The 141,539-nt window shown below is 42.1% G+C and overlaps 8 protein-coding genes and 4 non-coding genes across 16 annotated transcripts in view; 10 read left to right on the top strand and 2 right to left on the bottom strand.

The window, feature by feature from the left end:
• The window catches only part of filip1l (filamin A interacting protein 1-like), a 63,618-nt gene extending 18,884 nt beyond the window's left edge, over positions 1–44,734 (bottom strand). Inside the window, exons 1-4 of one of the 2 annotated variants that reach the window (XM_041032525.1) lie at positions 44,433–44,734; positions 23,146–23,470; positions 22,283–22,456; positions 21,993–22,171 (exon numbers count right to left, since the gene is read on the bottom strand). In XM_041032525.1, the coding sequence (XP_040888459.1) occupies positions 21,993–22,171; positions 22,283–22,456; positions 23,146–23,460 (668 nt within the window). In that variant the 5' untranslated portion in view covers positions 23,461–23,470; positions 44,433–44,734. The remainder of the gene's footprint in view (positions 1–21,992; positions 22,172–22,282; positions 22,457–23,145; positions 23,471–44,432) is intronic. The other variant, XM_041032524.1, reaches the window with a different exon arrangement.
• Positions 44,735–49,471: 4,737 nt separating this feature from the next.
• Positions 49,472–52,350, top strand: LOC121178234. Its single transcript, XM_041032796.1, has 7 exons — positions 49,472–49,715; positions 49,812–49,884; positions 50,107–50,204; positions 50,864–51,048; positions 51,290–51,347; positions 51,429–51,491; positions 51,646–52,350. The coding sequence occupies exons 1-7, from the start codon at positions 49,602–49,604 to the stop codon at positions 52,249–52,251; spliced, it is 1,197 nt and encodes a 398-aa protein (XP_040888730.1). The 5' UTR covers positions 49,472–49,601; the 3' UTR covers positions 52,252–52,350.
• A 14,437-nt stretch (positions 52,351–66,787) lies between these two features.
• Positions 66,788–82,548, top strand: LOC121178036 (collagen alpha-1(VIII) chain-like). Its single transcript, XM_041032529.1, has 5 exons — positions 66,788–66,906; positions 73,076–73,176; positions 76,724–76,908; positions 78,699–78,970; positions 79,368–82,548. The coding sequence occupies exons 4-5, from the start codon at positions 78,703–78,705 to the stop codon at positions 81,320–81,322; spliced, it is 2,223 nt and encodes a 740-aa protein (XP_040888463.1). The 5' UTR covers positions 66,788–66,906; positions 73,076–73,176; positions 76,724–76,908; positions 78,699–78,702; the 3' UTR covers positions 81,323–82,548.
• Positions 82,549–82,963: 415 nt separating this feature from the next.
• LOC121178040 (protein jagunal homolog 1-B) lies at positions 82,964–85,135 on the top strand. The gene is made up of 4 exons (XM_041032533.1): positions 82,964–83,068; positions 83,309–83,406; positions 83,676–83,748; positions 83,833–85,135. The coding sequence occupies exons 2-4, from the start codon at positions 83,318–83,320 to the stop codon at positions 84,220–84,222; spliced, it is 552 nt and encodes a 183-aa protein (XP_040888467.1). The 5' UTR covers positions 82,964–83,068; positions 83,309–83,317; the 3' UTR covers positions 84,223–85,135.
• A 151-nt stretch (positions 85,136–85,286) lies between these two features.
• On the top strand, positions 85,287–94,710 carry gart (phosphoribosylglycinamide formyltransferase). Of its 3 annotated transcripts, none has more exons than XM_041032528.1 (23): positions 85,287–85,459; positions 85,649–85,758; positions 87,442–87,591; positions 88,085–88,180; positions 88,285–88,459; positions 89,068–89,179; positions 89,292–89,360; positions 89,471–89,596; positions 89,781–89,868; positions 90,003–90,088; positions 90,174–90,342; positions 90,426–90,657; positions 91,017–91,111; positions 91,476–91,585; positions 91,807–92,005; positions 92,172–92,420; positions 92,519–92,671; positions 93,000–93,203; positions 93,341–93,499; positions 93,809–93,939; positions 94,047–94,188; positions 94,300–94,415; positions 94,502–94,710. In XM_041032528.1, the coding sequence occupies exons 3-23, from the start codon at positions 87,447–87,449 to the stop codon at positions 94,697–94,699; spliced, it is 3,054 nt and encodes a 1,017-aa protein (XP_040888462.1). In that variant the 5' UTR covers positions 85,287–85,459; positions 85,649–85,758; positions 87,442–87,446; the 3' UTR covers positions 94,700–94,710. The 3 variants fall into 3 exon arrangements, with proteins under 3 accessions (XP_040888462.1, XP_040888461.1, XP_040888460.1); XM_041032527.1 differs by having other exon boundaries at positions 85,288–85,459; positions 85,649–85,740; positions 92,169–92,420; XM_041032526.1 differs by having other exon boundaries at positions 85,288–85,459; positions 92,169–92,420.
• A 453-nt stretch (positions 94,711–95,163) lies between these two features.
• Positions 95,164–96,736, bottom strand: n6amt1 (N-6 adenine-specific DNA methyltransferase 1). Its single transcript, XM_041032530.1, has 6 exons — positions 96,498–96,736; positions 96,162–96,248; positions 95,947–96,037; positions 95,778–95,861; positions 95,562–95,703; positions 95,164–95,487 (listed from the first exon to the last, which is right to left on the bottom strand). The coding sequence occupies exons 1-6, from the start codon at positions 96,632–96,634 to the stop codon at positions 95,375–95,377; spliced, it is 654 nt and encodes a 217-aa protein (XP_040888464.1). The 5' UTR covers positions 96,635–96,736; the 3' UTR covers positions 95,164–95,374.
• Positions 96,737–98,535: 1,799 nt separating this feature from the next.
• Positions 98,536–114,698, top strand: LOC121178170 (N-chimaerin). The gene is made up of 15 exons (XM_041032703.1): positions 98,536–98,570; positions 98,923–99,020; positions 100,611–100,649; positions 100,839–100,894; positions 102,952–102,983; positions 103,088–103,201; positions 104,614–104,740; positions 105,180–105,341; positions 109,259–109,336; positions 109,963–110,047; positions 110,484–110,657; positions 111,162–111,239; positions 111,419–111,556; positions 111,846–111,951; positions 112,091–114,698. The coding sequence occupies exons 2-15, from the start codon at positions 99,002–99,004 to the stop codon at positions 112,260–112,262; spliced, it is 1,380 nt and encodes a 459-aa protein (XP_040888637.1). The 5' UTR covers positions 98,536–98,570; positions 98,923–99,001; the 3' UTR covers positions 112,263–114,698.
• A 625-nt stretch (positions 114,699–115,323) lies between these two features.
• Positions 115,324–115,396, top strand: trnam-cau. The gene has a single exon. It is a non-coding gene; the product is annotated as a tRNA-Met (tRNA).
• A 303-nt stretch (positions 115,397–115,699) lies between these two features.
• trnak-cuu lies at positions 115,700–115,772 on the top strand. The gene has a single exon. It is a non-coding gene; the product is annotated as a tRNA-Lys (tRNA).
• Positions 115,773–116,009: 237 nt separating this feature from the next.
• trnag-gcc lies at positions 116,010–116,080 on the top strand. The gene has a single exon. It is a non-coding gene; the product is annotated as a tRNA-Gly (tRNA).
• Positions 116,081–116,608: 528 nt separating this feature from the next.
• trnag-gcc lies at positions 116,609–116,679 on the top strand. Its single transcript has one exon. It is a non-coding gene; the product is annotated as a tRNA-Gly (tRNA).
• Positions 116,680–118,872: 2,193 nt separating this feature from the next.
• Positions 118,873–141,295, top strand: zgc:65895 (uncharacterized protein LOC393546 homolog). 2 transcript variants are annotated; one of them, XM_041032034.1, is made up of 3 exons: positions 118,873–121,674; positions 137,407–137,458; positions 139,435–141,295. In XM_041032034.1, exons 1-3 carry the CDS (start codon positions 119,609–119,611, stop codon positions 139,702–139,704), a joined length of 2,388 nt encoding a protein of 795 aa, XP_040887968.1. In that variant the 5' UTR covers positions 118,873–119,608; the 3' UTR covers positions 139,705–141,295. The 2 variants fall into 2 exon arrangements, with proteins under 2 accessions (XP_040887968.1, XP_040887969.1); XM_041032035.1 differs by lacking the exon at positions 118,873–121,674 and adding an exon at positions 136,697–136,995.
• Positions 141,296–141,539: the final 244 nt, after the last annotated feature.

Here is a 141,539-nt window from a genome sequence, read left to right as displayed (position 1 = left end):
CCTTCTCACCAGAGCCTGTAGGAACATGTTCACACTAATACGAGGGACTATATTTGGTCTTAATCCTCACTTAGACTTCAAAGACTTGACTTGTACTTTAAAGGTTATGTGAGTGAACACATGATATGAGATATCCCTGATTTCTGTTACTTACATAGGCTCCAGCTGCATGTGACGAAAAGTACAGCTGTCATATGAGCACATGAAAGAGCTGCGAATGCGTTCAGGCAAAGACACACATGTTGGACTTTGTAGGTGCAGGTTAGTGTGTGTATGTGCGCTGGCTGGTACCTGATAAGAGGCATGAATCTGAAAAACCATTAATGTCCAAACCAGATGGAAACAGGAGATATCGCACAGTGCAGTAAGTTTTCCTACCTGTGTGACAGCTGCAGGAGTGAGTGCTTGTCTGTCTGATACACATGTGCATGTTTTTTTTTTTTTTGCCCTATAGCAACGTGTGTGCGTGGAGGATCTGATCAACTGTCTGCAGGCTGCACAACCAGACAAAGTCAGAGACAGAGGTGCACACTCACCCTCTCCACTGAGTGTGAGCTGGTGTTTGGTGCGATTTCTGTTGAACATCACACAAACCGCCTCTCTGCAAGCCGTCGCAGACGAGGCCTGGTCTTGCCCCGTACACTCAGCGCCGTGTGACACGCACAAGCTTGTGTGATACGCTCAGCCCAGGGGCTGATTACCTGACATACATACATGACATCATCGGCTTGTAATCAAATCCATATGTCTCCTTCCCTTCTCTCTCTTGGAGTCTGTGTCTATCTCTCGCTGGAATTCTGTCTCTCTTTTAATCCACCCATGACTTTGTCTCCATGTTCCTCCTTCTGTTTGTTTTTCTTTTATCCCTGTTCTCCCTCTCTTGTCTTTCTCTCTCTCCTTCACAGTCTTCCTCTGTCTTTGTCCACCACCTCTGTGGTTTTTTCTGTCTCGAGTTTCTGATCTCAGCCTGGGCCTCAGCATGGGCTTCGTTGTTAAAATGGAACGTGAATTTGATTGCCAGGCTAAAAACTCTCGTGGACATTTGCTGGCCTTTTATGGCCAAAATCAGGTTTTATGGCCGTTCTCTGGCTGAAGACCTTTTGTTCGTTGTGGTGATGACATGTTTTAGAGGCCAAATAGTTGTAATTACCTCTTAAAGGTGGACTCAACTCGTCTGTGTTTGTATTTTCCCTCTTTAACTTGCATTGTCTTGTTTTGTATTTGTTCTAGCTTTAGTTGTTTCAGTGTGTGCCTGTCACAAGGCTGTACAAGCATGTATTTGTGTGTCTGTCTCTGATGTGACCTTGACCTTTCACCCCTTCTTTCAACCAGCTGTAACCTTCAGAGTGTTTTGTAGCACTAAAGGCAGGTCTGCTACTCTCATAGAGGAAAAAATGTAGGATTTTATTGGCTTATTTTTCTTCTCCACATACCTGTCGCTCACAGATGTTTGTAGATTTTCCGTCATTGTAGTTTGATGCTAATGTTAACAAGATATTTAACTTTTATGTTCAGGCTTATGATCAACTTTTCCCCCAGGAAAAAAACACAAACGTCAAACTTGCATATTTCTGGGGAGATTTTACAGATCAGTCAACTACTATTATTAGTATTTGAGTGAAGAAAAATCCAAACATATGTGTGGTTTCTGTTAAGTGTGTCTGTACCTGTCTCTGTAACTCACTTTTACTGTTACATAACTAGGATTTCAGTCTCATATAACCTCAAGAAACCCATAGAGTACGTCACCTTCTTCACTTGTATCTCCAGATTTTTATTGCTCTGTTTGAACAGATGTGTTTAAGGTTTTTTGTCTGATTATTTTAATCATTATTTTATATGATTATTTATCCCGCCCCATTTCTGGTGCAGTGAATTTGACAAGAGACCAACGATGACAAAATGTCTTTAAAAGCATCCTTTATCTAAACCCCTTAAAAAGTGTAAGTCCAGCTGATTCATTTGCCTTTTCAGTTTAAATTGGTTGAATAATTGAGACAAACTGTTTCAGCGTAGTAAAAGTATAGCACTGCTCATTTTTCTTAGTTCTTGAGAGGATAATCTTTTGTTATTCTTTCCCAGCTTCAGTGATAGGAACAAATAGTTTCCTTTACTCAGCTGCATAACAAATGAAACACGTCATCCCACCATGGAGTGATATAAGATTATGGGCAGGAATCAATCATGCAGCTTCAGATTGAAGGGCTGGGCCAGGCAGACAGGCTGTAATTTACAGACTCACAGCAGCTATTGCCTAACAAAGGATCACACTGGGAGTGAGAAATTAAGAGAGGTGTGCAGAAATATTTGTGTGTTTGTCTGTGTGTGTGCACACTCAACAAAGTAGGCGTGTGTCTGCTGTCCTCAATTGGTACAGCTGATAATCATTACCCCTCCAGCACTCTGGACTTTGATGTAAATCGCAAACACTTAAGGAGGATGTTGCGATCAGTGTTTGCACAAATGTGGTAGATTTCAAAGCCCCAAGGCCACACATCAACCACCAGCCATTACATGTACAGTATTGCAAGAACTTGGCACCAGCTGGCTTTACATAATGTTTCATAGACTGCAGACACAGAGGTTAAGGACCATTTCGGATCAGAGCCTTTTGAAAAACATGAAAATGCAACCCTGTCCATGAGAAATTGCGTTGCTGTACAACTAATTTGCAGCAGCAAATGTGTTGTGAAGGAAACATAATGCTGACCAGCTGATGTTTTCCATTAACATAATGAGGAAATGTTGATTAATGTAGCTTGTAAGTCACAAAAATGTTACCGTATATATTAGTTCATGTTAAGGTTAGGGAAAGACTGTTGTCTGGTTTGATATGGAAACATCTGCAGTGGCCTGAGACACAACCAGTTTAACATTTAACTGAAATGAGATCTTTCCTGACCTTATCCAGAGTGCTTTAGTCACAGTTACATTTTGTCACTACAACAATTTATTGCTATATAAATATAATTTCTAGTAGGCACAACATAGAAATGAGCAGCATCTGAATCAAAATCATGTTTGAAACACCTCTGACTCCATCAGTCTCAGCTGCTGATATTTCATTGCCCACAAGAAGTAACTGTCATTTATTTCAGACTAAATCTGAGTACAGCTGTGAAAGAAAGCAGCATATTGCACAATAGCTCTTCAGACTCTGCCCTTTGTTACCGAGGCTTTAGAAATGATTTAGACTTGGCTGTGATATTTTTTCAGCGTGTTTTACTGCTAACACCTCAGTGAGGTAGGTGCCCTACAGCAGTGATTCCCGAGTAGCCCTTTATCGACGCCACCCATTATGGTCCAAATGTGTGCGTTCGTTTTGGTAAAATTGGTCAAATTAGATGTTGTTTAACACTTTTAATCAGATAAAATTGGATTGTTAGAATACGTATAATAGTTTTCTCTTTTCCCAGTAGGCCGACTCGTTTTCACACACACTCATTTGCAGCACATGGTGTTCAGACGTCACTCTGAGGTCTACCCTGTGCAGTCGGCCTGTTGTAAGTGGAAGGTTACTAGTTATCGACACAATAAATAAGCTATGCTAATCAGCGTCCCAAATAACTGATATTTGTGTTTATTTCCCTCCTAAACAGAAATATGTGGATATATTTTTATTTTATTGAATCATTATATGTTTTTTTTTTTTTTTTTTTTTCGAATTAGCTGAGTTCTAATCCCACGGCCCAACAACTGCAGAACTACCCCCTGGGGTTCAAGTACCCCTGGCTGAGAATCATTGCCCTACAGCGTCGCAGCAATTTGAGCTTTAGAGCCAGACGCCTGCTATTAAACTTACATAAGAACGTGTCGGTGTTTCCATTAGGCTTCACACCCTCTTCAGCCTCAGTGACAATAGCTATGCAGTACAACATGGATCTTGACAGCAAATTCACAGGAAGAACAGAAGTGTATGCACAAACACACACTGATCTGTACAGCTGTCAGGTGAGTAGGGTGGATCTTCCTCCCGAGACTCTTTGATGGTTTCCTGATGGATTAGCATTGATCTCAAGTTCATGGAGGCGTACAAGAGCTGCTCTCTAATCCAATTTCAAGCTGAGCTGAGCTTTCTCAGATCGAGTTGAGTCAAAAAGGCTGAAATGCTCGATGCCATTTTTCCCACCTGTCTGCTCGTGGAGTTACCTGTTTATCTATTCTTTTGAGCTGTTATAAAAGCTGTATTTTCATCATCTTGTGAATTCCACCTTCTATGTGGGTTTGCAAAGTAATTAATAAGTATGGTGCAGCTGCTACTTGACTATAGTGCAACCACTAGCTGGCTAATCTTTTAATGTTTACCTTCCCAGGGGCAACATCCACATCCCAGCCTCACCTCTGTCCTAATCAGCCCCTCAGCCTGCACCAAAACAAAGGTTGTATTTATGCAGTTAAAGATAACTGCACTTCAAAGCCTTCGCTGCTGAGATTGTGTTTAAGAGGGAGCATACGCAACTAAATGCCGGTTCAGCCTGGAAAAATTACAGTGTGACCGCCTGCCAGTGGAGCAGAGTTTTAAAGGAAGGCATGTAGCATACTATGTAAAGGCTGTTCCATTAGAATTCAGTATACATGAAGTAAAACCACAGCTCGTCTCTCTGAGCTAATAGTTTAACCACCTACGCTTTCCGACACACATTTTCAGAACAGCAGCAGAGGAAATTCGGAGGAACTTCCATCGGTGCTGTGTATCCAGCTCCTGCTCAGATATCTATCTCATTTACTCATTCTCTGACTTATCTGCAAACACTGTCCAGCATCTCTAAACACAGGAAATGGGTTTCCTAATCTGGTCACTCTTTCACAACTGCATTAATGGAAAAAATCCAAGAGCCTCTGAGAAATCCACTCCACTGACAGGGGTGTCATCACATTGCTATTTCAGCGCTGGCCAGATTAAAGGGACACATCCGAAGGCTCATGTCATACATGAGGATCAGTTTGAGTCGTAGGAGAGTGCAGATGTCGCACAAGGAAATGATTTACATAAGAGACATCGAAACATACTGTTGACATTTAGGTATCACCATCATGCTTTGTATGAATTTGTAACCCTGTACAGTGTTTATCTGGCTGAGACAAGTTCTTGTTCGAGCCTTTTGAGTTGGCTCATTACAGTGACTCTTAATACTTTTGTTTCTTACATCAGCAGTGGATCTAGTTTTGTTCTTATGTCCCGTTTTCTGATTCCAAAGCCTTTTGAAGGCAGCGTTCTCCATCCTCATTGTTCTGTGGCCTGTTGCATCACTGTTGCATGCGGATGACCGAGTTGTTGTGATTAGATTGTCGATGGTTTTGGCTGGAGAATTTTTGGTTCTTATCTCACTGGACTGTAATCGTTTCATCTCGTGCCTCATTCGGATAAAATGGGAGAGAAAAGCACTAAAGATGTAAATTAATACTTCACTGTGGTAGTAATAATTCAACAATCATTAATTCATTAAGATGAAGATGGCTGTATTGAATGGCTGTATACAATACCACTCAGTCACCCTGCACAGGATAATAGGTATAGATAAAGTACGTAGCTGGAGCTTTATGTGTACTAAAGTGTGTTTTTCTTTCTTTTTTCTGTCTCTTTCTGTTGTCATTTCTCCTCCTGATCCCTCTATCTTCCTTCTACCATCTCTGTCAGTCGTTCTGTTCTTTCCAACTGTGCCTCCACAGTTCTCGCTCTGTAGATGACACACCCCTGACAGAACACACCAGATGTCCTCATTCGTCATTTATCTGAACCCTCTCATAACGTTCTGGCTCTGTTCAGTGCTACAGTAGAGCAGGACCTCAGATGACACATCATTTTTCAGAAGTAATGGCTCACATGTGAGGGGATTAGCGTGATTAGAAGAAATGACAGGTGATCTGTTACATTTTCAGGGGAAATGTAATCAGACTACAACAAATAGTGGTAGAGGTATTGTCTTATATAAAGTCTAAGGTGAGAGCTTTACTACTAATCTCAGTCATTTTATCTGTTTTTATTTTACTCAACTGCGATCAGCACATAAACAGCAGAAAAACACAGCTCATGTTACAAAGTAATCAGGAGCCCGGTTCACAGTGTGACCTTCAGTGGAAGTCCATCACGCTTAAAAGAGGTTGCCTGACCCGTCTCCGCTACACTGTGCTTTATTCAGCAGACAGACACCGCCTTGATGAAAGACAAAAACCTCCAGTCGCTGACAGCAGTGCCAGTGATGTTAAATGTGACCTTTCCAGTGATGTGACCCTTCAGCAACCACTGCCTATTGTAACAACTTCCTTTACAAGGTTTATTGAAAATCTTTTTCCTCCCTTTCTCATCTTCCCCTCTCTCCTCCTTTCTTTTCCTCTCCCTCGTCTTATCTTCCTGCTGTTCTCTCACCATTTCCATCACAACCAGCCAGCTGCTTGCTCACCCTGGATCCTCCCACTCGCTGCTCACCTCTTTGTGTTCGCGAGGAATGTAAATGATAGTGATTCGGGATGTAGGGTGTGACGCTTGAATTTACTTTAGCGAGACAGAGCTGTGATGGACTGAGTCTGCGAGTGTCTGCCTGACTCGCCTCCCAGAGTGCTCAGAGGGGACGAGACCCCAGCTGGGTGGCGGTTTGGGATTCTGGACACGAGCTCTTTCTATTGTCTGCTCACTTCCTGTTCAGGCTTTCATTATCCCAATTACTTGGCAGCCGCCCTCAAATTGTCTCTGACTCTAAAGTGAGGAGCAGCAGACTGATGTTCATACCATTTAGCCGCCACGTCATCGCTTCATTTTCTCATGGATTGTTATATGTCATACCCACATCTGTATTTGTTGTTGCAACATTCTTATCCTTCACAAGACATGTTTTTCTTGGGAGTGTTTTATGAATTTGTCTCCTGTGTGTTATGTAGTCAACGCACAAAGTGACTGTCGTGGGGAGGGGGGCATGCATTTAATTTAATTTAGGTGTTGAGTAATGCAAACAGCTTGACTTAATCCCTTGTAGATTCAGTGGATGAGGTTCAACATACTGCACTCCTTATTGTAAGGAAACTAAATAACTGCTTTCTGTCTATGTCACGATTCCCAAGAAAGGAAATGTAATTGAAATTACAGAAAAGAAAAGTAAGGTCTTGTTGTAATCAGTTAGGCAAACTTTGTCTTTGCAGGTGGAAGCTTCTGCAGGTTACACACATCTATAACTTGCTCCAGTCAGTAGTCCGCCACAGAGGTTCATGGAGAGGCTTGAACATTGTTTTTATGATTATTTACAAAAGATACAAAAGGAAATTTGCCATTCAAATTTCAACTCAGCAGCACTGGGCATTAAGTGTTTGGTGCTAAGCATTAGGAAGCAGTGCAGCGTGGCAGATGGAGAAAATCCCTCTCAATATGTTTGATCTGAAGCCAGTAAACGGATATCTGTCCTGAACGTTCTTCCGGTCAACCTTTGTCCCGCAGCCTGGTTTGAACAGATCAGATCTACATACTTTTGTAGCTGCTTTGACTATGACTTTGTGCTATGCCAGTCCATAAAATCTGAAACCTCCCAGGAAAGTGGAGAAAGAAAGGGGGCATGTTAGGGATACTGTGGTACAGCGCAGACGTGGTGTTTTCAGGTCTCTTGGCTGCATTAGGCTCCCTGTGGCAGAAAACACTTATAATGTTGATGAAGTGCACCGGTGGGATACCTTAGTGCGTGTCGAGGGGCTGCTTGAAAGGCTTGGATCAGCAGTGTTATTAATGAAAGGACTGAATGTTGGATTTTAGCCCGTCTCTATTCTGGGTGATGTCACCGTCTGGATAGACACGACTAGTCTCACCTCAGTGACTGAACACAACAGATGGCTCACATCTGGATGGATTCCAGAGAGGCATTTTAGCACTGAGGGTGATGAGGTTTAGCTTTGTCCACTGACTTCCAGTGATGATGAGGATTGATGGTGATTTTATTTTCTTTTAGTGCAATTAGTTCTGGCAGGCTGCCTGGTCTTGAGAGGTTTTACAAGATATTTAAAAAATGTAAAAACATCTGTTGGCGTAGTCGCATGTATCTTTACATACACTTTCTGTCTTCTTCTTTTTTCCCTACATTGTTAAACATTGATGTCATAATGTTTGCAGATTAATTAAAGCAAACCCAAACAGCTTTTATATTGCTCTTACAGCCTTTACTGGATGATACAACACATAAAACATATACACATATTTCCTAACATATTATCCTTTTTGTTTAGCTGTTCTTTGTAACAAAAAGATTTTTATTTTACTAATTTTTTATTCAAGGAAGGATCATAATTGATTTTACGTTACATATATTCATTTTCTGCATTCTGCAGTGCAGTGTACATATTCACATGGGAGATTTCTGGACACTCATCAGCTCCACATGAGAAGCTAGGGCTGAACTGTTTTGTTTTGTTTTTTTTGTTTGATCCTTAAAATGCATTTAATTTTACCCTTCCCAGCAAGAGAAAGGCTTCCACTTAAAATGTAATATTAACATTTGGATGCAGTGCAGTCCCTCTGAAACCGCTCCAAGGCCTAACAGAGCAAAATAATAGCTGCTAAATCAGATTTTTATGTTATTTTGGGTTGAGCATAAAACTGGCTGTAATATACAGCTTCTCGAAATGTGAGCTCATAATTTTCTTTGTTTGAGGAAAAAAAACGAGTTCGCCTTAGGAATGAGCTCATGCTATACTTACATTAAATTAGAGAGATCCAGGCATAGCATTTATTCTCTCTTGTGTTTGCTCTTTGTCCAAACCACAGATACCGTACCTCCTCCTTGGCATGCTTAAACGTTACAAGAACCCTTCTTAAATTGTTGGATGCTTTTAAACAGATTATAGGTGATAGGAGAAGAGAAGGTTCACTGATGTTCTCTGCTTTGGCACAGAGACTCTGTAATACTTGTGGCCTGATAAAGATGGGTGTCTTTGTGGGGAAATCAGATAGGAATTGTGTATTTAACCAGGTGACTATACCAAAGAAACCAGAACAAATAAAGTATAAAACATTTTATTTCACACTCTGCTCTTTGCAGGAGCCTCGTATGGGTTCTCTATTCAACCTTACTTGTCTCCTTGCTGACATGGATACTTCCTCTTTCTTCAGCTTCACTAAGCCTTGAGAGGCTCCTGAAACTGGATAGACCCTTTAAACTATTTTTCCACCCTTTAGTCATACTCCCCACCCACCCACACACCCAGCCACACACACACCCACCCACCCTTCCCCACCTCTGTCACTGCCAGGAGGATTTGCTGGGTTTCAAGCCCCAAAACATTTGTCCTGAGATATCAGCCCCTGGACTTTGACAAAAGTCTGATTTCATCACTCTAATCTTTTATGGCGAAGCACGTAGGCCATCTTAAATCCTGCTGCAAATGTTGTCTCCCGGATGTCTTTATCCTTCAGTGTTACGAGGGTATGAAACTAAGTGCCAGCCATTTATGGCTCACCAGCTCCTCACCAGGTCAACACAGCGTCAGGACAGAAGATTTTGGAGTAAAACTAAATTGACTGCATAATTTAATCTTGGAAAAATACAGTGTAATTGAGGTTTTGGGCTCGCTTCAAAAAGGCTGGTTCACTCTGAAAATGACTTCTAGGAAGAATGCGGTCCAGAGTTTTGGGTGGAGGAAGGTGGATGTTGTTTGTTTTGCTGTTATGACACTGCAGCTCAGACAGTGTATTCTGCTACACATTTTGCGGCCCATGAATATAAATTATTAACCATCGGGGCCATCGGGCTTGTGGAACTGGCGTATTAATTAGCTTGGCACTGGTCTCGTCTCCTGCCATAAAAAGGCAGAATTTGGTTTTCTGTTAAGTCATGCATCTTATTGAGAGATAAATTACATTTCTGCAGTGTTTTCGCAGAGGCTTGGTGGGCTTGTAAAAGATTAAACTGTCGAACATTGCTTCCACGTTCTTTTATAAAACAGTATTTCTCAGCACATTACTCACAGATACATAATAATTAAGTTTTATTAATTTCCTACAAATATGTATGAAAGCAATAATTATTATTGTGGGAAAACTTGTGTCTGAATAGATAATGTTTACTCTCTGAAACAGACCAGTGCCAGCTATTCTCCAGTCTCATAACCCTGCAGGAAAACGTTCTCATCAATCATCTCCAGCACCTTGCACTGGATCTTAGAGGAGGGAATTTAAAACCCAAACGTGGCTCTTATTTCCTGGTTTCATGAGAGTCTTGTCAAAGCCCAGGATGCACTGGGACGGGGTGGTCCCTTTGACAGCTCTCTCCATTGTTCCCCGCCAAAGAGTCAGTCCCTGAAGTTTTAAATTTTGGTTTCCATATCACAGCTTGAAACCTGACCACCTCAGTCTCGACAGGTCCTTCTCCAGACCAAGCACACAGCCTGGAGATTCTTCCTCTCCCACAATAGCCACAAACTCACTTCTTACTTTCTTATACAGGAATTTATAGTGTAGGGACCCTGACATCTTAAAATTCCTTTGAGATGGTAAATGTTTGAGATTGTAAGATGACTGAATACAAGAAAATCCAACTCCCTCAGCCACAAATAAAGCTGTATTCCCAAGTAACAAGTAACCAAAAACACCAGCTTGTTTTTCGGTCTCTGTAAGACAAACTTCGTCAAGGAAAAGTAAATTGAACCCTGTTCCTTATAAACATCCTTAATTAACAGTTACCACCTCCAAATTAGTTGCTTCCTAACACCCTGAGAGCTATTTTCAATTTTACACAAATCCTATAAAATCCCAACAGTGGCTGCAGACACAATAACTCAGGAAAGGGGATTTGTTTAATGGATGACAAAATATTTAGTTTTCTGCTTCTTCTATGAGAAAACTCTACATTGAAGCACAACCTGTGCTTAGCCCCTGACCTCTTTTATTCTGATTATACTTTGCATTAAAATATAAAGGAATAGTTTGACATATTGGGAATAATGCAGATTCTCTTGCTAAAATTGCTAAAATTCCTTCTTTTCGTTAAAATACCAATAAATGAATGGCAGATATAGTAAATTATCAGCCTGTCCCCTGTGTGCATTTCCCCAAAATTCCCTGTTTGAAAGGAATTCCCTGTTTGATTTTGTGATTTTGTGGTATCTTGTTTGTGGCTCTATCTTAGCGTCAAGAGTTTAAGATGAAGTGAAAAGCAAGAACTGGGGAAAGTGAAAGCAACAATAGTGGCTTAAATCACCAACCCTGCTACTGCCTGACAGGAAGCTATTATTTGCTGTTTGTTGACACAGCACGGTGTCCTTCATCAAGATAAGTGACAAGTGGTGAGATGTGAAGAAGGAAGATTTTTAGACATTTGCATACTGTATTGCAGTGGGGGAAAAAAAAATAAATAACCGAAACTGCCGAACACAGTCCCACAGGAGGAGTTTTGTTGCCTAAGGCCCAGCTAAACTGGCTCTTCCTCCCAAAGGCTGAAACGGGATATGAGATCATGAGATGTGTTGACAGGAACATCCTCAGTGGACCCCGCTACCATGGTTTTGGCGATTACTTTTTTTTTTTGTAGTTTTTAACTTTGTTTTTACACCTACTTTAAATCTTTAGTAACAATGAAGGCATGCTGAAGTGTGGTGCATAGGCTGGGTGTGCTTAGTTTTACCTTTAAGACATCAGTAACCCGTTTTTGGCCAAAGTTAAAGTTTGGCTTTTAGTGCGAATGTGTGTTATATGTCTTATAGCATACTGTAAAGTTTTCTTCATGTGCGTAATCGTACTGCATATCATTAAATATAATTATAGCTATAGCATAGGCTGTGTTTTGCAGTTGTGGATGCTTAAGAGGAGAAGTTATAATGCTGACATAATAAAAATGTCTGTATCTGCTCACATCTAGATTATAGTGTGTAGAAAACAATCTCTATGCTGCCTGTAAATGCTGGAATGGGATTGTTACATAAACATGAATGTCCCGTATTTCCATCCTGTTAATGGCCGACTACAGTACAGTAGTAATCTTGTCTTTGTTAAAAAAGAAGTGGAGGGTGGGGGCGGTGGGATGTTGCACAATTCATCATGGGCATGTCCAGATAGCCTGTTCGCCACAATGAGACATTTGAGTTGGCAGATCCAGGCAGGCGCTTTCCTCCCTCCATATTTCACTCACTATCTCAACACTGACTTTTGGCCGGGAGCACAGGCACAGGCTCATTGTTCAGACACTGCAGCTGCCAGCTACGAGAACGTAATGTGCAAGTTTCTCGCTGTCGCTTCCTTCCAGCCTGACAGGACGGGAGCGAAAAATGGCTTCCCTTTGCCATGTTTTGCCAAGCTGTAACTCAAGAAGGTGTCTGCTAGAACAAATGTGAGAAGAGGGTAAATCAGAGAGATTAGCCCTCGCTGGCGGGTAAATGTATCCTCTACAGTGTCAAGTTTACATGTCATTCTTCTGATTTTCTCTGTTTCCTGATGCAGTTTGAGTCTCGCCGTCGTTGGCTGTCTCCAGCCCTGGCAGAGGCCATGCACGGTTCACAGCAAGCATAGAAATGTCATACTAACTCTACATTAGCTGCATTTTTCCTGCTTGACCCCGGCCCTCCACCCTTCGTGCTATTTCCTTTCACAAATAGAAGATTAGCTCATACATCACTCCTGTGGATTCCCAGTCACCATAATCATTTGTCAAGCTCTGTTCAGTTGACCGTTCAGTTGTTCCCCTTCTTTTTTTTTTTTTTATTTTAACCCTATGAGACGTTTGCTGTTACAAATAAGTTGTCAGACTGCTCTAATAACACTGCTGCTCAGTTAATTTTTACTGGAAAACTCTTTATTTCATATTTAGTCAAACTCATGGGTGCCACCTTGCCATTACAAAGCACTATGTCACCCACTGGTCTTAATGTTTATGCCACTGACAGTGCCAGTTTTCTCCAAACTTGACTGAAATACAACCTTTGCACAGACGCCATTAAGTCTGTTAACCTAGTCCAACCTCACACATAAACACTTAGGTATTTACTCAAGCTTTTACCCCTTTAAAAGGAAAAATGCACTGTAAAATGAAACAATCTCATGTAAATACTGATTGGAAAAACAGGTCTTTAATTTGGAAAGAAACCTTTTGCACCTACAAACAGTGATTTTATAGACTTCTTTGAATTTTTTGACATTCGTTCTGAAATAGAAAATACGACTATTTCTGTATCAAATGCAGGACAGTGCCACTAAATTTTTATTTCACGTTTTTTGTCAGCTGAGCAGCTCTAGAAGAAGTTGCATGCTCAAATTCATTACCTGAACTACAGAACTAGCATACAATATGTAATTTCTATTTTAGGATCGATCCTTCTCCTTTTACAACAAGTCTAAAAAAGGTTGGAAATGTACGAGCAGTGAGCCTTACGTTCGTGTGGTTGGTGAGGTCTAATCGTGCATTCTGTCAGGGAGATGTAATCACATTACGCCATGCAATGACGACTCTCCAGGCCTAATTACCACCCAGTTTACAGATGGTTTGGAGCAATATTTTGACAGACTCACACACACTTGAAGGTAAGAGTGCACACATAAAAACACGCTTTTATGTCAGGGGTATCTGTTTTATGTCACTGGCTTCTGTCTTGTAACACTATTAATGGGTACCTGCACATCTGTGGTGCAGAGGTGGACAAAGCATTTGGAGTAGACTGTGCATCTCTAAGCGCTGATGCACCTTGTCTTTATCGTTTCAAAGATTACCATCATATTCTATCTATGAGTTAATAAATAAAACTACAATGACCAGAAATTGCTTTGTTCACACACCAGTAAGCAAGCTAGAACAAAATAAGCCGTAACATCTAGTTGTTTCCATTAGATCATAAGGAAATGCTTTGCTCAAGGGCCAGAACACACAGGTCTGCAATATAAAGCTCCCTTCTTTCAGATTTGAGCATGTGGCACCTTCATTTCTCTTGAACTCTGATCATGCAAATTTTGTGTATTTGTTGCTGGACAGTGTTGAGAAAAAATGAATACCATGTCAGTTTTCTCCACATTAATTGAGACAAAGTAAGAAAATGCAGGCTGTTTTACTTCAAAGCATAATATAATAAACGCCCTCCAGGCCAAAAAACCTCTGAGATGCATGTTTTATTATGAGAATATCATTCTTCACTCTTAAAATTGATCTTAGACTAAGCAAAACATTATTATCCAAATAAATCACTTTACAGAAAAAGTCAGTGTGCTACAGTTTATAGATGAAGTTGTGCAACTCAACAGCTTTGAGGGTTAAGTGAAAGAAATGGAGGCTGAGTTCCCTTGTCTTAATACCATCAACTTTGTTACAGTAGATTCAGACAAATGAGTCTGAGGTTGAGGAGTGTGTGGAGCAATATGTTCGTTATCTGGCCAATGCAGAAAAGGGAGTGAGTGTTGGCTGACCAGCCCAAATTAGGTCAGTTGCCGCTCAGTTTTTCCGACGATGTGGGAGTGATAGTGACGAGCGTCTAGATACACAAACAAAGATGGTGTGTGAAGCAGGAAAAACAAATGCAGCAGGGTAAGGATTCACCTTTCCTCTTAGTTTCACATCCATATTTGTCAGTAGTAACCCAATATAACCTAAAGCCATTGTGACACCATGTTATCTCAGGTTGGTCATATATTGTATTACCTTAATGTATCTGATCACAATATATCTTTAAATGAGAGGCAACATCAGACATTCAGTATGCTCTAAAACTAAAACAAAAGTTTTCTGTCTGTTAGCAAGAAAAAATGTTCTTATTAGTAACTTAAGTTATAGTAGCCACTGTAGAGATTAGTCTACAAGAGATAGGGTCAAATTTTGCTGAAACCTACTTCAGTAGTGGAGTAAATGTGCTTAGTTACTTTCCACCCCTGGCTACTAATTAAAATAATCCACATCCTCTTTTATGGAGACTGAAAACTGTGCAAACGTGTTGGAGCTCAATGTTAGGACCTCACAGAGGCCAAAGCATCACATCATTTTTGGCAACTGAGCCGCCAAGACATCAACAACCAGCACTTTAATTGTTGTACTGCAGTGTCTTTTCAGTCTTCATTTTCCTTCTGTGCTGCCCTTCTCTGACTGGATTTAATTCATCCACAGATTCACTATTTAGTTCTACGCTTGTCAACTAAACTAGGAGACATTCTCATAAAGTTTTACCAAGCGAAGTGCTGAGAACTCTCGAGCTTAAACCCATTTGCTCTTGATTTTCGAGGAAATAAGGCCCAGCAGTGTAGTGACGTATTTGGAGACAAGGCAGAATGTGTTTTGAAAGAGCGCAGAGAGGTGGCTGGATGTCATATGTGTGTTTAGAGGGTGTCGCTGAATGTGTCATATTTGTGTGATTCCTGACCTCAACATGGAGGCTCGCTGGTGAGGCTTCAAAGAGTGCAAGTGCAAATATCTGAATAGCGTCATATACTGTACAGTAGTCGGCTTGAGGAATAGCTTTCCTTCCCATAAAAGGAAATGTTTGACACAGAGCTTCAAAAACACATTATAGAGACGTGTACTTTCCAGTACCAGCTTATAATAAACACGTATCACATTTTTTTTTCCCCAGAAAGTCTAGAAATTCTCATAGTTTGAAACTGACCAGATATTTCACTTATCTCATCCTCTCATTTATCACACCAAAAGCTCCAACTGGCTTTGAACGGGAATGTATAATATGCACTAGGCTGAAACATTTTTGGGATGAGCACAGGTGTCCTCAGACTCAGGAAAGACGTCACATGTCAGCAACAGTTGATGAATGAGGCAGATTTTTGTCTCCTCACCAACAGTTCTGGGAGTACTGATAATATCTTAACGATGCATAGGTGAAGACAGATCCTGCTCATGCATGCAGTGGAATATGTGTACGCACAGGGCAACAGCTGCTTGACAACTTCCTAGAACATGCTGTCATTTGTACAAAATGCTTTCTGACTTAAATGTTTTTCCCCCTCCTCCTGCAAAGTTCACAGCCTGCCTCTGAGGTGAACTTGCAGAGGTAGGAACAGTGATCATTATTAACTAAAAATCCCAGATCGTAAAAACTGAACACCGCTGTGTTCTGCTTCAAAGAACAGGGCAGGTCTGGATAATAAGCGTCTCAGCGATGATGAGGGCATCGCTGAAGAATGTTCTCGATCAGATCCACATGAGTGATGTCACCACGGCTGCAGTTAAGTCAACCAGATGGCATGAACATATAGTGCGTGCCCTGCAAACCGTTAAGAGCAGGAGGAAGGTTGTGTGCTGTCACGTTTGCAGCCACTGTGCTTTTTATCTGCATTAGAAAGCTTAGTAACAGTGATTATCACTTACTGCACCAGTAAATTACATCAACACACACACACTTTTACTTATTATCTGCGAGCTGTTTTCCCACCGCATCGCTTTGTTTCCATGGCAAACTCACAACTGTTGAACTTCCTCATAAAGGCCTATTTGCATTGTGCAATGATAGTGACTAATAAAATACAGAAAATTACAATTTTCAGGATTTTCATGGGAAAGTACACGCATCTAATTTGTGTGAGTCATAACATGTTGCTGAAATAGAATGACATGCAGCAGCCACAGGCATCTGATTTCAGTGATTCATGTAGATGCCTCGTGGCTCAGGATCATTTTCAAAACATATAGGTTACAGATCAAGCAGTGAATATGTTAATATATACAGAGATTGGACAAAATCTGGTCTTTGGACTTTGGTCCAGGTCAGTCAGCATTTGATTTCTGCTGTAACTCTAAGACAGTGTTTTACCTGTTTTAGTTTATGGACTCATCAGTCATCATATATTTTACCAGAATTAATGCAAAAGAAAGTTGTGAGAAAAATACAGATTATTTGGTGTAAGTTGTAGTTTATATTGTCCTGTAAATGTCTCGTGTAACAGGCTGTGTAGTCACAGAGTGATTGTTCCTCCTTGGTTTGTCTTATTTTAAGTATTTTAGCGCATAAATGGGCCAATGTATCCTGTATTCACAAGAAATACAAACAGAAATTGCACAAAATTCATCCAAAAATAAACATAATTTGGTGTACATTTTTCTTGCTTATCCCTCAAATTTATCTCAGGACCCATTAATGTCTTTTCTGAAAAAAAATCCCTCTTTGTGTTACTATTCATCCATCCCAGCTAAGCAAATAAACACTGTCCAGGGAAACACAAAGAGGGGATTGTGTATTAAAATGCCTCGTCTCTTACACTGGAATCACGTTAAGAGGAGATCTTTTCACAGCCAGAATGCGCAGCAGGAACAATAAGAGCAACCACGTTGTAGTCTGTGATCATAAGTATGTAATTCTGAGCACTTTCCAGCTTCTATAACGCGGTTTTTCTGTTTATGATTCTGTGGCAGTGTTTGTGATGTGTATCTGCCAAATTAAACTCTGGCACCCGGTACGTACACTTGATCACCCACAAAAAGAAACATTAAAATATTGAAAACGTAATGAAAAACCCAACCAAACAGCAGCAAGTGAGACTTCCATCCAAAAACAACCTGGACTCGGTAACGCTAGATGTTTTGCTTCTCTTCTCCCTTTGGTATAAAAATGATCCCAGGCCAGCTGGATTGGTAAACATAAGGTTACATCATAAGAGTTCTAGGTATTCAGGGGTGTTGTTTCATGCCGGTTGCTGTCATCTGGAGACGTCAACATGTGAAGTTGCCTGGTGTAGCTTTAAATGGTAAAGATAGAAGGATGAACTGGGGGTTTGACTCTCGTCTCATATTTCCATACTGGGTTCAGTGCGTCACATGACAGCATAGTATGCTGTCGTATGATGTACTGTAACAGTATATTTCTAACGTGAGCCAGAGTTTAAGTTATGTCTTATGCTATGCATGAAACCAAAGGATACAGATGGTCATAAAATTCGCTCCCTGCCCTGCAGTTCCTTACGAAAGAACAAAGGCGAGCAGAAGGCCTGTCATGGCGTGGCTGTATGCAGTGTGAGTGTATATCTGTGAGCTGAAGTCATGTTTAAAGTAACATCTGTTGGTGGTTAGGACGCCGCACTCTCTCTCACACCCCTGCTGCTCCTGCAGTACCCGGCGCGCAATGAGGTCATCACTCATGGACGGCTGCTCGATCGACAATTAATCAGAGGGGAACGGGGGATCATCCCCAGCCCCCTGCCCGGATTTACATGCTTTTTAGGGCTTCCAGGGAGGAGGTCAGTCAGCAGTCAGAGGCTTCCTGCTATAAAAAAGGTCAAAATTTTTAAAAAAGGCAGCAGGAGATGAGGATGTGTAGTGCATGAGTGTGTGTGCATTTGGAGAAGGAAAGAAAGGGAAAAAAGGTTTTGTCCATTTCCAAACTCTGCTGCACATTATCCCAGGATGCAATCACAACAACCCAGGAAGCGGAAATGATTGCATCCTGCTAAAATGCATCACACAACAACAGATTAACGAGATTGAAATAAAAGCCTGGTGCAACATGGTGCCTCTCGTACTGTACATGTCGAGTCGTGGCAGCTGCTCACCTCAAACAAGTGATAAGTGGCTTTTCCTTTTAGAAGTCAAAGCTTTTTCAGGTTGCAGTTTTTCTGGCCCTCTGTAACAGTGTTTTGGAAAAGCGCTCAGAGCAGAACAGAAGCTGCTGAACAAACTTCGGGTTTTGTGCTCGGGCAAAGGACTAAAATGTTGTTTACTCAAGCTCCTCAGGGATCCTCTGTTTCTTCCTCCCCGAGGCAGTCTTGATGACATGTCTACGTCAACGTCTTTAGAGGGTCAGTGGCCTGTTACATGACAGAAATATGTCTTCTCTACGTCTTGTTGAAACTTCCTTGTGACCAGCACCGAACGTTTTAACAGCACAGAATACTTCCCTGGTTTTATTGATGCTGGATAACTCTGGTTTATTTGATTTCAGCTTGGGTCCAGTTTTGTCATGTTAGCCTTCAGTTCTGTTAGTTATAATAACTTTTTAGAAACCGAAGTGATGAGTGAGATCTGGGAGCACAGGGACATCACTGGCTATGTCTAAAGGTAACTAAATCCTCCTAATAGCACCTCCAAAGGTCAGTAATTAACACCTTACACTGTATAGTGTGTGTTAAGTGTTAAAATGCCAAGTTGTGGTTTTACAGTGGGTTGTGAGTGGGTCTATATTTTCGGCCAGGTGCTATTACTGTTACCTCCCTAAGTGCCAGCTGGTTCCTGACAACCTCACATTGACATTGACAACTCCAGGAAACCAAGAAACAGTCCCACACACAGCCCCCATAAACCACACACTGGTTGCATCAACATGTCAGATTGCCTGACACTCAGATCTGTGCAACGCATTGCTGAAATTTGGGAGGCGTGTGTTACTGTTCACTGTACGATACGAATTCTGCTTGACCCCTCATTTATGAATCGAATAGGAGCTGAGCTCTCTTATGTACACTCACAGCAGTGCCATATGTATAGTGTAACTCATAATTATCCGTGTGGCAGCTCTGAAAAATATAATGTCTCATGTGAGGATTGTCTGGACAAACAAGTCAGGGAGGGAGTGAGGTAAGAAGACACCTCTGAACACACACACTTACAGATTAACTTCATACACGCCTGCGTCCACGACTGTAACAGAGTACTCAGTTACATAAACAAGGCTGCGTCCAACCCCTGAGGACAGATGACAACGGCAGATGTTGAACACCACCCCACACACATTTTTACTTGCTTTTATGTACACATACTAACACTGAAGTCCACCAGAGAACCCAAGACTGAAAAAATACACCCTCATCAACTATTTCCATGGTAATCTGGCATCTTGATGAACACACAGTGTGACTGATGCTTCTCAGAGCCATTAGGTTAGTTTTTCTTTTTTCTTTTTTTTAAATTGTTCTCCTCTCAGATGAATAAATCTTTTTGCCCTTTCTCACGCGGTAATTAGCTGGACCCTGGACAGAGGCCTATTTTTCATGGCAGCCTGTCCTTCCTGACATGCATGGTGACAAAGTACAGACCGTCGTCACACCGTCCTCTGGTCCAACTCAAACACTCTGCTACGGCTAAAGTGCAATGATGTGATTGTCCCAAATAGGTCACGGGCCGACGTCCAGCTGTGTTTCCTTTGTGAAATTAATTGCTGAGGGTGCGTGTGTGTGTATTTTAATGGACATGTGTCTGTGTGTGTTGTAGGCGAGCTTCTTGGTTAGTGTGTGTGTGTGTATGATATGTGATATTGCTGAGGAAGCAGTAAACAGAGCACTGCCCAGTAACTGCTCTCCATGTGACATTTACAGAAGAAATCAGTCAGACGTGTTTCCACCTTAGGCCTCCAGCCGTCTCTGTCTTGGCTAGCAGAGTTAAACAGCACTTCCAAATAATTCAACCCAGGTTCATCTCACATTACAGCATTTTATGGATCATGTTTTCACCATTGGAGGCGTTAAGACTTCTGCAACATGCCTGTACAGTAATCTAAAATAGTTGTAATGTCTCATAATCCAGCGCACTTACAGTATAATACCTCTTAACATGACGCAGATGGAATTACAGCTGTGATGAGGCTGTTTGCAATTTGCTGCATGAATAGACGCAGCATGCTTTAGCCTGTTATCACTGCTTCTAAATGAATCATGCACATTTAGTCCACGGCCACACCGGCAGCTCTGTGATGCTGTGTTCACGTGCAGCGATGCTTTGAGCTAAATGCTGTGTGCTCGCAGTGAATGCTTCTAGCAGGGCTGAAAATCTGTTTGTGGTCTTAGGTCAGAGTACGCGACAGAGTGATAAAAAGAGAGCAAGCAAAACTGCACATTCAAGCAATTGTGATCTCTTCCTATGAACTTGGACCAGTTAGAGATTTACCACATTATAGCACATAATGAAACCGCAGCATAAACAACTTGATCTTCAAGTGTCCTTCGTTATGAGCTGCTTCCTCTGAGCTTCACTGGCACTTACTGTAGCTATATGATAGTTTTCCAGGGATATGGTTTTTCACTCTGGTCCAAAAATATCCGCAGAGCTACCATAAAGCAGAGCTGTAAATGTAAAGCTTATTTGTGTATTTAAGCTCAAACCTAAATGATCTGTCGACATAGTCTTGCCTCCCACTCTCAGTCGCTGGATCATCTCCAGAAGAAACTCTTGGTTTGCTCTGGGTTTGTGCAGAGTTGTACAATAAAAGGTGATAATAAAAGCAGAGGACCTACTCCAGGTCATGGGAAAACAATAATGGAGTTCTTCAGGGTGGATTTCCCTCTGTAGTCCTGAAGAACACTTTGATTTAATGCTAACATTACATAGGTTTATTAAGACATTTAAAATTTGGCAGCCCTGAGTTGGATCCCCCTCTTTTGGAAGTTGACAAATTACTCCTGAACAAGGCACTCAGCATTATTCAATGGCCGCTATTCTTATCTTCCATCACAAGGGAAAAGACAAAAATGTAATCACACCACTTCCACTCTGTCTGCTGAAATGGTTCAAAGAGGGCTTCTAACTGTGAAGAAGATGCTGACACTGACTCGTAACAGGACGCTCATACCGCAGGGACAGTGAGGCAATCAGAGATGACAGATATTACTGAAAGAAGGAAGCTGCATCAGCTGTAATTTTGGGTTCAATTCGATTCTGCACTTAGCAGCTGTGTGGTCTTTAAAGTATGTGGTGGCGTTGTCACTTGAACGTCACTTTACATATTTGTGCTTTTACTGTTCTGCCTGTTGGATCTTAATGTCACTTAATGTCATATCATTGCGGTTGGTCTATAGAAGTGTTTTGCAACTTTTGTAATTTAAATTTAAAAACAGGAATCAAAAGCCTAATCCTCATTGACACCCTATTTTCCAAAGCTCATCGGCTCTGCCTTCTAAACAACAGGAGGTTAGCGGATGCAATTTGTTTTGATGTAGCTGAAGGGCATCCAAAATTAGAATTTAAATCAGATATAAGAAAGTGTGAGTTAGACCCTGAAACTAAAATGAGGTTTTAGTTTTAGTAATTGCTTTTAAATCATATGTCATCAAATCTCCCTGAGGAAAGCAACATAAATACGTTTACACACCGCAGGGCTGAAGCGACAATTAACACACTGACCTCTCTCGCTCCTGCTCCAGCAGGTTGGTGAACTCGTCGCTCTTCTTCATGAACTCTCCGTGGTTCCTCTTCTCGTCTTCTAGCTTGTACAGGGTCTGTTTGTGCGACTGTTCCACCATCAGCAGCTGCTCCAGCATCCGCCGGTGTGTCTCCCTCTGCTTCTCCACTAACTTATCCAGCTGTGGAATGAGGACACAGAAAACCTCTGTCACCTCTGGACTGCTGTGTTTGTCAGTCACTGAGGGTATTTTAGAATAGTTTCTTTAATTACAATTGAAAGCTGGTGTTACCTCTACCATGGGCTTCTCATAAATATCCTCCTCGAAGACATTAGATTTGCCCTGGATGGCGTCTCTCTGCAGGGCCTGTAGGACTTTCTGTGGTGTGACAAAGCCATATTTGGCTTCCAGCAGGGCCAAGTCAATTTTCTCTGCCTTCAGCACTGTGATCACTTCGTCTCTGGCCTGGAGAAGAATGTGAACTTGGTTAGATTAAACTTTGTGAACTTTAAATTGTCAGTCTGAAAACCTCCACTGGGTTGAAAATAGATCCAGGTGGCAGAAAGTAATTAAGTCGAATGTAATCACATACTATCAAAGTTTGCCTCGGAAGGGTACCATTTTCTCACCATTGATTACTGTACAGCAGTGGTTCTCAGCCAGGGGTACATGTTCCCAAGCAGTTACTCGAGGGTACATGGAAATATTTAGCTCACTTTGCAGTCCTTTCTAAATTTAATTTCTCTTTTGTAGGCTGGTTATCTACAAAAATCAAAGTCCAGTGCAATGGAATAGATACTTCTATCTGTACTCTTTATTTGTTTTTGTCTACTTCATTTCCTTGAACTGTATCTAGCCCCTTTAACCTCTGCAGGCAGAGGCAGACTTTGGCTTGTTGCTATCATACAACAACACTGCCAGGAGATTCCTGGATCCAGAATGACAGGAAGTGGCCTCAGCTGTTTGCTGTCCATTAACACAGGCTTAGTCCGTCTTGAGTGCCCACTGCCCACTGAGCCACCGTGTCTGACTCTATGTCCGACTGGGGTCAGTGCCATGTCCTCAGGCCTGTCTGCTGCTGTACTGGCTAAATGTTCCCAGGGCTAAATCCAAGTTTTCTCATGCTTATGCATCATATCTACGGTTTAGATTACCTGCAGCTCCCCCTCCAGCAAACTCAGCAGAAAGACAAGGTCATCCCGGGAAAGGTCCCTGCCCTTCTCCCTCCGCCCGCTCTTTGCAGCACCACTGGTGCTGCCACTCCCGCCGACGCAGGTGCTGTTCTTGGCCGTCTTGTGATTCCGCTGAATGGTGCCGGTGTCATCCGGAGGCTCACGGTGTCGGCTGCGGCGCTCAGCCCTTCCTGAGGGCTCCTCTCGCTCCGCAGATTGCTTGCGTGTGTCCGCCTTCTGCTGCTGCACTGGCTTGGCCTTGGTTATGTCCTCCAGACTGTTGCTGCGGGAGCGCATGTTCCTTTACCTGTTGAATGAATAGAAGATGAAGGATCAGGATGTTTTATATCCTGCAAGCAGATATGCATGTGTATTTTCTGCAGCATTTATCTTCTGCATGTGTATGTGTCTGTCTTTGTATCTTTACCTTATTTATCTTTGCATTAAGTCAGATAAAACCATAAACAATGAGCAGAATACATAATGTGCCAGATTTCAGCCCATGACCATGACTTTGAAGGACTTAAAAGAACAAAACATGCAGATGCTTTTACTCTGTCACATGTAATCAATCTGTGAAGTTTAGTGCATTCCAGGAGTTTCTTTGTGGCTGATGAAATGTTTCAATTTACATTTTCTGGACAGAGGATTTATGCATTAGTGGGCATAGATGCCAATTTCACTCAACCTGCCTCAGCTGCTTCGCTCATTAATGTCCTTTATAGTCTGAACTGCCTTTAAACAAATCCTAGACATCAGTCAGTCCCAGGAAATAAGAAAAGACTCCACCAACCAACATGGCGAGCACCAAAATGCAAAGTACATGACCAGTAGCAATAGAAATGTTTAAATTTGAACTGTCCTTCCATCATCCTCGGAGAGTGTGCATGTGTAAACATAACTTCTGCTTATTGCATGTCAGACTGTGCAGATATAACCTGTTCTGTCATCATACTATAAGTAGGCCGTAAACTAGACCTGCATCCTACGTCCAGTTCCTTATTTGTCATGTATGCAGCTCAGCAGCATGTCGTCATTGCCTTCCATATTATTATTAGTCACTCAGCGGAATAGAGTCATCATCACCACGCCGTACCACTGGCCACAAAGCACGATTATGCCACAGATTCTTTGACAGTGCCAGAACTTTTTTGGACCCTGGAGGTTCAGTCCTGTCGCTGTGAATTACCCGAAGCTGCCGACCGTCATTCACGGCTGATGAATCTCCCCACAACGTGAATTTTTTTTTCTAGAAAAAGGTCGCCAAATCAGCCTGCCAGAGGATTTAGACACTGGAGCGCTGTGGTCTTCTTGTGTACCTACTTTGTCTGTTTGACAGATGTGGATAGGTGGTCTGATCGGAAAAAGGGGTAACATCAGCGTTGATGACATAGTGAGCTATGAATAAAAAGCATCGTGGCTACCTACCAAGGTCTGTTTGGAGTGTACAGTGTGCCTTTGTGACATCTGGTTTATGAATGGGCCATTCAGTGACTCACTGACTACGATAAATCTGACTGTGATAAATAGATGAATGCTGTAAGCCGCAAACTCACAGGCAAAAGAACTGTAAGCTCCGTCGCCAAGTAATTTATTACTTTTTCAGCATTATGTTCTGCTAAAGTAAATATATCCAAAAGGCAAACCAGAACAGAACCAAAAGCATGCTGGGACTCATTTCTGAGCGTTTGATGTGAGAGAGAATAATCTGCCCAAAGGCATTACATCATCATCCATCCAGCTCGACTCACGTCCAACTGTTTCCAGCTAACTGAGCTCGAGAGTTGCTGTTCCAGTATTTCACAACAATGTGCTCACTTTTAGTTTGTCATTGTAATTGGGCAACAATGAAATAATGTTGTCAATTTGAAAAGTGTACTACTGATACTAAATGACAAGGTTTTCTAGCATTCAATACTTCCTGGTAGCTCAGAAATGGGTAGTTGTTTTTATTAGCTACATAATATATCTATTTATTTATTCGACTTTATTGTTTAATTTCACTCTTTTTATTGGCAGATTTGGAGCAGATTGAGATTTTACATACAAAGCACAGGACTGAAGTAAAATAAAAATAAAAAATAAACAAATAAAATGCATAGATTAAACTATCCAGTGCAGTGTAGTTAAAATTTAGCTCCACCTTTACCACCTATAATGGTTAATGCAAGTTTATAGAGTTTATCACTTCCACCATTGCCAGTCTAAGGTTTAACTCACTTAAACTCAGTAGTGTGTGTCTGTGTGCACCCTGTTTCAACTATTCCTGTTTGTCTATCCAATAAAACAAGGAAAGCAAAGTTAAATTTGTAAAGTAATATTTTTCAGCATCAGTCCCGGGTTGCCACTGAGACAGAAATGAAAATGTCACCACTCCAACTGAATTTGCCTCAGACGGCCTAATTGGAGCTTGTTCGAGACTCCTGCATTGTGTGTCCAGCCTCTGTGTGAGGCCCACTGACAGTTTATGAGTAAGAAAGATGGCTGGGTGATTTCATTGTGCACACTCTAGGCAAGGCGCCACATGATTCAGAGCTGAGGTAATTCCCTGCAGTCTAAGACAGACTCCACATCGACTTACTCAGAGATCTGGGCCACAGGCGATAGAGAGAACTACTCAAAATGTGTGTGTGTGTGTGTTTGTACAGGTTTAGGTAATGTGCATACCTTTCTGTGCAATATGTAACAGATACAGTAGAGTTTATGTGCTTGTAACTTCACCCATAGCTTCCTTAGAACCTCTCTCACGAGCAGCTGTACTAGATACACAATCAGCTCTGATTAAACTCAGCTATTGGTCTCTGTGCCACAACTGCAGCCCCGTTAAATTTACAAAACCATGACGCAACAAACACACAGACGCTCACACTAACACATCCATGCATATAAAGCTTGAGGACACAGATTTGAGCTGAGATTGTGCAACAAATCCAAGGGTCACAGACATGTAACGCAGCCCCGCTGGGATTCCTACATGTGCAAGTATCATGTATCTGCAAAATCTCCAAGATGGATCAGAAATATATCACATAGGTCATAAAAAGGTTCACAGAGGGGACAGGAAAATAGCTTCCCACTGGATCTGACGTATCTCCAAATCAGCCCCTTAACTGTCGTGGTGAGAGTTGAATAAATGAGTATTAGGATCATTGTTGTATCTCTGGTGAGTGATGTTTCTGATTTTTGTGAACTGTGTTATTGGTTACTGGAAACTTGGAGCAAGTGTGGTCAGATTTGGAAACACTGGAGTGGTGAGCAAAAGTCCGAAGGAGCTGTTCAGAACTGTGCTGATGTGTGTTCACGGACTGATGCGAAAATTATTTGTTGAACTTTTCACCTTTCTGTCATTATCCAAATACTGATTACATTCAGGAATTTGTCCTTAGAAGATTTGAATGAGATCAGCAATTCCTAAAATACTCTTAATGTACTAAAATTATTGGAGGAACATAATGAGCTTTGAATATCAAGTTCTGACAGATTTATGTCCAAAATAAACTTTTTAAATGTGAGAAAAACAAGTCACTGTTCATTTTTATCAAGTAGACTTAAGCTGATTTGCCTGCAATAGATATGATAAAACCAGAGTTAATCCCATTTTCCTCCATTGTTATCTAATCACCTTTTATTATCTTTACAGCAACCAAATCCAAATAAACTCAGGGTGTAAACAGACTTTGGAAAGCAGCAGTTCCAAATGAAAGCACTGTGTAAAAAACACCGGCTTTTGAAATGCTTTGGTACGCTGTGTGCGCACATATTTTCTCCATGACCATGCTGTGTTGTCCGTGTCGTCAGCTTTGAGAAGGTGTGAAGACAAAATTGCCAAGACACAATCTTAATTAGCCACCATCTGTGACATGAGACCTCAGATAACCCTGTCAGAGGCGTTTTATTCAGATTAAATCAGAAATCTGAATCTGTCACCAGTGGAGGAATGGATATTACCCAATTCAGTAATCAGCCTACACTTTTCATGTTTGTGCCTGTGCTTCTCGCGCAATAATAATACATCATGATTTCCACCTGCTTAAAGACAAGTTGACAATAACAGCATGAATGAACGGGTGTGTGACATGTGTTTAACTGCCCAGAGATGACTTAACTGTGCTTTGTCCTCCTACTAATCCCATCCAGCCAGTGTCAGGCGTTTTTGTCAGACCAGCTTGAATAAAGTCCAGTAATTTTTCATTTTGTGCGCGGGACCAGTGCCAGGAGGTGATGTTATGATTAACAGGTGCTCAGATCTTATGCAATGGACTTGGCCGCTTATACTTTGGTTTTGGCAATAATGGCAACACCCTGAAAAGACTCGTTCAAGCACAAGCACGATTATACACAGAGGGAGAGTTAATGAATGTTTTTTTTTTTGGTCTCTGTGAATTTTCATGTCAGGCATGCATACATTTATATATGGATGTATAACATGTGTGCGTACAGTAGCTTTTCTTGTGGATCAAGGGTGGATCAGGGTTGACTGATGTAAGAAGAGTCTGTTAACATGCTGATCTGAAGCAGGTATATCATGTTTATCACGCTACCTATCACTGTTTGGCGTGTTAGTATGTTAGTGTTTGCTGATTAGCACTAAACTCAAAGGGGAGCTGAGGCTGATGTGTAATTTGGATGTATTAAGGGAGCTGAATGAAAATCAGAAATTACTGTTTGTGCCTTGAATCTTTAAACCATGTATATTTTATATTTGAAATACTTATCCAAGGCCGAGACAAGCAGTTTTTATGTTGGAGACGCCACCTCAATGTAAATATCTAGCAAGAATGTGCAGGGCCAGAGGTAGAAACACTAAAGCAGTGGGCCACACAAATAGAACTCGGAAGATGGAAGCGTTTTGGTTTATGTGCTCCAGAAGCAGTTTTCTTTCAGATGAATGGGTGCCATCTTGGAGTTCTACTTCCCACAATGCATCCATTGTAAACAGTCGTGAACCAACGTATTGGATGAAAATAATGTGGTGATGGGGCTCGATTAAAAGTTGAAGGATCACCAAGGTGATCACAATTCATCCTGACAGGAACATGGATATCTGTACAAAATTCATCCAGTAGTTGTTGAAATATTTCAGCCAACATTGCCACACTGCTAACGTGGTTCAAAATTAGCAATATTAATAAAAACAGCTTGCTTATTCATTCATAACTTCACTTTCTTTTTTTTTTTCCTCCTGTCCTGGGGCCTTTCCATTACCTTGTGCTCTCATTAAGCAGCGAGGACAATGTCCGAAGCCAAAAGCAAAGCTGTTACTGGAAACGGTTGGCAGTTTGGACAAGTCTAGCCGAGACCACCAAGGTTTCTCCAACTAGCTACTAGGTCAAAAGGCTCATTCATTCAAAGAGTTTTTATGCAATGAACTCACTAAGCCAGCCAGCAAGCCAGCCAGTCACTAACTCATAAACCCCATAAAGTCAGCTATAATAGCCATCAAGTAATTTTATCACACATCTGAACACTTCAAAAAGCAATTAAGCTCATTATTTTGTGGTTTTATGATTGTGGATCTATTCTATGACTGTTGGGACTCACAATCTAAACCAGAACCACACCCCTGCCACACACACATGAAAACCCATTCCCAGATGTTTTCCTAAACTTTGTCACTATACCTTAAAGTACACGCTCATCCGGGCACCAGGATCTTTTAAAGTGAACTCTTAGTGTCTGTGAAAGGCTAAAGGCTTTTTAGTGATGACTTCACTTTTCATGTGATCTGGAAGTGAAGCAGAGGGAGGGCCGTAAAAGACAAGAGGGTGAAAGGTGAGGAAACAGGTGTGCCACAAAAACTATACCTCCTCACTCTTTTCTTTCTCGCACACCCACACATGCACAAACAGCAGCCCATGTGGACGGTTGGCATGCGAGCAGTAACTCACAGACACGCACAGAACATATGCGTGCATGTGCACACCCACCTCTGCGCAGGCACACACAAATCACAGAGTAAATTCCTGCAGCCTGACATCACTTCGCTGTCAGCGTGATTGAGGGGAAGAGAAATGCAGATCAAAAGAGAGCAGAGAAAGGGAAGAGAGGGGAGGGAAAGATGTAGGAGCAGCAGTATATCCTCCTTTGAGGGATCTGCTGTTAGTGTACACGCAAAATCGTTGCTTACTGTAAGTTTAAGTATGGACCTTGATGTATGAATTTACTACCAGCTCTAATGTGGTTTGAGGCGACTGTGTAACATTTCTTAACCTTTTCCAAAACTCACTGGATAAAAAAAGAAGCCTTTATTCTTAAAAAATAACTTTAACTAGCTAATTTAGGCTTTTTTTTTTTACTGAAATACCAGAAGCTTTTCAAATTCTATGAATTATTTTACAGCTACAGGAGCAGTCTTCCTGCTTCCAGTCCTTCCTACATAACCCACACCGTCTGTTTGGGGCCCATGAAAAATTGATCATGCTGAGGAGGAAGCTGGTTTCCATAGAGAGGGAGGTATAACAAATCAGGTTTCAGATGTTCATTTTCATGTCAGCGTGTATTGACTCAGAGCAACACTGTGGAGTCGTGCATCATTATAGGTATATAGGAGGTAACTGTGTGCAGTAGCAGGTGACCCACTGAGGCTGTGGCGAAGTCAGATCCATGTAACACACTTTTAAAAGTCCTGGTCTGATGTGATGAATGTGAGGTCACATCCATGTATGAGGACTGTGTAATCAAATATCCAGTTTTAGTGTTGGACGATATTTATGCCTTTGTTTCTGTCATTTCACTGACAGTAAGCTGTTTAGATCCAGGTTGATTTTGCAAACATTGTAAACTAATGTACAGCTCTCTGTTATTTATTTGTGCCATCCTTTGCAGTAAATCTGCCACACATGCCTGCATATTGCATTAGTTATTCAAGAAATCAGTTATTCATCCGTCATTCTTTACACATTCCTGCTGAATAATGTCACGGCATCCATTCACATCGCTGTTCGAAACTGCAATTATATGTAAGCATGTATGCACAGCCATGCACTAAAAGAGCAAAAAAAAACAAAACAAAATGTAAGTGAAATTCAGTGTCAGTGATGATTAAACTACTAACTTACAGAGCCAGAGGAGGTCAGAAAGCCCTGAGATCCAAAATCACCGCTTTTCCTTTTGGCTCAGTGGGAGGTTCAGATTTATTTGGCAGAGCGGAGTGAAAACATCTTGAAATAAGCTTGATAAGAATATAAAAGAGTGTTCATGTAATACATTTGCTGGTTTTCATAGTGCAAGAGCCTGATGTTTAGCATTTGTTTATTACAGTTATATATTGTAGACTTAAAACAGAAACCTTCTTGTTCTGTAGCTTTCAGAACCCATTAATATAGCAGTGCCTAGATGTCTTAATGATATGCAGACAGATATACTGTGTGTGAATGGTCTCACTAATACTATTTAGAGCAATAAATACGGGCCTCTAGAGAGCACAAGGACAGTTTTAGACAAATACTTTGGAAAAAGGCGTGCGTCCTCTGGAGAATAGTTTTTTTCCATTGTAAAATATAAATGTAGTTCTAGTGTTTCTACTTGTGTTTCTCTACTGAAGGAGTTATTAAACAGTGTTAAATGCATCAGTTGTGCTAACAGTGCCCAGAGAGTGACTGTCAGAGAGCAGCGTGTTGTGTGCTGGAGGGGTTTCCATCATCAAGCCAAGAGAAACCAGTGAAATGTTTACAAACAGTATGTGTTGCCGTAGCAACAGGTAGCGATCGGCATTCAGGCCTCAAGGTTGAACGAGGTGCCATAAAGCTGTCGAAGATGTTTCCTGCAAGCATTAGTGCTGCTGGACTGTAAAGCAACAAGAGAAGTGGTTTGGGAATTCCTCCGCACTGAAGTTGTCCGCAGCTCACGGCATAGGGTCGGTAATTCCTCCAAAACGGCTGAGGAGGAATTCTCAGAGATGATCCGGCAGACAAACAGAGATGTCTCGGCTCACAGGCACACTGTTATTTAAAGCTGGAGGGTATATGACAGTGACTCGCTGCTACGGGGCTTAAAGCTGTTAAAATACCTGTCTGGTGAAAAGGAACACTGCTGCACATTTTTTACATCAAGGCCTCCTCTCTGCTAGATGATGCAACCTCAGGAAATCTTTGGACCGGCCAGAAACTGTAACAGTGTCAGATTCGCACATTTCCCCTGAAAGCACATCTCAGAGACAGGGATCATATTCAGGAACAGTGGAGTTCCACACCTCTAAATCTGATTATATGGAGTAAGCTCATCACTTTGGTAGGGACACTCTTCCTGTTGGAAATGGAGCAGTGACAGTAAATCTCACTGGTGTCTCCTACTGTTCAATCAAGGGGAATAACTGTTGCCATCAGGCTAATGAAAATTTACTGCTACACAATGAGCAGTGGAAGAGCATGTTTCTTTCACCAGGGGGCGCCATGTTGCCATTAAAATTAGGATCTTCAAAACTCTTTGAAGACACATAAACAGAATCTATGAATATATATTTTCCTTTTCCAAAACTGTAACTACTGGAAACAACATGTTCTCCTTCACTGAAAGGTCTGTTCTCTGTGTATGTGCACTGATGGTTTTGAGTTTCCACATTGCACCAGTGTAAGTTTCATACTGGACCATGATTGGCTCTCAGACTAGTTGGAAAGCTCCAAAATCCTGCTCATACATATACATCTTAAAGTCTGATTTAAGGCACGGAGAAACTTTCCACCTAGAGCAGATGAATGTGAAAACAAACTCTGCAAGAACAGTTTGCTGCTATTCTTGACTGAAACTTTTTGAGTTTGGATTTTGATCAGACAAAACATGCAATGTGACAATGTTATCTTGAGCTCTGAGAGTGACATTTTGTAGACCAAACATTTAATTGAGAAAATAATTGGTAGATTAATTGATAATAGTTGCAGCCCTAATGTTGAATTTGTGATTTCATGCTCTGTAAAAAGTGATCTGACTTGATTTGACAGAGGTGATGCTGTGAAAAACAAAGACTGCTGCTTGTATAATTAGACATTAAACCGTGAGAGAAAGGGAGGAAACACCGACAATTTCTGAGCCAAAACAAACTAATGAATCTGTTCATGATCTCTGAGCTTATCCAGGTAGCATGACCTAAAGCTGCTGACTGTAAGGACAGTGTAGGTGATCTGTCCTCTGGGAGAAGGGAAGCTTGGATGGGGACTTGTACTTCCTGTGCCAGGTTTACATTTGAAGGAGTTTGCAGTCTGGGAAAAGGGCCAAGTCTGATGTTAAACCATGAAATGTGGCCAAGCATACATGCACTTAGTCTTACTTGCTGCACTGAATGTGTAAATGCACACACGCACACACATATGCTGTCTGGCTGTTTGTCTGCCTTTGAACAACAGTGTTGCCATGAGAATGTCTTTCTCATGATCTCATGGCTGGCTCCAAGTGTTGGATTTTACTGTGTGTGTGTGTGTGTACATGGGCATGTGTAGGTCTTCATTGTGTATTAGAGATTGTTCTTTGTCCGTCCTCCGTCGTGCCAAGGTCTAAAGATTTAACAAGGTCATACTGGTGACATCAAAAACAGGCAGCCGTACAGAAGTTCAGCGACCTCGCAACCAGAACTGAGACCAGATGATTTTTTAATGGGGCCGGTCATGCTGTTTTGATTCAGAAGATGACGCTCATGAAGTGAGCCTCTTCCTCTTCCTTTGCTCTTTAGAGCCACTATCCCTGACTCTATGTTTAGCCTCGTGGACTCCCGTGTCAGCCTCAATACATGTCCTAAACACGCCCAATATATTTAATATCCTGTATTGGCTTTCATGTCTTGGCAGGTGCTCCAAGCTCAGTGTCATCAGACTGTAACCTTGTCTGTTTTGGAGCAGGTGATTATGAGAAAGAGAAGCCTGAGAACTGATGGGGTTTGAGTTGGCCAGTAGCTGCTGGGTGGTGATAATATCACCCCACTGGATGCCACACTGAACAAACCAAAAGTGAGGGTTCATCCGGTTCAGCGGCTGGTGTGCTTCAGATGGTGGCATGACTTTGCAAGGCTGGGCACTAAACTTGAAAGATGATAATATTATGATAACAATGGAAAAAAGGCCACTGCAGTGACAAAGTGATAGAGAATTATCACCTGACGCTGCAGTTTACCTCAGATGTACAGAGCTTTTTAGCACCTTTCAGGACGTGGCTGTGTTGTCTGCAGAGATGCAATTATAATTATTATAATTATTGTTACTCACATAAACCTAAATCAGCCGCTAGATTTCCCGTAAATGGGCCTCATCTGAGGCGTAAAGGTTCCTGTTGCAGATGAGAACAAGTGAAAAAGCTTTTACCATTTATATTGCATGTGATTCTTCTTTTACTTTCACTGTTAAGGTGTTCCCTGAGGTAATATCCGATATCTCTAATCAGAGTACATATTTCATGCAGTGTATGACATGTAAATATCCATGCTATTATACCTAAACCTGTGATTTGGCAGACAGGGAACAGAAAATAAACTGTACCTCCTACACTGGTGACAGGAAAAGCTCTGCAATCAGATAAAATGAAGCAACACATGAAACAAATTTGCATCTTATTCACATCACCACTGTGCAAACGCTGCCAGAGCTGCTTGATTTGTTCCCGGCGAAGCTGAATTGTTTGAGTATGCCACTGGTTTGGTGTTCAGTGATAGAAAGTGGTTCAATTTATGTTTGGACCACGTTCATGTTTAAATTTCAACACATCTCACCCCCTCAGTTAACAACCATCTCTCTGAATTTTCCCTGGTTAGGCAACATTTTTAAAGCATCCAGATCTGTTTCCCAATTTTAAAATCTGATTCCCTGGTCCTCCTCCCCCTCCGCCCCCTCTAAAGGGTCCTCTGTGCCCAGCATGACAGGGCAGCCCCAGACAGATCCGATGGTAGGAAGGTGCGAATAGCTGAAATGATCTGTCACCACAAGGGCCACCAGGGAAGAAGACGAATCACCTACAAGCCCAAACATCATGACACTGTGATCCTCTCTGCTGAATCCCGGACAAATACACACAGATAAACACATGCACCGACACACAAAAGCAGCCGCTTCACTGTCAGATCAAAATAATGTTTGATCATAGATGGTGTCATCTAAACCCAGACTTCTTCCTAACACGGAGTTTTTCCCTGCTGGTGACTGTGCTGCCGTTCGACTTCAGTCACTAATATGTGAACTGAATCACACCTACAAACACATTAGCAGTCGTACTACAGCGATTCATAGGCCATAAATGACACTTTGAGAGCTGTGAAAAGCTTCTCAGGTTAGTCATGCTGGATTTTGAGGCTTTTTGACAGTTCTGTACATCATCTCTGTGCTTTTATGCAGAAATGTTGAGGAGATTAATTCATGGGTTGGGGCTCATTACTTAGTGTATTATAGTGAACCATTCTCTTAGCAAAAAGATTTTTTTTTTTGCAAATTTAGTACCAGTCTTATTTTCTATAGAGATTTGAGACTATTTTTGTACTTTTACTAATATCAGTACTAATTTTGTGCTGTAGTATTATATTAGTTTTTATTTTGTGCACTCCCTCATCCTTTTTCTTGAGTTTGTGGCAGTGTTTCTTTAAAAGCTAGTATATGTCTTAATTTTAGGTTGTGATAATAACCTTGCCTTGGTTGTAACTGTTATTCAGAGGTTACAGGGGTCTTCTTTGGGACCCTTTGCTCTGTTCAGTCAGCAGAGGGCAGCACATTTTTATTTTTGGGAGTGGCCTTTCAGTGCTTTTGGACTCTGAATGATGCTGCTCAGCTTCATCAGCAATGCCTGCATTGCATATTTTGTGTTTTCCAAACTTTTGGGGCTAATTTTGACCCAAATTGTCATCCCTTAACTAAAATAAGACTAATTGCAGGGAGATCTTTGACACTTGTTTCCTGTTTTGATATGTTTGTGATGCAGTTGGGCACTCCGTTTTGCTGTTGTGCTTTTGGTTTTTTATTTACTTGTGAATACGGTGTTGGTGTGTTTTGTCCCTCCTGTCTGCCGTAGTGTAGTTTACTGTATGTTAAATGGATCATTGTATTAGTGGCCTCAGACAGCTTGTGTCGTCAAATACCTTTAAGGAAGTGGATGTTTATGTTGCGTTTTTAGATCATCTCATTTTTACAATTGATAGAAAGCAGTGGGTTCCTAATCTGTAAAATAACTTCCACCAGGAAACAGGTACTTTACTTGAATAATCACTTTGCATAGTGGTTTGTCAGGATGAAAACTTGTACGTTCCTCTCATCTCATGCAGTAGACCCCACTGCTTTAAAGTCGCTTGGACTTGAGATTTTCTGCGTTCGTCCCCTGACTGAGGACTGACAGCGGATTAGAGAATCCAAGGATTCATCAGCTGGTCAGCAGGCTGTCACTTTGTCTGTAGTAATTGCATCTACAGGTATATGGTCATGGAAGTCACGTAAATGTGCTCATATATCTCAGTACCCAGTACAGAAATCATTATGTCTGACTATGTCTGTTTCTTTTGTGTCTGTTCAGCTTGAACCTCTGGTCTTTCACTGAGTGTGTAGTCACTCAGCAGGGACTTTAATTTTCAATATTCTTTTCCCTCTTTGTAAAAATAAAACCAAAGTTAAAACCAAAGGTAAAGGAGCATTCAGCTGAAAGAATAGGGAGACAGATGGCAGAAGAAAAAAATGGTAACAGGTAAGAAGAAAGAAACAGGAATAAATAGACAACAAAACCTGTCAAAAAAAATAAAGAAAGAAAAAAGTAGGCATCAACAGACGCCCATTCATTCACCGGTGCATCTCCGGTCTGTCCATCCATCTGTGTAGTGACAGAGGATTGACAGAAGAGGATTACAGGGTCACAGCATCCATCAGCTGGTCCACATGCTGTCACATTGCCCTCAGTGCACACACATACTGTCATTTACTCAGAGATTAACTCTGTTGAAGAGGTTGCATTGCAAGTGTCAGTCAAGTTACCATTGATTCATGTAGTGTGTAATTCTCCTGATAACATGTATCAAGCATATAATCTGATTACTGTCACCTCGGTTTTGTATGTAAATTTTATAGAATATAACCTTTAATGTTTTACAGTACAATTAAATTTTTTTATTATTTTTTTTATATCATTGTAAATGAGAGAAAAACCCTCCCTGGTCTGCAGAAGCAGAAAATGTCAAGTCACAAATGAAGCAGAAATATTCAGATATTCCTCATTATTTTCTCAGCTAATGTTTATTACATACCTCCTCCTTTTCCTTTTCTTTTTTTTTTGGCCTGTAATCCAAACTGTCCAGCAGCCGACAAACCCGGGGACTAAAATTAGAGGTCATCCAATCCCCTGCACAGTAGAAGCAAGGAGAAGGCAGTGGTGTTGGACCTCGTCCTGCTGAGGAACTGTACTGTAGTCTGCTGTATTTATCCTTCCGCGGCCAAGGTTTCATTTATCATGTGTCAGCCTAAATCACAAAGCAGTGTAGACTTGTAATTGAGATGCTACCTATTTGTCCTATATTCCAAAATGAAGTGTTTAAATTAACTTAAATGGGAAACTGAAAACTGTCACTGAAGCCTGAGTCAGCAAGTACAGCCGAGTCTCTTCACCACCTGCAGCTGCTAACACATTTACATCTGAGGAAGTAGAGAGTTTAATATGATTTCTGGGTGTGTGGTGGCTGCTTGTGCAGCTTAAATGGTTAATACGCTGGGTATGTTTATAAGCGTATATTGTGTATTTTGTAGTCACAGCTTTATACATGTGCATCTGTGGATGCAACTGCTGTGTTTAACTTGATGATAATTAAATGTAAACTTTGCTTTGCTTCTCTCCGCCTTCCTGCCCCTGTGGGCCTGCCCCCAGCCCAGTTCTCCAGTAAGCTCTTCGATAAGCTGTCCGATGAGTCACACCTCAGGCTATTTACAAGTCAAATGTCTCAGCTATAATTGGAGCATCGACTTTATGACAGTGTGATATTGAGTCCCGTTGTCTCCAGGATAATGCAAATCATCAAATCAATTAGGCGGACTGTATCTGATTCACAAACAAACAGGTAGATGTGATTTGTTTTTGGAGTTTGCACACCCACAGTGTCCTGAAGCATCTTATCGGTATACTATTATGGGGGATCAAGACCTCATTATCTAGCAGCATATGAATTTCTCTAGAGGTGTTGTGGTAATTTCAGTATTGCCTGCACTGGTCAGTGATTTTAATCCCCCACCCCACTGATAATTACAGCTCCAGTTTCCTGCTTCATCAGCTCACAAGAGCAGGAGAGGTAGAAAAGGATTTTGATAACCTGATAGATCGATCGCTAGCACAAGAGATAGAGTTTGTCCCTAGGTAACCCCAGCATGTGACAATAGAGGATAATGATGCAGTTCTCTGGCTCTTTCTCGAGCTTCCTTAATATTCAGTTGCTGTGCTACTTTTAAGCAGCAAACCAGCATTTCTCAGTGAGCTGAGTCATGTTTTCTTTTTCGAAAAAATCAGCCTGCTTCAGTTCGTACAAGCAGAGCTGCGGTTCTGTTTTGTGGCCGGGTATCGGTGCATTGTCTTCTTCCAAATTATAGTATGAGTCATAAAACTACAGAGTGTACATCAGGTGAAAACATTACATTTCCTTCAAGTCAATTCCTTCAGAATTAATGTACTAGATAAGTTTTTGCACAGTCGAGTTTGTCTTTGTACCCAGATTGTGTAACGTACTGTGTACAGAGGTCTCTGTGAAGCCCTGATTTCGGAGGGAAGATGAAAACAGCTAAAGAGAGACTGCAGGGTTGTTTTGAAATGAAAAGATGAGCTGCCTAAAGCTGCACTCCATCCTTCACAACTTGGACTCCAAACTCTGAAGCAGCATTGTGGCTTTGGCCCCCTGCTCTGTTTATGAGTCATCTTGGCAGATGGGTGTAATGTACCCCCCTTCAACCTCACCAACACCATGTGCTGCTGAGCTGTGGGCCTCATCCCATATTGACACTGCAGTAATCTTGCCAAACAGGGTCCCACACTGTACAAATCATGCCCATTTAAGACAAGTCAGTCCAGTGTTGTTGCTAAAGTGAGTAAATTAACTGTCACAGAGTGCGACAGTGACATTTCTCACTGTCAATGTATCACTCCTGTCCTGCCCTCGCCTGTTCCCGTGTGCTCTCAACATGCCTCACTTCTCTTAAATAAGAGGCAGCAGGGAAAATGTTAGTGGGTCATCAGAAAATAGCCCGATAATTGACCCTGCAATTTAGCAAACGCAAAAGCCGCACAAAGTCACAGAGCCATGCTAAGCCCTCTCATCTCGGCTGAGTCCATTTCTATAGCAACAGCAAACAGACAGGGGAAACAATGGAGGCTTAAGCTCAAACAGGAGTGTTCGCAGTGGGGTTCCTTGGTGTGTTTTATTTTTTTCTGCGGTGCATATTTAGCACCAGGCTGCCACCTGTGTCGCTTTATCCAATCATGTTACATATGCCAAGAATTTCACAACCAAAGCCGAGTCCCTGGTGGAAATACAATGCAGAAATAGCGGTCAGATGTGAGCTGGCTCTCGTTGAGCTTGGCCTGATATAGAGCTCTGTAAAGATTTCTTTTACATAATGTATGCATTAGCTGTACCCATGGAGAACAAGCTGCTCTTTGCTTGGGTTCAAATTTAGCAAACTTGTGGTGTTAGATCTGTTGTGCTACAAAGGGGATAATAACATGCTGCCTGTTGATATGTTTTTTACATTCTTACGTTAGATGATTTTAGGAAAAAGATTTAGCCAGTGAGCTGAGGTGTTGGAGGATGAAGTGTAGATTGAATTTAGGAACTTCTGTTTTACTATGATTGAACTGAAGACAAGCCGGACACCTGTGCAGAGCTGTTAGATTTGAGAGGTTACCGGGGGCGGGGCCTTTGGTAAGCACAGGTCAATCAGAGGAAAACCAGTTTGAACGCCAGGTCTTTTTTCTCAGAGAATATGTTTGAACTCCACAGTATAACGCGGTAATCTGTCTGACACGCAGACCAGCCGACAGCGGCTGTGGACGTCATTATCTGCATGTTCGTGATCGTTTCTGCTGCATCATGGAAACCACTGGCCTTGTCTAACAGCTTGCAGTGGAATCTGAGTTCAGTGGACCCTTGTTGTATATTTAACATTGAACATCGGCCCTAAATAAAGTAAAGCTGATGACACACTGACTAATCTGAGCAATGTAGATGACCAACAGTAATAGCATCAGGAAATGAAAAGATAACCAGGGTTAAAAATCTGTTCTGGTGATAAATGTTTTTGATAACAAGTTAATTCTTTATAATTAGAGTTTCAATGTGTATCACAGTCAGTAAGAAGTTGTAAAGTAGTCTTTTTTTTGTATGTTCTGCATCATTACTTTAAATAGCAATGTTGTACAGTGTCGTAACCACACACATTATAATTTGCTGTTAACTTGTGTTGTGGTTATGCTTGTTTTTTATTGACATAAAGCCAAATTATTCTTTCTATCGAGTCAAATGTGAGTGACACGACTTTACCAGTATCCAGATCACATTTGTAGGTTTATGAGGCATCGTCATCGTTTCCTATCATTGCAGCACTCGTTGCCACAGAAATGACGCAGGCCTGCAAATTGACTTGCAGAACGTTCTCTGAAAAAAGCTTGAAACTGTTGCTTGTTCCGCCACCTCCTTTCTAGTCGTCATGCAGAAGAGTCTCATGGGGGGAGTCACAAACCCTTTTTAGTTTTTGTTCTGCTTCTGATATTCTCCTGCTGGCTCTCTCTCCTTTTTTGTTGTTCTCGTCACAACGTGTGATGTGCTGTGTGGGTAGCGAAAACAGTAAATGCAGACATTATGCAAACCTCATTCCAAACATGTTTAAAAATTGATTTGAGACGGGCAGATTCTCAGAATTTACAGAAACATCGCTCAGATAGGACCAGAATCGAGAGAGAGTTGCCTGACTAATCAAGTTATTAGATTCTCCTGAGTATGTAATGGATAAAAGTGAACTTCAAAGCCAGTTCAAAGAAAAACATGGAGTTATGTGGTTTTTCTCCTTTCGGGATTTTCTCACACACAAAATCGGAGCCTCCAGCTATCATCCCCCTGCTGATGGTTTTTAATGCAGCGCAGTCAGCCATCCATCACTAATGCTCCGTGGTGTACTGATGCAGCACAAGCATTACTCACTTTTACACTTCTACAGAGATGAGCAGCGACTGTGTCTGCCGCAGCAAATCACACCGTAACCGCTCGGTCCAGCGCAGGCTTAAAGATGTGAATGTGAATTATTAATGCGCCCGGAGTCAAGCTGTTTCTGTAGCGATGCACCGGGGGAAACGACGCTGCTGAAGTAAAGGGTCAGCAATAAAATGCAACATAAAGATAATAGAACGGCCATCCACAGCGTGTTTTATCAAATTACACATTAAAGTGTAACATCCTGAGCCAACAGGTTGAGCTGACAGTGAATTTTTGGAAACCGTATCCCTTTGTACACTTCAAAATAAAGTGCTAGCAGCCTTTTGTCCTAATACAGACTTTTTCCTTTTTATAGTTGTCTGTCCCTGAGCCTCTTCTGTTTGTATGTCTTCACTGGCTCACATGGGAACAGCTTCTGCAAAAGCACCTCCCCGCTGATCTTTCAGTGCCCACCCGGCTGTACGACCTGATCTCAGCTGACTTATTTTGACTTCACTTGACAGCAGAAGGCTGCAGGTCATGCTGTGAGAGATAGAGAGGGACTAATGTTGGACAACACTGGTGTTTCTCTCTTGGTATATATAGTGCTCTTTTCCCAGAGCTCTGGGCGCTTGGTATTCTGTGAGAGAAACAGGACCCCCATGACTGAAACAAGTCACTGTTCCTGCAGCCAAGCGCCATGTGTCCCTCAATCCACGATCTTCTTGTACCAGTTGACCCCAGTTCAGCCACTCGTTGCTTCAATTCTGCAGCGCTAATTGAAAAATCTGCCAGAACCATAATTTTGTATGCTTACCATGTCTGCAGGCGAAGGAGTTCCTGTGTGGCAGCACACATTTTCAGACAGGCTTTGCTCAAAGGTATTTGTACAGACTAAACACTAAACTAATTTGAACTAAATTAAATGTTTTCTGATAACTTCACAAGTCAAAGTTATTCTGATTTAGTTTTTTAGGAATGACATTTTGGCTTGGTATTTGTTATTGATACTAAAATTAATAAAACTGCAAAATGTAAATTAGTGTTTAATAAAACACAGTAGATGGTAAATGTATTTGTCAACAAATTAGCTCTATATCTTGTGCAGTATTTGTTAAAATAAATTCAGTATTGATCATGAATTCTGGTCCAAAACCTAGCAGGCAAATTACAGTCTCTCCTACATGTCCTTGACTTGCCTGTGCTCCGTCTTTTTTACAAATTAGTTTTAAAGTCCAGCTACTTCCAATTATAAAATAGCATTAGCTCTAAATAATCTGATGATAGCTGAATGGAAATACAAAATATTTCAGTCGCTGCTCACATCAACAGCTGATCTCATCCACTCAGGGAGAGATGGCTCAGGAATTCTCATTACTTTGAACCAAGCTGCATTACTTTATTGATTCCACTTTTTTCTTTTGGCATCAGTGTCCGGCTCAAGGACACTTCAGCAGGCCTTTGGCAGGTGTGATGTCTAAACCATGTGTAAACCAGACAGATTGATAATTAAGTTGTGACGTGCAGTGTCAAGATGTGATCGGAGTATGAGAGAAATAAACTGTGGGAAAAGCACTGTCCTGTTATGTAGCAAGATTTTTTCAGTGATTTACAGACTACGTAAAACTTAGTTAAAATCCAGGAGGATGAACAAAGATTCAAACTGCACGCGTGTTCGATCTGCTTTTTTAAGGGCTAATGAAGAAGAGATTTGCTTTGATTCTTTCTCACACACACTCACTCTCATCCCAGTGTGGAATCCACCACCAAGCTCTCCCCATTGATGAATCAAACAGCTTCGCTAAAGCCTCCGAGCCAGGCCGTCTAATCCGAGCTACAGCTGGTGTGAAGCTCAAGGTGCGAGGAGTTTTGCTGTAATGCGTGTCTTGTTTAATGATCTCTGCCCCACTACCCTGAAACTGTCAATCACACTGAAAGAGAAGGCGTTTACAACAAGGTGCTGCGCTGCAGATCAGGCAAAATATTATCAAGATGTCAACATTAGCTGTAAAGCAGTGGTTACAGTACTCAGACTCCTGAAACTGCAGCAGTGTCGAACGGTGATGTCTCAATAGAAGTTGCATACTCTCATATTGTCTATGAGCCAAAGAGTGATCTCGCCATGTTTCAGTTTGTTAATATAGAGGTGTAAAGATAATTAGTAATCAGCTGTTTATTTATATTTTACCAGGCAAATTAAAAACCGAACCCTGCTCTCATGATCCCACATCATCCAGCAAAATTTCTATAAAATAAAAAAGATTAAAAAGAAGTTGGAGGTGGACACGCAAGCATCGTGTTTTGATTATACTTGTAACTTGAAAAGAAAATGAATGAATGTTAATGTGGCTGTTCAGTTATTATAAATATTAGAAGCGTCATCTAAAACTTAAACATTAAATGAATTCATAGACAGTACAGCGAAACAGTCACACTCCACTTCAACTCTCGTGACCCTTCAAACCGCATTCATCGTAAACTCGCTGACCAATCTGTCGTGTCGTCGCCTCCTCGTTGGCTTACGGCAGATTGCCTGCGCCAGAAGGCCGTGTCTCTCCATCCCGCTATCGTACGTTCTTAAACAGATTAACCTGTCACTTCTAGTCACATGCCAAATCCCAGGCCTTTTAAAGCTGCATCTGGAGCGTGCTGGGGTGTCCTTCTGTCAGCCCAAATATTTACTCACAGGAGGGAGGTTTGTGGGAGTCTTTGAGGAATGTTTCAACACCTGTTGACTTATTTTGTGTTTAACGCATTGTCAGAAAAAAGAAAGCAAAAAATGGCCTACTCTATTCCAGAGACAAAATTGACATCTTCATCAAAATAACCAATTTATAATACAGAGAAAAGCAGCAAAACATCATCGCCCGGTCGCATAAACGACCGGGCGATTGGTCGTTTATGCAGTTATAAATGCAACCATGAGCTTTCTTCATTCATAACGTGCAAGTAACCACAAACCGTAATGCATGCTGACGATCTTTGAGAGCCATGCTAATCCTTTTCTTGGAAACATCTCTCTTTTACTATGCTGACCACCACATACCAACACATCATCAAACTATACATGCCAGCACAGGACATTCCATCTGGCTTTTTTTTTTTTTTTTTTAAGCTGAAGTGGAAAATAATAACGTCTGAGATTCACCGTTAAACTCAGCTCAAAGGAAAATGCTTTATTGGCCTGACATTTGACTGTTGTCTCTCTCTCCCACTCCTCTCAGTATGTTTCCAAACTGAGACATGAGTGCAGGCCTGGTAACTTGACCCCCTCCCCTCCCTCACCCGTCCTCCCTGCACTTAGACACTGTATGACACAGTTGCGGGTTCTCATGGACACGCTGCCCTTTGGAAATTCCCCGGCTGCAGCCAATACGACCCATTGGGTAACACCAGCGTCCACTCGAGACATTATCACTGCTCAGGAGCGGATGAATTATCACCGCAGCTTTGATGTGGCGGGCAGGGTGTGTTACCACCCTCAGGACGATATCGTGTTTTGCCCTCATCGGCAAATTTAACTGTACAGAATGGGTAATTTACTGCAAATAAAAAGGCAACTAAACTTCTGCCACTGCAGAAAAATCAAAATCAAATAGTTTATAGATTCTGTCTCCTTGCAAAATAAATTCAGTCTAATTAGATTAAATTGAGATCAGCAGACATTCCCAGTGACCCCCCTCAGAGCCTCCAGCAGTCTCTCTGCTCTGGGCTCTAATCTCTGTATCTGTCTAATTAGCAACAATCTTGCAGAAAAGCTGCCTCAACGCAGATTAGCTCCCACTCTCCAAGTGTTACTCCAAATCCACTCAAGTTATACATTTCCATGCATCTATGATTTAAGCTTTTGTTCATCAACAATTTGCTTTATCTTTGCAGAAATACAGAAAACTGTGCTATTAATTAATAGCATGTATAGAACTGATAACATTAATGATGTAAAGCTAAACAGCAGTGATTAAAAAAAAAAGACATAGTCTAAACATGTTGCATATATCACTTTGTATTTGCCAAGGACTTCAGTATTATTTGACCCCCACACAATCACACTGGCATGCAGCACATTTGCCTTTGAATCAAAGAGATGAACATTGGGTCTGTCAGTGTTTGCACACACACATCCCCTGACACACACACACACGCCGAGCTCCGGTCTTACCTCTTGCAGCGAAGCTTTAGCCCACTGTGCTGTTGTGCCTCTGCACTGCCACTGGCTGTGCCTTCAGCCCTGCCGGCTCAGATGAAACGTTATCCTCGGTGTGAATTTTTGCTCTGCTCTCCTTCCCGACGGCGAGTGTCCCTTTTCTCTCCTCCGTCGCGTCCTCAGCTGGCCTCTCGTACAATCCAGGTGGTCTGATAGGTGGGAGAGAAGGAGAGGAGGAATAGGCGCGTCTCCTGACAGACTGAGGGAGCTGCTGCTGCTGTGTGTGTGTGTTTGTGTGTCTGTGTGTCTGTGTGTGTGTGTGTGATGATGTCTGTGGCTGGGGACTGTGAAGACAGACTGTGTGTATGTGTGTGTCTGTATGTGTGTGTGCAAGCAAGATAGAGAGAGAGAAAGAGGGAGCACAGGGGGAGAGACAGGACCTGCCATGCAGATATCAGCCCTGTTGCGGTTAAATTTAAACCACCCTCCCTTGTGACACCTTGAGCCACGGCTGCCCTCCCTCCCCAGCATGCACACACACACACCCACACTCTCACACACACACACCCACAGTACCATATGGCCCCTGACAGAAGACTGAGCCTTTGGGAGTCTGTGACTGTCCCTGAGGAGAGAAAGAGTGAAGGGTGTCAGCGAGACCTTTGGAAAATTACAAAAAAAAAAAAAAAAGGCGCCAAAACTGCTTTGTTATTCATTCACTTTACCCTCAGTCCACTGTTTGCACACAGTATACCTGAAAAACAAATGTATCATGATGCATGTGATTGCCTTAGTGATGCATCATGATCAACTTTTTTTGGACAGTTCTTCAGTAAATAACCAGTGGTGTTCCCCTTTAACAAAGCCCCTTCAGGTGATTTTTTTTTTTCACCTTGGAGTGGGGTGAGGTTGCACCAAAAATAGGTACCTGACACTTTAAGTGCCAAGCCCTGCGCTGGTTTTAAAATCTGGGTTACTTTCTGATGCAGTCGGAGGCAGGAGGGTCACAGACGGTTGAGTCACAGCAGACGTCAGAGCAGTAATAGAATTCTGGGCATTGTTCGGCATGCAGAGCTAAAATAAGCTGCTTTTAAATGAATTAGTTTCCTGTTCAAGGTCTGCTTTTTTCTGAAGAAGAAAAATATCAAAGCAAGGTAACCAAGTAACGACTGACCTGTGGATATGTGTGAATATGTTGGTGGATGTGTGTGTGAGTGACCTGAATTGCGTCACCAGAGTCCTCCAGCTGTCAGTGGCTCCTCTCCTTGACACGCTGCCATAAATTTCCCCGCCAACTCTCTTTTCTTTCACCTTTATTTACCCAGGTGTGTGTGTGTGTGGGGGGGGGGGGGGGGAATCTATGCTGAGTGTTTTACAATTAGTCTTTCACACACTATAAACTCCCCCCATACCACTTTACAGCTGATGAATTAGTGAGAATTGTTGGAGCAGTGTTTTCCCTTTTGTTGTTGTTCCCGGCACATAGACCATCCAAATAGTCCAACGCTCTAAGATATTCAGTTTACTTTCATATATGACAAAGAAAAGCAATAAATCCTCACATCTGAGAAGCTGAAACCAGCAAAAGTTTTAATTTTTTTCCTTAAAAAAGACAATATGATTATGAGAGTTGTTGCTAATTAATTTTTTGTTGATCAACTGATCCTTTAATCAACTCATGTTTGCATCTGTCTGCAGTTTGTAATCAAACATGTAACCCATTTCTCTACATTGGTTTGCATTTAAGGCTTGTAGATGAAATGTGCAGTGAGTGCAGAACAGTAGGCGGGTACAGGAAATGTTTCCGAGCTCCTAGCTGGGTAGAAGAGAAGGAGAATGATTCAGTGAGGAGAAAATGATGTGAGATACTTCTAAAAAAACATGAGGTTTTTCAGCCGACAATGGGATATGGGAAGTGACTCAGCTGTTCTGGTTGCAGCTTTTTGAAACGGGGCGCACACCTACACAAAAATTTAGCCTCTGTGTTAAAAAAACACATTGGATATGTTTGTCATAAGCTCAAATAGACGGCTCGCTCTACGTGCACGAAACCGCAATTCAAAGACGACATTGTATCAGCAAATTAAAGCCCATAAGGAACATATTTGCAAAGCTGTGAGGTGATATAAAATGACTCCATGCTGTGTGTGTGTGTGTAAACGTACAATGTTGCATTTGCCCACAAAATTAAGAGTGAATTCCAGTAAAGATAAAAGTTATTCAAGCCGTTGAGAGAGCTCGTAAGGTGAAGCACTGCTGAAAACATGGATGTAGACTTTTAGACAGTTTCAATGACGAAAAAATGGCCTCTGAAAAATAAAAAGTGCTCTCCAAACCCTGAATAGGAAGGATTTTGCAAAGTAAGAATAGATGATATTGTGAATAGATGGTATTTATGGCTGATCCTAACCTCAGTGGAGCTGTGATTTCTATTTCCCACCCAGTGAATCACAGCAATACACCAATAAATGTATTCCACTGTGTTACTGGCTTTATATTTTGACAATACGTGATCTAACACAGCCACTCGCACCAAACTGTGCATGAATTTACATACTGGTTCTGTATATTACTGCATCGTACAGTGTTTTGATGCTCTACACACATTTGGCACAGGACTGTCCACTGATGGACAAGATTTACAGCTTGGGCACGCTAAGTGTTGTGCTGATATATTTCATTTTGGCAGCTCTGTCAATCATTTTAAAAGCTCTGTGAAGTAATTTAAGTATGAAACTAAATGCACGTGTGGTGAAATTTCATATGTAACATAGTCAAAAATAAATTCAGTACTGCTCAAAAGCACATGAGCTAACCTGAGCTCAGACACTTTATATGCAGGAGCATCTGTGTGGGAAACACCTGGAGAGAAAGTGTCTGGATATAAAGACTGAGACTTCAGCTTAGACGAATGACTGAGGGCACATTACTGGAAGTTTGAGCACACGCCCATGCAGAAAACACACCTTATTGTCAAGTCCAGACCTTTTACAGTGTAAGTCCGAGGCTGGTCTGAGGCATGCAGTAACTTTACTCTGGTCACTAATCACAAACATCACAAAATTAACCTCACTGACAGCTCTGAGAGCGGCACGACAGAAAGTGCAGGCCTAGAAGTTTCCAACTAGCCATCTCTCATCACCCGCAGATGGTTGTGAGCATGTGTGTGTATGTGTGTGTGTGTGTTTATGATCTGGACATGTATATCGCACATGTATGTGCACATGTGTGCGTGCTGAATATCCTGTTACTTTACTGTCATTCTATTCATCCACCCCTTTATTCATTCATCTGCTTGGGTGTCTTTTATTTAAAATTATAACCTAAGTTGATTTTCACATGCAGCATGCGCCACAGTTTGTTCCATCATTGAACCGAGACAGAGACTTTGAACAGCCTCATGCTGACTTTCTGTACCAAGCTGTAGTAAATTACGTCATTTCTTTTGTTTCTCGGGGGTAAAAGGCAAAAAAAAAAAAAAAAAAACTCTCCATCCTTCTCACAGTAATAGCTCTAACCCTTTTTCCATTAGTCTCTGAGTAAGTCAGAGCACCTGTGTCTTTCCAGTCCTCACTCTGTCTTGCATCCACAGACACCAGGGAGCTGTTTTATCAGTCCCTTTATGACCGGTCTTCTTGGCCTGTTCAATACGCTACATGTCGGAGCAGATGTAAATGGCCTTTTAGGACACTTCTCTCGGCACTGGAGAGCTTTTACAGGACGCTGTGGCCAGTGTGGATTTGTTTTATGTTGCTGAATGTGTGTGCTGTCTATCAGAAAGAATATTTGATGGTCTGAATTGTGTCTGAGAGGCTTTGGATGTGGGTGGAAGTTTGGGTGAATCTCTTTGCCTTGTCTCGTAGGATTTACGTTTATGTGTTGTTGAATTCCTTTCCCAGTGACGTGATGGATGGATCATCTTCAGAGGCAACTTTAATGAATGAATCCTACATGTTTATGTTATAGTTGTGTCAAACAACTATAAGAACATGTGTAATTTTATCATGTATGAGGAAATTTCAGCAAAGTTTTCAGTGAAGAAACATTGGCCCCTCTGCTAAACATTTCCTCCCACTGAAATAACAGATACATGGCAAACAGAGATCCTTACACCACAGAGGAATTGTCGGTATGAAGAAGATGAGAAAAGTCATTTTGAATTTGATTTTTATTAAGGATTGATTTGTTAGCTGCAACGTAAAACCATGCAAATATTTTCCACTCGGCTTTGCCAAGACAGTGTCATAAAGCACCGGTTTATCTTACACACTCTCTGACCCTCTTCCTCCTTCCTCTCTGCCTCGGCATTATGGGAGCGGGCGGTTTAAAAACAGAGGTATTTACGACTCAGCACTCTCCTCTAGAGTTCCTGGAGCTCCACTAAACATGTGGGACTGGCAGTGTGACACCGCCAGTTTAAAGATAGACCGGGTTTTGGTTGGCTATCTGGCTATTTTGTATCAGGATCCATCTTTCTGTGTGCACACCTGCCTGTCTATCTGTCTGTCTGACTGATTTGTGCAGTTAAACAGAACTGGAAAACTGTTGCATTTCAGCTGGTGTATCAATACACTACATCTGACAGTGTTAATGTGATTCCTTTTGCAGTGGAGGGAGATTCTTTATTTATCTAACACTAAATCAATGTGAAGTAAAAGTCCTAAAATCTGATTTATCACCAAAATGTACTAAAGTATCAGCACTGTTACAGCTGTTTGAATTTAGATTAATTTATACCTTTTGAGTATATTATTATTTTGTGCATGTAAAATCCAAATCTGAAGAGCTGCTATTAATTATAGTCAAAATTATTTGACTGGTTGTGAAGTCGAGTATAAATTACAGTATTTGCCTCTAACTTATAGTAAACAAGTATAAAATAACAATGGAAATAACAATTTCTAACAATTTTACTCTTTGGTGAACTCCTATATGAAATGAGCTTGGTGTTACCTGAAGTTAAAACACTTCTTTCACAATATTTTACCTTTGGTTCAAAACTAAAAGAGTCTGTCGCCATCTAGTGGTCAAAATGGCGAATAGGCCAACTTTAAGCCACAGGTGAAAGCAATTACTTCACAGTGATGAGATACAACTACTGCGTCTGTCAAGCAGCAGCAGAGCTCTACACCCAGACTCCTGCTTTTTTAAGTTTGTTTTTTTGAAGTCAAGAGAACCGCAGACATGTCAGACAGATATTTTGAAACTCTGAAGAACAGCCGTCATGAAGAACAGCTCCCCAGCACTTCTCTGGCAGATTCAAAAGAAGATCCTAAGGAACCACAGCACAACATGGAGGTCCGTGCAGAGATTGTGCATTGTTTCACTGCCCCTCTTTATCAGACTGTATCTTAATGACATGAAACATAATTAAATCTTCCTTCTTATTAACAGGCAGGTACCAGAGATGAAGACAACAATGGCCAGAAGAGGACGTTTGATTCCACCACTCCCAAAGCAAAAACAGGTACAACAAAAGTGATCTAAAGAACATAGTCTGCTCCTTTTAGTTGACTCGTTCAAAATATTGCTCTTCAGCTCTCTTGGGCTCAACCAGATCTCAAGATTTGAAATAAAACTGAACAGAATTTATTTACTCAGTGTGCTTGGATGTGTGATATCCACTGATTTCAGTTTGTTTTTTCCTTGTTGTGTCTTTTATTCCTTGTTTGTTCAGAAAACAGTTCAGAAGCCATGTTGAAAGGCATGGCAGGGTATCAACTGACACCAGATGAGTTGGACTTTGTTAAAAAGAGGAAAGAAGTGAAATTTTATAAGAAGCTGCAGGTAATTTTGGGTTTTTCCCTCCTTGCTGCTCTTCAGTTGTGCCTTAATTGCAAGCATTCTTTACTATGATGGCAGTATGCTGATGAACTGGGGTGTGTTGGCTGCCCTCAGGGAGACCTGGAAGAGTTGCAGAGGCTTGTTGAAAAGGAAAAGATAGCTTTGGAGGTGGTGGTTGCTTCCAGGGACAAAGCGCAGGCTGAATGCAACAAGGTGACCTTTCTCAACAAGGTCTCTTTTGAATTACAATAAACAAGGAGGGTGATAAGAAGATGACCTTTTTGTCTAGTTTCTCCCAATGTCAATCAAAAAAATCAAAGGTAGTTCTATTGCTGAGAGTAGGGCACATCTGACCTTTTTACCACCAGAATAACTTTCTCTGAATGCTCAAGCCTGCGTCTGTTACAGGCATTTTTACTAGCATTTTATATTGCCCCTAAAATAGCATTATTTTCCCAAAAATGTCTTCCCCTTGAAGGTCAGCGATGGTATAAATGTGAAGTTGAAGATGATGGATCCTTTGTGTTCATTCCTCTGGCATTTACAGTCTGTTAGATAACGTTCAGTGGAAATTCACAAAAAACAAGGGAGGTTATGGCAAACAGAAGCCTGCTGTATCCTGTTGATCCCAGTCTTTTATTTTATTTTATTTTTTCTGACAGTTGCCATCCGCCGAAAAGCTCACTGAGTTGTCACAGGTGGTTCTCAAAAAGACAACGCCATCGACCAAGTTACCAGACCGAGATACCAAGTCTCTCCTCGCCATGGTAATGAAGGAAAACATCCGGGGAGCCATTGACGAGATGAACATTGAACTGACTCGGATGCAGAAGATGAGCGCAAACAGGTAATGAATAGCTTTCATAGATAAAGTTGTCTACCACATTGTAGTCAGTGAAGGCAGCCAGTGTTAATTCATGTATTTGATCTTTAGGTACAACAATACCTTAAACAGATACGTGTGTGCTCTTTTATTTTGGTGCATTCCTGTGCTCAAACACACAAAATACGATGCCCCATATTTTCGATATCCAAGGAAAACACAAGGTCACGTACTAACATGGATTTCTCAAAAACATCTGCGATAGCACGACGAAAGAGCATAAAGAGAGAGGGCAGCTTGAAAAACACATTGTCACTAAACAGGTAAGAGCGGCTCCAATGTGCTTCATATTTTATTGCTGATAAATGATTTTTTTTTTTTTTAATTTTTAAATCTGCTTTCAGCTGAAGATACAGGCTTTTATGAACCAGTTATCTGAACTGAAGTCTGAACTTGCACAACAACTGGTGAGAATCTGATTTGATGTTATTGTCATATTCAAATATAAACACATTTTAGTTTTAACAGTTAATGTTTGGCTAAGATGACAAAAACATTGACATGAGGGGAGAAAAAAAATGTTGCATCCAGTACTCTGAAATAAAAAATGTGGTTTCACAGGAGGCATATAGAGCTCTTCAGATGCAGCTCAAGACCCAAGAAGAAATCAGAGTGGAAGCAGAAGATACGTCTGAGAGTCTGCAATCAGCCAAAAGCCAAGAGAAACTTCAAGTAAAGAAAAAGAAAAAGGTTACATTTGTGGAAAATTTTCTAGACAGTAAATCAACAAGGAATAAACACACGGACAGTAAAACAGACAGTGAGGCCAGTGTGAAAGATGATGACGCAAATAAGAACACAACTGAAACTCTGAAGACATCAAGAACTAAGATTTCTAATCAGAAGTCTGAAGCTCCGACAGAGAAACTGACAAACTCCGTTAAAGCAGCCAGAGGGACAGTGAAGAAAGTCAAGGAGGAAGACTCTCATTCACAGGAGCCTTTGCAAGCAGTGAAAGGGATAAGGAAACCTCTTGGAACTGCACAGATCACAGATTCACAACTGAAAAATCAAACTAAAGCGAAAACTGGGGAAGCTGGGTCCACGTCACAGCAGGCCACTGTCTCACGCAGCAGAAGGAAAGCTGCTGCGGCTCCGGGTGATGCTAGAGATGAGGCACAAAACATCAGTCTGAGAAGATCCACTAGGCTAGCGAGCAGGAAGTGAAGATGGCTTTGCTGAAATACACCAGGAATGGCCGTAGGGATGGCAGCGATGGTCGGTCCACCACTTTGCTCCAGACTTAAAGCTCAACTGGTTTAGAGGCATGTTATTTATATTTTGTGTGGAATTTTAATTATCTGTTCACCTTTTTATTCTAAAAAATAAAAACTTTTACAAGACTAGATTCATATCTGTGTGGTCACTGATGTGTGATTCCTCCAAGCTGATTAATTCACTGCAGGAAATTGTTTGATTGGTAAAGAGGAGAAGTTCCTCCATGCTATTTTGATTAATTGACTCCTGGGGCACATGTTACAAATGGCTCTCTAACTGATGTTTTTCTCTCTATGTAGATGAGTGATCCAAATCTAATCGCAGATCCGTATGCGATAATGCAGAGAATATTTTGATTGTGTGAGTTTATGAGATGTTTCTGTAGCAAAACCCATTTTCTCTCTGAGCCAGCGGACATCTTATCACACCTTATCTCTCTCGTTCACTGTCACAGTTGGAAATGAGTCAGGACTTTTAGCTGAATCGCTGTAATTTCCCCTTCAGTAATTCTTGGACAGCCGAGGGGCAGTTTGGGTGTAACACTGTTAATCTTACATTAACTCCCAATCAATCGGTCTGAGCCGGGAAGAAGGAAAAACACCTCACACTCGCTGTCCTGAGTCTGGAGTGGGAAAGAAATTTGTGCTGACAGTTGGAATGTTTCGAGACACCTTCTTAGGTTACAAATTAAGTTTGAACTGACGGTCAAATTTGTCATGTGCCAGGATTTGCTTCACGAACTGCCTTGGCCTTGACAGCTGGAGTAACATCTATCTTAGCAGCAAAAGTTCTGTTATATTTTTCCACCCGGGGTCTTGATCCTTGACTTTCCCTGCAATCTGGGAGGCTCGTTTTCAGTCTGACTGTAATCCCCAGAACCTGACGAGAGATTTCCCTTTTTCCCCCTCACAGCTATGCATAAACACAGATATTTGTCTGATGGTCAAGCACAATGACGCAGCCAAGACCAAAGTAATACAAGCACAGGGCGGGAATCATCCATATCCTGTTATTAAGTTTAATAGTCTAATATCAATAAAGTCACTTGACTGCTCCAAAAAACAAATCGGGAGCGATGAGTTTGTGCTGAAAATGGGTTTAGTGTTTTTAGTTTTTGGCTGCAGAGAGTTGATCTTTTTTTTTTTTTTTTTTTGTATTTTCTGTTATTCCTGCATTATTTCTGTTTCCCTCTCTGTGGCTCCGAGTTTCTCTGCTTGTGTTTGCCAAACCTGGAGCCCTGAAGTGCTTTTTAAAATCGAGGCATGGGAACGTTACCTCAAATGCGTCGATTTCAGAAATCAGATCTTGTTTACGGACGGAGTCCAAGCAGACGGCTGGGATCCTGGCCCAAGGAATTATGGGTCATGGATTATATACAAATTGCTCATGTCTTTTGCCTTGCGGCTGGATAAACTTCCCTCTGTGTTTAGGCGCTTATAAGATGACTTCTCATTCTTTTTCCTATTTACAAAATAGTTATACCCAGCAGCTGCTGTATCAGTGGCCTCATATTTATGTATTTTTGTATAAAAAAAAAGGTACAAGTCTGAATGGATGAATGTACAAGTACATAACAATACCTTAAAATATATCTTTTAATAGTCTGCATGTACAGAAACTGACTATAACTACTGGGCTTCCTTAGGAATGCCCACCTAACCTTGAGCACATTTAACTGTGTGTTGATAACTGCTGTGTTTACACAGTTATTGTATTTACACAGTTGTTGTACAGTTACATTATGAATTGAGCAATTATTCTCGTTTTTCATGGCTGCATTTAGAGTAAACCACCGCCAGGGGGCAGTGCTACGGACGTTAACCCTCCACTGCACACCTCTGCAGTCTCTTCCCCTCCCATTAATGAATATTTAAATATTCACAGATTGTAATAACTGATGACCTGTTTCAGATGGATCAGATGAGGAGGTGAGGTGAAGATGATGGTGGATTTTTGGTTTAAAGAATTTATTCACTGGTGTAATGTGAGTACATTTACTGCAGTGCTGTACTTCAGTAGTGATTTGAGGTACTTGTACATTGTAAAGTATTTTCCTTCACCTTTCTTTAGACTAATGTTGTGAAATATTGTTCTTTTTACTTGTCTGCAGTTATTTAACAGCAATCATTTAACAGTGATGTTACATGAAAATGTCCAATGCCAACATTAAAACTGCAGTTAGACTTCGTGTTAGGACAAAGTGGTGCTCAGTGATAGAGAAGTTTTATGATGAAGGACGATAACTGGACATAACAGACAGAGGTACAACTTATGGCCTGAAGGGGCTAAAGGAAACATTTTCCCACTGTTTCCAGGGACAACAGGGGACACTGGATCCCACAGTCAGGTTTGACAGGTGGTTGTGTGGTTTTTTAAAGAAACTACACATTCTTAGACCAAGGATGATCCATTTTTGCCATTTATAATGGTGAACACAGCATTTTGCGAAGTGAGAGTGAAAGAAGTACTCAGATCACTTACTTAAGTAAAAGTAGCAATAACACAGTGGAGAAATAATCTACGAGAAGATGAAGAAATGTTATAAAAAGAACCTGTGTGATTCGTGAAGTAGAGGGCTAACATCTGTTAAAACTCTAGTGTCAAGGTTAAAGAGCACAGCAGCCCACTGTCTTTGGTGTGACAAAGTTATTTAGTTTCAGACTCTTTGCGTGCCGTCGCGGACCATCTGTCCTCCCCTGTAACGTCTCTCTGTTTAGCTTGGATGCCGAAACAAGACGGTCCCCGCTCCCCTGCCAAGGAAAATCCTGTAAAAGTATATTAGTTAGCGCGAGGGCTGAGACCAGAGGAGGTGAGGCCTGTGACACATGTATGAGCCGTGGTGCCAAGTCTAGCAAAGGCAGGAATATGTTTGTGCTCACTGAATGCTTCCAGATCTCAGTGTGGAGGCAAAGTGTGAATCCTGCTGCTCGGGTCTTGTGCCAGTTGCACTAAAATCCTAAACCAAGAGAGCACTTCACGAGAGGATGCGTGTCTTTGATGTGGTTTGAGATGACCACAGGTACCAAAGAGCTTTGGTTTAATCATTATAGTGAAAGGTCTGAAATGATGTGATTGCTGTGGAAGAATATTGGTAGGAGTAGAAAGCTATAACTACGTCTAAATGCCTGATTTATTGCAAAAAAAAAAAAGTAAATGTGGTAATAGCAAGAAGTAAAGCAAAGCACTTGTTACTTAAGTCATTTGTTTTGCTCAGTTGTGTGGAATCCACCAGGAAAGGAGAAGACAGGAAGGAAGGATGTCTTGGAGTTGTTCGGAAAAATAAAATGCATTAGACTAAACATTTGGACAATGCCTGAATATGCACAGGCACTTTGTGGATAGTGAACATGTGAGGAGAACAATCTCCAGCTTTGTTCAAGTCCCCAAAACCTTTGGTTAGACAAGCATCCACCCACAGTGAATCCTTGCTGACTCTCCACGGGGAGCATTATTATCACATTAAAGGAATCAGTTCCAGAGTTATACCATCAGTTTGTATGGTTTATAATACAAAGCAGAGTTCAACAGAGCGGTGGAGAGTGCAGGCATGACCTTAGTGTTATTCATCAGGCAGATATTGGAGATAACATCGAAACCACTTCTTAGCTCAGGCTAAGGACATACGTAGATTTTTGTATTTATAAAATATAGCAGTTAATTATAATCAACCTTTAATGAATGTAGATCTTTTGCCTCCTTTCCTGTAGAGATAAATCAGAAGATCAGCATCAAGAAGAAATGAATAAAGAAATGATAATTTCGTCGAACTGTATTTCCAATCATGGTGGAAATATTCATTTTACAGCACAGGAAAAACAGACATGTCTGATGACGCTGACCTTTCATGTTTTAAATGCACTCTGAACGAGGCACAGTCTGTGCCCTGACAGACATTAAGATGTCCACAAGAGGCCAGCATTTTTTGAACAGCTCATGTAAAAAATGCTATAAATACCAGTAGCCCAAAAAAGGAGGCACACTGCCTCCACACACACCTGTAGTCAATTAGTCCCTCTGCCTGCTCTGTCTCATGTAACAGACTCGAGTTCACTTCAATCAGTTGAGCGTGATTTCTCACACGCAGGATCACCTGTACAAGGCAGTGCTGTTACGCAGTGTTTGTCTCACTGTGTGGAGAAAACCTGCATCATCATACTATTGTGTTTTAATTCATTTACAACTACTTATAGAATGTATTACAATTAATAATTGGTGTTGGACCTTCTTTTTAGGGGTCATAAGGCTAAAAGTTTTTGTATACAAAGTCGATTATTCCGAGACAGGCAGACAAACTTGTGACGTCTTAGATTTATCAGCTGTAAACTTTGACAAACCTCCATCCTGAATTCTCAGGCAGCGTCTTCTTTCTCAGTCAACACAGTCTTTGTGTAATCTCTCTGCGAGTGACTAGACTCGGCCAAAAAAAACTTGTCCTCCTGGCAAATGAAGAGAGAGCACTCTCAGTCCTTCAAAGCTGGACAAACAGGGCCCAGAACCGAGCTGCTGAGGAGGCACAGACCCACGGCAAAGACCAACAGTAGCCTTCTGCCTTTCATTTTCCTTTTCTGGTCTGGCTACGTTCTTATTATTATTCTGTCTCTGTTTTGACTCTCTGTCTTTCTCTCTCTCTCACACACTATTTCACCATTCTCATCCGTATTCCTGTGCTTTGAAATGACATATGCCTTTCAGACGCTCTGTGACGCTGCCAGAATCCTCCCGACATCAGTATGATGCGAGGCAGGTCGAGATGAGTACATCAGCACTGCAGCATTGAGTTGTGAGACATAATGGAGTTGATAGAGTCTCCCGGAGATGGCTGACTTTAGCTGTTTCCATCTCTGGAAGTAATTTTGCTGGATAATGAAAAACAGTAAAATGTCAGTGTAACCTTTAGTGATATATTCCTTCGTATTAAGGGACATTTGGTGTCCTGTGGGAATTTAATGCCCCTTAAATATCAACATGTCTTGCTACTCACACATCTAGCAGAGGCAACCCACTAATGACACCTCATTGGGCTACAGTGAGTGAGAGTTAGTCACTTGCAGCACAGATTAAAATATTTTGATAATAATGATTTGTGATTTGTGGTTTTGACTTTGGAGCACAACTTTGTACCAACTCCTCAGACATACCACAGAGCTGTAACCAGTTGAGTGAGCAGCTACAAAAGCAGCAATAGTGGACGATGATAGACGCTCCTCTGCGTCAGTTGTTATTGGGCCCTGAGAAGTCATATGTTTACATTCAAGCGACCTGTAACAACTGTAGGAATCGTGACTTGTTAGAGGCAAATGGTGAGAAATTGTTTTCGAAAAAAACTTTGACACAAGGCCTGAATGAAGACAGGAGATAGGACAGGAGTTGAGGCCCTGATGGTGGTGGATTCGAGCCAGCAGGTGGGTGATGGAGACTTTGTGCTGAGACTCCCTGGAGGTCAAGGTGTTGATGGGAAGGAGGTGGGTTAAAGGTCCTATATTTCATAAAAGCAGAGCAGCAACCAGGGACTGATTGGCTCAAGGAATCACTGGACAAGTCCGGCAGATTCAAAAAACAGGGAAAACATAAAGCATGCTATGAGCTACATTTAAACTTGCAATGCAGTTTTCATTTCAAAAACTATGACTAACTTAGACACATCCCTGTGCTTGTTTCCAAATTGGCTTCTTACTCTGAGGCCATCCCACCTCCGAACACCCTCACTCAGGCATCACCGTCTCAGCCTGTGTGGCAAAAGAGGGCTAGGGTCAGTTTACTCTGCTCCTCGAAGGAATGCTGGGAATTGTTTGCGCTGTCTGCTTCAACTTCTGCTGCTTCCAGCCTGGCTCAGTTTTGCTGTTTCTGGATGCAGACACACACACAAACACGCATGCATAAACTCCTGTTACTGCTACTTTATGCATCTGTGTTTTATGTTGAACCCTGTAAAGAGCAAAATGTCTTTTTTGTGACGGGCTGCAGCCAGATTGTCTTAATGGCTTTTGTGAAACTTTGGATAGAGTTTGTATTGAGTCTGCGTGTGTGAATGTCTCTGTATCACGTCTGAGAGTGCGCCTTTAAAGCCCTAATAGACAGAATCTGGGATCAACACTCAGTTTTTTTATGCTGGCCAACGCAGCGTCCTGGTCTGGTTGGCGAGGCGTAACAGTGAGCCTGTTTTGAAGATATTAATGCAAATATTTTGCCAAGTGCAGAAATAAAACAGGGCTTTGTGGCTTCATCTGACACACAAGCAGGAAGGAATTCAGCTTTTTTTTTGTAGCCTCATGCACAAAAAGTTTTTCTGTTCAACATCACGCTCTCTAGCTTGACAAATGTTCCCGAAAACACATGACAGGACTCTCTAATGATACTTTGTTTCACAACATGGGGCTGAAATACCTGTGGTTTGGTGCTCGTCATAGTTCAAAGCATGTAATGTGTGCTGCCATTACCCATTAACCGCCCACTGCAGAATGACCTACAGAAGGTGGTGGGAAAAAAAGAAATCCATCATTTATGTGGAAATTATCTTTTAATTAGTCTGGACAGCTCTGACTGACGTGCTTCGTGGAAAAGAGGACGAGAGTTTGGCTCATTGTCCAGTTTCTCAAGCTGTGATATTTCATACCTTCATCTCCGGTCACATGAATGTCAGACAGCTGCCATTCCTGACGCCGGAGGAATAACACGAGCTTACTCACATTAGAAAATAAAGGAAGTGTGCGCACACCCAAATATTCTGCCCGTTAAATTACTATAATTACAAGATCAAACACTGGACATGATGTGTCCTCTGTGTGTCCTTCTTGGCAGCATCAAAAACCAACATGTTTGTTGTTTGGAGGACTTGCACCAGTCACAGTGGTTCAGTTGAAATATATTTATTGTGGTTTAAAATTTTGCTGTGTCTAAATGCTGGTTTGACCAAGACTTTATTGAGACCTTATTGAGACTTGGTGTGTGATTTAGCTGCATCAAATCACAGACATACGCTTGATATCTATTGACATATTAATCTAATATCATTCAGTCAGCAGAAAATGCATTGCGTGTATCATAATACATAGCCTACCTTTTTGCAGGTACATTAACCAGTCATTTCAAACACGGCCCAGAATATCTAAGAGTTCAGAACAAGTCTGTTTGTATAGCACCTTTCTACAAGGCCTTTTAGTCTTTGAAATACTCCAACACTAAATTATTTTAACATTTAACATAGTTTTACATATGTATTTTACATAAAGCATAAAGTCATTAAGACAGGATATAAAAGACTCATAAATAGGATTTAAAAAGAGTAAAGCAAAATAAAATAGAAAATAATGACATGCTTAATAACGTGCTTGAAAAGAATAACAGATTAAACAGCAGAACAGAAATTGCAGTGTAGTTTTCCCAGTTCACTTTGGAAACATTTGCTCTTACCCTGATTATACATTAGATTGAGACTTAAACATGTTGTTAGACTTATTTTTAGCCTTATTAAGGTTGTCTGAGTGTGAGAATGGAGAGTTTAACACTTGACCACAGCCAGTATTTATTTGGTCCCCTGGACATGAGTTCAGCCTAGTCCCTGAATCCACACTGTGCTGTTCTGCTCTTCTACTGCTCCCAGAGGAACTGCTGTAAAACTATTTATGTTGTGTTTCATGCCGTCTGGATCCTTTTATAATTGCACTGCAAAAGAAATACGGGTGAAGGAGTGAAAGAGTCACGTCTTTGTTTTGGAATCATTAAGACTGAATTGAGTTTAAACCTTTTCGCTCCATTTGACAACGTTTTTGTGCAAATTTAAAAGATTGGCACACTTTACATTGCAAGTCATTATTTATAATAACTATGCAGAGTTTTGCATTTCATAATCATAGATTAATGAAGAAACATAATTTCCCCATTGCCATTTGCATTATAGATTTAATTAAATATAAAGAAATGTAAAATATTTAATTATGCCAGTAAGAATAAGCAAGACACAGGGTTGGATTTACAGTGCATGGGTGTGTATCGAGACACCTGTGTGGTCCTGGTCGAACTGCATTCCCTATGAGGAACTCAGCATGGGCCCCAAGCATGTGTCTGAAAAACCTTCAGGAGAATTGTATGCAAAAATAAGCTGCAGACTTGAAGGACTGAAGGATAGTCATTCACTGTTTTACAGATGTAAAGACCCGTAAAGCTATGTTCAAAATGAAAACTCCACTGTTTACCACAGACAATAAAAGTTCTGATTCAGTACTGACACTTAGAAATGGCTTTATCTGAATGGGAATGATTTCCTGTTCAGTCCTGTGACACTTTAACAAGCTTCAATTTTGAGCAGACTCAAACATTTGTCCCAAACCCAATGGGCCCAGACAATGACTCAGCGGCTTTTCATGCTGTGAGCAAGCTCTTTTTTGGATCCACCTAAAATTGATTAATTTGCTTCCCACCATCGAGCACCGGGGGTTTCCAGTCCACACATATCTGGCCCCTGTTCCAAGGGCAGCAGAGGAATGAGGCGCAAACCAAAGCGTTTGGCTCAAACCTGCTGCCAAATAAATAAAACATTTGAGAGGGAGTCGCTCCTAAAGCTGCGGTATTCTCTCGTATACATGCAGTAATCATAACGGACAGAGATTACCTTCATGTCCAAGGCCGACAGAGTGTGCTCAGAGTCAGATGACAACATAGTTGACATAATGTGGATGAAAGTGGGAAAGGTACTGTAATTCTGCATATGGCAGTGAACAGGATACTAGTCGAGAGTTTTATCTCCAGTATAGATATTTTTAGAGTCCATAAATTCCAAAACGTTAAAGAGAGGAAGCCATCAAGTCCAAACTGATTTGAAGACTCTGATGATTCAAGATATTTACCTATTTATTTTTGGCAGGCAGGTGTGTTCAAGTGTGTTTGTGTCAACATGAGGCGTCAGGCAGTAGCCAGGCACTGTGTGGGAGCTGGTGAACAACAGGCTGCAGTGGAGAAAAAAAACAGTTATGGATCATATTCTCTATTTTCATAATCGAATTACTTTAAACCTGTTGCAGGCAACCTATTCAGAAACAAGTGCACACAATGATGTCGTCCGGCTTATCTCGACTCACGTTTGGAGCTTATGGTTATTTTTATTGAAAGCCTATATATAATTATATATGTTTAAATGTCCATTTGTCCACTTTTGATTAAAAGAAAGAAATTCCTTACCTGTCTTTGGGGCTGCCTTCTGGGAAATGAAGGGAATCAATCATACCGTTGTTAGACAAGGAATGTTGGAGAGAAATGGGTGTGCCAGCAAAAGTTAATAACATCTCATCTGGAAACATTTTACATCCCAAACTGATCATATCTAACAGTGTAGCCATATGTAAAATTACACTGAAATACTCCCAGAACCAAAGCTAATCCAACCATTTACTTGAGCCAGCCAGTTGGCGTAAAATTATTCCTGGTCTGCTCAACCCAGACGATTGCATCATAGTAAGGAAAACATTAAAACAGGAATGGATCTACGGGATGGCTGCCATCCGCAGGGGTATCCATACACATTCCACACGTTGACATGTTTCCAGTGCAGTGACACAGACAAAGCAAGAAAGGAGGTATAACATATGAAGACTTACAGCGCAGAGCGAGGGTGGTTTGCCCTTGCACAACCCCACGCTTTCTGTCTTCACTGCAGGCTTAATGACCAGAGGAAAAGTTGGCAAAGGCGCTCAGCAGCTAATGATCCTTTTCCTGTGATATCACATGGAACTGGTGCGCTTTGGTTTGCTCTGTAATTGGCCTGACTTCACCAAAGGAAAATACACAGCGACAAAATGAATACACAGTGTTTAGTTGTTTCTGCAGTGCGGCAAAGTGGCACAACCGGTATTATGTTTGCACAAGCTGTCCCACATGGCATGCTGTGGTGAACGGCTCACTCTCGGTGAGATGTTAATGATAATATTTTACTTCCTGGGCAATTTAGGTCTTTCAAAGCATACGTTTGGTGTTTGTAAGGGCTCTTTATTTTCTCAAAAACATGACCATGCACTACTGTAAGCTAAAGCTTCTGTGCCAGATTTTGTACATTATATTTTGTGTCCAAGTGCAGTTCAGGAAGGCAACTCAAATCCAGCTCAGGTGATTCTGATCTGTTGGTCTTGTGCAGCCACAGCAAGGACTGCGACTGGCCGTTTTCATGTCTGATGTTTTGTGTCTGCTCTGTGCATATGTTTTCCCCCCGCTGTGATTCAAACAAGGCCTGGCCCAAAGCACTGACGTGATGCACAGTTTGCCATCAGTGATGTATCTGTGTCTGCATGAAGCAATGAATCTTTCATCACACTGACAACAATGCACAGTTTGGCTACAAAGCTCTTCTACACTGGATTATTGTGCCAGCAGAGAAACTCAAAATCCAAGAAAGAAATTTGAATATTACAAGCACATGTGTAGCAGAGTTCTTGAGTGTTCTTGGAAATTTTCTCAGGGCAGCTGTGACACTGTCTGTTGACATTGTTGAGGATCAGACATCACCAATGCTCTGAGTAACACCTCTGCTTTTCCTAATGTGACAAAATGTCTGTTGCGGCAAAGGCGATGAGAAAATAAGAACAGGTCAGAGTTTTTGCTCCACTCACTCAAGTAAACTAAAATCTTCATGTTAGGTGGAATTAAGTTTGAATTTAAAGCTGCTGTCTGAGGTGTATTGCCTTAATGTCCCCATCTATAATAGTCAGTGTTCATTAGTGTGAATCCAGTCAAGTCCACACAAAAGTGCTGCAGAGAATATTCCACTTATACAGGACTGCAATTACCCACATTTCCACAGGAGAAGTGAGCTGAAGTGTTTTTGTGCCTACAGTATTCACTCTGTGGTAACTGCAGAAATTTCATGCTTCATTTTATTTAGCCAATTAAGCTGCCTTAAAGTCTCACTCCACCACTCTCCGTCGTTTGCTTGTGCCAGTTGTAGTTAAGACACAGTCAGGAGCTCAAAAGAAAAGTGAGAGGGCTAAATGATTTTCTGTAAAAGGTGCCATTCATCCAGCCTGCTGGCTTTAATGAAGGGATGAAGACAATCAGTCATCTCAAGAACCTTTTGTATCCGGTTGCTGTGCGCTCGCTGTCCCTCTGCCAAATTCTCCAACCCTCCACCAAAGATGGAGAGGAACATTTGAAGTTGCAGCCCCGGCTCAGAGCAGCCTCTGAGACAACCGGATTAACAGCCAGACAGAAAAATTCAGAGGTGGTCACAAGAGAGCAAACAGCTCGTCACCGCATTAAGAAACTGCTTCCAGCAGCGGGTTTGCTTGTTTCGCTCTGAGGAAGTGCTGCAGACAGTGCTGACTGATGTATAACCCTAACTTTGCTTAACATATGTATGTTGTGACTGGGAACGTATACAAAGCTCTGCCTCATTGCACTGGGACCATTAGCCTTCTTGCCCCACAGCTGGAACTGGTATTTAGTTTGCATCACTTCATGTAATGACATCATGTAACTACAGTCAGGAGCCGCATCTGTTTACAACTTACATCTTTTTGAGCCAAAATCTTAAAAGTGTGCTCCGCACAGGATGAAAAGCAGATCCAGAATGTCAGACAGAGCTCTGTTAGCCATTTACAAATGAGTGTATGTACATGTGCACACATCAAGCCTGGGAGACTCTGTTTTTGTTTTTCTGGAAAATGGGTAGTAGGAAATTTTAAAGGTGTCACATTCCCACTTTGGCAGGCTTCCAAAAAAAGAGGTGACAAAAAGGAAATCCCTTCATGTAAGCTCAATGTATGAACATATGAAAAATCTCATGCTGGCGAGACAGAAAGTCCACAGAGAGCTCATAAATCTCCCCACAAAGCTTTAGGGTTAATCGCAGTCACGGGCCTGTATGATGGATGAGGACTCAGAGGTACAGTATAGATACGTACAGTTTCTCAGATCTGCTGCTCACTGTTGGGCACGTTAGCTTTATTTGTGGCCTGTAGTAATGAAGATCACCGCTTTGAAACATGGAAACATGGAAGCACATTTCTTTGTCCTGGCTGCCAGATGTTTATAAATTACAATGGGCAGTTTTATTGTGTTGTCTGTGCAAGGCTATCGGAATTTGTATTTCTAAGGGACTGTATGAAAATGATTGGGGTGGGGACAGCAGCTGAAATCTATGTTTGACTTTTTAAAGAAAGCAAGGCCCCCTAGGGACCATGTATGTGTGTACTAAAATCCAGAGTAACCGTTCTCTGTTTTATACAGTAAATTTTACTAGAAAGTTTGGATTAAAATATAAATCTGGGCCCCTAGAAGCAAAAGAAGAGTCTGTTCCCTGAAATGCAGCAAAAGAAAAACGCTCTTCTTCATTTTTCTTTAGAGACACGTTTGCCAAGTCAGTGGTCACGTTTAACACAACCCGGCTGATTTGAAGATTATAACGTTTGTGCTTGTGAAATAGGTCATTGGCTCCAGTCGGAGTTCTTACATTTTTCCCATACCTCCTGCTCCTTCTGTAATGAAATGTCAGCACCCAATTTTTAGCCACAGTGTATCAGCACAAAACTTTAATTGACAAGATTTAACATTTTTTGCAGCTGATCCTATTTTCCTATCCTAACTCCTAAATGCTCATTTATTTTCTGAGCACTTTCTCCACTGAGGGAAGGTCTGCATTTTTCTGCGTCGTTATGTGACTTTATGAGATGTTCTAACAGACGTGTCCCATTAGCGGCCAAAATCGACAGCTGTGGGTCCACTGAATCTGAACAGAAGGTGAGAGTAGGACTCAAATCTGTGGTGACAGAACTACACCGTCAAATTCTCTCCTGCTCTCTTTGAATAGATCTTGTCTTTATTTTGCTTCCTTCTTTCTTTGGGTAATACCCACTAAGCAAACAAAGCAAGGGAACAAACTAAAATCATTGGAGAACCATGTCATTTTTGTCCTTTAACATTGTTGTCACTTAGTTTCACATATTATATATACATATAGAGCTGCCAGTCGCAGGATGAAAGCGAGCTGATTGAGTAATAAGTTATTGCCAAGGTTGCCTGTGCTTTTCATGTCTCTGCAGTAACCTGGCCTTGAGATCTAATAGGTTAATAACTACATGGTCAGGAAGTCTGCATGTGGACAGGTATGAGGTCAGTATTTCCACGCAGCTGACTGCTTGTTGTTCTGTCTGTTGTATGCTGGGAAAACAGATTTCTGCTCTGTGGACTTCATGATGACTGAAAGATGAACGATGACAAATGAAGAACAGGCTACTGTGTTAGAAAGAGCAGTGCAGCTTTTAGGTTGCTGAGGGAGTTTTGTATAAATAAGTGTATCACATCATTCTCTGTCTGAGTTAATCGAAGTGAAGTTACGACTATTTGCATAACAAATTGCTTTAACAATCATAAATTATCACTGTGAATTTCACTGTGAAGAAGCTGACAGTAAATCCAGTCAGAGGGGGGAAACCAAAATGTTTTCTTTATAAGCGACTCCTGCATGAGGAGAACATGTCAAAGAACTAAAATAGCAACACAAACAAAAACACAAAGTATAATTCCTTAAATGTGAACCAGCTGTTCAGAGTGTGAATGTTCTCCCCTCTGTCTATGGTTGCTCCTTCAGCATAGTGAAGAATTTGGACACAAGCTAAATATTGTTGACAATTTACAAAGACTCTGAAGAAGAGTCACGTGGGAGTGCAGAGCTGCATGTGCGTGCAAACCTGAGCAGGCCTGAGCAGCCTTTAGCTTTGCTCCTCTCATTTAGTATCCCCATCTTCATTTTCTTTGGCAGACAGTGGATTCAGACAAGTAACTGTTTGATCCACGGCACAAACATCTATCTTTGCATGGGTTTCAGGTGGAGTCTTACGTTTTATATATTTGTAATACATCTGTCTGCCCATGACTGAGAGTCAGAGGTTGTTTTGAATCAACACCTTTAGCCACCCTAGCTGTAGCTGTAGGGATGGCAATGCTGTCCAGACTAGTTGAGGTATCCTGCTTTTTTAACACTCAGATAAGAGGTGAAAGAACAAAAGAAAAGTATAATGCTAATACTAAGTGTATGTAAGAAGCAACACAATCCATTCTTTTGTCCTCAGAGTCGTCGGAGAAATGGAAATTTGAACAATCGGAACTACTACTGTGTGTGTATGTGTGTCTGTGTGTGTGTGTGTGTGTGTGTGTGTGTGTGTGTGCTGTTGTAGTCACAAAAACCCCTCCTCTCAGCAAGATCTTGACCTCAGCCAGCGCTGGCTCACTAAAGTGAGACCATGCCCTTAAATCTGTCTGCATGCAAAGAATGCACTGAGAGGTCCAAGTCAAACGAGAATCTTCCTCCTTGTGATATATAGTTGTGCAGCTGATTGGGTTTCCTCTTTTCCCTCAGTTTGCTTCTGTCTATAGTAACCTCTAATGCTGCAAACATGTTGTTCCAGTAGTGGTTTCTGTCTCTCACACAGACCCTGTTTTCCTCCCTCCCTCTCTCACATACATGCACAGATCCAGTGCTGCTCTTCTGTCTCAGCTCGACCAACTCCACCCACCTGCAGATAAAAGCCAAACCCTCACCGGGGCTGCTGTTCAGCTTCTGTCCCAAACTCCTCAGAGCTTTGTGATACTTCCACCCTGCAGCAGCAGCAGCAGCACACAAAGGTAAGTGATGTGTCACCACAGGCACAGGAGGATTTGATGATGTCTCTGTTGACATGCCCACCTTGTTTAGGTTTTCTGATGCAGGAGTAGCATTCAGTGAGCAATCCTAAGCTCCACAGGCATGATTAAGCTTACAGTTTGTGTTTTTCTTGCGTTGTTGTTCACTTGCAGAGCCTTAACTGGATCATTTTCCCCTTTTCTCTTGGACAATAGACAAACCACGTCTTGTTCTTGGAACAATATACGAGTAACTTTTGGAATGACGGGTGAATCACAGATCTGTGATGGGGAGACAAAGCTAAAAAGAAAAAATATCTTCTTGACTTGCAAAATGTTTCAAAATGCATCCTGTTTCACCAGCCTCTCTGCTGTGAAGCATCTGCTGACGGAAGTCTCTGCATATAATGTCTGACAGTTTTCCAAATGCAAAGAAAATCCAAAAGAGACACCTGGGAAGAATAACTCAGGGTTAAGCTTTTTAAAATAAATGCACGGTGCAGCATCTTGACAGGATTTAGCACCAGTTAATGGAATGTCTTGACATTTTAGAAATTTTACTTGTATGTCTTTCAACACAGAAGGAAAAATGTAGGCACTTTTTCATCCGGTGTTTGAGGAGGAAAAGGATTCAGTGTTGAGGTTATTGTAGTTTTAACTATCCCACATAAATAAGAGGAAACCAGGATTAGAATCCGTTTTGGAAACAGACTTTCTGGCAGCACTTTGGCTCTGAGAAATGAGTCAGAGATGGAAAGTTTAGGCTTCAGGAAATCTTTAAGGCAACATATTTCTATCTATCTTCTACATGCAGAAGCGAATGTGTCCAGCCTGATTTTTGTCTCTCTAACTTCTTAGCATAAGTTGATCACAGCGTATATGAATGTGCACCTGCCAGGAAACGGTTGAGAATCCCTGCTTCACATCCACAGTGGATTTATCCCAATGTTAAACAGTCAAAGGTTTGTCTGTTGTTTCTTCTGCCCTCTTTTCTGCTGCAACTCAGCAGAAATGTGTTACAATAGCTGCATGAAGAAGTAGCTTGCAGTGGACTGAAAGCAGATATGTTCTGTTGCGAGCAGAAGATGTGGAAAAGAAATGTTAGATACCGGAAAGGTCAAGTTTTTATGGAACTGAGAGTAACTTTGTTAGATTTTCTGTCAGCATTTGCAGCTGTTTCTAACTTCCAGCTCTTCATTGCCTTTTAATGTGATCATGTTTTTCCCTTCTCAGAGAGAAAACTTTTAATTAGGGGAAAATGTGGTTAAACAAGTCGTGCAATTAACTTGCTGATAGCTTTTGATTAACACTCTTAATGTAGTCCTTGTTGTATTTAAAGGGCTGTTGGCATCAGCAAAATGTTGTGGATTTTTGTCATGCAGTGCTAAGCAGCACCACCATGGAAACACACATAACACTGTTGTGTAGATGTGAAAAGGTCAAGAAAGATCAAATCAGGGGAATGCAGAGCCGAGGATCCCTGACGTGATGTATACCTGCTTGTGTTGGAAGAGGTGATGAACTGTTATCCATATTGGATCCATCCATCATGACTAGACCTACAACCAGACTTCCTAAGATGCGTTCATGCATTTTTAGTGCTGTTTGTTTTGTTTTTCTAGGACTGCATGCTTTTTCCATATTAGAAAGAGGAGGAAAACACTTCAGCAAACCCTTAGTTTAGAGTCAGGGGTCTGATTTTTTTTGTTGGGGATCTTTTATGAATTATGATCTGGGTTACATTTTGGGAAACTGTATAGGACTCTGGGCATTCACAATTTATGAAGTTCAGCTCCATTTCCAAATCATCAGCTTGAACTTACCTGAAGATTTATAGTTTTAGGTCAGGGAATGAATCTGTTCGAAGCAGGTCCTCGCAAATATGGAGAAGAGTTGTGTTGCTTTTTGTGGATATGAGTGTGTTTGAGTTTGTGTCCAAAGGCCTGAGGGTAGCTGGATCTTCTCCTGTGAACTCTTGAGTTTTGGCCCCAGATAGGCTCCACCACTCCAAGTTGTTACAAAACGCTTCTGTCCGGCAACAGAAGAATGTTATACATGTTCTTTAAAACCATCAGCTGGTCAGGAATTGACTGCATTTACTGTACAGTGATCACCAGTCAGCAGAATATCACTGCAGCTCTTTATAATGGTATTCAGGCCGTCAGTGATTTTATTCAGACTATGTGATTATTGTACCCTGAAGCAATTTGCTTTACCAGTATTCTTCCATTTAACTAAAAACCAGTGATTTGAGATACTGCTGAAGAATGTTTGGTATCACTGCCAGTAATTAACAAACCACCACCAACAAACCATGGAGTCATGGTTGTGAACAGTCTAGTCACAGCTCAGTGAGCTTGCTAGTTAAATTTGTTTCTCTATGGTTGCAATTATTCCTTTGTCTCAGATGAATATCACTATTTCCTTTGTTTCAGATGAATCTGATACTTGCAGGGTATCGGAGAGGGAGCTGGATGCGATGGTGTTTGATGTACTTGGCTTTTGTTATTGTTGAGATGCTGGATCTTGTTTGCTTTGAGCAGGAGCTGTGGAAACAGCAAAGGTTGCAGAAGCAAACCTGTGTCAAAGTTGAACTGAATCAGATGCTTGTGTCAGCAGGATGTGACTTTATATATATTTGTTGGGCTGTTAATGTCTCTTGGCTGTATTTTCTCTCTCCCTCTCCCACTCAGACTCCTTCATAGTTCTCACCTACTGAACAGGAAGTGTTTATGTAGCTCGGAGAGAATGTGTCTCTTGATCCTGCAGCTGCAGCGTCTGTGATTTGAAGCCGTGTGTCCTGACGCTCTCTTGCTACCATGCACAGCACTGCAGCCTCAGAAATGTCTCAAAATATGACACCTAAATGACTTTTGTGGTCATTGTGCATTGTTAATCAAAGACAAAAACTTTTTCCCACAAGCGATTCGTAGCTGCCATGGTGATTTCACCCTCTTTGTGCTAGTTTAGTTTAAAAACACCTCTCTGGAATTACAGCTTTAAATTTTGCGGATTTATTGCGAAGTATCTCTTATCTAAACTCCTAAGTAGACAGAATCTAGTTCTTATTATCCCTCGTAAATACTCCACTGCAAAAACATCTGGACAGTAAGGAAAGGGAGGATCATATTTTTTTTTCTGAGTGGCATATTTTACAGTGTGACTGTGTAACACATTAAGCTTCCCGGGTCTGGCGTTATATATATATCTGTCACTGGTCAGACCATCTATACATGTTGCAGAGAGTCCTAAATGATCCCGGGCCATTTTATGATCTCAATAAATTGAGATGTGAGCAAAAAAGTATAACGTTTGCAAATGCAGAAGACTGAAAACCATAATGACTGATCCCTTTAGAAGTCTGTGCATTACTTTAAGATGCAGTTACACTTACAAACGCCCCATCAAAGTGAAACTGTCAGCAATAAACCCCAAGAAACCCGCTCTCAAAGCAACATATAATCACCACCTAGTCATTTTTAAATATTACTCTGCTCCCACCCTCCAGATTTCACCAATTACGACTCCTCTGGAAGCTTTCATTTTCCCACTTGTTATATATATTTTTGACGTCCATGTGTTTAAATTGCAAAAACATTCATCTTGGGATGTTGGAAATCTTCCGATGAATTCATGGTCAATTTGTTACTGACATTTTTTGGCATTTTTGTGCATTTAGCAGCTTAAATGGCAGTGGTGGAACAAGTATTTAGATCCTTTAGTCAAGTAGAAGATAGAACGATGTATACAAACTCCAATATAATCCTGCATCCAAAATTCTACTTAAATTATCAGCAAAACCCTGGTGTATGAATACAAACCAAAGCAACAAAGTGCACTGGAAAGGCTTAGTCAGTAAATCATTATGATTTGTGTACATATGTTAAATGTGCACTGAAGCTTCTGCTGCACTGAAGAGACTAAAAATAGCTGCAGAGCGATGAGAAGCCCATAACCTTTCTCTGATTGATACATGAAACAAAACTATATAGTTTCCTACATTGTTTTCCAGAATATCTCTGAGACTCTTTTTGAATTGTGTCGTTTTGATGCCGCCTCTTTTTCTGCAGCGATTTTAGTGCACTGACTGGAGTGTTAGCACCATCAACTCTTTAAGGCCTGTTCAAATCAAAGTAGAGGGTGGAGATGTGCGTTAATGAGCATTTTCTTTAGTCAATTTTCGGACAATGTTTTCAAAATTTGCTCTAACTTGAAGGAAACTGTAGACATTGGGGAGGAAGGGAGACAACATGTGTCCTCTTGCACAGTGTAGGCTGTTCTTCTCTGATTTACTCAATGCACAAAATATATTTATGCAGCTGTATAAATATAAACTGCAGAATTCCCCACTGGAGTCTGTGGTTTAAGTGATCAGATCTGATTATTGGCCAAACGTTGTTATTGCCTGTAAAAATAATCATCCACCAGTGGAGTGTCCCTATGAGAGCCAGTGCAAATATGAGAGCGAGCAAGTAAAAATGTGGCAAAACCACCAAGTTCAGGCAAAAACTTGGATTAATCCTCTGCGAAAGGTAAAAGCTTGGAAACGCCAAGTGCTGCAGTGCGAGATCGTGGAACATGTAAAATGAGCCCTTTCTGATATTTTCCGATTCAAAAATTAATATATCCCATCCCTGTTTCCCACTGATTTTTCTTTCTTCTTCTTTTCACATGTGAAGTATGTAAAAACCTGAAGTGCCTCTTAGTTCTAAGTTGCTATTAACGTCTGTCCACAGACACCAGATACTGTGTTTTGACAGAACTCAAAGCTAATAGGAAAATAATTCTCCTCCTGCTCAGATCTTTGCCTAAAATGAAAATTGTGGCCAGACATTCGGTAACTTGCGGTTCCCAGAACTGTAGAAAAGGGAAAGTCTGTCGATGAGATGGGTGAAGAGGTCGGTCAGACTGTGTGGATGTGAGGGAGGTGTAGGTGCAATTATACGCATGTACGTACGTGTTTGTCAAAGGTTGGAGGGGCAGTAAGCAAACACTGTGGTTGCCAATTTGAAACTCATCCAGATGCTACTTCCCTTCGTGGTCACTCGGGTATTTGGAACATCAGTTTAAAATGTGTCCGCCTTAAGATGAGGATTTTCAACCCATCTAAAGGTCAGCTAACCTCTTCGCCTGCCTTGTCAAACTTGAGGCTATAGATGTCTGCGAAGGCGACTCAGGCCTTTGCTCTGCAAAGAGATCGAGTAGGTGTGAAGGAATGCTGAAAAAGAGGGAAATAGGTTGGAGAGGAACTGGAGCGGGTGGAGCAGACGTGCACATTTTACCTCGGTTTTCAACAGTCTGTGAGAAAAACCCTGTGTTTTCCCTTTTCATCAAGATAAGCTGGGAAATGGGGAAAATGAAAATGTTACTTGATGATTGAGCTGGGATAAATCACCTGCTCTGAGACAGAAAGGGCAGTGAAATTCAGAAAAGAAAAACAGCTCCAGGTCCAGAATGTGCTCAAGATATGACTTGTGGTTTGAATAGAATAATAGACTTGTTGCTCTGCAGACTGTAGATGGAAAATAAAAGCTGTGATGCACAAAACCAATATCCTGTATGAGTTACAGGAAAAACAAAAATAAATCTGATTGTACAAAAATCTTTAAATCAACTGGCAAACAGAGTCTTTGTGGGAATAATTTGGTGTTTTTTTTAATATTAGAAGCACATGTAATTCTCCACCCAGACTGTGGAAAACACCAGTAAACAAGACAGATACAAGCATTGATGGGATAGAAATGGAGTTTGGCGCCCTCTATTGAACCACCAGGCTCAATACTGGCTTTGTCTGCAGTTTGATTGATCATTTCTTTCTCTAGAAGTAGCTTCCAGTATGTGAAAGTGCAAGTTTTAAAGTTATTGTTGGTGAAAGCGTGTCTCAGATGTGACATTTTGTACTGCATCTTTAGGATACAAGTAGAGCTGCAACTAGATGTTTTTTATTCAATTATTTTAAAATTGTTTGGTCTACGAAATGTCAGGAAAACATTTAAAGCCTGTTAAAGTGTTTCTTTGACTCTTGTAAAATAAAAAGTTGTAGAATTCAAAGAAAAGCAGCACATCAAAGCTGTTTTGGTAGATAAAACAAATGATATAAAACATGAATCAAAATCTGCTTTCTGTTGATGAATTAACCAACAAACTGTTTCAGCAAGTGTTTTTATTTTAGGCCTCAGGTTCAGGCTCTTGTGGCTCCTGCCTGCAGGATCTCCAAGTACAGTTTGAGCTCACATGGTCGCCCAGGAGAATCACTGTGTTTTTCTTATAAAGGTTAGATAATACAGCAACAGCTCTCACACACATGCATGCAAATAGTCATACACACACACACACAGGTGCATTCCGCAGATGTTGTCTTGGAGCTAATGTTACTTCTGTCAGCTGTTCGTTGCATTCCTCCCTGTGTGTGTGAGCTCTTCCACTCTGAACTGACAGAATTAATTGTATTTTTGCATTATTTTCAAAGTGCGTCTGTGAAAAAATGTTAAAAGGTCTTATTCTTCTAAAAGTCGCCACCCAAATCTGGAAAAATACAGAGTTGTGGACATTTTTCATTCCTTATTTCAGCTGCAATCAATTAAAAAAGTACAGGAAAAAGACCGACATCTGTATTTTTGCTGTCGCTCTAGTGATGTAGCAGGTTGGCTCTTAATTGTAGGGTTGGTGTTTCCCAATCAGTCCCATGGCTGTCCTGTCAACATGTCACAAGGCAAGAAACTGAACTTCAACTTTGCATATAATACTAAGTAGAAATAACATTTCGGTCTTTCTTTGATACTAAACATGCTCCTCAATAAATAGGAGTCACTTTATTTTGGTTCAGTGGTTCTTTGTAGCCCTGTCCTGCACCTCTGTTAGCTGCCTGCTCTCATAGGAAAAGAAAGGCCCTCTGCAATCTGTTTAAAACACAAAAGCCAGGCCTGACCACGAGCAATTAAGACTGGCACCCGTATCTGTAAGCAATGACATGCCTCTGTTCCTCATCATTTGTTTATCGAGCGGAGGAGTCCCCCATCTGGAATCGGTCAGGAGAGGAACACAGAGGAGAAATGGAAATTTGATTATTTTCAAAGCCGAGCTGGAGGTGATAAAAGACTTGTGGCTCATCACCAAGTGGAGCCGGCTGTGGTTCTAAGTGTTGGCAAAGAGTTTCAGAGGAACCAGCATCCATTCTGTGGCGAGCAATCTTTGTTGCATGGGATTGTCATCAAGCGAGGGGTGTGGAGGTGTCTGAAGAGTTTTCATCAAAGGGGAATTCATGCACAAGATGAAAGAGTGAAAAAATAAGCAGGAACGTTGTTTGAAAAATGGATTCTGCTTGGTTGTCTTTGTTGTTGAAATGTGAAGAGGACACAGTTAAGTCAAGTAGACTACACACATACAGTGGGATAAAACTTTGTTCCAACATGGTGCAACAATAACACAAAGCAGGGAAACAGTATAAAGGACTACAGAAAGTGTGATTACACAACAAACACAACACAGCAGATCTGTTTCAGTTTAAAAACCAGTCAGGGAATCCATAACATTTTATGTAACATAAAAACTAGAGATACACACACACATACATATACACAACATTTATAATTGGTTCTTTAAAGCTGGAGCATTAGGATGACATGTGTAGACCTTTTCGGAGGTGTTCTAGAAGTTTTGTTCAGGAAATGACAAGAAAAGTAACAGTAAGAAGTTGTTTTGTAGCTGGAAACAGGGATGTGTTCATCTGCTCTAGTAAAAGTGGCACATTTGTGATTTTACTTTTGATTTTATGTGGGCTTTTACTTTAAATAGCTCCATAAATCTTGGTTAAAGAGATATCTGTCATTTATCCATATAGAAGGTGGGATACGAATGTTTGACCAGAGTACTACAAGAGAGCTGAAAAGGATTCAGTTCAGTTATACCTGAAAATAGAGCTTTCCTCATGAACGCAAGCAGTTTAGGAGGAGATGGACTTCAGTGTGTTCAGTGTGATTATATTTTTATGCTGAAACAGAAAGTGTCTTTAACCCTGTCCCATCTGTCTCTAAGACATTAGGTCACCACAGATGAAGCTCTGCCAAAAGCTGCCTCCAGACTCTGAAATGAGCTCTGTTACTCATGCAGCTCATCCTGTCAGTGGGATGGGATGTGTTTTTGTCTGCTTCTTTTCTGTAAGCCATGAGGACTGACGTATCCTTGGAGGTCGGAGGGAACATGTGTTTCAAAGCAGCGGCCTGTCCTCTTTGTTTTGCTGACTTATTGTTTTACGGAGGTCGTCTCGTTTCCTCGCCAAGCATATGTTCCCCTCTGTCTGCGGAGAATGGATGGCTTTCTTTGTACAGTACAAAGGGTTTTAACTACAGCGACGATCAGTTTAACATTCCCATGTGTGAAATCATGTTCAGTTTAGGAGATCAATACTTGAGGATCAGTCACTTGCTGAAAAAGATGTTTTATAAATGGTTTGTTCCGGCACTATGGTTTGGGGAAACATTCAAAATAGTATTTAGTCTGGTCATAACAGTGTGGCACTTGTATATATATATATGAATAATTAACCGAGTTTTAGTCAGTTGATGAGCTGTTTTCTATCGAAACTTTTGTACTGTGTTTAACTGTCATTGTACTAAACATTCATTAGAAATTTAAAACCATGCATTTAGTATTTTTACTTGAGAAGTTACTATCATTGACCTGCTGTGCTTTTACATTTGATTTATTTGATTATTCTGTTAACTGGTATTTTGTTTCTGCTGTGGTTTAAAGAATCAGTTTTTCAACTGTGGTGAAACAGACAGTGCAGTGTTTGCTGTGTGGATAGATATCCACTTACCTTAAACTTCTGCCAGTGTTTAAAAATGAGTGACTAATTTCACAGATCATGTCATGACCATTCAGATTCCTGTACATGTTGCTACCAAGCAAATGTTCTCAAGATACTTTATAAGCATCTTTATTCACTTTTGTTGTTCTTTATAGAGCACAATATTACAAATCTCTTCACAAGTTTCAAATCAAATATTAAACCTAACCTAGATTTTATAACAAAAGAGATAAAAGCAGTGTCAATATAAGATAAAAGGTATAAAAAGAAAAATTCAAGTAAAACCACAAAAGATTACTGCCCAAGAATCTCAAACTAAATGCGAGCTTGTATAAAAAGCCACAAAGAACCTTAAAGGTAAACAGCCTCTTGGTTTATTTAGTATTTCTAAGATGATAAAAATGTAATTGAGTGGTTTGCTGTTGGTGTAGTTGTGAAATTGATGAACAGTGAAACAGATCAGAGGTCAGACATGAATTGTATGGACTCACTCATAAATGGGATTTCAGTCTCACAGCTGTATGGGCTATGTGGTCTCTGTCCATGGTGCTGGATCTATACATTGTAAATAGCATCTTTTAGTCATTTTCCACATACAAGCCTGGAGATTGCTGTCCTTATCAGATTACTGGTTTTGTTGTATTTCAGCAGATTGACTCAGATATTTAGAGCCTTTATATTGGCAGAACACTGAACATTTTAGCCAGAGATTTATTAATTTTCTGCACTTGCAAAGCCCAGTATTAAACCAGATGATGTTCCATATTGAGATCTATCTCTCAAACGTGCTGCAAACATGCAGTTTTATGATTTTATAGTTCTGTTACTTTTATTTTTTAATACCCCCATCCCTACATTCCTCAAGGAAAGAGGTGTGTCTCAGCATAACTGTATCAGAGCCAAAATATGTCAACCAGGTGGGGATGGCAGCTTAGTGTTACAAACCCCAGGCCTCTGCCAAAGGTCAGCACCTGACATTCATCGAACCTGACATTCATATTTTTTTTCCAGGGCCAGCAGGATTGTAGCTAACAGCTGGCTGGAATCCTGTGCATGGCCCCTGTCCCACTCATGCCTTGGACAAAGCCCAGAGAAGCGACCTAAAGTGAAGGGAAGAAGAGGAGAAACCAGACGAAGGAGGCACAGGCCCAAGAGGGGGCGACGACCTTCAGTTTTAGAGGAGGAGAACTCTGGGAGTAAGGTATTTTGTGGTTTTGCGTGGTGGGAGGCTATTGAAGCAAAGTCAATACAAATTAAATTACATTTCAGTTCAGTTAAGAAGGCGAATCAAACGTCAGCCTCAGTTTTGTTCAACCTCAGTTCATATCTGCAAATCAGTTTGCAATTTATCTAATCTATCTTTTTCATAAACATGTCACTTGAATTTACGTGCATGTATATACAGTATAAGCAAAATCCTGTACAGTGGGGACTTGTTGTTGGGATACTATAACTGCAGTCAGCTAGGAGTCGCAGCAAAATCTCAAAGGTGCTGTTAAGGTCAAATTCATATATAACTGTCATTATGGCCATCTGGTCTTATAATTATATGGCACATATATACATTTTAATTTTCATCAAATTTTGAAATTCTTAGATTAGTAGTTTTAATTCCCACCCAGTAATCCAGCTACCAAAGATGTTTTTTCCTTAACCAAAATCTGAAAGATTTTTGGAGTATTTAAATACATTTTTACATTTTTTAAATGCAAAGTCATACTTAAAGTAATATGTGTGATTAAAACTCTCAAATTTTCAGAAATGTTAAACACTGACCTTCCCTTTCCTGAGGTTGGCTTTATTGTGTTGTCACACTTTGATACCCATTTGCATCTGTAACATATTGACTGTGCAGATCAACTACACAGACTAGGAAGTGTGTGCTAAAAATATTCTGCAGTAATCAACTTCAGCCTGACTTTACTTAGCTTGCTTTTTTAAATAATTGTCCAGAAAAATGTAAGCAAGTCTAATTTCCATTGTTTCAGTTCTCTAAAAACTTTGATCTCCTCGCACAAATACCACAGAGGGGGAAAACATACATTCACCCATGACTGTTTATTTTCACACTGTGCTCTTGGCAGCACTTACCCAACCTCTTTCGCACAGACATGTTTAAAGGATTAAGGATTATGTTTGAAATTCTCCACGTCCTTTGTGGGGCCTCTCGCTTATGATATATATTTTAGCAATGTATGCAGTGTAATTCACGTCAAGGATATGAGACTCTTAGGATTTTACAAAGTGTGTTTTAATAGATGTGTAAACACAGGGAAGGTTTTGGGTTTTGTTTCCTTTTGACTTTGACCACAGTGGGTTTCATAAGACTCTCTGAAGGGTGTTGGCTTTTGTAGCCATTTCTTCATTCAGCTGCTTGATCAAAGAGCACACCCTGCTGGTCACAAACGAATATGAAGGCTGCTCTGAGAAGAATATCAGCTTTTCTGGAAGAGTTAGACACTGTTTGTCCAGCTGGCCTGGGCTTAGGGACCACAGATTTATAGCATGTAGACTTTGTAACATACTGAAGCTGTGAAGCTTGAAAGATGCCTTTACCAGGCAGAAAGGGGCTGACAAAAGACATGATCCTGGGAAAGAGTAGGACTCATACAAGGGTTTTAAAGTCCAGATATCTGAGCCTCAGATTGATTCCGACCACTGTCTTTTTTTCATGTCTGTCTTAGACGTCCCTCAACTTTATGGAAGTAGTTGAGTACAGGAGTCAGTCTGTTGTTATGCGAACAAGAATACTTGTGATAGTAAGCCAAAAAAAGAATACAGATTATGTTAAAAACAATCCTTGTTAATGTTATATATCCTTTATATTAGTGTTCGAATAGCATAGAATATCATTCTTTCTGGGTGTGCAAGAAATGCACAACCAGAAAGTGATCAGAAGTCTTACAAGGAGTTCCTGGCTCCATGCTTTGCAGTTGTGCTTCACTGCTTTTGTGTGTCACATTTTTACTTTTCTTCTGTGCTGCAGAAAAATGGTGGCTGTCGCCGTCCATTCTTCACACATCTTCATCACAGTGTTCCAGCTGTGTTTATTACGCCTGGCCCACAGTGGGGCGTACTATGGACATAAGCAGCCGCCTCAGCAGCACCAGCCCCTGCCACAGTACAATGATGGGTATCCTCAGCAGCAGTTTTTGGGGAACGAGATGCCACTTATGCCAGTGCTGCCTCAGTATGGAAAAGAGCTTCCTCAGTTGCCTTTGCAAATGGGCAAAGAGAGGCCACTGACTGAGGGCAAAGGTGAGGTCAACTAGTGACAGGAAAATGTTCTTAATGTTTAAGACAATCCTAATATACTGTTAATCAAACAGCACAATCTGTTTGAACTTTGGTGGTCACAACTCTAAGTAAACCCAAAATGGTTTCCAGTTTTCCTGTTTTTACACACATCGAGATTTAATGATTCTAACACAGAGAACCATTCTGACTAGAAGTTTTAGCTGTCCCTAAATTTTTCCATGTCTAATCTAAAAGACAAGAAAACAATATTTAGTTGTAATGGAGGAGAACTTCTTCAGGAGACTTGGATTGAAAGTTCCTTAAAATTGCATCAGTTCATTTCTTCTCTTGATCAGTGTTGATTTAGTGGGTCAATATTCACGTCTGTCCACCATTTCTTTCCTTTTTTTTCCCCCAGGACAAACATTCCCCAGAGGGGCTAAAGGCCCACCTCCCCCTGGTCCTGGTGGAGAAGTTCTCAGAGAAGGACCACGAGGAATTCAGGGCCCCCCTGGACCATCAGGACCACCAGGACCACAAGGCCCCCCTGGACTACCTGGCCAAGGATTGCCAGGGTTACCAGGAAAGCCAGGGCCTCCAGGTCCTCAAGGTTACCCAGGAATTGGAAAACCTGGCATGCCAGGATTGCCAGGAAAACCTGGAGGACCTGGATTACCAGGACCAAAAGGTGACCTTGGTCCTAATGGTGGTGAAGGACCAACTGGACTTCCTGGGCCTGCAGGGCTCCCAGGTCCTCCTGGACTCCCCGGGATTTCAAAACCAGGTGGCCAGGGGCTGCCAGGACAACCAGGTCCTTTCGGGGAGCCTGGCCAAAAAGGTCTACCTGGGCTGCCAGGTCCTCCAGGTCCTAAGGGAGAAAAAGGACTTGGTCTACCTGGTTTGACAGGTTTGAAAGGACCTAACGGACCACCGGGTCCACCTGGACATGTGGGCATCCCTGGCATTGGTAAGCCTGGCCTCAATGGCCTCCCTGGACAACCAGGAATACCAGGAAAGCCTGGTCCTCCTGGAGAACCGGGGCTGGCAGGGCCAGCAGGTGAAAGAGGTCAACCAGGACCACCGGGCTTGCCAGGAATTGGGAAACCAGGAAAAGATGGTTTTAGGGGACAACCAGGGCTATTGGGAGGGAAAGGGGAACCAGGCCCCCCTGGTTTACCAGGGGGTCCAGGATTGCCAGGCTATGGTAAACCAGGGTTTCCAGGACCTAAGGGTCACAAGGGACATGCTGGTCTTCCTGGGCCTCCAGGCCCTAAAGGTGATAAAGGTCATGGTGGTGTTCCAGGGGTCATTGGTCTCACTGGACCTAGTGGTATGCCTGGCCCACCTGGTCCAATAGGGCCTCCTGGTAGTCTTGGCTTCCCAGGGCAAAAGGGAGAGTATGGTGCTGCAGGACCAAGAGGTAACCCAGGAATTAAAGGTGAATTAGGGCCTCCAGGTCTTCCAGGACAGCCAGGTAGGTCAGGAGAGGGTGGACAACCAGGGCCACGAGGTTTACAAGGGCCCTCTGGCCCTAAAGGAGAAGCTGGTGTTAGGGGTTTACCTGGTGCCCCTGGTGTTGCAGGATTGCCAGGATCAAGAGGAGAGGCAGGACAACCTGGAGAGACAGGTCACCAGGGACCACAGGGAATTCCAGGGCTTACAGGACCAGGAGGACCAATTGGACCTCCTGGGCTGCCAGGTCCAAAAGGCGAAACAGGTCTGCCTGGTAAACCAGGCTATCCGGGTGACGGAAAGCCAGGGCCCCCTGGTCAGATTGGTCTTCAGGGTAACCCCGGCCCCAGTGGCCCCCCTGGACTTCCAGGGCAGCCTGGGCAACCTGGACCTCCTGGCCCTCCAGGACCACCTGCTCAACCTCCTGACATTGGACAGATCCTCCCTGTGAGCGGCCCGTACAATGGCCAAAAACAGGGCTACAAGAAGCCAAAGAACGGAGGAGAGATTGGTGGAAGTGGCCTGGAGATGCCAGCATTCACAGCTAAGCTCACAAATCCATTCCCTCCTGTTGGCTCTCCAGTAATCTTTGACAAACTCCTGCACAATGGCAATCAAGACTACAATCCCCAAACTGGTATTTTCACCTGTAGCATACCTGGGATTTACTACTTTGCTTACCACGTTCACTGCAAAGGAGGCAATGTGTGGGTGGCACTGATGAAGAACAATGAGCCAGTAATGTACACTTATGACGAGTACAAAAAGGGCTTGCTGGATCAGGCTTCAGGGAGTGCTGTGCTCCCGTTACGACAAAGAGACACTGTGCATGTACAGCTGCCATCGGACCAGGCTGCAGGACTTTACGCTGGTCAATATGTCCACTCAACATTTTCTGGATACCTATTGTACCCATTGTAAGAAATGTGTATAAAAAAGGCAATAGTAATGACATGTTGATGGTAAATGTTACCATATTGATAAGAAAACTACTTCAGGCTCAAAGGTACAATGTAGGTCAAGTTACATAGTTTACAATGAGTGGTGAATAATCATCTTTATAGCAGCAGCATACTTCATTGAATTATTCTTTACACTATATGCATCACATCTGCATTTACATACTTTATTGGAGTCTCAGAAAGAGCAGTTATGAAATAACGAACACAGCATGTATATAAACATTGTAATATAGGGCTACACCAACCATCTGTATGTTGGCTGTTGGCTGGAGAGCAGAGGTCAAATATCTCAGTCTACCAAATATCTCAGTTGTCATAATTTTGTATGTTTACATTGTGCATTTATTCTTAATATCAGTCCACAAGATATCAGCGTTTATGACTTGGCTGGAATAATTCCTGGAACAGTGAGCTTTTCTGTTGCAGAATAGTATTCACTTTTTGCTCAATTTTTGCTTTACAGTTACAAACTGTACACTGGGCACATATGATCGTATTGGTTTCTTTGTACAATGCATTTACTCACAGTTATCGTAACATTCTGTTAGGTTATACAGTTATTAACTTATTGTTGGTCTTTTTTGTTATTTGGAATATGCAGCTTTTTATGCAACAAAATCTTTGTTCTCAAAATATTTTTGGACAAATGAGAACAGAACAGAAAAAAAAAAAAACTTTGCAGATTAGCTCCACAATTTGGCAGGTGATCTTTTCATATCATAGATTTGTTTTGTTAGTACTTAATATGAATTTTTCTTTGAAGGGTGTTTGTCAGATTGTCAGTATTCTCTGTAATTTATTTGTTTGACTACTGATTATTGGGATTGTCCTGTTTTGTGTTAAACAGTAAATGAGGGAATTCATTCCAAAATGCAGAACACAACAAATGTGGCTGTGGCTAAAAATAAAAAAAAAACACAAATATTCAACAATGCTCATACTCATTTGAATCTGTATGTGTCATTATGTAACAGATTTTGTTGTTAGTTATGGTGTTCAAACTGTGGATGTGCCATTTTGGAATGAAATTCTTTTTGTACTTTTCACCTCCTGTTTTTTATTTTTTTTTTTGTTATTTGTTTTTTTTTTTGTTTGTTTTGTTTTTTTACATTGGACAAAGTTGCACAGCATAAGCAAATAAAAAAACTGTGCCTAAATATGTGAATGTGGTCTGTGTTGCTTTGACTGGAGACTTTTATTAAAGAAATCAAAACAGTTGTCTCGCCTGGATTTTCACTGTCTTCACCCCTGTGCCTTCATCTGTTTTTGTATGCTGCATGTGAATTAATCAGAATTAACTTTTGACAGAGAGCTGAGCATGAAGACTTTCAGTGTACACTAACAACTGCTACAAATGTCAGTTTCTATGCCATGGTAACCCTGGAGAAACCGCAACGTATAAATTGTTTGCATGAAATTGAAATTTTAAATTTTATTAAAGTATACCGAAACATGGGTTACAGTCATTGTCAGTAATTGCAATAATAATATATTGTAAGCGTTGCCTTAGTGACATTGTCATATCAATAAAGATAGTTTGAATAGAGGGGTTCTGACCAATCACAGTTTGACACGTCACACTTCCGCTTACTCCGTCACTTCCTCAGTCAGCCTCTCAGGCGTCACTTGTATGAATGTGTAACGCTGTGTGTTAGCTAGCCTATGAATACTTTCAGGATTTTTAACAGCAACGGCACATAAAAAAGTAAGTGCTATGATCGACATCTCGTCTAGACACTGCTGCTGGGCGCTTATGTTTGCTCCACAGAAACGTAGGCGACACTACAGCATGTACGACCTACTAGTTAACAGCTAATGACTAGTATGAGCTAGTTCGCTTGTTTGTATTATTAGTTCCCAGCGTCTCGTGAAGAAACATCTGCCATTCAGATCTAGTTCTTGCAACTTAACCTACTAATTTAAATTCCATGTGTTTTGCTGTCAGAAATCCGCGATGGCTTCTCGAGCGGGTCCGAGAGCTGCAGGCACAGACGGAAGTGATTTTCAGCACCGGGAGCGGGTCGCCTCCCACTACCAGATGAGGTTGGTGACAGTGTTTGTGTTAACAACATGTTACTGTTGAAACGGGATGGACGTCATACTTAAAACAAAAAAAAACAATTGGCAGAAAGGTGAAATATAGTAAACAGCTAAGCTACTAAAGTGGTGGTGTGTACGATCAGTTTGGGGGTTGTATTTAGAAATGATAAATGATCAGAATTTAATCAGCAGAATTTATAATGAAAGCATGAGTGAATTTTTAGTTGTGACTGCATCCCTCGTTGCCCACCACTTGCTCTTCTTTTGCACAGCGTTGCCTTGAAGTCTGAAATCCGTAAACTCAACATTGTCCATCTTCTGGTCTGGATTCTGCTGGCAGCTCAGGTAATACAGCTCAGCAAATCCCAATTCACTGACAGCTGCAATAACTGAGCTGTTTATAACTCTGTAACATCTGTTATTTCTCAGGTAACAGTGAGCCAGCTTAGCCTGGTGTCTCACAAGGTGGTAGCCTCACCTTACCAGTGGGAGTACCCCTATCTCCTGAGCATAATTCCCACAGTCTTTAGCTTCTTGGCATTGCCTCGCAACAACATCAGCTACCTGGTAATCTCCATGATCAGTGCTGGGCTCTTCTGCGTGGCCCCACTGATCTACGGTGGCATGGAGATGTTTCCTGTGGCACAGCAGCTCTATCGTCACGGGAAAGCATACCGCTTTATCTTTGGCTTCTCGGCCGTCTCAGTCATGTACCTGGTGATCATCATTGCTGTGCAGGTGCATGGCTGGCAGATCTACTACAGCAAGAAGCTGCTGGACCAGTGGTTCACCACCACGCAGGAGAAGAAGAAGAAATGAGTTCACTGCAAGCATGCCAAGCACAGATCTTCTGTTAGGCCTGTGTGTGCACTGAGCCAGCCAAGACTCAGAGAAGAGTCTCTTACCTTTTCCCTGGACAGCTTGTGATGACTGTCATCACTCTGTTCATCAATCCAGGGATAACTGGAGGAACACGCAATTGTTTTTGTAATAAATTTGAATAACAGACTTGGTTGTTTGTCATTTTGCCACATTTGCTAATTTGAGTAATGTACTGATTGATCACTATACAGTGTTGTTTGGCTACGTCGGGTTGTTGATTATTAGCCGACACGCACGCACGCACACACACACACACACACACACACAAGCACTCTTCCATTGCAGCTATGTGAAGACCGGAGTACCTTTCAGTCATGTGTGGAGAATGTAGCTGTGGCTCCATCCATCACATTGTCTCAACAACTGAAACCTGCAGATTCTTCCAGAGCAACATGAAATGGATTTTCCCATACTTGACTGGAGAAGCCACCCACCTCCTCATTTACTGTAATCATACAGAAAGCTTTAGCCCATAATATACCGTGTGTGGTTGTGTGTGTTTTTGTCTCTTGCTTTGTCTTTGCTGGTTTAGTCTTTGTGTGTCCAATCAGAAAGTGAGTACCCGTGTAAATTGTGAATTATTTAATAAAAGAGCAGCCGTTTCTACAGGTAACCTGTTCTGTCCTACATCCGAGGGAGGGGTTGGAAAGTGTTGCACCTGACCTGAGTCTAGTCTGGCTGCTGCTGGTCTGCATTGGTGACATCCCTGCCCACTGTTTTTCAATATTTCTGTTTGCTGCTGGATTTGCTGTGCAGTGCAACTGTAAATAGTTTTATTATGTTTTATGTTTATCTGCAACTCACTGTTATTCCTGGCGGTCTTGGCCAGGTCAGTCTTGATAAAGATAGACAAAGGTTACAAGAATAAATAATAGAATTATACACAGCATTGAATGGTTGTTGTTGCCAAAGGGACATTTACTCAAGCACTTGAGTACAGTTTGGAGGTACTTGTACTTGCGTGTTTTCATTTTACTTGTTTTTAACTGTATTTTACCAACAAAGAGACAAAACAAATGAATAAGTTATGTTTCACTGGGGGATTAGGCGCAGCACTCAGTATTGGTAATTAACTGCAATTCCCATGATGCACTCGGTAGTTACGCCCCGAGGAAGTTGGAAGAATCCAAAAGAAAAGAAAAACTGGCCAAAACTCTTTGAGCTGCAGATAAAGGTAAGAAGCAGAAACTTAAACTACATTAAGATAAAGGGAAACAGTGGCGTATTGGTCTGTTTTAATGTTATTTAGCACTTTGAGCGAACTTTGTTTGTCGATGTGTCGCGTTACTGAGTACATCACTGTAATATATTGAATCCACGTGGTGTGTGTAAAGTGTGTGTGTGTGTGTTTATGATAACACAGTTTGCAGCCACGGTCAGTCAGCAGACTCAGAGCAGAGGAGACACTTCTGACATCTGTCCAGATCCGGGCTCCGGCTATTTTCTGCTTCACAGGTACACTAACACACACAGGTGAGTGCCTGAGCAGCACACTAGGTTTTTATTTCACCATTTGTTCATGTGCCAATGTTGTTAAGACAGAGACTGTCATGATAAAGTCATAGCAAATTAATGCATAAAAACTAAGTAACGTATAACTAATGCGTCCCACTTACGCATGACTAACTGGTGTTGGGAAACCATTGATCTGTGGTGTTACACTGCAAAATGCATGCATGAATTTATATATATCTGCAGCCATTCTGGTGATGCATGCTATGGTTGAATGCTGCTTTTGACATCTCTTACACAAGTTAACCAAAGAAAATTGGTTTTATTTTAGTATTTTATTTATTTTAGTTATATACCAAAAAAAAGTATTTTTAAATATGATGTGTGCTACAAAACCTCATATAATGTTCTGTTTTCTTCAAGTGGTATTTAAAAACACATTGTCAGACTCATGTGTTTGATTTGCTCTCTGACATGTGAGTCACATGAGCGGAGTGACTTCAATCAAAAGCAGTGATTTGTGTAATTGTGGGACATGTGCGCCCACCGTGCAACACTCACCCTTTTGTGCAGCGTCTTATCTCAATTTGTGTTTTAGGCAGCTTGTAGGCAATGTATCGTCACATTCATTTACTAGAGTAAACCACGAAATTGCACAATCCTCAGAGCTGAAGTCATAGGTTTCAAGTCAGTGTAGATTGGGATGGTTTGAACTCTGACCCCGTTTTGTTTGAGTTGTTGGGGATTATATGGTGCACAAGAGGTCTCTGTTTTTTCCTTTTTGACTGTTTGTGTGTGAAATTTTGGACACTAGTAGTGCTAAAAGATGGAATTGCTTTTTCTGTAATTACATTTTGGAGTAAAACTAAATATAATAAGTCTTTTTCTAGTGTAGGACATTCAGAGCCAGCAATGAATGAGCCCCACGGCCAGTCAAATCACTCAACTTTTTATCCCAGTGATGAGATAACAATGATCAAGTGTGTGTGTCATGAGAAACACTGTTCTCTGTAGAGTGAATTTGCATTGTGTGATACTCAACATGAAGTCGTCTTAAATACAGTTTATTATGAAATCACAAACATCTAAGATGGTTTCAAATATCATAATTAAATGAGTGTATGTGTTATAGTGCCTTTGTGTAACTCTAAAATAAGCATCAGCGTATTCCAACCCTTACACCTGCAAATAATACAATGTTTGCTTCGCAGGACACTGGTTTAGAAACAAAAAGGTGATGCAGTCGCTGCGTTCAGCATATGAAACATTCAGAAAAGAGAGAGTGCAGAGTAGCTGCACTGCCAAACTGAGGCTACAGCGAGGGCTTTACTGTATATCAACTTGATAATGGTTTTGTTTTTCTATGCAAATGAGCCCCTGTTTTCAGTTGCTGGTGATTTGGCCTTGCCTGGTGACCATGCCATTTAATTGTTGACTTGTTTTTGTTCTAGTTGATTGGATCCTTGTTAGTGTGTGTATTACAAGATAATGTAAGACCTCAGGCCTCAGAAAAGGTCAATGCTTCCTCACAGCTTAGAAAAGTCCTTTTGTTATAGGTCAGTCTTTGCATGACATTAAATGGTCGCTTTACGAACAATTAAAGGCGGACTAAAAGAGCTGGCTGTTGAGTAGAATAATCACGAAGGTGTGAATGGTTTCAGTCTAATGCTGGGTGCCGGGATCTCCCATTTTCCCGTCACTCAGGCGCCATGGCAGAGCGAGTGCTGGTGGTTGGCGGTGGTGGACGGGAGCACGCACTGGCGTGGAAGTTGGCCCAGTCATCGCAGGTTCAGCAGGTCCTGGTGGCTCCGGGTAACGCAGGCACAGCCAACTGTGGGAAGATCAGCAACTCTGGTAAGTACAAACAGTAATAAAGGCTCCTGAGGTCACATTCCTCCTTTAACAATCTAATCTGAAGGTGACCAAAATTCATGGTACTGGAATGACAGCATATACCTAAACAATTATTTTCTTTATTGATGAATCTGTCTAGTATGCTCCTGATTAACAGTTTGGTCCATAAAATGTTAGAAAATATTTACACATATCCATCACAATGATGCTCTATGCAGAGCCAAAGTTAACATATTCAAATTGTTTTCTTTTTATCTGAGCAGCAGACATTTAGTTCATTAACAAAGAGGAGCACGTACCCCTCTGTAATGACATGACATGTTGCAATGCACGTTATGGTGCCCATGTCGAAGGTGAAGCAAAGCATGTTCACATAGAATGAATGACTTAATGAGGTTGATGTGTTAAATATGTGATAGTGATTGTAGTATTGTGCAGCTGAGGAGTGTGAATTCACCTTGAACTGTTACTTGCTGTGATGTTCTCCATGCAGAGGTATCAGTGAGTAACCACACCATCTTGGCTCAGTTCTGCAAGGATCATCACGTGGGACTGGTTGTTGTCGGACCTGAGGTGCCGCTTGCTGCAGGTTAGCAAACATCAGCATTAGTGCGCGTGTCTGAATCATTATTGGATCTTATTTTGTGTCCTGTTCATTGTGTCCCTTCCCTCATACCTTAACGTCTCTTTCAGGTATCGTAGATGACCTGACGGCAGCAGACGTCCCATGTTTTGGACCTTCTGCCAAGGCAGCTCAGTTAGAGGCCAGCAAGAGCTTTTCAAAGGCTTTTATGGAGCGTCACGGCATCCCCACGGCCCGCTACGGCTCCTTCACTGACCCCCAGGAGGCCTGCAACTACATCCACACGTCAGTACAGTAGACAGTAAACACAAAGTTTGTGTCTTTGGAGGATTGTATTTGTGCGCATGTGCCAAGTTTATTTTATGGCAGACTTCACTGTGTCCTCGAAGCCTGGCGTTGCCCAGCTAATTAATAAATGGAGTAATTAGGAGTTTTGTTTTTCAGAACCATTAAACACAACAAATACTGTGTCGGAATAGAAACTGAAATCTTCACTGAAGTTTTGTTTCTCAGATGGTTTCATGAGTTCATGATGTAAGATGTGATGACAGTGTTTCACATGAGTTCACCCTGGAAGAATTTACAGAAGAAGCAGATGTAACTTTTACAAACAAAGAGAAAAAAAACCATTGTTCTCAGTGAAAGCCATTCCTTTGGTCATATAAACCCTCGTCGGCAGAACAACAGCTGCCGTACTCTGACAGCCTTCATCCATACGGATCCCAAACCCATTCCCAGACAGTCCTGAGCTCTGCAAATGTTCAATGGTCCACAGAAAAACAGTGTGTGCTTTATATCAGTGATGCAGCATCTGTTGCAGATGTGTTTTTTGTGAAAATGTGATGATTCCTTCTGCATAATACTGAGTTGGCTTCATTGTTTGGGGTCTCCAGCGCTGACTTTCCCGCACTGGTAGTGAAGGCGAGCGGTCTGGCGGCCGGGAAGGGAGTCATTGTGGCGAGAGACCAGGACGAGGCCTGTCTGGCGGTGATGGACATCATGAAGGTACCAGACTGTTAGACATTCCCTCTGTGAGATCACTGATGCTTGGAGATGATATTAGCAAAGAGCGAAAAGGAAAGAAAATGCCCAATGGAGACACATGTGGCTCTTACAGGACAGAGCGTTTGGAGCCGCGGGGGAAACAGTGGTGGTTGAGGAACTTCTGGAGGGAGAGGAAGTGTCTGTGAGTAAAACAGTTTAACTGAAGTTCACATATATACACCGACTTCATCTTAAGGTACAAATGAAGGGAAGATTGATGGGATGTTTATCGTTGTTTCCCTCCTCCTGTAGTGTCTGTGTTTCAGTGATGGCTCCTCAGTGTCTCCGATGCCTCCAGCGCAGGATCACAAGCGGCTGCAGGACGGGGACCAGGGGCCGAACACTGGCGGCATGGGGGCCTACTGCCCCACCCCTCAGGTACTGTGTTGACATTTAACGGCGAGCAATGTCGCACTGTACCTCCGTATGTCTCTCTAAAACTTAGCAGAGCCTCTTCCTCTCTGCCTGGTTGTGTAGTTTTTGTTGGATACTGCCCATTTGAGTGTAACTATCTTTGATGAGCTCTGCTGTTGATGTGGCTGCTGTCTCTCGTCCGACGCAGGTGAGTCAGGAGCTGCTGCAGCAGATCAGAGAGACTGTCCTTCAGAAGACAGTGGACGGAATGAGGGAGGAGGGAACTCCTTATGTGGGCAAGTGCTCTTATTATTACTGTTACTGTTTATTTTTGCCTAACTTCCCTTGCATCTGTTGTTTTTTGTGAGGTTATAGTTTCAGATGAATGAAACATGGCCTCCGGCTCATTTATTTTTCTGTGCGTTTGCAGGTGTGCTGTATGCAGGGCTGATGTTGACCAAGCAGGGGCCAAAGGTGCTGGAATTCAACTGTCGCTTCGGAGACCCCGAGTGTCAGGTGTGTTTGTCGACCAACTGTCTGTCACTGGATCATCCCAGTATAAAATTGTAATATTTTGCTCTTGACTGTTACTGTTTTTCAGGTGTTGCTGCCCCTGCTGAAGAGCGACCTGTATGAAGTGATCTTAAACACCATGAATGGCAAACTGGCCTCCAGCGCCCCCGTGTGGCACCAGGACAGCTCTGCAGTAACTGTGGTTATGGCCAGCGATGGTTACCCTGGCCCCTACAAGAAAGGAGTGGAGATCACAGGTATGAATGATACTGCAGCACCACAGACAAGGCTGTTGATTCTTTGGTGTTAACACTCTCTTTACACTGCTGTTCTTCTTCAGGTTTGTCTCAGGTTCAGGACATGGGGCTGCAGGTTTTCCACGCAGGCACAGCCCTGAAGGAAGGAGGCGTGGTCTCCAGTGGCGGACGGGTCCTGACGGTCACCGCGGTCAGTTCGTCCCTGGAGGCGGCTCTGCAGGCGGCCAATCAGGGTGTGGCTGCCGTTGGCTTCCCGGGTGCCGTGTACCGTCGTGACATCGGCCACCGGGCCATCGCCCACCTGAACCAACACAGGTGTGTGTGAGTGTGGCAAACAAAAAAAACCTAAAACACTAAAACCATTTTGTTTTTGTTTTTTTGTGTTTTATTTTTCATTGAGAACAGTGCTTTCTTTTTGTAGTTCATGTCCATACTGTCAGTCATGAATGAATGATGAACAATAAACGTCACTGTGGATGTTCCTGTGTCCTAGTTTTGTTTTGTTTTTTTTTTGTTTAAATGATCAAATAAATAATTCTATTAATTTGCTTATATTGTTTTTGATGTGTGTGCACAAGCAGAAATTTCCCTCGCATTTTAACACTTTTTTGCAGTTTTAGCTGTAGACAGGCACAATACTGCACCAGGAATAAAAAAAAATGTGTTTCTCACAGAGGTCTGACCTATAAGGACAGCGGAGTGGACATAGCTGCTGGCAACAAGCTGGTGGAGGTGATCAAGCCTCTGGCCAAGGCAACTTCTCGCTCTGGTAACTTCAATTTCATGTACAGAAACAAAACCTTGTGCTAGGACAGCACCTTCTTGTATACCTAAATAATGACTGGATGCTTGTATCTTCCAGCGTGCATGTGTCAAACACAATTAGCACTCAGCTACAATTGTGTTTTAATACCATTTTTCTGTTTTAACAGCTCATTAGAGTTTGCTGACTGAAACCTTTTTCTCATTAGAAAAGAAATTGCTGTGTTTTTGGAGATTGCAGTTGTAATTGCAGTGATTCTAATCATGTGTTTGAGATAAATTGGGCTGCCTTAACACAAACACAGTGCAACCAGAGAGAATGGATCAAGCAGAAGTAACCTTGTCTGTAACTGGTACTTGTTTTTCATCAGGGTGTAATGCAGACCTGGGGGGCTTTGCTGGGCTGTTTGACCTGAAGGCGGCAGGATTTGTGGACCCCATTCTGGTATCTGGGACAGATGGAGTGGGGACTAAGCTTAAGGTGAATTCCCCATTTCCTGGAGGTTTTTTCCCATCTAATTTTGCACTTGAGTTTTAATTCATCAAGCTGCCAAAACTTTGCACAGGTGAAAGTATGTAACGAGTAAATTTCAAATCTCCAGCAAAATCTCTTTTGTGACATTCAGCGTTAATGTTCAGCAGTTTAATTTGTCTTAGTCATTCATTGTGTTTGTAAAGCATTTCTCTTTTGCTCATCATCAGATCGCCCAGGCGTGCGGACAGCACGACGGTCTGGGTCAGGACCTGGTGGCCATGTGTGTGAACGACGTTCTGGCTCAGGGTGCCGAGCCGCTCTTCTTCCTCGACTACTTTTCCTGCGGCAGTCTGGACGTGGACGTGGCCGCCTCAGTGGTCGGTGGCATCGCTAAGGCCTGCGAGATGGCAGGCTGTGCTCTGCTGGGTGAGAGGAGGGATGTGGTTCAAATCAGAAGTATTTTCTTTTCACTTGGATTGAAAGTTTCTACTATGCAAGTGAGATCTGTGTTTCACAAAAGCGCTGTATCTTCACTTCCCTCCTTTGTGACTTATCTCAAGCCTCATTCTGTCTCTGTGTCCACGTCCAGGAGGTGAGACAGCAGAAATGCCCGGTGTTTATGCTCCGGGCGAGTACGACTTGGCCGGGTTCTGCGTCGGAGCAGTGGAGCGCGGAGCCCTGCTGCCGAGGCTGGGGGACATCGCTGAGGGGGACCTGCTGATCGGAGTGGCCTCTTCTGGAGTCCACAGCAACGGTTTCAGCCTGGTCCGCAAAGTCTTGGAGAGGGCCCACCTCAACTACAGCTCCCCCGCTCCCTTTGGCAAGCTGGGACAGACTGTCGGTAAGTCTATTCCAGATGTCAAAGGTGGACCCAAAATGTAATCCTAACCTTAACGGGAACCCTTGAGTCTCACTGTTTGGTTGAAATTCTGCTTCCAGGGGAGGTTTTACTCACACCAACAAAGATCTACAGCCGTCTGCTCCTGCCAGTCCTGCGCAGCGGCGCTGTCAAAGCCTACGCACACATCACAGGCGGTGGACTTTTGGAGAACATCCCTCGGGTGCTTCCCCAGGAGCTGGCAGTCGATTTAGGTGAGATGAATGCACAGCTACACTTCACCTTCGTATGCAAAATGTACGTACAAAAACATATTTATGGTTTTTAGGACTATTTTCTGTGCCAACATACTGCATTTATAGCTGCTTGATCTTGTGCACACTGAAGTCAGTGCAAATGTAAACATGAGTAAACAGCCTTGCTATTATATCCACACAGTTCACCTGCACTTGTTGTTGTGTAGTGCAGTGGTCCTGGGATCGCTTTCCCTGACGTGAAAATGTAGAGGCCACTCTGCGGTTGTTTGTTAAGGTCACAGCTCTCTCATTCATATTTCTACTTGTCACTCCATGCGTGACTCAGACGCATCACGGTGGAGCATCCCTCCAGTGTTTTCCTGGCTCCACAAGGAAGGGGGTCTGAGGGAGGAGGAGATGGCCCGCACCTTCAACTGTGGCCTGGGGGCAGTTCTGGTGGTCGCCCCCCTGGATGTCCAGAGGGTTTTGCGCCAGCTACAAGCGCTTGAAGAGGCCTGGATCGTGGGTTCACTGGCCCACAAGCAGCCGGGTGAGACGCAGAAACAGGAATACTTTAACTGAGTCCAGCACAGTTTCAGATGCAGTATTGTCACAGTTGGATAAAAAGGGAAATAAACGGAGTGAATTCCGAGAATTACAAAGCTTTTATTGTGTTTGTTTACGCAGGGGCAGAAGCCGTGGTGGTCCGTAACCTGAAACACAGCCTGGTGAATGCAGGGCCGGCATCTGGCGGAGAGCTGGGAGTTGAGCAAAACGGCAGTTGCCGTGGCAACTTTAGTACACTACGCAAGAGGACCAGAGTAGCTGTTCTCATCTCTGGCACAGGTTTGCTGTTTGGGTTTTTCACTCCTGGAATAACCAGAAACCACTATAGCTTACAGGAAGTTAAGGAACAAGGCCAAGAAATAGTCTGGCACATAAACCTCTGCAACACAGCACAGTGTCTTTTAACACCCAAGTTTCTGTATAAAGTAAGCATAAAATGTTATTTGTCAAGCTGTAGAGGCCCTTGTGGGTGGATTCTGTTACCACTGGATAAATCCAGGTTAGCTCTCAAAATGTCCTTTGAAAGTGGACCACAAAATTCCTCTTTTTTCCTTTAAATGTGTCTAAAAATATTCTTTGGTGTCGCAGGCACTAACCTTCAGGCCCTGATAGAGCAGGCCAAGCGTCCGTCTAGCTCAGCAGAGATTGTGGTGGTCATCTCCAACAGGCCTGGAGTTCAGGGCCTGAGGAGAGCATCGCTGGCTGGCATCCAGACACGGGTAATTCATGAATAAGGTTACAACTAATGATAAAAACCAACAGTAGGATCCTCTAAAGGCTTAGACGGAGTAAAAATACAGTTGTTTGTGTGTCTGATCCCAACTAGGTGGTGGACCACAAACTGTACGGGAGCAGAGCAGAGTTTGACGGCACCATTGATCGTGTGCTGGAAGAATTTGGAGTGGAGCTGGTGTGTCTCGCTGGATTCATGAGGATCCTCACTGGAACTTTTGTCAAGAAATGGAATGGTGTGAAAATGCTGTTTGGACTACTATTGTTGTGTTAAGCGTAATACTGCACGGTTAAATATCGTCACCAAGGTGTTTTACACTGTCAGTGTTTTTCTGTTACTGTTACAGGGAAGTTACTGAACATCCATCCGTCCCTGCTGCCATCATTCAAGGGTGTGAATGCCCAAAAGCAGGCCCTGCAGGCTGGGGTGCGAGTTACTGGCTGCACGGTCCACTTTGTAGCAGTAAGTATGATGTACTGTGGCAAGCTAAGCTGTAGTGTTTAAATAAAACAAGTCAGACAGTCGTTGTTTTGTTGATCATTGTTTAGGAAGAGGTGGATGCTGGAGCCATCATCGTGCAGGAGGCGGTGCCCGTGCTAAACAGTGACACGGAGGAGAGTCTGTCCGATAGGATCAGAGAAGCCGAGCACCGAGCCTTCCCCGCCGCCCTGGAGTTGGTCGCCAGCGGCGCGGTCAGGCTCGGAGAGGACGGGCTCATCACGCGGAAGCCAAGTTCACAGAATTAAGGTCACATAGGTGTGGCTCAGCTTTGCATTACTGACAACAGTTTACTTTTGTTACATGCATATTTTTAATACAAAAGAGACACTACAAAGGCCGACTGGTGACAGAAAACAAAATTACTGTATTTAACAGCATCAGATCAGGTGACAGTATTAACTTTGTACTCTTCTTCTACCCCAGACTTGATTGATAGGTCCAGTTGAGATGATTTCTTCATGGGATGCTGAAAGCTTGAACACGAATAGATGAAATTGTAGCATTTCAACTTGTAATGTAAAGAGGCATTGTACTTGAAACAAAAATTACATTCCAGTAGTATCTTTTGAGAAATGTTTTAATGTTGCCTGCACTGGAATTAACTGTGGTCTGGGCAGCATTACAAGTTGGACTTGGTCTGATTGTCCTTAGTATAGTGAAATACTGAATGTCTGCACAGCTGAAACTATGACTTCCTAATTAAAAATGTATGGCTGAATGAAAGAAGTCATTTTGTGGTATATCTCAGTATAGCATAGGGATGTCAGCACATCTTTCCATACAGTCTGAAAATGCTGAGTGCAGTTTTGCTCCACTGTAAACACTGGTCTTTGCAGAAGCCACGACTCTGGGTTACGTCAGAATTTGTCCACTCAGTTCCAAGTTGTTTTCATCCTTTCACAGGATCTATTGGCGGCAGTTCATGTTTGTGTCTTGTGGAAGCGCAGGACGGACAGTCTCTCGTTTCCAGCTCTTGCGGACAAGCATGCCTCTCCCTTTAAGCCATGCTTTCGCAGCAAATGGATGATGTCATCTAGTGAGAAAAGGGAAGTAGTTGAAATTGTTGTCTTGTGATTTTGAAATAATTTTAAAGGTGTCAAAACCCACCTGGATCATTCTCAACGATGGTAATGAGGTAAAAGAGCCCTTTATTGGACAGCAATCGTGCCACCAAGGGCAGAAATCTGTCCGTCACCTCTCGTCCTCGCTTCCCTCCAGCCCAGGCGGCCTCTATACCTCTGCTACCTACCTGAAAGAAAAGCAGTTGTTAACGAGCTCCACACCTTTGACCTTTAGATCATCAGCTGAACACAGCCAAACCACCTCTTCCGACGGTGTCACCACGTAGGGAGGGTTAAATAGGAGGACATCCACTTTTCCACTCAGCCGGGGCAGAAGGCACCCCACCTTAAGGAAAGACAAGAAAACTGCATTCATGCATTTTTATTCATGTTTGAATCTTTTTACATAAAGTATGTGAATGAAGTCTTACCAGGTCTGTGATGACAGGCTGCAGTGAAACATTGTTGGAGGAAGCTGTCTTTTGCGTGCACTGTGCTGCTGAAGGATTCACATCAGTGCAACTGAAACAGAAGCATGCATATGGTCAATATGAGAATATGTCCAGTGTCTCTTGACGCATACTTTTGTAAATGAATCCCTTTTTATGAGGTGGTCATGGGGAAAATGTTGCATTGTGTCACTCACATGTATAAAGCCGAAGGTCCAACCACTGATGCCAGAAATGCGGACACAACTCCAGAGCCACTGCCGACCTCTAGACACACACATGGGCTGGAAACAGTGAAGAGAAACAGCCAGATTTAATGATCCAGAGATCACATTTAGGGTGGTCTGGATGTGAAAAGGCAGTGAACCTCCCTTTTAATCTAAGCTTTTAGAAATCTGAAATTGTTTGAGAGAGTATTTTAACGGAAGACATAAAAAAAACTGCAATATATATAAACGTATATGAGATTCATTAGTTATTTCCAGGTAATATAATTACTATGTAATAGGAAAAACAAGTGAGCTGTGTGTGACCTCATCTGCTGCAGCCTCTGTGCATCTTTCTCCAAAGCGTCTATCAAGAGGAAAGAGTCCTCTGCAGGCTCGTAGACATCCTGGAAGTGTCCCCGTCCAGCGTGGGAGTACACCGGCGTGGGATAACCTGTTGACATGTGGGCTTCACGGCTGCAGCTTCCCTGGGTTCGCTACCGTAGCTTTTGCCCAGGTGAAGTACAGTAAACGCCGCTTCAGACCCTGGCCAGCGCCGTGGAGTAAGAGAGTTGCAACACTGTCGTAGAGTTTTGTCGTAAAGGGACAAAGCGGAAGTGACGCAGTCGTGGAGCATTTTTCTAGTAAACAGTAAATGGATGTTTCCGGTACGTTAATCACTTTTCATATGTCCTTAATAGCAACAGCAAAGTGAAATGTAGTTATATATAATGAAATGCAGTTATATATAACGATTTATAACACAAGGCAGATTCAATATATCTGCATATTTTATTGTAACGACGATATAATCATTATTTGGTATGAATGAACAAAACATTGGAATGACCACACAGACTTTTCTGAACTTTATTTGCTGTCATGGGATTGAAACAGTGCCAGTGCTTCAGTTGTGCTCTTTAGAGGTTGCTATGGCTTCAGTTGTCCACCAGATGGCACCATCACTGAAGTCTTGAAGCTTTAAATCTTTTTCGGCACAACTTAGGAAAGCCTCAGTGCTTCATGAGGCTTCACTTGCCCATCACTGCAGTCAAAGTCAAAGTGTCACTCTCCGTAACACTCATTTGGTCTTGTGTGGCACTGAGTGGGCCGATGTAAGAAATATCAAAAGAGGAAACACAGCAGAGTTTATTTGGACTTTTACACACATAATAAAGAGCTCAAAACAAATAAAAGCTCATTAAAAGACATCAAACAGGTGACAAGAAGAACCTGCCCAACATAATTTAATTGACATAAGATAAGATCAAACTGCAGCAGAGAGTGTGAGGTATTCAGTTATGTAACAACACAATCAGTTCCAACTACAGAACACAAGTTGTTGACTGGCAAGGCAGCATGTACTACTGTCAAGCATGGTGGAGGCAGTATCATGGTTTGGGGATGTATGAGTGCTGCTGGGGTTGGTCACCTCACTGTCTGTGATGGTTTGTGTGTGATGCAGTCACACCTTGTGAAATACAAAAAAAAAAAAAAAAATTCTGCAAATATTTCATGATAATATTTGAGATTGTGTAAAATTTTAAGGGTCTCTGAAAACTATTTTCCACCACTGTACATGAGTTTAACAACACTGACATCTGGTGGTATCCTTGTAGATTACACCCAGACCCACCCAACTCACAAAACCTGCACTCTTTATAAAGGAGTCAGGTCTAAATAATACTCATAACACTAATAATAATAATAATAATAATAATAATAATAATAATAATAATAATAATAAAATTATAACGTTGACTTTTCCCTAACATTCTTGCATGTGTTTATGCACTATTACCTTGACGGATGCCTAGTCCGCGTTCAAACATAGTTGGCATATCAATATGCAAAACCTCAATCAATTAACCTTCTTTAAAACTAATGAGCACGTGGATGCCCAGCTGGGGAAGGGACCAGAATTAACATTTGTCATCTTTTTGGGGTGATGGGAGAATAAATAATTGAATAGAGGCTGGTTATTGTCTTTCGTTACTTACGCTTACAGTGACTAAGCCAACCCCCCAAAATCCTGATTTACTGTCTTCTAGACAACTGTGCTTTCACACATACTGTCCACAGACAGAAATACAAAGACACTCTGCTGAGGACAACAGTTTAAATCACAAAAAGCTCATTTGCATTACTTTGATTTGAAAAGACAAGACAACACTTCAGACTACAGACCCAATATATAGGGCATTTTGGCATTGTAAAAATACAACTTAAGTTTATTACATTATACTAAAAAAAACGCAACTTAAATTGGGAATTGCCGACCTTGGCTTTTCGTTGCAAATGGAAACAGGGATGTCCGTTGCCATGGCTACACCGGAGAGAGGGCGAGGGTGCTCACGTGACTCAGCAAGATGGCGACCACAATGCAGAATGGATGTGAGTGTGAGTACTACGTATTATTAGCTTCCAGTGAGATTAATTTAAAAGCGTAATTTCATTTTGTTATAAAGTGGATGTCGATGCACCTTAGTTGCATTATAGCGCAAATGTTTTCTTTCCAATATCAAGTCGACTCCGTTTTATCCTCGGTTCAGCCTGCCAGCTGAAGTAAGGATGAGCGAATCCGCTAACGTTAGCTCTCTTATAATGTGAGCTGGATCATTTATTGTTTATCGTTACTCAGCTGTTTTCATTTCGATCAGGTTAGCTCATCACAGCCAGCGGTTCAATTGCTTGACCTTATTCGGATGTTTTGTGTGTGTGTGTGTGTGTGTGTGTGTGTGTTCTCTTTCAGGATTTAAACTGAGCGGGTCCGTTTTGCTGGAAATTTGGATCTGCTGGTTAATTGTTCATCATCATATGAGAGAATCAAGATGGCCCTAAATGTCTTTGGTAAGCAGCATCACACTCAGATATTGGCCATTGTGCCCCAGTATCAGTGTATAAATGGTGTGTGTGTGTATTTTATTTGTCCATTGACCAATGTTGTGGGAGACAACCATCAATTGCTATGATCATGTCTCTGTTATACATGTCAAAATTGGGAGAGGTCAGTAGAAATCCTGTGGATTCAGTTGTTACAGAGGTCCATTTATTCCAATACTGGACCCAAGTACAATTTTGAAGTGCTTCTGTTCAACTTGAGTACGAGTAATTCTGTTTTATGCAACTTAATGCTTCTGCTGCCTTACAAAAATAGAAATGCTCAAGTGAAACACCAGTGCATCACAACTGTGCATGCAGTTCTTCAGAACTGTTGCAGACACTGTCAACAGTCCATATGTTATGTCTGGTTTCTTATTAGTGTGTCTATCTGTGAGGCTTTGTTGCCTTGAGAAGGAGGATGAGACTTTGACCGGGGGAGGTTTTGGAGTTATTTTGAAGACAGGATACTGGGATGACGGGTGTTGAATAGATAAGGCTTGTAGAGTGAGCACAGAGTACACCAAGACAGGAAACGGGCTGTTAGTTTTATGCATGCAGAGAAGATGGAAGACAGTGTATTCCTGAATCTGCAAGATTTCAGGCCAGAGGCTTAAAATGATCATCTCTGTTACATAATAACTCTATTTCTTGTTGTTTTAAGAGGTAGGAGGAAAGAAATTGTGTTAGCTCTAGTTGGTCTTTTAGTTTAGGAATGACTTCAGACATTTATTGCTAAATTGCAGTTTTTATTGCATTTTATTTAGTTTGGAAGAAGGAGACATTAGGCAACTTACAGCAGAGAAAGAATGGAAACACAGTATTGATGCTTTGTACTACTACACTTTCAAATGCTAAAATGTCAGTATATCCCGATAAATCAAATTATTACTTTTAAAATAGTATTAGATATTGTAAATGCAGCAATAATGTGAAAAAGCACATTTGCATCACACTAGGGAGCCACCTTGAGTCGTTTAATAAATGCATACAGCACAAAATCGTAATTGGTTCCTTAAAGGATTTCACTGTGATCACAGTGAAAGATTCTGAGTGGAAATGTTCAGCAGCTACTGTAGAGTTCAGCCAAACTCCAAATGAGCGCCTGGGGCAAAAATCGTTCCGTTTGAGTTGCTCTCAGTCTAATATTGATGTTGTTGTGGTATCCATCTACATTTAATTTAAAGCAAGCAGGCCTGCCTGAGGATGCAACAGCAAAAGGAAGATAAACATCGCACAGATAGATCGTTCATAAGCTGTCCTCTCTGCCACACAATATAAATAAATGTTTCACAGCTTTTTATTCTTCAGAGTGAATGTATTTATTTATTTAGCCACATTTGTGCTCAATGCAGTTTTTATTGTTAAAAACACATCATCCATCAGTCGACATCAAAAGTTAAATGCACACAAACTAAAGAAAATAAAGTTGAGAGCCTTGACTTCACATCTCTTGATGTCAGAGTGAACAGACTTTTCTCCACTTGGGGGCACTGTAGCAAAGGAAATTAAGTTTAAGTAACATTGCAGCTGTTGAATCCATTGTTGTTCTGTTCTCAGATCATGATGAATACAGGCCACCGGTGTGGAAGTCTTACCGTAAGTATCAGTGGAACATTTTGTGAAACATTGTGTTTTTATCCTGAACGTAATCTATTTAAACTTTACTGTTATTTCCTTGACAGTATCATGTGATTTGGATTTTCATGCTGTCATTCCTTTTCCTGAGTAATTCTTTATGGAGGTAATGGGCTTGTTGCTGATGAATTGTGTTGTTTTCTGCTTCAGTGTACCAGCTCCAGCAGGAGGCACCTCATCCACGCAGAGTCACCTGCACCTGTGAGGTGAGAGCACATTCACTGATCGTGTTTTTATTAAGAAATCCAGTGTTGATCTGATCTGTGTGATATTGCATCGAAGTAGCATAAATAAATCAACTGTATAAACACGAGGCATTGCCCAGGCTTGCTGACTTCCTGTAACAACAATCCATTCTGCTATTTTTCAGTATACCTCCTCAGAGACCGTAATCGCTGACTCGGCTTATAGCAGGGCTGATTGTTTTTGCTGTAGTTCACTAATCCATTGTGTTCAGTGAAAGCATCTGTTAAACCATCTACAGCCTTGATCTAGCAGTGTTACTCACAGCACACGATGTTATTCTGGTAAAAGTACGTTTAGTATTATTAAAGGCGATTTAATATCACTTATTAAAACTTATGTTAATTCATTCATCCATTAGCTGTACCTCTTTTCCTTTGAGGGTCGTGGTGGGGGGCTGGGTCCTAGCCTAGGGCGCTCAGGTGGTATGAGATGTTGCTGATGTCCACTAAATGGCATGCACCAGCACATCTGTCAATAGGAGAGGCAACCACCAGATGTGTGTGTGGCAGGGGCAACAAGGTTTGGGGGAAACCAATGGGGATTAAAGATGAGGGATTGTGCATCTGGTGTTTGTGTGTGTGTTAATCTGTAAATGACAGTCCTGTTAGGGCCTGTTGGATGGTACAATGTGTGTTTATGTGTAGATGCTAAATGAACAGCTGTTGGTTTTGATGCCCTGGCCTGGTCAGGTAGTCGGTGCTGACCCATTTAAAAGCAGCAGACTGGCAGACAGACGGGGTGGAGGAGCCCCCCCCCATCACCACCAGCATCATGTTGTCTGCTGGGAGTTCAGACATATGTGATTTAATGATGCACCAATAAGCAATTATCTGTGGCTGGTACTTTTTAATTTGTGGTGTGTCAGGGTGACACGGTGGCAGAAATGAGTACAAAGATTGCCCTTTAATTGGGTTACACTACATTATTTTTAAATAAAACATTGCACTCGTTGTTAAATTGAATATATTTTGCTTTTGGACTGTTGGTCAGACAAAATGAGCAATAAGACAACATTTCCATGGGCTGAAGAAAATTGCAATTGGCATTTTTATCTGGAAAAAAAATTCCAAAAGATGAATCGATTATAAAAACAACTGTTATTTGCAGCCCTGAGATAAATACAGAAGTAATATGATTTGTTATTTTATTTTATTGGAATTATCGTGATAAAAAAAAACCTTTGTTTGCTTCCAGGTTCTGCGGTGCACTCATTTCACCATGCACCAATTTATTTCATCATTCCATTCAAAATACACTGAAGATGCAGTGGGAGAGTGAAAATGTGTTCTTCTTTCAAACACTTATTTCCCTCCAGCTCAGCACTCAGTAGAGTGCAGTCAGGGATGTCTGTTGAGCATTAGTAATGGGTATTAGTCTGTCCGCTCCATGCATGGCTTACTGACAGGCCTCAGAGCAGTTTTGGTAGGTGTCCAGAGGTGCACGTGCATGGCTGATAACGGAGGGGGGGGGGCATACCTCCTCTCTGCCCATAAACCGGCCTGATTGCCTCTGTACCAGCTCAACTTTCTCTCTGACTTTCACCACGTTTTATTACATTTATTACCTGCTGAAATTTGTAAGATTAAAGCTGAGAAATATTACCCGGTGGCCAGTAATGGCTATATTATGACAAATATGTGAAAAATGGACTGCTCCTGTACCTCACATACACCACACACACACACACACACACACACAGCATCCAAATTAATATTCACAGCTGTTTGTTGGGTCTTTGTTGATTTATTGGCTCGACAGCAGTTTTGTTGAGAACAACACAATGTTCAGCTTTTTATCTGACTCGTGCAATATTCTCTGCGCCCACACACTCACGCACTCAGACGCACACCGTGTGCCAAGCAAGGTTTACATTCAAGTTCCGAAATTGTTGCCAAAGTCTGGGAAAATATTCAGCAAGAGCACAGAGTTTGTAGAATCTCGGAGCCAGAGGCATTTTACACACTATATTGTGTTTGTGTGTGTATGTGTTATTATTTTGTTTTTCTTTTCCCTGCAGGTGGACAACCGACCTAAATACTATGGGAGAGAGTAAGTTCATCAGTCATTTACTAATCTGTCATTTACTTCCTTTAATTTGATGTTCTGTTTCTTATGTATTCAAAAACCTAATGTTTTGCTCCTGTCTCGTCCAGGTACCATGGGATGATCTCAAGAGAAGAGGCCGACCAGTTACTGAGTCAGGCCGAAGGCAGCTACCTCATCAGAGAGAGTCAGAGGCAGCCGGGCACATACACCCTGGCTCTCAGGTCTGTTTGTGTCTCTGTGTTTGGCTAATTTAGGGGAGACTCAGTGGTGCCATTGGATATGTATAGGCTTAATTTCTGGACCATTTCAATGCAAGAGGGAACCATTACGAGAAAAACTGGCATTTTGACATGTTTTATTTGGAAAACTCTATATGTGCCCCGCTTCTTCTCTTTGTGTGAATCCCCGGAGACCACACAGCAGCCGTTGTTTCACATCTAACACTTTGTCTGTTTCTGCCAGAGAAGGAGAAGCTGTGTGAATGCTGAGCATGTCTGGTCGAGCGTGCAGGCCCCAGGTGTTGTGAGGTGTGAGGGTTTTATCCCGTCAGTAAAGGCAGCAGTCAAGCTTTAAGCTGCTCATGTCTAAACTCACATGGCTCCACACACCACCTTCCAGAGAGCCTCTCCTCATGAGGAGCCGGGAAAGTGAGAGAGTGATAGTGAATGTGACGACCAGATGTTCATTGGTCAGGTTTAGGAGTCATCATCATCATGGGTGCTAATTCTGTGTCTTCCTCAGAGGCACTTCAGTGGTGTGGTGGAGTGTTGGTAATATGCTTTCTGTATCCTGAATGCCTCTCTGTTCCCTTGGCCTAGTTACCTTGTAAGCAGAAAACTTTATTTTATATCAGTAGTCAGTTTTACTTGAATGTGAGCGATCATTTTCTCAGAGTAGGTGTCACACTTTTAAATGGGTGCGTGGCTTAATTTGAATTTAGTTTTGGGTCAGTCTGTTCTATTCATAGTCATGTCATTCTTCCACCTGGACAAGTTTCTCTCTCTTTCACTGTCTCCTCCATCCCCGTGGTTATAATTACATTCCATAAATACCCCTTCATAAACTAGGGTCCCAGTCTGGGTTGGCAGAAAAGGAAAGGTTGGATTTTGGGTTAATGATCTAATGGAGCTGTTTTATCTCGCGGTGGTGTCATTGTGATCCACTGAGGAGCAGATAATGTGTTGGCCCAGTTCAGGGTCCGTCTATCACAGAGTCTGTGCCATTTTTTCAACCCTGCGTTGTCTTATAAAAAGAAGGTGATTGTTCTGCATGGTTGTGACTGTAGTTTACATTCATAAGAGAAAGGAGAGATATAATGCAAAAAAAATAAAAGTCTCATTTGTTCACGATGATGGCTCAAGCTTCATGTCTACACATGGGACCTCAAACCACACAGTCCAGTCATCTTGATTATGTTTTATATCAAAAAAATAAGTTTAAAACTGAGGACTGAATGTATTGACTCTCCCAGACAGTGTGGTAGCCTCTCACTGGTTTGACTTAAACTTTTAGGACACATCTGCTGGTAAACCATCCCCCAGCTACATGAAAAAATAAAGGGGGAATGAATGTTGCCTTGTTTTTTGTTTTTTTGTTTTTTTTTTTAAACCCTTCCTCCTCCATCACGTCCCAGGTTTGGGAACCAGACGAGAAACTTCCGTCTCTACCATGATGGGAAGCACTTTGTGGGAGAGAAGAGGTTCGAGTCCATCCACGACCTGGTCACAGACGGCCTCATCACGCTCTATATTGAGACAAAGGTGTGTGTCTCAGTAACAAGCAGGTTCCACATTTAAATCAGCACTTTTTGTCTTTCTCTTTGTGAAAGTCGCAGGTAGAATCAGAGAACAGCACAGCAAAGACAGACACACTGATGAGGACACAGATGAGTCATAATCCCTGAATGTAAATTCTGATTATGGATGCTTGCTTACCATAATGGCAGCATTTAAATGTTTGAGCTTTTATCCCATATTTGCCAAGTAAATAATCAGCCTGCTTGACTCACATAATACCTTGATCACAGTTTGTTTACTTAATCATATGAATCCCCAGATTCTTTAAAAACCGCTGAAGAAAGGACATCTTGCACTTTTTTATGAGCACATGCTCCCCATTAAGTGTTTATTCATCTATTCAGCTCCTCCTTGGTGAGGTGGCATCATATGGCATGTTTAAAGTTACCCTGTCTTCTGTCAGGCAGCGGAGTACATCGCTAAGATGACCATAAACCCCATCTATGAACACGTGGGCTACACCACCCTGAACCAGGAGCCCACCTTGAAGAAACACCTGCCACACAGCCCCGAGGCCCCGGATGGACCTGCTCCAGCCAAAGACGATCGCAACGCAGAGGAGAGGGTAAGGACAATCAGTTTTGAAATTCAACAATGAACTTTGGAAAATTGTCATCGTTTAGTTCCAAAATACAAAAGCTGACACATTTTCTTACTCATTCAAGCACCCACCAATTTAACAGTAAGTTTTTGGCAAACTTACCTGGATACTTGGGGTTTTGGGGGCAGTTGGTTTGAAGAAGAAATGGAGTAGTGTTGACGCAGAGTATTGGCCAAAGACCAAAGAATATTCCTCTCAGGAAACCAGAGTCTGAAATAGCCTTAAAATGTACCATTAAAAGGTCAGACAAATCATTCATCAGCTCTCTCAGACGGGTGTCCTGCTAATTTTTTCCCCTTAAGTATAAGTTTTCAAATTAGTGGGTGATCATTCTTGAGAGCAGTACAAATACAGAAATGAACCGTTGAAAATGTAAATGAACTGAGAAGATTTTTAGGATGAACTGATGACTGAGGGTTGAGGGGGAGGACAGAGCTGGAGGATGCACCTGAGTGTAGAAGACATAAGCACAAAATGTTGTGAATTTTTGTTTCAGTTCAGCAGAAAAAGGAATCGGTAACATGCAAGTGGAAGATGCGTGGATTTATGCTGTGGGCAGTATGCAAAATACCTCTGAATAATCACTGGACCTTACCTGCATAAATTAAGGTTTCATAAATCATAATGCAGCAAATGTTAGCATATATACCATCATAATATTTCCAGAATGTGGCAAAACGTATTCAAAAATTAAATCTAAATGTAATGTATATAAACATTAGAGTTGATTTTGAAGCTGAAATGTTAAAAAACTGCAGAGAGTTAAAATTAGAGCAAAGGTAAGGAAAGTTTGTGTGTGTGCTGTACCAGGATGGAAGGCTGAGAGTAAGGAACATGGTGAAGGAAGGAGAAGGATAAGGAGGAGGAGGATGGATGCAGAGGAGAGATGGCCTCAAGCCAAGGGCTCTGCAGTAAAATTACATAACATCAGTTTGCCTGCAGAAACCTGCTATCTCCCAAAAGCTGTATACTAAGTGTTCAAGAACAGAGTTTGTTGTTGGTTCGTTATTTTCCGTTCAGCTGTGAGGTAATTTAGGGTTTGTGTGAGTTTAGTTTTTACTCTTTGACTTTTTCTAAAGATGTAGCTGATGGAGCTAACACAGATGCTAATCACCAGGCGACATTTAATGTAAATTTCAGTTCTGCAGCTGGGTGTTTGTGCCCGAAAACTAGGCGGGAGATGCAGATAAATTCAGGCAACTGCTGCAAAACCCTCAGACTTGTGTATGCAAACTCACAAAATGTAATACGGCTCAGTTACAATGGAGACTTTTCACACAAAACACACACCAACATGCTCATAACAAAGCAGGTATAGTGTGTGCAATGCGTTTATGTGCTACACCAGTGTTGAGCCTCCTGAGGCCTTGTATGACCTGCAGTGCATGACCACCTATACTGCACCTCATACATCACTGTCCGTGTGGGTATGTGTGTCTCAGTGTGTCTGTGTATGTGTGTGTGTGTGTGTGTGTGTCTCAGTGTGTCTCTGTATGTGTGTGTGTGTGTGTGTGTGTGTAATGGGGGTGGTCCTGTGTACGTGTGTGCTTTCATAATTGGGTGGATTTGCAGACAAAGCAGTACGGCTGTGACATTGAGACCAGAGGTGTCTCTCTGCAGGGAAGTCAAACATACAAGAAATACATATTTCATATGTTCATACAGCTAATCAGCGTTCATTGTGGGTTAAATGCAGTTTTACTGCCCCTGTGGGGGTGATAAAAACATGGTCCCGCTGATGACTTTTTAAAAATTAATTTTTAAGGCCTTGTTATGAGATTGAATTCACTGGACGGTGACAGGAGAGATGGCAGTGAGAGGAGATTGCAGGAATTAGGTTTTAATCCACCTTTGATCTGACAGAGAATACAGCAAACATAATATGTGATCTCACAATAAAATTATATTAAGAAATATAAGGGTCCCATTGTTGCATGAGCTTTTTAAATATAACAAGCCCCCCCCCCCCCCCCCCCCCCCCCTTCTTTTTCGGTTATTATTTGTCTTTATTTCTAGGTCTGTCTGTAATCCAGGTGCTCTTTTGTTAGCCACGCAGCACCCTGAACCCTGCCATTCCCATGTATGCAACGAAAACAGTCATTAAAAAACCATGACCAGTCATACATATTCACTGTTCTGTATATGAGCTGAGGATTGGTGAATTTGGATACGTGGTTGGCTTTCTGTGGCTAAAGATTCAATTTAATTCCCTTTGTTTTAGTGATATCTTCTTAAGATGTCCCAAAACAATATTTGCATTACTGCTGTAAAAGCTCAAAACACATAGCTTAAAGCTCGTAAAGCTCTCCCAGAGAAACAGGGTTTAATATATTCCCTGTGCTTGTTTGTTGACAGTTAGCCCAAAAATGTCAAAGAAGGCAGGTCCAAACATACTCACACCAGAGGCAGTACTTAACCAGAAACCTCTAAAGTGCACTTCTTAAGTGAAAATTTAGCCTTAAACTGTTTTTTCATAAGGTTACTTGTAAGATTTAAAATAACGGATGAGCAGGGCTTTTGATTCAAGAGCCATGTAAGGACACGGTATTGTGCATATTCATATTTCGACGAAGAAACACACACACAAAGCAGACTGTAGCAGTTGCTTGTTTACATTGGTATGTAAAGTATTAGAGAAACTGGGGAAACATCAGCAGAAAAACAGATGGATGGTAGAGGTAGAATGACAAAAGGATGGAGGGAAACAGGAACAAAAAGTGTGAACGAATGAATAAAATAACAGCTTGATTCTCAGCTCATTCTTTCACTCCCTCTCTTTCTCTCTCTCTCTCTCTCTCTCCTGGGACAATTGAGGTGGCAGAATTGGTGGCGAACAACAAGAATCTCCGCATTCTGATTGGCTGTTTCTCCTCTCAATGTGACCTGTTAAATTCATCCATAACTGCTCCGTAGCTCAGCCCCCCCTCCTCGTCCCCACCCTCCTCCTCTTTCTCTCTCCGCCTCTATCCCTCCCTCCTCTGCTGGTTCTGCTGGTGCGTGTGTAGAGGGAAAGCAGATTAACGCACACACTGAGCCATGTGGGCTGAAGCGCTCACCTACACGAGACAGAGAGACGGGAATGCTCATTCTGCCGCATCAGTCCGGTTTGAGGGATTTTCCAGGAACACCTTCCAGGAAGCAAAGATTTCTTGAATGATATTCTCTGAACTTTTTGTGGCATTTTTTTTCTGTATCTCCAGACAGATTAATTATGAGGCTGACTGGCTTTTGTTTTTTGTTATGAACTGGAATTGCACCATCCAGCCCCGTCAGTGTGCAGAGCTAATCTGATTGGCTGATCTTTGTGGTACTAAGACGGCAGGATTGGTCCCGTGTTGGCTCCTTGGTTTGGGATGTTGTTGTCAGATGCAGCTTTGACGTGATCTGAGAGTCCAGTTGTTGTGCCATATTTACTTGTTCCTGTTTTTATTAATTATTCTGGGCTTTTTTCGTCATTTTTAACACAATATAAGAGTATTTCATTTTTTTCACATTTCAAATTCGTTGGCGAGCTGATTGGCTCACTGTATTCATTAATGGGATTCAGATTTTGGTCTCAAAGCCAGCATTTGATTTAAACCTCTGCTCCAGAATTTACAGGTCCCACAATGCCGAGCCGAGAGTCGTATATCGTTAAAAGAGGTAAAAAGCAATCACGCAGGCGAGCCGAGAAGGAAACAAGTCAGAAGGGGTCTTTGTTTACCACTGCTCTCGGTTTAAATGTCAGCGCTGGTTCAATTCCCTCCCTGCCAGTGTCCGTCAGCACATCAGACCCCAGCACGGGCTCGGGGACCCATCTCAACCGGGCTCCGGCCCCCTCTAAACCCACCTCCCCTGCTTCCACCTTCTGGCAACCAATCAGATCTTTTGCCCTTTCGCAGCTCACATCACTGGTGCGGCGGGCCACCCTGAGGGAGAGCGACTTGGCGCCCAAGTACGAGAAGGTCCACAACTTCAAGGTGAGACAGTGCTCCCCTGCCTCAGTCCTCTCCTGTTTATGTGTGTGTGTGTGTGTGTGTGTGTAGAGAGATGCCAGAGTTGCTGATTCAGCTCGTGGGGTCTTATTCAAATTTACCTCCGAGAGCACAGAGTGTACACACACACACACACACACACACATGAACACACAGAAACACTAATTTCTACATTTACATTTCCAGTGTTCAGCCTTTGTTTAACGCCTCACATTCCCAGATTTCCATATTACAAGCAGCCATTAGTAAAGAGCACAAAGGTCAGAACCACAGTGTACTGAGCTCAAGGGAAATGTAGATGAACACACACTGACAGACACACACACACTAAGAGCACTGTGATGTGCTGGAGGTCATTAGCATTTTATTTTATAGAACCAATTTATGAAATGAAGTGCCCTGTCAGCACTTCTATTGTGTCTCCATCATTCTTTTGTCAGTGCCTGTTAACACTGGTGTTCAGGTATTAGTTAACCTGGTCAGATATGCCCTTTTGGCACATTTAACTAATGTGTTCACTTTAATGTTTGTTGTGAATTTTAGGATGAATTTCCTTTTTTTTTTTTTTACATTAAATTTCCCATTTTCTCTGTCTCCATCTGTTATACCAGGTTCATACATTCAGAGGCCCCCACTGGTGTGAGTACTGTGCCAACTTCATGTGGGGTCTCATCGCTCAGGGAGTCAAGTGTGCAGGTAACACGTCCTCTTTTTCACACGCACATCAGTGTATAAAGCACTCTATCACTGATTTTTGACTTACTGCACGCCGTCGATGCCATAAAAGATTCAGTTTCTGCTCCGTTTTGCCTCCTCCGCTATGTTTGACATGTTGCACCTCCTCTCTCTGAAACCGTGACTCAAAAATGGGACAGCAGGCTAAAGTTAGTCACTTCTGCTGTTGACTCATCCGCAGTGTATCATGGATTTTAAATGTTAAAAGATTCAATTTGGTGCCAAAGAACAGACTGTCAGTGTGATTATTACTGTGTGTGTGGGTGATGAACTGTGCCTCTGAAACGCCTACGTTTAACTGCAACTTCCACCAACCAATCTAGTTACTGTGCTCACAGTATCAGACCTTTATGGATAAAGTGATGTAAAACAACCTCTGTCTTTTTCTCTCCGTCAGACTGTGGGTTGAATGTCCATAAGCAGTGCTCCAAGGTCGTGCCAAACGACTGCCAGCCGGACCTGCGGCACGTCAAGAAGGTGTACAGCTGTGACCTGACCACGCTGGTCAAAGCCCACAACACCAAGAGGCCCATGGTGGTTGATATGTGCATACAGGAAATCGAGGCTAGAGGTGAGAGAGGGACATCGGATGTGTGTGTGTGTGAGTCAGTGATTATATAATGTATTGTTTGCTGCAGCCTAAAACACCCACGAGGCTGGCATATGTATTCAAGACGTGTGTCTGTGTGTGTGTCAGCCCACCCTCTCAATGGTGTGATGTACACCAGCAGAATCAGTGCAGCTGTGTGTGTGTGTGTGTGTGTGTGTATAGACTGGGAGAGCTCCAGTTACTCCCCCATGGGCCCTGAGTGGTCACAGGGGAGCTGCTGCAGACAGGATTTTATTGACTACGATTCAAGACCTGAGTGAAACTAATATGTGAAATCAATAAAGACACCTGACTTGAAGTGATTGAACTTGACTGGGACGGGAGAGACAGCTGAATACACCCCTCACCCGCCCTGACTCTGTCTGCCTTCTGTAGCCAATAAATAAACCTGTTTCAGCTCTAAGAGAAATATTTAATCACACTACAATTGATGGTGTCCCTTCAACTCTCCTTGTCTGTCCCCAGGTCTTCAGTCAGAGGGTTTGTACAGAATATCAGGCTTCAGTGAGCTGATTGAAGATGTCAAGCTGGCCTTTGACAGAGGTGAGTGTCGACCGCTGTTGTTTCTTTTGACCCTTTTGCACCAGTTATCTAAACAGCTGGTTTCCACTTTTAACAAAACCTTCATGTTCAGTTCAGTCCTCCAGAGAACTTCTTTGAAGAGAGATCTTTTCCTTTTCACAGAAAGTAACTGATGAAGTTGTTTTTGTTTTCCTCTTTAGATGGAGAAAAAGCCGACATCTCCTCAAGTGCTTACGAGGACATCAACATCATCACTGGAGCCCTCAAGCTCTACTTCAGAGAGCTGCCTATCCCCCTCATCACGTATGATGCCTACCCACGCTTCATAGAAACCGCAAGTAGGTCTTTGTACCTTATTATGTAAGAGACAAGAATGAATGGAGGAACAGTTCAGCTGCCAAGATTAGCTTTGAAGACACTTGGCAACAGTCACACTATGTATCCTGCATATGTTATAAATCTGTGAAATACGTGTGAAATGTATTTTGTGATGCGTTTATCTTTATATTTTATTATATAACGATCCAATATCTAAGTGTGTCTCAGGCGTAGGCTTGCCTTTGTTTAGAGCTCGCTTTTATTCAGTGGTATATTTTGTGTGTCTGTGTGTGTGTGTGTGTATTACAGAGATTACAGACCCAGAAAAACGTCTGGAGTCTCTCCATGAGGCCTTGAAGCTGCTGCCGCCAGCTCACTGCGAGACACTGCGATACCTCATGGGTCACCTCAAGAGGTTTGAATACACTAGCTGTGATTTCGCCTGCTCACATACGTTTAGTTGCATAGATGTGAATGATATTATTTGGCTTAATTACAAGGGTTTGATTCCTTGATCTTGATGTTTTTGTACTTGTTGTACACTCTCCGTCCAGGGTGACCCAGTATGAGAAAGAGAACCTCATGTCTAGCGAGAACCTGGGCATCGTCTTCGGCCCGACGCTGATGAGGGCCCCCGAGCTGGACGCCATGACGGCGCTCAACGACATCAGATACCAGAGACTGGTGGTGGAAACGCTCATTACCAACGAAGATGTGTTGTTCTGAGAGGAAGGGAGGGAAATTATTCTTTGAAGGAGGAGAGGAAGGACAGAGAGACTGGGGAGATGCTCATACAGTATGCTTTTTCCTCTCGTGAAAGAAAGGAAGGAAAAAGCTTTTGACTAGAAAATGAAGGAGAAACAAGTTATATATGACTTTTGTCTTGCTAGACAAAATGGACACTACCTGTTTCTGTGTGAAGAAGAGGAGCAATGAAGGAGGAGGCTGTTTGCAAAGAAGGAGAATCTCAAAGCATGTAATGGCTTTGAGGGAAGAAGTAGATGGAGGGATGCAGTGTTTCCCTACATTTTGATGTAAAACATTAGCAAAACTTTAGTCAAACTTTATCAAAAACTTGAAGCTTCTAAAATTTGTAATGTTGTATCTGTATAAAAATGAATTACTGGAACGCTATGTCCTGGGAAGGACAATTTGCCAGCCTTAGTCAGTAGAAATGAACAATTGTTATCTTTCTTTATGAACTGGGAAAAAAGAGAACAGTGAGATTTCAACAACACTACTTTGTTCATGTCGGGGAAACACTGTGTGATCCATCTTCATGTTAATATCTTCTCTTTCTTAAATGGGTACCTTGACATTTTCTTATTTTAAGTCTTGCTGGTGGGGCGGAGGCAGAAAATCAGCTAATAAATGTAATGACCAATGTTTTATAGTGTTTACTTTTTTGCCCACGGTGTCAAGGTGTCCATTTAATCCTCCTCAAGAGAAGAAGCAGCACTGATGTCATAACAGCTGACAGCTGGATGAATGAATGAAAGAATGAATGGAAAAAGCGAATCACTCACCCATAATGCGCACTCATTCCTCTCAATGGAACTTAAGTGACTTGGACCTATTGTGTTTTCATTCCTTTTTTTTTTTTTTAAACTTTTCCTTTTTTTTACAGCTTCCTCTTCTGCTCCATTGACTGATGTGTAAGTATACAGTGATCCTACACTAACAACATAGTAGTTTTTGAGTTGCTAACATAGAAAACCAATGTTCCACTCACCCTGTTCCATGTTGTATTATAAACTTTTGTTGAAGAAATGTTTTCCAGTTTTGAAGCTGTGTAATTACACCCGGTGATGGAGCTGTAAATGAAATGCTAACATTTTTTTTTCACTTTCTCTGAACCAACCCTGTGTTCTCTCACTTCTCCACCTGCCTGCTTTGCCTCTGAAGGTGAAAACCTCTTGCAAAATGACACTTAAAATTCAGTGTCATGCAGTCAATTAAAAGGGAACGCTTGGGAAAATTTAAGCAGTGAGCAAATAGAAGTTTTCCTCTGAAAATTCTGCCTGTTCTAGTTCACCATCACCAGATTTACAAAATTGCACCAGAAATTTCAGGCAGCTTTAGCTGTCATACATTACAGCAGTGGCAGATAGTGAAGAGAGGGAAACATAAGTGACTTGAAATGTGAATATGTGAAACAGTGCTTTATGTTGTTTTTGCTTTGGTTTGTCTTTTTGATAAAGCAGTATTGTAATTAAGCAGTGTTATGAAGCAGATTTTGCGCTCAAAATACTAATTGAAATTCTTGATGGCTTGCCCAGAGGCTTGCAATTCTACACACTAATAATAAAATCAAGGCTTGTCTTCTTTGTTGGCCTGAGTGGGATAATTCAAAGACTCATAGTGGGGATGCACCAGAGCAAACAGTGGTGGCTCTGAACACAAATTAAAGCAAAGTTCAATAAAACAAAGGCTCATAATGTTAATTACTCAGCATTAGTGTTTGCAATCAAAGTGGTGTTGGTGCTTCCCTTCCTCAGCGTGCTGGTTGAGAGTGAGGCCATATTGTCACTCCACTGAAATGTTTCATGTCCATCTACAAACATTTAATATAACTGTGAAATTGTGAGAAATAATAATGCTTACACATGGGTGAAGAAGGCCAGTTGGAGTTGTTTTTCTTTTCTTTTTCTTATATTGAAACTAGTGCCATTTGAAAGGCTGGAGGTGTAGAACAGATGCCTTCAGCATGGACCCCCCACCTCAACTAACACACAGGCCAAACATCCTCTTTGTTCATTTCTGCCCCCATTTCTGTCGGGGGTCACTGATTAACTAATGTGTTTCATTTGCACAGCAGTGACGACCCACCTGACTTCAAAACCCATTTTGCTAATAAAAGACAGAACTACAGTTGTGAAAATCAAGTGCACCCATGCTGGGTTGGGTGGAATATAAAGTGACAACAGCATTTTCTAACAGATGGTGATTATGTTTTGGTTTTTCACCGGTTCTTTACTTTCCTTACTTTGTTATTGTTTTGTTGACTTTCTGTTGTTCATTCCTTCCAGGGTGAACTGTAACCTTGCTGGTTTAACCGTGTGCTATCACCAGACTAACCCCATTACAACTTGTTAACCTTCAGTGATCTGTGACACCTTTTTTTTTGGGGCATCATGAATTGTACTTTTTTAATATTTTCGTTGCTGTAAAATATTTTCTATATGGTTTCTGCATGGTGAAATTAAATTATTAAATATGACTTTGCGTTTGCGATGTCTAAATTCATTCTGGAAATATTTCCTGCTTTACACACACTCCCATGAGAGTGTGCTTGAAAACCAACTCTTTACTTCATTTCCTTACTTTTATTGATCCATTGAAGGTACTATAATGTCTTATGGCACCTTAAAATCAAACAGCATCTATCTGTGAACCATAGATTGATAGATCATAGATTACATATGTCAGCAGTGATCTGATCAGATTGCGTTATTTGAATTATTTTTAGAGGCCTAAATTATAATAAAGTAGCTTGGTTGTCCAGTGGGAGTACCAAGCAGTCTGCCCCCCCTGGTGGTCAGTGAGGGGAAGACGCTGTATTTAGCTTGTGTTTGTGTCAGCCAATTGTGCTGTGTGTTTCGTGGTTTTTTTTGTTGTTGTTGTTTTTCCTTTCCTTAAGGACATTTGAGGTAATCAGTTGATATCGTTTACACGTCCAAGATGCGCTTGTTTGAGGCGCCTTGATGATATAATTGTAGATATCTTCGAAGTGCATACTGATACTTGTAGTGCCTATTTAAAGACAACCTGGGAACGTGTGTTATATGCCTCGTTGGCGCAGTAGGCAGCGCGTCAGTCTCATAATCTGAAGGTCGTGAGTTCGAGCCTCACACGGGGCATGTGTTTTATCATTCATTTTGTTTTGTGGCACCAAGTCCGGCGTAAGTAAAATGCATCTTTTGTAATTCAGTGCAACCTTTGCTAGAGCCAGATTTTTCCTTTTAGTAGTTTGCATAAAATCTTTTACATTCTATTTCCAAGAAATAAACAGTTCAATAAACAATAAAATCTTTCTCGTTTTACGAAATAAACCGCTCAAAAACAGAGTCCTCAAGTTAGCAAGTAGCAAACTGAAAGAATGGAGAAATGAAGCCACAGCTACAGGACATCTTAAAAACACATGATTTTTCTTGTTATTTTCAGCCCGGCTAGCTCAGTCGGTAGAGCATGAGACTCTTAATCTCAGGGTCGTGGGTTCGAGCCCCACGTTGGGCGCACATGTTTATTTTTTTTTCCCCTCCCCCTTTATACTCCTTTCTTGATTCATTGGTGGTTAGTGTTTGACTAAGGTTTTAGTATGTTGATCTGTAATGATCAAGTTAACATCGGACTCTGCTGAAGTCAAAATATTGTCATGTTTAGGCATGTGTTAGACATATCTATAAAAGAGCAAGTGCGTTGTCCTAAAGGTTGCTTCAACTTAAATAAACGCATGTGAATTGTATCTTGTGAGCATTGGTGGTTCAGTGGTAGAATTCTCGCCTGCCACGCGGGAGGCCCGGGTTCGATTCCCGGCCAATGCAGCAAATGCTTTTGCAAATGTGTGTATTTTTTGAAGTCGGAAGATGCATATTTGTCAAATGATGTATATTAACTCTGTTCAAGTGGCTTAAACTTACTGTAATTTTGATCCATTTTGGCTTTGCTGTTGGTAATTGATGACACTGTAGCCTCGGGTATCCCCGCCCGCGTGACCCATTTTGCTAGTAAAAACAGACAACTAGAGTTGTACAAATCAAGTGCACCCATGCTGGGTTAGAGAATGAAACACATGCTTTTGCAAATGTGTGTATTTTTTGAAGTCGGAAGATGCATATTTGTCAAATGATGTATATTAACTCTGTTCAAGTGGCTTAAACTTACTGTAATTTTGATCCATTTTGGCTTTGCTGTTGGTAATTGATGACACTGTAGCCTCGGGTATACCCGCCCGCGTGACCGGCGGGGACACTATTTTGCTAGTAAAAACAGACAACTAGAGTTGTACAAATCAAGTGCACCCATGCTGGGTTAGAGAATGCAACACATGCTTTTGCAAAATGTTCATGTGAGCATTGGTGGTTCAGTGGTAGAATTCTCGCCTGCCACGCGGGAGGCCCGGGTTCGATTCCCGGCCAATGCACGTTGTTTTCTAGATGACTGTTTTGATAGAAAATTGTCTCCTGTCCATATGGCTTGTTACAGAAAAATTTCAAAATTGCAATAGAATAGAATATAGAATAGAGTTTTATTTGCCATTTGCACAGATACACTGCAGTACATGTGCATTGGAATTCTTGTGCATCCCTTGTGCATCCCCTCCCCAGAGTCAAGCCCTGCCCCGTAGACGCAACCCACCCCACACTGACAGCCTTGCACTACAACACTGTCCCACTAAGTACAATACCTGGCCATTATAGGGCAACATGCTCTTATAGGGTAATACACGGACCCTTGCACTACCACTACTCCCTACTTGCACGAGTATTTATATTTTTTTGCACATGCTAACTTCGGCCTCCTTACCTTACCTTATCTATTTTTATCTTATTTAATTGTTAGTTGTTAAATTTCACAATGTTTATATTCTCTGTTTATATTTCTCTAATGTTTATACTAATGAGTACCAATTTCGTACCATAACATGCAAATGTCCTGGTATGACAATAAAGTTCCTTGATCCTTGATCCTTGATCCAATATCACCATGTGCAATATGCCTGTTAAGATCACAATGTGAAACATCACATACAGGAAGTGACAGTGTGCCTATATTAGGCACCTAATTTTCTTAATTTTCTTAAGAATCTTCCCAGTATTTTAAGTGCACTATCTTGCTCTTCTTTTGTATTATTTATTTCGCACAGTCAAAACACAGGTTCAGTGGCAGACATCTGAAAATGGTGCTTGTTGTGAAAAGAAAGGAAACTACAAACTCTCCAGAGCCATGTTTTAAGCCTACAGGTGGAGAGTCTCTTGATTCTCAGAATAGATTTTGTGTGGAGTGTCACTTTAAGAATTGGGAATTTTAGCGTTTCTCCACTTTGATAAATCACGTTATTAACATGGGTCTTAAGTGTCATATCTCTGTTTCCATAATAAGGCCTCTGCTGATGTTTTTTCTGTGATTAAAAGCTTTTTTACATTTTTAATTAATTTTAAATTTAAGTAGAGGCTGATATAACACCCAAGCGTCAATCTGAGATAAACACTTTGAAGTTCTTATCAGCAGAGGCTGAGGCTCTCCAGGAACACTCTTGATGTTCATGTTGAAAGTTTACAGAAAGCATGGCTTACATCTCTCTGTTTACTTTCTGTGGTTTCAACATTACATAACCTTTGGAATCAGACTTCAGAGTGGAACTTTCCCATAGCTCGCCCTCCCCTACAGGTGCATGTGATGTGTTTATGAATAGCTGTGATGCTGACTTGTTGGAAGTGCTCTTACAGGCCTGTCTCAACTGTCTGACACTGATTTTCCTTCACTCAGGCAGCACATCAGTCATATCCTGCTGTTATATGTTTAACTTGAGAATCTGTCACTAGAAGGCAGGCACAAAAACAAACAGGTAGATTAAAATCTGAGTGGTTGTTGCTGGGTAAGATCTGTATAGAGGGATTTGTTTAGTAATTTGTATGAGCCTCTAGCCTCTGGCTGAATTCGACTCAACAGTCCTACATGACACAAACTTTGTGTCACAACTTGTTTTGCATGACATGTTGTCAGTGATGATTGGGTCATCTTCCTGTACATAAAAAGGCCATTTGAATACGGAAAATACTTTGAAAAACGTTTTTAAAATGCAGTGTACTGTAGTTACTCTGAAGGAAATCTGTCTTTTTTGTGTATCTGATTTTTGTGTATATGAGCAAATATTAGAAAAGTATTAGCTTGTCATATATCAACCAATTACTAGCAAATACACGTTGAAATACCCATGCTTAAAGCAGAGACACCAATCAGTACTGTTTAGTTCATCCAGCTCACATATGGAGCCTCATGCTGCCTTCATATGCTTGGTATTGTAAAATGGACACTGTGACCATGGACATTTGCTTGAAGTGATAAGTACTTTGGGAAAGGCTCTATTTTATAATATTGCAATTGTCAAAATAAAAATTTCAGCTGAGAATTGATTAATATTTCAACAAATCGATCTATGTAAGAAAAACTTTCCACCTTGCCATGCATGAATACCAGGGTTATGTAAATTCCGATCCAACATCTGAGCCTGAACATTACACCAAGCTTAGGAAATGGGCAGAGACACGCATGCGCAGTCGCTGTGTTTGCATTCCTCCTCCCTCCTCTGAGACTGACAGCCCGTTAGCTGCTGCTGCTGCTCACCGGCAATGATACAGCAAACACGGACTCGTTTAAACGCCCTGAGATGGACTTAACGAGCATTTTTTATCCCTACAAAGACGGATATTATTTACAGACTGTTGCCTGTTGACATCAAGGGAAGTTTGTTCCTTGCCAGGCACATTTTTGTTTCGGTATTAACGAGACTTGACGTCCGGGAGAGGAATGGATGCGACGACTGCTTTCCTGCGACATTCACCGGCCAGCTAGGAATCCTCTACATTCACTTTGAAGACCACCTGAGTGCACCTAAAGTAGTAAAGGCTAGACTTATTAATGTAATTGTAAACAGTAATAACTGCAAAATAATCGCGATTAGTGGTGAAAAGGTACACAAAGTTCTAGAAGACTGTGGCTAATTGCTGCTGGAGACCCAATACAGTTTTAAGCTAACCAACGGCTAGCCAAATTTCGCATTATTTGTTTTTTTATTTGCTTAATTTAATACAGTGTTGTTTTATCTTTCTGAAGGTGGATTAATATTTGAGTTAAGTAGAAGAATACTACTTATAAGCTAGCGTTTCTGCCTAACTAGCTCGGAACATTAAGCTTGATTTTTAAAGGACATAAATCATCTGACTTCTCACTTATGGCTCGTTAGTATCGCGGTACTGCAGCTGACCCAGCTATCTAGCATCTGTGTTGGCTAGTAGGTAGTTCAGACAGCCACCAGCCACTTCTTGGACTTTAACTCTTTGACGGCAAAGATGCACCACCAGGACTTTTCTGGAGACCCGCCAGGGACCGGGAGCAGGAAAACGGCTTTCCACTACAGGAGGGGCAGCAGCGGTGCGTCTGCAGCCTCCGCTGCCGGGGGCAGTGGTGTCAGCACGGTTGACGATAATCCAACCCAGGCTGGATCCTCTTCTCCCGGACTTCACCACCAGCCCCAGTCCCAAGTGGCTGGCGCTCAGGTGAAGAAGAAGAGTGGCTTCCAGATAACAAGTGTCACCTCAGCTCAGATAAATGTGAGCGGTAACAACAGTTTAGCAGATGACACTGAGAGCTATGATGATATGGATGAGTCACACACTGAAGACCTCTCGTCCTCTGAAATCCTGGATGTTTCAGTGTCCAGGGCCACAGATACAGGTGTGCCAGAGAGAAGCTCCTCTGATGAGACACTGAACAGTCTCCATGGGGTTGACACACCAGGACTTGTGTCTCCCAATGAGCCTCTTCACCCCCATTCCATCCCTCAGGGGTCTCAGCAGCACACTTCTTTGGTAAATGGGACTATGCATCATTATTATTCTCAGCAACACAGCCAGTCCCGCCATCATCACTCTGATAGCTTTGGAGGAGGTGAAACCCCATTGCCAGCTCTTCCCATTGCTCCCCTGGCTAGCTCCAGCCCAGCTATGGCTTCCAAAGCTGGGCCGAGCCAGTCCCAGAGGGCACCAGTGTCGGATAACACTAAACCTGCAGGTGGGACAGCCCAACCATTAGCTCCTACTGTTGTTGGGACAGCCACTGACCCACATCTACAGGGCAGTGTGAACATTTCTAATGTGTCTGCTGTCACAGCTGCTGCAGCTCCTCCTCCTGGACCCACAGGTTTTGACAACACTAGTGTGAGTGGGCAAGTAGCTTCTGTTGGAGGAGGAACAGGCCCATCAGCTGCTGTCTCCAGCAGTCAGCCCCAGCACACTCAGACCCAGACAGCTACTGGCTCTCGTTTTAGGGTAGTCAAGCTAGATACTAACTCTGAACCTTTCCGCAAAGGAAGATGGACATGCACAGAGTATTATGAAAAGGAGATTCCTCATCCAGCGACGTCCGAGGCACCAAAATGTGCAGAGTTGGCTGCAGAGACTGAGGCAGTTAACGCTGGGATTGGCCCAGGAATACCTGCTGTACAGCCACCTCACACACTGCAGGCCTATCAGCCCCCGAGCCAGGACTTCACTAGTCCACAAGCCATGCAGAGCCCACCACAAGGACTGGTCCAGACCGCTCCTCTGACCTATGTTTCACCCCAGGAGGTTGTTGGTGGAGCTCACATGCCAAAACCAGTGGCCCCTGTCACTCTCCCTCCAGCAACACCACAGGCCAGTGTAAATCAGCCTACCCCTGTGATTCCCCAGCAGTTGCCCTATGCTGTGGATCCCCACCAGGCTCAAAGCCAGGGAGGTTACCCTGCACCCCAGCTCCATGCAGGGGTCATGACCCAAGGAAATGTCCGTCAGCCAGACTTCATCCAGCCCACGGCTCCGTTCCAGACCCAGGTCCAGCCTCCGCTGCCACATGTTACAACAGCAGTCTCGATAACACCAGTGCCAGGGGGCACGGCACAGCCACCGGTCAGCATCAGTCAGCAGCTGCCGCATCAAGGTCAGGCAGCCCCACCTGCTTCAGCAACCTTTGTTGCAGGACAGCCACAGACTCTCCCATCTCAGCCCCTGCCTCACCCACAGCCACAGGTCCAAGCCCCTTCCACTGCCACAGTCCCAGTAGCACCCACACATGGGACCCCCTACATGCCCTTGACTGCACTGCAAGCTGACCTCCAGCCCCTCCTCACCCCAGGCGCGACCTTTACCCAACTTCCTCCAAAAACCTCCCAGCTGGAGGACGCCCAGAAGCTTCTGCTCCAGCACCAAGGTCTGCTGGGTCTGCCCAGGCTGGGGGTGGCAGGTGGGGAGGGGGCTGCGGAGACCAGCGGTGCTGCTGGAACACTGGCCCACATGGGGATGTCTGCAGAGGCCAGTGCCTTCATGGCTGCCGCTACTGCAGGCCTCAGGACTCAGCATGCTGAAGGAGAGGAGGACAGGTGAGGATGGACAGCCTGTGTGGCTAAAGCTGTTTGTTCTACTGTAAACACTGTTTTTCAGATGAAGGTATTTAAAGCAGACGAGAAGTGGAAGTTCTTGTTCTTGGTTCATTGTTGTTCAGGTTACAGCACCGGTTATTTATTTTTTTTCCCCCAGTAATATTGAAACATGTTTTGAAAGGGAGAAAAACACTTGTATTTTTGCCCCCATCACATCACTGAAACAGCCAAGGATGATTAACAAGGTCTGGTTGTGGCCTGGCTAAGGATTTTTGTTTTCACTACCATAACTGTAGCTCTGCATGTAACAGCATTGTGCAACTGGTTTTCTGTTATTCAGCTCTACAAGTTCAGTGTCACATTTGCTTGATCTCCTGTCACCTGAGGTCACTCTGTCAGCCCTCAGGCGACAACGGGAGAAAGACAGCTCACTGGACATTGCCATTGCAAAAATATCAGTGGCTGGAATAGAAGCAGTGGAGCTGCTGAGTCATTGGGGGAGCTGGTGACTCAGCAGATGCACAGCCCTGGTTTACCCCCTACCATGGCACATCCACCTCCATTACTCAGGAGTCTTTGTGTTAGTGAGGCTACAATTTTGTTGTTGTTCTGCCTCACGCAACCCTTCCTTTCTTGTTCAGTCTTCGCAACTCCCTTTCCCCTTCTCCCCCTAGGTTCAGTCTTTTATTAGACACTGGATCTGTTGATTTGTACCACCCTGAGGGAACTGCAGAATGGTTTATTTATGTGTGCAATTACTCAACCTTATGTTCCTGTTTGTTTCACTGCTCCAAAGTGGTTGTTGCAGTTGCAGGTAGTTTCTAAAAACACAAGGTTGGTCTAAATAGAGACGATGTCCTGGAAAAAACCTCCCATGCTCCATTTGAAGATGAAGTGGACACGTTCAGAGTCTGTGTTGTGGAGACGGGGTCTGATCAGGAGTTGCGTTGCATAAATCTGATCAACTGGCTGCAGAGAAATGGAGCACTGTTGTGGCAGCATTCTAGTGTTACCACTGTACTGTCCCTGAGTTCTGGTTAAGCAGGAGATTCATGTTGTGAGTACAACAATAGTGCCTGCAGGGTGTTCAGGGAGTTCAACTGAGTATGGTCAGCCTCACCTAAGATCTCATAACTGAAATCCAAATCAATAGTCTTGCATAATGTGGCTTTATTTAGCTATTGGCAAGAAATGCAAACTCTCTAAAAAGTTTTCTCACTAATGATGTAAAAATAAAAGCAATGAATCAGAATTGAAATGGAGAAAAACAGCAAGTAAACACACTTCTGATTCAGTTATCAGCACAGCACGTTGTTGGTGAGCTGCATCTAACCATTTATGTATTTTCAGCTGTTCAGATTGTGCCTGAACTCGAGGAATGGAGAGACAGGACGCGATAACTGCTGGCTCAAAGTTGACGTAGCCTTGGTCATACTCAGCTGCAGACAGAGCTGGGCTGTGTTCTGTGTGGAGGCTTTTGTCAGCAATTCATGGCACCTCATCGTGACTGTGTGTGTGTGTCTGTGCATGCATGTGTGCTTTGCATGGCAGCTGCATGCCTTCCTCTGTAAGTGTGTTTATGTCCATGCATCTGTTTGTCTGCCTGTTTTCTTATCGTAAATTGGCCACTGTCCTGCAGCTGCAGACAGTCTCGGTGTGTGTGTCTGCTTTGTTTATAGTCATGCTCATGTCATGCTGTGATCTGCCTCTCTGTTTCTGTTACTGTCACTGCTTTCTTTCTGTCTCATATTCTCTGTTTATCTCCTTTTGTCACCCTCTCGTTCTTTCTTTCTATTTCCTCCGTGCACCATGTCATTTGTCCAAACTCTTCTCCTCTGCCCTCTTTCCCTTAGTCGAGTCTTCTCTTTCCATTCTTAAAATATCCCTCTCCTTTTCCTGCACACACACAGTGTTTTTTTCTAAGCTAATAGTACACAGTCACGTGCAGTTTAGTAGTCTACAGGTTTTTCCCCTAACCATCAAGCATTTGCACCTGTATTTACAATTGGGAGTCAGGAAGAGTGAACTCAGCACACTGCATCAACAGGTAAACAGTGACTATGCTTAGTTAAGCTGTTCAATCAAAACACCTGTATCAATAGTGACAGTTTGCCTACAGTAACGACGGCCACTGCAGAAGGATTAATTAAGTGTTTTGTTTACAGCAATATTTTTTGGTTTATATATTTATTTTTGATTTATCATTATGTCTAGAAAATCTGAGACACTGGAGAAACTGTCAACTGAGAATTTCGGGGATTTTATTGCTGAAAAATTACTTGAATGATTAGTAGACCATCTAGATGGTTACTGGTTTGTTCTCTAGCAGTTGTTTAATCAGCTTATTGTTGCAGCTTTGCTTTGGGTCGATCCTGAAAGGCAGACCTAGTGGGTGCAACTCTGATAGGAAAACAGTGACTGGGCTCAAATTGTTTGTGACATATTGCTCTGTTTTTTCTGTCTGTAGGTAACTGGAACAGTAGCAACTAGTTGTCCAGGATGACTGGACCGAGACCTGTTGGCAGAGTCCAGTTTGGCTCTTTTAAAGCCTTGTGTTGCAGCTGTCATGACTATGAAAACACTCAATCTAGCCAAGTTGTGTGCATGACTGCTGTCATGTTGTAAAGCACTGATGTGAGGGCGTGTCTGTGCTCTGCAGGATTCTGCTTGTTTCTTTTCACCTGCTTGCTGTCGGTTTCTATATGTGTCAGTGAGGCCGATATCAGTGAGAGTACTGTAAGGACAGTGGTATTAATAAGTGCTTTCATCGGGCCCTCGAGTGGAATTTCAGCCTGCAGGTCGCTGCCAGTATGATTTGACGTTTGGACAGCTGCCAGTATCTTTTCACAGTAGAAGGGAAATGCACGTGACTTTCACACACACACACACACACACTTCCAGTATATTTTACACCTGTCATGTCTGTTTCAAGCACCAACAGCAGCTTCCCGAGAAATATGACTTTGCACACAGGTTGTAGAGAATTCATATGCCACGACTTACTGCTGTTTGTAGCCTCAAAACAACAGTAAGCAATGCATGCACTGTGTAAAATGGTCCCCTTTAAGTTGATTTTTTTATTAGCTATAAAACCATTTCACCATGTCAGCAAAAAGTCTGACTCTACGAGTCGGTCTGACTCTGAAATAGAGTATAAAATTGTCACAAAGCAACACAGGAGACTGCAGAGCACATGCTTCTGTGGGCACAGTCAGTTTCTTTCTTTTACAGCATGATGTTGGCAATGAGCCTAAACCAAAATTATACCCTGCGAATACTTAGGTGTGCATAAGTATATTGAACACTCTGATTGAAGACATTATTTTGGAATAATTACCATTAAAATCAGTTTTCTGTGCTTCAGTCGCCACAAGAATCTAAGAATGAAATAGAAAATGAAATGAAAGCATCTAAGTGTGTGAATCCTGTGCTCATTTGTTGAACAACACCACACAGTAGTAATATCCATTTCACAGCCAAGTGAATGTCAAAGACATGTGAAGTGTCATAGTGCATTGAGTGCATTTTATTGGGCAATTAATTCATATGACCTCATCCTTTGGAGCCATAAAAGTTAGAGGTGCAGCCTAGTGAGTGTTTGCCCATAAAACGTGTGCACGCAATTTCTCAACAGCTTTATATAAACAACATTCTCTTTAAGTTTGACGTTTTTTTTCAGCATTTTACTGCTTTTAAAGAAGTAAACATGTTCAGCAGCAGTTGAGGTAACATGAGTTCAAACAGCCGAGCAGTCACGAGTTGTAATCATCATTCAATCAAGACGGCCTTTTAAGCAGTCAGTAGGTCTGCCAAAGGTAGACAGGAGAGTGAAGACTCCTTTTCTTGTGCCTGGTCAAGCATATCAGGTTTGTTAGCGTGTTAGGCAGTTTTGACATAAGCTGTTTTCACACATGCACTGCAGGCCTGAACTTTTCCAGGCATTACCCAGAGGAGCTGTATGTAATAGTAGTTGGTTTTTATAATAGTATTTTGCTTTGGTTTCTTGCTGTAAAACTAGAGCTGGTTGCTACAGCACATGTGAAAAGTTTGGTTTCCTACTTAATTTATCACTTTGAGGCACTTTAATTAACATGTTTGTTTTTCTATATGCTGACCTTCTCTTTGTCATGAATTTTAGCTAGTATGTTCACATATTAGGTCTCATTCATGAGTAGTTAGTTATTAACTTTTTTAACAGGCTCACCATCCAAACTGAGCTTTTACGAGGCAGTGGGAGTCCCCGACGGCTAAGACCAAATATGGACCAGTGCTCTGAGTTACTGTCAGAGGGAAAGTTGCTGTTAGGACGTGTTGCTTCAAGAAAACACTGGCTTCTTTAAGTGCCAGGCTCTGAGGATCCCCAGGATTCCTAGGAAAAGCTATAGAGGGTCCCCAACAGTAATTTGGTATTTTTTTGAGTTGATGTTATGATTGTAAGTGTAAGTTCATAGACTGGTCTAACTCTATTTATGGTATGAACATTTAAAATTAAGTAGTGAGTCATACTGAACATTTGTGAAGCATTGCTCATGTGAACACACCCCAAGATAAGAACGTTAGGTGTACCACTGCATGGTTTATACATATCGAAATAACAAAACATAAAGATGAGAATAAACTGACACATCAGCTTTAAATTTTCTGCAGTGGCATATTTGTATTTATATTATACTCTCTGTGCATTTACTATCTCATGCCACACTTACCTGTTTATGTACTCTGTATTTCATAAACCCAAACTTCTTTATTCAGGTATTTACCTGTACAACTCAGGCTATGCAGGAATGTCTGTGGTAGCTTAGGCCAGGAGCAGATGTGCCTGTATGGGAACTCTCCACCCCTAATATACTGTCTTTGAGTTTCCTTTTGGCACACCATGTATGCAGTATGTGATACTCTGCTGTCACGGGTTTGTCTGCCTCTGCACACATTTGAAACTGCAGCATTGAAATTTAAACTGCCTTAAGCATGTACAATAGGCCTCTGTATTGTGACGTTGTTATTCCTGTTTGATGGATCGTAAAGTTGGAAGTCGGACAGCAGCTTTGTGAACAAAGTGTTGCTTCTAATTTCTTGGGTGGCAACTCCTGCCTTTCAGCCACTGTTAGCCGCACCTGGAGGTCGTTAAATCGTTTGTCAGTTAATGCAGTGTGGCATCAAGTCACGCTTCAGTAGAGACCTTAACTTTACTGTCACTCTGTCTTGTTGTTGGACTGCTGTTTCCCCACGAGGTGGCAGCCTTTGTTCATAAATCCTCCCAGCCTGGACCAACAGCTGTTTATATAACCTTAACGTGCTTTGAGAATCGCTGACCTAAAATGTGCCTTGCGGCTAAGTGGAAATGTCCTTCCTGCACGCAATGAATGAATCACGAACATATGAATGGTTTTAGATCCTCTCTGTGTAAAAACACTCTGACCCTTTGTGCTTAACGTCGGTGGTGGGTGTATAGATGATCAGTGTGTGTATACTGGCCGCAAAAGGCCCCTTGGGTGCAGTGTTTGATGTAATATATCCTCTGGCAGAGTTTGTGACACAGTAGGTGTGCTTCTTTTCAGGGTGAACTGATTCACTCTTCCCATGGACAAGTTTATATCAGCCTGACCAATGCATGAGTCACATTATTGAACAGAAACTTATTCTGGATTCCCCTTTTATTCGTCCTGTTGCAAAAGATTTTATTTTAAGAATTTGTGCTGTCAGTAAGTAAAATCATTTCAATCATGTCATTGAATCATCAGCTCACTTAGTGTTCTGGCTGTGGCTCTTTAATTCCCAGCTGCTGGTTATTTTCTTGATTAATTTATTTTGGCCATGAGGTGTAGGTTTAAAATATCCCACTGCCCAAGGTCGTGTACATTAGTGTGTTGTTTTATTCAACCAGCAGTCCAAAACACATAGGTGCTCAGTTTAGTGTCGTGTTACAACGAAAAGTCACAAATTCACTATTTGAAACACCAGAACCAGAGAATATTTGGTATTTAACTTAAAAAAATAATGAAAACTTTTTAGCACTGTTATAATGTCTAAAAAAAAACAATTTTCTGTGTTTCAGTCTTTGTTCTTTTTTAATGATGAGTGGTCTTATTTTATAAATGCATGTATCGGATCAGACATGTTTGAATCTTACTGGAGATAACAGTGGATGCCCAGTGTTTTCAGGCTCTGCTGCATCTCCTTAAGTGCATCTTGATGTTGTGTGAAGCCGGGTCAGAGCATCATCCGGCTCAGGCTCGGGCAGGTTCAGTTCTGGGCAGCATGGGTGGGGGTTTGGGGGTTGCAGAGCCGAGTAGACTTGTGTCACGTTTGCTCGCCGTGTGCCTTCATGCAGAGTTGCAGATTCTTTAAGAGAGTCACTGGCCAGTGAGGATGTGATATGTGTCAGTGCGTGTGTGTCTGCTTTTCTCGGTGGGAGCGTGTTAAGTTTATCCGTCAGCGTGGCTTATGGTGTGTGCATGTGTGAGAAATGGTAAGTGTTTACGGGAGAGAAGTTTTTTAATGGCACAGGACTTCTTTTTCCCTTCAGGCTTTTACACTGAGGGAAAAACATGAGCGAAGATGAGGAGGAGAGGCAGCCCATGCAATGTTATTTTCTCTCTCTCTCTGTCATTTTCCTTTCACATAATTTTACCCTCTGGCTTTTTTTCTCACACTCACCTTTTCTTCCTGCATTAAAATGTGATGATACGTCAGATCCTATAATCGAACCTTCAGTAACAAAAAAGAAAATATACTCCTGAATGACGGCAGGTGTAAGACTCTCACTGAGTTAAATCACTATAATGTATGTTTAATTTCTGTCTCAAAGGAATTTCATATGCTCAATGTAATGCTTGGGTAGGAAGCGGGAATGTACTTGCTGATTCCACTGCCACTTTTTTATTGCCGCCGCCATTTTGTGCTTTGAAATGTACAGCGTATCTGCAGGTCATGAAAGAAATCTGAATTTACTCTCCTTCAGCTTTAGAAGGCTCTAAAACGTATTTAATTTACAAAAGTTTAAAATATGTTGGTTCTAAAATGTTTTGTGTGCGATTGCAGCCGGCCTGTCTGGAGGCGTTACACATGTGAAGTAGAAGTGGGATTGTTGTAACAGTGGATTGTGCAGTTCTGTTCTTCAGTCAGCACAATCGGTACAGTCACTCCTGCTAGATACAGTAACTAACAAAATTAATATCTCATAATCTGCTTTTTAATGAACTTTAAATTTATCATCTAATCTGGATCTAGGCTGCATTAATTTAATAAATGATATGAGAAATTACTGAGAATATTGCTGAGAAGTACAAAAAATTATGATATAATAATATGTGCAGTATATATCATAAAATATATATAATAATAATTTTTTTTTAAGTTTTTTTTTTCAGATTTAATTCAAAAATTTCTGCCATTTAAATTTTTCCTATGAACGTAATGTCATAAAAGACCACAGAATGATAGCTAATTTTTATTAAGCCACTGGTATTACTCAGGTTTTACTTAAGTCTGTGGAGTTTTTGTCTTAAAAGAAACATCACTGTTGTGACCTGCCAGCTGCGTCTCTTCATGGTGGTTCATGTGGACAGCGTGGCCTGTAAACAATAGAAAATATCAAAGCAGACTCTGTATCAGTGGTCTCCAGACGTGTATCACACTTGGCCTCAGGAGCCTAGATGGAAATTAACGTAACGTGATGCTTTGTTGAATTTCTTTTTGTTTTCCTTTCTCCAAAGGGAGGTCAAAGGTCAGGTTCAGCAAGAGGACACAGCAGCCAGGGATTGTTTCTTCCTCAAGGAAACTGAAGCAGGTCTACTGATAATTTTCTCAACTTATCAATCTTCAAATTCTTGGCTTTAACTATCAGTATAAAACTTTAAAACGGTACTTGATTAAATGGATAATCAATTATCAAAGTTGAAGATTTCTGTTGCTTGATGAATCAACCAATTTTTTTAAGCCCTAATCCTAGACTGGCTGTTAAAAAATGTTGATTAATCACCTGTCCTGGAAGGAAAATTTCAGACTCAAACACAGTAACACGACCACTCTACTACCCGTCAAGAAAAATATTTATTCTCCCCGACGGTGACACTTCTCGTGAAGAGAAATAATAATAATTCTGCGTAAAGCCAGTTCTGATTGTTTCGTGTCAGAGTCTTGACCCTTCCGACTGGTAAAACACATGCAGATCCCCACGTGAAGCCTGCACGCTGCAGAGAGCCTGGAGCAAAGTTTCTCAACCGCTGCTGAGAAGAACCTCACTGTTAAAGTACTGACGGTCAGCTCTCTATCTGTGTTTACATCGACAGTGAGCCCTCAAACAGAAACACTGTGCACATCCATGTGACTGGTTTTCGGCAGCGTAGCTTCCTGTAACATTTTATGTTGTCACTGCGTCGTAAGGTTGTGCAATATTTGATTGTATGATTTTTATTTATTTTTTCTATCCTGTGCATTAGAGCGAGTGTAGGGAGCTGTTGAATCCCAATTTTGTGAGTGTAAATTTGCCACACAGAACACTTCTGTGCGCCTGTGTGTCTGCATACAAAGATTTTACAACTACAGATATACATATGAAGATGCTTTTTGCCAGTTTGTGTGGTAAATAGTCAGACACTGAGGCACAAGGAGATGAGATGTCTGTATTGATTTTTTTGCCAGATTGCTTGTAATCCTTTAATCTCCACTATTTGTGCCAAATTGAAAACCCAAGAACGCAGTCTTCTTGGTTTCTGAGTTGCAGCCCTGATACATGCATGATAGCGTTTCCTCCCTGTACTATTTTGGTTTCTATTTATGTCATCTTTGTGACATTTTAATGTATCACGCATTCCTTGCTAAATGTAGAAGCTGAAAAGTCTCTGTTATTTATATCGCCGTTAAATATGTGTCTACCCTCTGTGGAGGATGGGGAATGAGTGAGTGTGTTGAAAGGTAATACCTCATCCATCAGAAGAACAAGGCATGTCTGCATTGTCAGTAAACCAGTAGAGATGTTAGATTTCAGACGCCGTCTCCTTCCCTCTCTGTCTTCGATGGTCCATATGGTACAGAGGTTGGTTATGTAAGGCATTGCGTGCACGGCAGAGACTGATTCACTTACGCTCCACAGAACCTCTGCCCTGAAGCTCTGTGATGCCATGAGAGCTGTTTGAGTTGGGGCGTTCCTGCCCTTTGTTATGTCTGTGTTTGGGCAAAGATCAGGGGAAGATTATCCCCAGTTACAAGCAGGTAGAAGGCTATTTTTGATAGATACCTTGATAACGGAGGAATGATTGCACGTTGCAGGTCCAGATTCAATTATGTAATTCAACTAATCTTGTTCATAGATTCTTTCCATTGCTCCTCGTTCTCATTTTTCTCTAAATTTGGAAAGTAAGAAGACGCTTCATTTGCTAAAGTGAAGCGCCTGTTTGTGTGTGTGCAGCGGCATTGATCTTGCTGTCGGCCTTGGTTCACCGCCGTGTAAATGCCAGTGTTAAAAGCCTCCCAAACCGGATTCTGCCAGTCTGCCTCGCACACAAGCACACGCACTGGTGTACACAAGAACATACAAACAAGATGCAACTGTGTTGTATGGAGTATGGAGTGATGAGAAAGATGAAAACAGATAGAAGCAGAGAAACATTATTTGTGGTGAGATATAAAAAGTGCCTTCAAATGAGCTGATAGCTTCCAGTTGTGTTGTGGTTTTTGTGGAGATGGCTTTTACGAAGCCTGCTGTGTTCCCAGTCGCAACCCTAATTGCTTTGTGATGTCCTGTCTGATCAAGCCCTTTTATATTTTCGTATAAGTTACAGTTGTGTCAGGTTTGGCTCTTTTTCAGGACCTCACGCCGATGCCTGAGCGAGCCCAGCTCTGCTCTCTCTCAAACCGCACGATAAATTGCAGCGGAACCGTTACTCACACTCAGCTGGACACTTTTGTGAGAGAGAACATGGATAAAGGGAGGTAAAAGACAGAAAGAGGAGAGATGGAGACCATAACTGTACGGCAGATACACCAGAAGGCATTTAGGTTGCTGTTAGCACTATTGATTTTTCACTTTTCTAGAACAGCATGTCACTAGAGCTTTAAGATATCTCCTCAGTTTGTTTTGCAATTTCTTTATTTAACTTTCTGGCCTTTTCTTGACGGTTGTGTTGGCTTAAAAAAAATTTGTATTATGAAAATATAGTCGTTCCGAAGAAATGTGACAGTGCAGTATAATTACGTCTCCTTGATTTGTCCAGACAGTACAGAATATAGTTTTTCTCTAATGTAGTTAAGATTTGGGTTTAAAGATAGGTGTTACTTCTCTCACATATACTTCACTCCTTGTTTTGCAGTGAAACCTTATATTTCTGACTGTGGGCAATGCAAGCACCATCTGTTGGGGTTTTTTCCCTCCACAGCCACATCTTCTGCTGCCACACTGTGGCTACACATCCACCCTTATGTAAGCTCCACAGGGTGTGGAGAAGATGTACACCACCGCTTCTTTCTTTCCTTTTCAGATATGTTCAGGGTGCACGGTGAAGTCGTTGGAATAAAAAAAGAATGAACAGATCTCCTGTTGTGTTGTGCAGCTGCTGTGCACCATGTTGACCAGTGTGTCTTTAAAGGCTTGAGGGAAAGTTAAAATGAGCCCTAACTTTTAATTGTTTTATCCACAGTTGGGCCTCATTACCTAACTAATAAAGTCTAATAGCTTGGTGGAACACAGCAGCCTCGCCAATAAGATAATTTGGCTTTAAAATGACTAATACTTCTTCTGTTTTGGTTTTATTACATTTCCCATTATAGCATATTTGTCAGCATAATTTTCCAACTTCTTCAAAGTAAAGAAAGTGTAGTATAAATATGCATTAAGCTTTAACATTGGGGTTAGGTAATATATGGGTCAGCCCTTTGTACACGCCACACACACAAGCTTTGGATGGACGTGGATACATAATGGATAAGAGCATCCCATCTGGGCTATGTGAGATGCCGTGACGTCAAAGTCTCTCGCCATTGGCTGATCCTAGTCTGCTGCGCCATCAGCGATTGGCTGCAAGTAAACTGTCTCCACATCAGTGAACGCTTCCCTCAGACCAGTTTCGAGCCTTTTGTTCTTAGCGAGCATGCGTACACTGACCCCAGACCTGCAAGTACACAATGTACAGATATACAGTCTGAAGGGCTCTGTTCTCAAATAAGAAGCCTTTGGTTCCATAAACTTTAGGTAAAAACAATTAAAACTTATTAGTAATGGTACTTTTGGAGTACACAGTTGATCTTCAAATCACAAACTGACAAAATTTTAAAAAGTTAGTCTCAGTAATTACACCTTTTTGAAAATTCCAGTTCTTTCCAACTTCGCCGCTCTTGTTTCAGGCTGTTGATTGTTTCTTGGGTTAGTGACACGTACAGTTGAGGGAAGAAAAGAAGATGTGACCTCAACGTAATGAGGTTAATAATTTCACTGCACACGTTGAACCGAATCCCACCAACTAACTCTCTCTAAGCGCACCCCTTGCCGCCATTTTGTGTTCCTCACAAGTGTGCGCTCTCCTCAGCCAGGGTGGCCTCTGCTCTTTGTTTTCTATAGTTCCTGTGCTCGACAACTGATACTGTTTTTATCCACCTTTGAGATACAGTGTTGGTGTTTTGAAGTACTCTCTCTCAACCTCAGGTCTTCGGTGTGCTGTCCAGCTAGCCATCTTGATTGTCTTTGTGTGATCAAATGCATGCGTGTCTGCGTGGGAGGTTTTTTTTTCTTTTCTTTTGCCAGCATGGAGGTACACGTGAGGCGTGCTCCAGTGAAGACCCATACTGTGAGTGCATGTGTGTGTGTGTCCAGTGTACATCCACTGATGAGAAGTGACAGGACCCCTAAAGGCATGCCTGGTACAACATAACTTCTTAGCAGTGTGAGGAAATGTGAGGGATGCAAGAGGTGGATGGTCGCGCTTATATTCAGGGAGTGTATGTGCAAACCCGCTCTTCCTGTAGAGTAGGGTACCACTCCTGTGTCCATCGCCATCACAGTCAGGATGCTGCCAGAAACAAACAGAAATGATATGAAGGAGCGAGAGGTTGCAGACTGGAGGGAGTGGCTTATCGCCGGCCGTGAGCGTGCTTACAGGGTGTGTGGTCAAAAGTAGCTCATCCTATTGGATGGATCTCCCTAATCTCTGATGACAGTTTACATAACATCAGAAGGGGAGGTGACATGACTCCTAATGCAGTGACATCACCACCCACCCTCCTGTCTCTCATCACCATGCACCCAATCGTCTGAGAGCGTATATGTGATTCAGGCTTAGCAAGAGGGCAATCGGGAGGACTTAACACACTAATGCGCGCTCCCGCTGTATGCACACACTCCCACTCCCGTCCCCGTCCTACACACAGCTCCATCCTGGTCCCCCATTGTTGGTCAGGCTCCCCTATGTGAAGCTCCCACAGTTGAGGGGAGCAGGGGGTCAGGGCCAAAGGGCGCAGGTCAGGAGGACGGAGGAGGTGCGGTGGTGGTGTTTGTTTTGGGGTGTTTTTGGTGGGGCGGGTGTGGGGGCCCAAGTGCTTGGTCGGCGTGTGTGTTTTTAGCCTGAGAGCATCAATGAGAGAGAAGGGGCTGGCCGGGGCAGGAGGAGCGCAGGGCAGGGACGCCATGGCCCTAAAGCTGCTCTTCTGGGAGCTGGAGAAGCATCTGAAGAGGTAACGATGGCTGTAGTGTTGTCGTCATGTTGTTGGGGGGTTGCTTTGGTGTGGCGGGGCCGGGCCTACTGCAGCAGCCTGGGGGTTAAACGAGCGAGGATGCTATGGGGCTTTTATTTGTTGTATCTGTCACTGTGACGTTCAGTTGGTTAGGTTTGAGTAGGGCCTGCGGCTGGATAACGCTTTGGTGAAAGTTAACACCTGCGCTTTTAAAATCTAACTTCATGTGAATGCTGTGCCCGCCTCTACCTGCAACGAGGCATCAAGGCACATCACCTCAGCATGTTCAGATTCCCTCTCCGCTGCCCTGAAGGGCTATCGGTGTGTTCGAGGACACCGTGTTCCTGCTTCCGCACATGCATGTTGCTACGCTTGACTGTGTGTGAGTATGAAAGCGTGGCTGGCTAGTGTTCATTCACTCTAACATGTTTCTGGCCAGATGGAGACAGACAAAGAATAACTGTCTTGCCTGCTCTCAGTTTAATTTTTCGCTCGTATTTCAACTGCCAAATAAGCATCATGTTCCAGTTCCTCAGTTGATCCATTCAGCCCATAGTCTCCCTTTGCTCATTTCTCAGGCCACTGATAGATTTCAGTCTCCCAAACCCAATAAAGCAATATGTCTACAGCCTGTCCCCACTATGAAAACACACTTTTTTTCCTACAGTTGACAATCTGTAGGATTGGTGACTTCTCAAAGGAGAAGTGACCACAAACGTTATTTTTTCCAGTTCTCTAAAATCACTCATTGTCTCTCGGTGAGAGCTGGAGGAAGTAAAATACAAACATATGAGCAGGTCGAGCGGTTTTGTTTTCTCTTCAGACAAGTTTCTGATCTCCAGACTCCCACGTTGACACACTGTCCACTTCCTGAACTTGGTACTTGTCAGTGAATGTTCCAGCCAGGGACAGATATAACACAGCTAAGGTGCTTAAAGCAGGACAGGTGTCTGAGAGGACTCCTGACGTTCAATCAGAGATCACCGCACTGATGCTTCAAGCTTTAGACTGTTGTTGAAGCTGTTACATGTGTCTCCTTGTCCAGTCAAAGTCAGTGGAATGAATAGTGTGAACCAACAACAGTTAGAGGTCAGTTAACTCGTACTGATTAAATTAAAATGTGTGTTCAGAAGTATGAAAAGAAAACCACACCCTGATCTGAGCAGATACAGCACACACAGCCATTTTATCTTGACAACTGTTTACACTAAGTGTACTTCCTATTCTTTGTGTGCTGTTTGTCCAAACTAGGTTTCCATAGCGACCACTGAGGCCCACACCTACACATCTCACGCCATCTGATCACATTAGTGCACCCAAATTGATAAGTATTTTCAGTGAAATGCTGATCTGATCAGCTGCTTGAGTGATTTACAGCCCATGAGTAAATCACACAGTATCTAAAATTGATGATAGTGAAATTTTTTATTTGACCGTCGACAGAATGAGAGCAAATAATTTTGGGGGTTGTCTGAAGACAAAATTATTATAAGTACCCAGTTTTTTTGTTTTGTTTTGTTTTTTTCTATCAAAATTGTTGTCGGTTGATTTTCTGTCAGTTGACTCATGCTTCTCCTCCTCACTCATCACAGACATGACAAAGCTGAGACTGTTCCCAAATAATCTGTAACGGCGCCTTGTCATTAGCAGAGAACAGAGGGGTGGTCCTGTTGCACTGTAAAGCACAGTGTGTTCCCATTTCAGTCAGTCACACTCATCTAAAGAGGACAAAGGAGCTCGGCTTCTACTGTTTCTGCCACCTGAACCCTTTTCTGCTCCCAGGCCTTCCAGGGTTGTTTATTTACTTTCACAAGTGACAGCTGGACTGTGCTGAGGTCAGCTTTTAGCCACTTTTGCCACAGGGTCAGCTCATTATGTTTCCTCCAATTACACGGAGCCTGTGCAGAGTCAGTGTCGGGAGTATGTGAAAGACTCGGGCCACAGCCGACAGGTGGAGACATTGCTTCATATTACAGCTGGAGATTTCTCAGTTCTGCAGTCCACATTAAGTCTGCAAAAAGTCCACAAAAAAGCACATTTTATCGCGTTTTAAGACCAAACAGTCATTAAAAGCTAAATGTCTTCTGTTAAATTGCAGTCTTGCCCCCTCTTATCTTATCTTATCTCTTCATTTGGGGATGTGTTTCGGCTGGATGCGGGTTTTTATAGACGGTGCAGCAGGTAGAGAGATGTTGTTTAAATTATTACCATGAGCGACCTCTCCTCCAATCAGCGACGCCGCAGTGCCGGTTTCTGTCACGTATTATGCTAATGAGCTCCCCTCTCCGCCAATCACAGGCTGTCGGCCCTGTTTTCCTGCATGCATTATGCAGAGAGGGAGCCGCGGTACGCGGAGCTGCAGCCCGCCGCCTCAGTCTTTGTGTGCGCTGTCCCGGCTGCGAGCGCTGCGGTCGCCCGGAGAGCAGACCCGACGTCCTGTCCTCAATAATGCGCTATTTTTCTACTTTTATACCACTGGATTCCCAGTCTGTGCAGCAGACCACTCGCCTGATGGGGTTTTAATGGACGGGATAGCATGAATTCCCAATGTTACACAGTGGCGATGGACCTTGGCGTTTGTCAACTGAGGAATTTCTCCATATCGTTTCTGTCTTCTGTGCTTGGGAAGGAGAGCGCATCAGTCAGGGTCGACAATAGGTAATGTCAGCAGGCTCTCAGCTTTATCATCTGCTGATTATTGGGCGATGTTTCAGTGAAGCAACATGCACGAAACCTTGTCTCATTGATTCTCCGCCTTCAAAGTCAGAACCTGCCATCTCGACCTCCATTCGGTTTCGCTTTGTCACAGACATTAATCATGATTCCTTAAGAGCTCCGGACTGCTGTCCACCCTTCATGACATCTTCGCAGGATGATATTTAATGCTCACTTTTCTTTTATTTTTCATTGGGCACCATCCGGACCTCGGATGCCAGTCAGTTTGCCCTTGATGGAGGCGCATTTTCACCAAATACGCGCCCTGCAGTGTTCACTTAATATCACAAGCAAAAAAAAAAAAAAAAAATCATCAATCATCAAAAAAATCATGTTTTGCTTCTTGTCTTTCAGCTCTTCGGGTGCAAGTGTGGTGGCCATTGACAACAAGATTGAACAAGCAATGGTAAGCTGCTTCTTTTTAATCATCTAAAACCCAGGCACGGAACCCGCTCTGTGTTTGTAAATAGGCCCATGTCTTGATTTACATGTATGTGCTGCCTCCGGTGTTATGTAACCCAGGCACCGATGTGGACTCCCACAGCTATTTCACCCCCTTATGTTTAGATTTTTTTTTTATTTTGTACCGTTATGATAACCTGTTTATTTACAGGATAATAGTGTTTGTATTAAAAGGGAATTACAAACTAATGAGAGAGAGGATAAAGCTGCCCCTGAGCAATGAATGAATGGATGAATGGGAAGCACTATGGTGCTTTTCTTTTTTGTTCCCCCTTTTGCTTCTTTATTGGAAATTAAGCTGCAGATGCAAATAAAACACATCATTTTCCAAACATATGCACCTGCTGGTATGTGAATGAGAGGCAACAGGAGCTTCCTGCTCTGTCACGATTTGGACCGATGACCTCCGGCTTGTTGGCAACTTGATGTGGGCCAGGCTAAGGTTCACACGCTATCCCCCCCTCCTCCTTCCTCTCATACATTTACATAGTCCCTCACCCTCTCTCCCTCTCCGTCCTGTGTTGCTAGGCAAGCAGCAGCCTCCCCTTGGCTCAGTATAAATAACTCGGGCGGTGATTGGCTCCTCCCACCCCAGTGCAGGAACATTTTGTTCCCTGGGCAGGGAGGAGGAGGAGTGAGGAAGGAGGGGCGGGTCTACAGAGGAGGGGATGCTCAGATTATTAAACTCAAATCCCCCCTTCAGCATCAGGCTGGCACAGCTCAGCCATCACCGTGGGAGTGCACCACAGAGCTGTTTTTCTTTTCTTTTTTCTAAATCCACCTTTTCATGTTGTGCGTGCATTCCTAGGTTTCCTCCTCTCTCACACACCGTTACAGCTGGAATGTGCTGTGCAAGACTGTGAAGTGATTTATTGATGCTAATTTAGCCTTTGCACTGTGCTGTCACACATTTTCCCTGTAACAGCATGTTTGAGTGGCTCACATGTTTCATGAGTCAGTTCTTCCTTCAGTAAGAGTAGTTATTTTTATGCTCGTAGTCTCTTGTGGTATTGGATTCATAAACAGAGCATAGAAAAAGCACAATGAGCCAAAATGCATTTCATTAAAATAGGAAGTTGAGAGATACGTGTGAATCACAATGATGTGATTACTCCTGCTGCTGTCACTTATTCTCTTTACAGATTAATGCGCCGATTGTTTTACTAAATAACTTTTTAGTTTACGAAACGTTAAAAAAAAAGTGAAAACCTTCAACCGCAAATCCAAGGTGACGCCTTCAGAGTGTCCAAAACCCAAAGATGCTCAGTTTGCAAAGATTTAAAACAGAAGGAAACAACAAATCTTCACGTGTGAAGCTGAAACCAGCAAATATTTGAGCATCTTTTCCTGAAAAATGTCAGAAACAATTAATCATTTGTCAAAAAAATAATAAAAATTTTTTCTGGGTTGACTAATAGATTAATAGACAATTTGAGCTCTAGCTGCAGCGATTTTTATTTTCGCTAAATCTGATGAGTATTTTCTTACTTTAATTCATGAATTATTTTGTTTAAAGTTGTAAAATATGACCATCACAATTCCTCACAGCCTAAAACAAAACCTTATCTTTGTCCGAGCGACAGTCGGAAACCGATCGATCCATTGTGAAAATATTTGGAGATTAATCGCACGACAAATCAATTCAGTGACAAGTATTTTCATATGTAGGTGATTTAACTTTAAATAAAAAAACTGAAGAAGCAGATTTAAGAACATGGAGTTTATGTTGTGTAATAAGGAGACGGGTTTCAGCCTGAGATTATTGTGGTTTAGATAAGATGTTTTCTTGCCTCACAGGGGAAACATGGAAGAAGGAATTTGATGAATTATTTAGCTGATCATCTCTCAATCGTTCTCCCTCTCCCTCCCTCCGTCCCTCCCTCCCTCCGTCCATCCCTCCCTCCCTCCGTCCATCCTCAGGACCTGGTGAAGAGCCACCTGATGTATGCCGTGCGCGAGGAGGTGGAGGTGCTGAAGGAGCAGATCAAGGAGCTGATCGAGCGCAACACTCAGCTGGAGCAGGAGAACAACCTGCTCAAGACCCTGGCCAGCCCCGAGCAGATGGCCCAGTTCCAGGCGCAGGTCCAGACCGGCGGCTCCCCGACCAGCACCGTCCAGCCTCCGGTCCCGGTCCCCGCTGGATCGACGCAAATCCTCCCCTCCACACAGAACTCCGGTTCGTCTGCTTAATACAGAAACCGCACACTGGAGAGCCCCTGAGAATGAAAGACAGGGGGGATGGAAGGAAGAAGATGAGGAGGAAGGAGTCTTGCCATACTGTGAACTGATTCTAGCATCAAGACCGACTATGCCGCCGTCTCAAGGACACTTCAACTTTACCGGAGGACGAAAAACAACTTTCCTTTGTTGCACATTTTATTTAACTGAAAGACTCTGGAGTTGCACCGGCGTGTGTGTGTGTCCACTTTGTCTCCGACTTTTGTTTTTGTGCTTCAGACAATCGTTGTTGTCGTGCTGGTCGTCATGGTGAAGATGAAGAGAAGGACAGAGCTGACAGGAACTTGACGGTCGACCCTTACGTTGTCCAGGGCCGCCAGAGGAGGGAGGAGCTAACATAGGGCTCGGCCAATCAGGGGAGCACACAGCATGCTCTTGTCAGTGCTGTCGAATCCCTCGCAGTGCGACCTGCTAAAAGTGTGCCATCGTCTCGCCCCCGCCCCACCTCAACGCAGCGCTGTCCATCTGCACAGTTTTGTACTCAGCATCTGCGCGTTCTACATTTCTTTTTTTTTTTTCCATTCGCACTTTTTTCAGACGATGTTCAACAGTGGACAAACCTTAAAGATTTGTACGACCCATCTGGAATGGGAATCCAATAATCCAGCTGACTTTTCTCTGAGTCTCAATCTTTACAGCACCTGAGGACGACAAGAGGTCTTGCTTTTCTGGTTTGGGAGGGGGGCGGGGGTTATAAAAAAATGATGAATATATTAGTTGCGTCTCATTGTTCACTTTGAGAACTCTGTGTTCTTCTCGAGGTTCACGTTGCCGTCCCCGCCCTTAACGCACTCTCCCCCTTCATGGATGGAGCATTAAACATTTATGCAGGGAATCAATGTTTTCAGAGAGGGCCGGGAAGGGTTTGGGATTGTTTTTTGTTGGGATTATTTTTTCTCTCTCCTTGATGTAACAAATGTCCTACTGGTCTGTAAAAAGAAATAACAGAAAGGCGAATAAATAGGACATGACTGTTTCTAGGTAGTGAACTTTGTACATACGAAAAATTTCCAGTTAAACTCTGCCAAGTGCCTGGTTTCTAACCATAGATACATATATAAAAGCTTTTTTTAGTTGTTTTATTCATATATTTGTATATATAAATATATATATATATCTATGGTTTTGCCAGGTTTTGAAATACCTGTGATGTCATTACTCAGGTTGGGACCAGAAGAGGATTATTTACCTCGACACTAAGATGCTGTCTCTCCTGCAGTGACACACGGCCTCGTACTGTACATGAACTCTCCTCTGCCATCGCTTAAAACTCACTCGCTCAAATGATCTGGACTGTTTTTACCATTTGGGGACGTGTGTAGTTGTTTTTGTTTTTTTTAAATGAATGACAGTTTTGTTTTTCGTTTTATTTTTTTCCTTCTTTTCTTTTTTTTTTTTTTTTTTGTCTTTTGTACAGCCAAGTGTTTGGAGTTGCTCGTAGTGCAACCGGAGCGCTGAACACAATAATTATGAGACACTTGATGAAAAAAAAAAAAAAAGAAGAAGAAAAAAAAACAGGAAATGCCTAGCAGAAGTATGTTGATGTTTTGTGCATGTTCCTCAGCCCATCACAAATGTGACGTTACAATTGCACTAGACAGTTGCACCTCAAATAAAAATAAAAACGAAAAAGCAACAACTCTTATGTTTTCTTTCTCCGTATGGGGTCTGGTTGAATTTAATCAGGACAGATTTCGTAAAGCAGGAGGCTTTGTCATTCTTTGGAAATGTGCAGGTTATTGATATACTGTGAAGGAAAATGGGTTTACCTCATTTAACTGAGTGCC

This window comes from Toxotes jaculatrix, chromosome 24 (assembly GCF_017976425.1).
Source record: "Toxotes jaculatrix isolate fToxJac2 chromosome 24, fToxJac2.pri, whole genome shotgun sequence".
Taxonomy (NCBI): domain Eukaryota; kingdom Metazoa; phylum Chordata; class Actinopteri; family Toxotidae; genus Toxotes; species Toxotes jaculatrix.
Note: the sequence above shows the minus strand (reverse complement) of the source record. Positions and strands in the feature narration are given on the sequence as shown.

What these genes read in the sequence shown, in the direction of transcription:
- n6amt1 (XM_041032530.1), bottom strand. Translation starts at nt 96,634, where the DNA reads ATGTCAACAGGTTATCCCACGCCGGTGTACTCCCACGCTGGACGGGGA. An exon ending in TGGTGACACCGTCGGAAGAG is followed by an intron (nt 95,704 to 95,777) that starts GTGGTTTGGCTG and finishes CTTTTCTTTCAG; the next exon opens with GTAGGTAGCAGAGGTATAGA. An exon ending in CATCGTTGAGAATGATCCAG is followed by an intron (nt 95,488 to 95,561) that starts GTGGGTTTTGAC and finishes TTTTCTCACTAG; the next exon opens with ATGACATCATCCATTTGCTG.
- LOC121178234 (XM_041032796.1), top strand. Translation starts at nt 49,602, where the DNA reads ATGTCAGACAGATATTTTGAAACTCTGAAGAACAGCCGTCATGAAGAA. An exon ending in AACACATTGTCACTAAACAG is followed by an intron (nt 51,348 to 51,428) that starts GTAAGAGCGGCT and finishes ATCTGCTTTCAG; the next exon opens with CTGAAGATACAGGCTTTTAT. An exon ending in CTGAACTTGCACAACAACTG is followed by an intron (nt 51,492 to 51,645) that starts GTGAGAATCTGA and finishes GTGGTTTCACAG; the next exon opens with GAGGCATATAGAGCTCTTCA.
- zgc:65895 (XM_041032034.1), top strand. Translation starts at nt 119,609, where the DNA reads ATGCACCACCAGGACTTTTCTGGAGACCCGCCAGGGACCGGGAGCAGG. An exon ending in GCTGAAGGAGAGGAGGACAG is followed by an intron (nt 121,675 to 137,406) that starts GTGAGGATGGAC and finishes CTTGTCTTTCAG; the next exon opens with CTCTTCGGGTGCAAGTGTGG. An exon ending in ACAAGATTGAACAAGCAATG is followed by an intron (nt 137,459 to 139,434) that starts GTAAGCTGCTTC and finishes GTCCATCCTCAG; the next exon opens with GACCTGGTGAAGAGCCACCT.
- LOC121178036 (XM_041032529.1), top strand. Translation starts at nt 78,703, where the DNA reads ATGGTGGCTGTCGCCGTCCATTCTTCACACATCTTCATCACAGTGTTC. An exon ending in GCCACTGACTGAGGGCAAAG is followed by an intron (nt 78,971 to 79,367) that starts GTGAGGTCAACT and finishes TTTTTCCCCCAG; the next exon opens with GACAAACATTCCCCAGAGGG.
- LOC121178170 (XM_041032703.1), top strand. An exon ending in CCTAAATACTATGGGAGAGA is followed by an intron (nt 102,984 to 103,087) that starts GTAAGTTCATCA and finishes TGTCTCGTCCAG; the next exon opens with GTACCATGGGATGATCTCAA. An exon ending in CAAGCTGGCCTTTGACAGAG is followed by an intron (nt 111,240 to 111,418) that starts GTGAGTGTCGAC and finishes TTTCCTCTTTAG; the next exon opens with ATGGAGAAAAAGCCGACATC.
- gart (XM_041032527.1), top strand. Translation starts at nt 87,447, where the DNA reads ATGGCAGAGCGAGTGCTGGTGGTTGGCGGTGGTGGACGGGAGCACGCA. An exon ending in GCCCACCTGAACCAACACAG is followed by an intron (nt 90,658 to 91,016) that starts GTGTGTGTGAGT and finishes TGTTTCTCACAG; the next exon opens with AGGTCTGACCTATAAGGACA. An exon ending in ACTGGCCCACAAGCAGCCGG is followed by an intron (nt 93,204 to 93,340) that starts GTGAGACGCAGA and finishes TTGTTTACGCAG; the next exon opens with GGGCAGAAGCCGTGGTGGTC.
- LOC121178040 (XM_041032533.1), top strand. Translation starts at nt 83,318, where the DNA reads ATGGCTTCTCGAGCGGGTCCGAGAGCTGCAGGCACAGACGGAAGTGAT. An exon ending in GCCTCCCACTACCAGATGAG is followed by an intron (nt 83,407 to 83,675) that starts GTTGGTGACAGT and finishes TCTTTTGCACAG; the next exon opens with CGTTGCCTTGAAGTCTGAAA. An exon ending in GGATTCTGCTGGCAGCTCAG is followed by an intron (nt 83,749 to 83,832) that starts GTAATACAGCTC and finishes GTTATTTCTCAG; the next exon opens with GTAACAGTGAGCCAGCTTAG.